At 39.8% G+C, this 144,179-nt stretch overlaps 1 protein-coding gene across 1 annotated transcript; it reads left to right on the top strand.

Moving 5' to 3' along the window:
- Nucleotides 1–30,409: 30,409 nt before the first annotated feature.
- Nucleotides 30,410–139,360, top strand: ATP10A (ATPase phospholipid transporting 10A (putative)). The gene is made up of 21 exons (XM_064711301.1): nt 30,410–31,444; nt 72,939–73,143; nt 90,595–90,680; nt 97,080–97,186; nt 97,288–97,419; nt 99,407–99,540; nt 101,134–101,386; nt 110,796–111,013; nt 112,500–112,694; nt 114,170–114,731; nt 120,032–120,135; nt 120,307–120,433; nt 122,302–122,486; nt 123,839–124,160; nt 126,443–126,519; nt 129,814–129,939; nt 134,166–134,366; nt 136,576–136,656; nt 136,746–136,850; nt 137,201–137,388; nt 138,081–139,360. Exons 1-21 carry the CDS (start codon nt 31,002–31,004, stop codon nt 138,784–138,786), a joined length of 4,557 nt encoding a protein of 1,518 aa, XP_064567371.1. The 5' UTR covers nt 30,410–31,001; the 3' UTR covers nt 138,787–139,360.
- The last annotated feature ends 4,819 nt before the right edge of the window (nt 139,361–144,179 follow it).

Below are 144,179 nucleotides of genomic sequence, written 5' to 3'. Positions count from 1 at the left end.
ACATTAAAGGCAGTTTACAATTGTAGGCATTTTCAGCAGCCTTCCTCAGATGCAAGGAGTTGCTCACATCCATGAACATGTGCAGAATCAGAGCCCTACTCCTTTTCACAAACCAAACCATAAGCTAGCTGGCATACGCTTATTTTGTCAGGATTTGCAAGAGCTTGGCCAGTACCAAGAAAACATTTGGCAGACAATTTGCTTGTCTGCTGTGCTCTGCATTGGGTCCCAGTTTCTCTATAAGATTCTTCATTTCTTGTCTTTTTATTTGCAGCACTGCTCCTAATTTAGGCAAAGAGGTTTTATAAGGAAAGAGAGGCTTTATGTGGAAATCTCAAAAAAAATCAGTGAAATGGGGAAAGTAGTGGGGCAGAAAGGCAGGGCAGCTCCTGCAGAGGTGCAGCAGTGAGAGGCAGGGAGGGTTGGGGCTACTGCTGCTGCTACATCCATGTGAGAAACTGCTTAGCCACCACATTCACTCCTGAGCACTCTCTGCTCCCCACTTGTGATAAGTGGAGGTCTCAGGCTGTTTCCATGCTCTAAGGTGCACCGTGGCAAAGCACAGGGCACAGGCAAGCTGAGATCTGCCAAGGGAGCTCAAGGCATCAGTTAAGCAGCGAGGCTGTAGGCCAGTGTAAAAAAATACCAAGAGCATCTCTGAGCTATGCTCCTAGATAAGACCTCTCCAAAAAGCAATCCTCTGCTTGACTGACCCCTCCCTTATGCAGGCACCTTCTAATTCCTCTTCAACTTTTATTTCAATACGCAGAGGCTTTTCACATGTGCTTTTAAATGAAACATCAGTGGCTGTATATAAGCAATCCCTATCAGGTGCCTGGTAAGCCAGAATAATTCTTTTGTTGCTTTTTAAAAAAATATTAAAAGCAGAAGCTGTAATGGGAACTGAGAATTGCAAATGTTCAGGTTCTAAAATCCTAACTAAAGCACTTGACAATAAGCAGCTCACACTGAATCACTCTACCGTGTGATTATTTTATTGGGATTTTGTTTCATTTCTACTGAAACTGTTCATGGACCTGTAAATAATTTTATCCAATCTGTTATTTACTGAAATGAATTAAATGCAGTCTTTAGACACAGATAAAGTCTACCTTATACTTACTACTGATTTCATTTCCACTTGTTTATCAATACTTTGGGGACAAACATTTTTTCTTAGTAGGATATTTACACTGATTCTGTTCAGTTTAACATGTAAAAAGTGTCTGTGACTAAAGCCTGCCAGTTTCCCTGGAATAAAGTTTAAAAATCCTTAAAAAGACTGTAAAAAGTTGTAAAATAATTCCTTCACAGGTTACAGATGGATACTGTTACCAATCACAGTCTCCACAATTAAAGCCAACAGCTGTCTTGTGTTTGCATAGTGACTTGGAATAAATAAATATTTCTGTGGACAGTGACTCTTGTTCTACTTTCCTGTGGCACTCTTCGAAGTTCCAGCTCCTTCTCTCTCCTTTCAGTTGGCCTTGCACTTCCTCTTTTTGCCCTCAGCTGGATGGCTTTTTTTCAAGCAGTCACCCAGAGTGAGGAAAGTCTTTGAGCAATAACTGAAAAAGAGTAGGAGTACGTGCTCTTTAGCCTTCAGAGAGAGGAAAAGGACATTACTAAAACATAAGGACCAGACAACAGCTATGCAAGCTTATGGTCTCAGGAGGGAATTGGCTTCATCTAAATTTATCCTTTCAGAAGTTTCTGCCTGCTCTAAAACAGTCAGCTGGCATCGGTCTGCAGCCAACAAGGAGAGACAAGGCATAGCTGGAGAAGGATTCCTCTGCAATCAGCATCTGAGATGGTGGAAATATTCCCCACTCCCAAGGGTGTTTATCTGATTTAGAAGTACTCTTGTTTTAGGAAGTCCAGGGTTTGACAGTGGGCACAAAGCTGGGAGCATGTCTGCTGTCATGTTGGGTGAGGCTCCCTTCCACTGTCCCTGGTGTATGAGGTTGCAGGACAGGTCCAACCATCTTCCTCAGAGTGTAGTAAAAGAACAGAGTGAGCAGGAAGGGTGGACATTAAAACAGCAGCCGCAGCACTGCACTTTGTACCCATGTAGATTGCAAAAATCACATTGTCTGTACTGCACTTCAAGACCCTCTTCAAGGAAGCCAGGGCGCACACAGCCATACTGCTGTGGCCTCCACACGTCCCCAGTCCCCTGTGAAACAGGTGGAGGGCACCTGTCAGAGGTGCTCATCTCCACCCTGCTCACTGGGACATGGGCTTAGCAGCGTTCTGTCAACTCTACATTGCCTGCCCACGTGCTGGAGGACAGTCCAGCTGCAGCTCAGCCTCAAAATATTCCCTTAGCAAAGAACAAGCTCCCTCTGCCTGCTGGGCCACTGCCTGTAAGGCTTCTGCAAGCTGCCCCTATCCAACCCCACTGGTTAGACCCCAACAGCCTGGGGAGTGGACTGGCACACCCAGGGGTCCTCTCTGTCCTTGAGAAATGCTATCAGCCCAACCCAGGTGTAAACAGAAAGAGGCCAGGCTGAGCACTGGGAGGGAAGGCTGTGGCTCCTGCCAGCATTTCAGCTGCAGCACTTTAAACAGGCCAGCCACTCTGGCATCACCTCATGGCTGCACATGCCAGCAAGGGTCTTGGGCACTTCCCCAGTGGAGCAGGAAACCCTTGTCTCAGTGTTCTGATAATTGGCAGCAGCGCACACAGAGCTCAGGGTACAGGACTTTCAAAGACACCCTGAGCCATCCCAACCATGGTGCACGACTGCTTCTGCATCTCCTTCTTCAGAAGGACACTGCTTGTTGTTCAGATGTTTGCATCCAGTTTGGGCAGAAGAAAAAGCCTGAAATTTGTCTTCAAATCTCTCAAAGGCTGAAAAGGAATCACACTTCACCATATAACCATTTGGGAGCTGGAAGGCCATCAGACAGAGATATCCTATCCAGTTGTTGTCATGGGGCTGTAGAGGAAGAGTGTTGTATGACATCCTGACCTATTGTCCCATAAAAGTTCTCCTCAAATTAACTGCTCCTCTGTGAAAAGCCAGTACCATCACTGTAAACAAATAAGAAATATGGTCTGACTTTCTCAGCCCCAAGTTTTCTCAGACAGCAACCTGAGAAAACATTGAGGCCTTTAATCAGTCATCCTGATGGACCATGTACTGATCAAAGTAAGACTGCAAAACATCTTCTCCATTGAAACCCTTCTGTGAAGAAGCCATTTATTCATAAGAGGTTGCAGCTCATAAACATTTGAAGGAAGAAAGGATTTGGTGCCTTGCAACTAAATTGTACTGAAGACTAGGGGACCCCAGAGCTCTGGAGACAGCAATGACTTGAAAGTGAGACTGAGTGCAGAAATAACCCAGAAATGACTGGCCAAATTATAGCATTCCCTTATTGTCTATGATATCACTGGCACTTCATTTCCCAAGGAATTATTAAGACTCAGGGAGTTGCATCCTTTCCTGCACCAGCAGAGATGCTTTTTCCCAGTGGAATGAAGTGTGAATTTCCTCTCTTTCTGAGAAAGACTAGACACGCTCCAAGGGCTGCCTTCGTCCTCACCACAGCTCCAAGCGCAAGCAGTGTCTGGACTTAGGCTGCACTCCCAGAGCCAGACACACTTTGGCTAAGGTGAATTGATGATGCTTAGCTGCAGGTAAGCCTGGATGTGGATGGTGCTGTGGGCGTGCCAGGGACTGCTGGTAACTGTGCACGCTTATATTGCATGGTGAAGTTCGAGACAGAGATCCTTAGGCACAACACAGCCAATGTGAAGGGAGTAAGGTTTTTTCATGAGAGAGACACCACTTGGGGTAATCTTGGCTGCTCTTCCCCGTGTGCAGTATACAGTGTGTACACTTGCTGTCAGGCATGCTTTCACATTTCTGCCTGCCCCAGATGCTCACACCACAGGCTTGAACTGATTTTTTTATACATTTCTGGGCTGTGTAATGTTCCTTCTCTCAGCAACTTCAGCACCCAGAATCCAAAGAAAAGGCTGGAGAAACACAGAGGGTAATAGACTAAAAATACTTGCAGTATTAGCTACAGTACTTACACTACAGAACTGTGGAGACCGTGTACTAATTTTTTAGGAGCACAAAACACTGAAAAATACATGTATTTTCCACAATAACCAGTTCCCCACTGCCCAGAGTAGGCCATAACTACATGGAAGACAGTGGGGGTCTTTAGAGGGTGAAGCACAAGTTTGGGTCTTGAAGGGAGCTGTCTGGGTTCTGCCCATGGCTTTATCAGCCAGTGTACAACACACAGATCACGTGCAAGCTCCTCTCTGCTCAGTAACTTCTGTCAGTGAAACACGGATGCTCAGCATTTTTAGCAAAACTCTTTCTTACATACTTGTGAATAGCCTTCTCCAAGACCAAGATGTTAATGTGCTGCCTCTGTTCTGGGAGAGACATGACTCTAGTGATCCCTCTAGAAAATGTCTTACTGGTTTTGGGGAAGACTGCTTAGTTTAGGTTTTGTGTGCCATATCTAAGGCAGCACACAAAGAAGAGCAACACAAGGGTCTCAGTGCTGCTTCTGAGACAGCTCACCCACAACCATTTCCCAGAAGCAATGCCACTGCAGCATTGAACAAGAATTTTTGGGAAGGCTTCAGTTCAATGCAGTCTGCAGCTGCTGAATGACAAGTGACAACCAAGTGAGGACTGCTACCTGCAGTAGCTGACCATGGAGTTTGGGAGAACCATAGCATCAGTTCCATTTATTTTCTCCTACCCTCTCATTCTGCCTGCTGTTACTCTGTACCCAGACATTGAGGTTCTGAATCTGCTGGGATTTTACTTCATATTTTTAAAGAAATCAGGTTTTTGGACTTCTGCCTCTTTGTTGGCTGATGCAGGTGGATGAAGAAGTATGAGATTCTTTGCAGCATGTCAGACAGTGCTGCAAGCCTTTGCTTGGACAGCTGTCACTTGAGGTTGACAATCTGGCAAAGACAGACTTGCACAAACTTCCATATTGTGGTTAAGGCTGTGATGTATTAGAAAAGCTTGATGTTCTCATTTAGTTGGCTTCAGCTTTGCTTACATCCCTGAGATTACACAGATGGCTCTGGCTTGCAATCTGCTCCAGGCTGTATCCGTGAACGAGCTCCCAAAGTGGTATCCGTAGAGCTCCCTGATGACTTTGGCATCTTTGATCACCAGGTGCCATCACCTGTCTGCCTTCCCCTGAGCAGGGATGCCTTGCAAGGACAGTTGGGTTTGCTCCTCAGAGAACCCAAAAGGCCATGAGGGATACAACCAGATTTAAAATTTTCAAAGATGCTCAGTCAAGCAAACACCATTCATTTCAGCTGGGAGATGCTATTAAAATCCCAATTCACACTGAACCATCAGGGCTGTTTAAGTAACAAATTATTCCAAAATATAATTTAACATACTAGGCTCCTAAAATGGAATGTGGCTGGGTTTTTTTTACTATAACAGGTCCCTGCATCTTCATATCATTGTGTTGCAAGAAATACACTGAATCCATATTTGCAGTGGTTAAGGGGTCTTTCCACTCTTGGAAAAAACATTGTTTTAAATATGGTTGTGTGTGAATGTACACACACATACAAATAATATATTTATATATATATACACCCTGTCTAAAATGGGTTCACCCTGATTTTTTAATCCAACCAACTCTAAAATGCTGCACCATAAAAAGCAATCACTAAGCAGACAGAGCTGTAGAAAAAAACCTACAGACACTTTTGGATCAGGTGGCACCAATGTGTGCAAGTTAAAACTTTATGTACTATGCAGCATTAGGAGAAGAGTAGGAATAAAAATATAAGAGAAATCTGTAGTTTAAAGATAGCAGTGTGTTATTTTTTTATTTTTAACAAGGTAAAAACCCAGTGCCCACTTGGGCAGAATGGCAAATGATGTACTAGCCTTTTGTTTCCAAAATAATTGTTTTTTCAAAAAGCACTAAAGACTTAAATATATAAGCTCTGGTAATGCACATATGTATCTATGCTACAGAAACTAGTGGGCATTGATTTTTACCATGTATATGATTAAAATCTCTATGGCAAGCCTTGCCAAAACAAAAGAAAAAAATATGAAAACATTAATTTGGGGCGGTTTTGCTGGTTTGGCACTGTCCAAGATAATAAAAAGAACATGAACAGAAAGCTGGGGCCCAACACAATTCAAACAATTCAGACCATTTTCTTTAAAGCCATGTTGGGCAGCTCAGTAATTTCCCTGCAAGTCCCTCTGAAATAGCATTTGCTCTTTCACCCAGCAACTGACACTTGAATCCTTTTAGGGATCCAAGAGACCTGCAAAAATCCCAGAGAAATTCCACCTTATTGCTCAATTTTGAGGCACCTCATTTCATATAGTAGTTGTTTCAATTCCCAAGATTCCAGAACACTTCTGTAGGGAGCACACCTATCCAACACAGGGAGGCAGAGCACCCTGTTTGGCACTTTTCTGGATTCCCCTTTTCCCATGCAATCACAGTAAACAATTACAGAAGGGCCTCACACACCCTGTTAGCAGGAGCAGTGCTGCTGTGTGCCATAAGTAACAAACATCCTTTCCACTACTTGTTCAAAGGTGCTTGTGTTTGCCACTGGTACACGGTCACTCGGATCTCAGACTACATTGTTACCTTCAATTTCACATTTTCTTGACCAAGCCTGCATATAGGACACAGGTCAGTCTATGATGAGGTTCCCAAAGTTCACGACTCACAGACAACTCAGAATTATTTAACTGCCTATAAAAGTAAAGTGACTGAAACAGTAACAAAATCATTTCTACAGTTTGGCTTCTCATTGCAGACCAACTCAGCAACAACATTTGTTTCTCATTAAGTTTCTGTGGTTTATTTTTCTTAGTTCAATGGATAACCAGGCGGAGGAGGGTACAGAAGGGAACTGTAGTCTCTGAATGAATCACAGTCTCAGATATCAAATTGTTATCCTGTACTAAGTCTCCTGCTACCCAGACCTCAGCTGTAACAAACTGAAGCCATTGTTTTCAATCTGCAATCCTCCACAGTTACTCCTGTGAAGATGGAATACCATTGTAAAATTCCCAGATGGGCTGCTGTAGAACTGAGTATTCATTTATTTTTCTTCTTAAACAGGCCCTTCAGCAGTAAGGGCAAATTCACAAATAACAAGAACTAAGGTTTCTAAACTGTGAACTGGAGCCAGGTGCTTCTGTGGCAGACAGGTGAAGAGGTCAGTCAGCTCTCTCAGCACAGAATCATACAATTGTTACATTAGAAAAGACTTTAAGATCATGGAATCCAATGGTATCATCAAAGAAGCCAACAAAGTAGGAACTGTTTTCAGCATTTAGAAAAGACCACTCCTGAAGTCGGTAAGCACATATGGCAAGAAGATAGAACAACACAAAAATCTTCTGTTGGATCATGCTTATTTTCAACACTTCACTATATTCCTTCACTATACTAAATATGGAAAGTATCTTAACACCAATGGGTATATCCAGGATTTGCTTACATGGAATCTCTGTACACTTAGCTGGAGATCAGAAGTTATCTTATTAGCTGATATGGCCAACTGCATGGATCTGCAGATCTTGCCAATCAAGATTAATTGACAAAAGCATTGGAGTCTCTTTGGCCCCAGCAAGTCTGACCTAGAGTTTACTTCCAATCTACTTCAGTGCTAGGTTGGTTATTGATGACAGCCTATTTACAAGAGAGCATAGTGAGAGGAGAAGGGGGAATGTTTTTAAACTGAGAGTAGGTTTAGACTAAATATGAAGAAAACATCCTTTACTGTGAAGGTGATGAGCACTGGAACAGGCTGCTTAGAGAAGTTCTGAATGCCCCTCTCCTGGAAGTGGTCAAAGCCAGTTGGATGGGGTTCTGAAGTAAAAGGCATCCCTGCCCATGGCAGAGGCATTGGAACTAAATGATCTTTATAGTCTCTTTCAACCCAAACTGTTCTACAAGTCTCTGATTCTATTATATCAGAAACCACTCTTAGTCATGGAGACATGCTTTAAAGCAAGCCACAGACACTGTATGACACCACCCCCAGTCAAAATGTCATTGACTAAGTTGGTTAAATTCAGAAAACTCAAGATCACAGTTGAAAATTATATTTTTTTCTTTCAGGGTCTGGTTTGTTCTAAAACAACATAGTATTAAAGCACTTAACATTCCCTTCCACGCTGAAGGGAACCACCCTGTTCACTGCCTCCCTGTGTGGCTGCACTTCATGCTACGCAAATTTGCTCTTCCTTGTTTGCTTTGGAAACTCGTTGGCAGGAAGCCATCTCCAACTGCACAAGGCATCTGGAGCTCAGGCTTTGATTCAGTGAGTTTGTCTCACACTACTCTGGATGAAAAGGGCAGCTCAGTCAAGCAGGTATTTTCTTCTTCAGTTCCCAGTGCCATGGCAGCAGCCTCCTTCCCTTGTTCAAAACATATCATTTAAAGATGCACTTTCAGATTTCTATGAGGAATCCAAACGAGGAGGCAGTTAAACTCACCTCCTTTACCAAACTCCAGAAAAAAACTTAATGCAAAACAGTCAAATAATGACATGCAGCAGCTGCACATTTTTTGGGTGGTACTCGTAATTTTTCATTCAGTCTCTCTAATCAAAATCAAAAATGCCAAGAATCTAGAAAGCATGTTCTTTCAGAGCTTGCTACTATTTTTTTAGGCCTGGTTTCTAAAGGAAAAAAGAATTCTGCAATATTACACTGTTTGGTCCTGTGTATCCCCTTGTTCCTCACCTGCACTATACCACCCTCCAACACACTAAATCTTAAATCATTTAGTTATTTCAATCAAATTTGATATGAAGATCAAAACCACAGTAATACTAAGACCCAACCAGTTTTTATGGGACTAGCCTAACAAGTAAAGGAAGAGATTGTTAAAAACACACCAACCAAAGAGAGGCCCCAGGCATTAGCTTAACCCATCAATAACAGGAAATTGCACCTGATAAATATTATGAATAGCCCACCTCAGAGAAAAAACCTCAGATTACTGCTTCTACTTTATTAGACACCTGAGAATCCAGCCATGAGACACAAGTCCTCTGGCAAAGCACACTTTGCTGCTGCTCCTGCTGCTAGAGCTGCTCATTTGAAAACAAGCATTAAGAAAATTTCTCACTCCTTTCATCCACCCATTTGACCTCACTGAATTCTAGCATCTGCACCTATCCTTCACTCTTTCAGGCTCATTTCTTTACCTGATGCCAGCTGATAATGGTTAGGCGGGTAGCAAACCAGATAAGGCTCATTTCTTCCCCCACCACTTACCACTTAATGAGGGAAGAACCAGAAAAAAATATTCAACAGAACCTATGTTCACAAGTTCTGCACTCAGATATCCTGTGTAAAGAAAGTGTTATATGTTTTTTATGGGTAGGTGGAGCCCTTCCCATTTAATGGTTTGGATTTTTTACAGGATTTTCCTAAATGAGCATGCCTTTGTGAGGATAATAACATAATTAAATGTTAAGGAAAGTATTTTCTTTGCCTTTAGCTTTCCCCCATACATTTTTCGTTATTTCTGAGTACCTTACCTAAGACTTGTTTTGTTACTATTCTCTTGCACATTCTTTGGCTGCTTTTCATGCCTGTTATTTACATTTTGACTTCAAACCAACCAATCTGTCCCACTCTTAATTCCTGAGAAACTCCAGTGACACAGCTGAGCTTCCCATGCAAAGATTTCATTTCTGGGCAGCTCCTGCCTACACTGGCAGTTCAGATCCAAATTGTGCTTTTGGTGCTGATCTCCTGGCTATCTCCTCCACCCATACTTTTCCTGTCATACCACTATGGCCTCCAATGGGCATCCAGACTGTGGGACAAAGGCAGAACTAGTCCAAAGTAAAAATTCCCAGCAATGCATCCTGTCTGTCATTTCCTGAGGACCAACTGTTTTGTTCTACAAATGTATTTTAACACAACCTCTTCCAGTGATAGTACACACCACTGGATGCTAGACGAAAAATTGTTCTAGAATTTTCAAGGAGCATTTATATAATTTTCAAACATGAGTGTTTATAACTAACCCAGGTACACCCTCAGCATATTTTTGCTGTTCATTTGACTTGTTTGCTGTACATGAGAATGAGTTTGCTGCTTCCTGAGCCCATTTTGTGACTACATCACTCTCCAAGTTCAAGTTCATTCATAATAGTCAGATTTTAATCCAGCTGAATGGGATGCAGTCCATCTGGGAGGGTTAAAGCTATATTGCCTCCAGGGAAATAAAATATAGAAAGCAAAATACAGAGAAAAACTGAGGTTAATTCTGTGGCTTGGGAATGTAAAAATGGCACCCTTGTTCCCTGTATCAAATTGATTGGCTGAAGAAAAGGTTGAGCTGGGTTTTTTAGTCTGCTTGATCTTGCAGCAACTTGGATGATCACACATGCAACAAGTTACACAAAATAATTTAAAAAGGACTGTCAGGCCTTTTTAAGGCCAAGCTGTGATACCGGTACTCTACGTTACTGTTACACTTGTGATATGTTACACCAATATTCGCTTGACTTCACTATTACTAATTCTGACACTATAGAACTACAGCGATAATTACATAAATAAAATTAATCTCAGTAATTTCTCAGGGTATTCTTGGGTGTGGTGTTTTTATTATTAGTCAGTGTGCGATATTTCTGTGTAATGATATTTATGAAGCTACAATGCTGAGGATAAGATATGAAGAGACATCAACATTCCTCAGTGCTACTGCACCACTACTGAAAAAAACCAAACTCCTAAAAGCACTTACTGTGGTTACTTTTCTGAGGTTTATTCTCTTTTGTATGGAACTAGAGTCTGCAAATAACAATTCAGAATATCAAATTAATGACATTGAAAGGAATTACAGAGGCATGTGGGTTACACCTTTATCTAACCATATATGAGTTCCCCTTAAATGGCACTTTACATTTCTGCAAATTGAATTAGGCACAATCTCATGGTGTACATTAGCAGGAATTAAATACTGAACTAGTTCCAGAGAAGCTACATTCACCACATGCCCCTCAAACCATTTTATTGATGAGCATGAAACAGTTTATGTAGGTTCAACAATTGCCATGCATCTTTATTAAGATGAGTGAATTTTACACAAGAAATAAATCAAAATTACAGGAAACATGAATTCCCATCATTATCTGACCTTGTCAGCCTTTACCTCCCCAGGGGCCCACAAGGTTAGCTCTGGGTTGCCACTGAGCTTCACATAATGTAAAACCTGGGGAGCAAAGAGATTTTTATTCATGGCTTCAATCACAATAGCACACAGCTATGGCCTGAGAGCCAGGGAGATAGCTGCAGGACAGAAACACTCACCACAGGTCCTTCTCCCCAAAGCCATGCATGCTCAATTTGGGGCTTATGACAGCTTGGCACAGAGTTGCCATAATTTGTTTGCACTGACTTAGAGTATATGCTTTCTGTTGTGGCTTTTTTGTTGTTTGGTTGCTCTAGGGGTGGATTTGAGGTTTGTTTGTTTTCCAGAAGTTATCTGAGTAGTCTGTGTTTACAATCCTTAACATGCACCAAGAAGCATGGGAGGGCAAGAAGAACACAGCAGCTGACCTATCCTCCTGCTTTTAACCTCTGGGCACATGCTCACTATAACTATGCTCCAAAGTTTAAAAAACTACAGTTTGAAGTTTGGTAAGACTGTGAATGTACTGATGTGAGTGCCTGCCTCCCAGCAGATGACAGCTATTAAAAAAAGGGTAGGGATTTTTTCCATTAAAAAAGTCCCTTGGATATAATTAATGCTCCTTGTATTGAAGCCTTCTGTCCCTCCATTCCCATTTATTTTTTTTGCATTGTTCTGGATTGTGAAGAGATGACCAGTGCAAGGAAATACTTAAGCTGGAAAAAGAAAGGGCACAGAGAAAAGGGGGTTTCAGTCAAGATACGCTAGTCAGGTATTACCTGAACTGAAACTGGAAGGTAACAAGAAGTATCTGGCATTTAATGTAGCCATAGAAAAATCCTGGTGCAAAGATCAAGGCACACTGGTCAACTTCTTGTTCTAAAACACACATTACTGCCAAGCTGGCAAAGCTATATGGACTTCAGTGATAACAAAACAGTGTGTGTCAGCATCCATTCACTATGGTAGAGGTGTCTGACAAAAGTGAAGGTGCAGACAGGAGAAATTACAGGCATGGTAGAGAAAAAAGACAGATACTGATACAGAATAGAGATTTCTTCGCCCTAGTCACTCCCTGTAAGACTGCAAGACATTGAGGGCTTCCCAAGTGCAATAGTTTTTTCCTTGAATGGCTCTTTTTCCTTCTAGTGTCTTAAATGTGGACATAAAATATTTGAATGAAGTGAGAATTCTAGTAAAGACCTGTCAGGCCTGTCTTAAAACCAATGTGGTCAATACCCTGTTATTTATCTACAGGAAATCAAATCAGCACAAATCTGACAGCTTTTCCTCCCAAATCTCATTAATGGGAATCTGCTCCAAATGAAGCCCTTCATGCTACACTGCCTCTTACATGGACAGCTTCAAATTTTAAATGTTTTATTCTCCTTTGTATTCTTCCACATTGCAGCCAACATCTTGCACAAAGCCAGCTATATTCCAGCATTACAAAGCAGATCCTGAGTGATGTACTCGGGGAGTAGTTAGCTTTGTCCACTCTTGTCAATGGATTAGCTTCATACACCCCTCTCTTGGTAGCATTTCTCTATAAATATAGCTTTCTGAATGTTTCTTTCCCCCCTGTCTTTGGACCACTGCTGCTATTTGTTTCTCTGTTCTCCCACTGCTGTTCACTGAATCACCATGTCCATTACTATCAGTAATGTACTACTTGTAGAACTATCAGTACTACTTTGAAGCCAGTGATCCATGTGCACCCAAGAGGTGTAAAATGGGAGAAAAAGCAGAAACCTTTTGCCTTAAGTATCTGTAGTGGTTTCTCTGGACTACTGTGTAAGTTGTGATTCTCTCTGGGTTTCTCCTGGGTTCTCTTCTGACTCTGTTCTCTCCTGTCACTTTTCTTCTTATGTTAATAGGTGACAAACCACTGGTTTGCATGAGCCAGAAGCAGATCTGCTGCTGTAGCTGTGTGAAGCTCTGAAGCTCTGCTGCTCCATGTGCTGCCTGCAGACTGCGTGCAGAACAAACACTGACGAAAGTTATTTCATAGAGTTTAGGTAGCAGACAGATGCTAGGAATACCATTGTAAAATTGAGGTGTTCCTGAGGTGTTCCCACCCCATCTTGTCCCCACCTCTCTGCTGAGGCTGGTTAGCAGCAGAAAGCACCAAAACCTTCCCTGATATATCAAGAAAAAGGCATGGGAGGATGAGTTACATGACCAGGCTTCTGCTGAAGTTCACATGCACTGCTCAGCCATCTCAGTTTTGGGGCAGGTGACCTATAGCAAAGAAACAGGGACAAGAGGCAGGGAAGGAAGGAAGAAGCAGCACAAATGTCACAGATGAGTGCCATGTATGAACATGAGTGCCCACAGGCTCCAGCAGTAACCGTGTTTTTGTCTCAAACTCTCAGGCTGGTAGTACTCAAACACAAGGACCCTTTGTGCAATGTGTTGTTACATTCATCCACAGTGAGAGGTGGTCCCCATGCCAGATAACACCTAAGGAGCTAACTAGGAAACAGATAAAGTCAAGAACTGGTGGGACAGGAAGATGACACAGTCCTGGTAGACCCTGTCACTAGTGACAGATTAAGGATATCCATCCTCAGAGAGATCCATAATGAAAACAAGGAAAAAAAACTCTTATGAATCGTTCTGCAGTTGTTCTACAAAACCTTGTCCACTATGGTGTGTGGGTAGGATGAGGTTCAGACCATGAAAGGCAGAGTACCACCACCAGAGTACCACTTAGAGAGCAGGCACAGGTTAAAAGCAGACTCGTTGGAAACTTCCTTTGTGACTGTGTTCACAGGGGTTCCAGGATGAGGGAAGAGATAAGGATCTGACTCCATGTTTCAGAAGGCTTGATTTATTATCTTATGATATGTATTACGTTAAAACTATACTAAAAGAATAGAAGAAAGGATCTCATCAGAAGGCTAGCTAAGAATAGAAAAAGAAAGAATGATAACAAAGGCTTGTGGCTTAGACTCTCTGTCTGAGCCAGCTGGACTGTGATTGGCCATTAATTAGAAACATCCAACAAGGGCCAATCACAGATCCACCTGTTGCATTGCACACCAGCAGATAATCAATGTTTACATTTAGTTCCTGAGGCCTCTCAGCTTCTCAGGAGGAAAAATCCTAAGGAAATGATTTTTCATAAAAGATGTCTGCGACACTTCCTTGACCAGAAGTATTCAACCATGATCCGTAATGCTCCCTTTTGAAGGCCATCCAATATCCTGCTGTCCTTGGGACAGGCAGATTGCTTGCAAAGCTGGATGCCATATCTGGGGCAGCCAATAAATTGAACAGATTTCTCTTTTTAAATTCTGCATGCATGTAACTCATTGGGTCACTAAACTGATTTTTAAAAATCACATGCATTTTTTCAAGTGAAGGAAATGTTCAAAAAGAAGTATCAGAAAATGAGGCAGTTTTACTATCAGATTTGCCACATCGGATGCTTGAAAGATAAGAAAGCTGTACTTTCAATTCTAAATATAATGTCATTTCCTAATTCTATTCCAAATGCCATTTATGTTCACTCTTAGTTTTTGGCAAAAATTCTGGAGCAAAACTTTAAATATTCACTACACATACTATTCTCTACATTACTAGTTTTCAAAATAATGTTGTATTTATAGGGATTTACATCTAACAGCAAATTCAACTATAACTTAGGAAATATGCATAAGTCTTTTTGTACTAAAATAAGCATGCAGAATGTAGAAACTAATCCTTAGAAGTCTACCAAAAGTATGCTGGATTGTCCAACTTGCAAACAATAGAGTATTACTAGAAATGGAAACATTTACGATTACTGAAATCTTTAAAAAGAACATTCTGCTACATGAGACACAGGCAATGAGAATGAATGAGCTGTGTAGCTGGACAGAGTGCACATCTATTCTGGATGGTTATTTTAAATGGGAAACAGACAATTTAGACTAATTTTTCCATGGTATAAATCTATTAGCATTAATGGTGTTTTGACTTCTTGGTACACATTTGTTGTACCAAACTCAAATTTGCCCATATCTTTCAAAGACAGAATTATTTAACTATGGTTTTTAAGACTGTAAGGTGAGCTAGCAGCATTAGGAAAAATAAGTGTGTAGGTACAAGTTATCAGGGGTTTTTTCTTTTGAAAAGGAGAAACAAAGTGAACTCTGAGTGCAAGAAAAACAGGAACCATGAGAAAGCAAAGGAGGCCAGATGCTTGCAGCCTTCTGTGAGAAGCAAACTGCCCATGGCTAGGGTTGAATTGATGAGGGTGAGTGAAGTGACTCTGGTACACGGTAAGTAAAACATGGGAGCTGGAAGGAAGAAATGGAAGAGAAAAAAAAGACTGCTTAGGGAAGGCTGAATGTGTTCAGAGGTAGTAGCCATGCCTGCAGCCCTTGAGGACCAGGATGCCAGTGCAGCAGAGATGCATATCTAAGGAACACGGAAAGGTCCTTCCACTTTGGTACAAGGCTAAGCAGCTCCTAGCCCAGGCTGTGCTGGCTAAAATACAGAAATGGGTCTGCAACTGGACACATCCAAGGAAAGTTCTGTATTGAACACAATAGGGAGGATAAATTAAGAATAATCTTCTTCTCTAAGAAGAAAAACTACCCCAAAGCCAGATAACCAGTTACCAAATCTGAAACTTGCTAGGGCTGCAGAATGGGTGCTGCTTTTGGGGTCTGCATCCACCTTCCTAACAGCAGAGTCATGAAGGAGGACTCTCAGAAAGAGGAATGATGGTTTTGACCAAGTATCTTTCAGCTTGACAACAGTTCCTTCAATCTGTCATACTGTGACTGGCTGGTTTGGATGCTAATGATTCAGACATTTATAGGACTTTGTCCTACATTTTCAGCAGTTTTTCCCAGTCTGTCACAAAATTAAGAATTTGGGTTTCTAGCAGAAATATCTGTTAGTGGGGATGAGTATTTCATTTTTAATAAAGGTAGCAGAAGACCTTCAGTTAATGAACTCCTCTGGAACAGCCCTGCAACAGCCCTCCTCAGCCATATGTTTGTTAGTGGGCAGTATTTCACAGAGTCACAGAATGTTTGGCGTTGGAAGGGAACCCTGGAAATCATTTAGTCACTTGCCCCTTAGCAAAAGGACTACGAGCTCTGCAGAAGTTCACTGGAGGCAACTACAAATTCTGATGCTTCTTTCAATATAATGTGCTAACAATTCTGACTGGTTTTCCCCATTAACTAAAACCATTTCAGGGAACCCAGAGTTAAACTCCCATTTAGACAACAGAAATGCCAGGTTTCTTCCATATGCACATTTTTCCAGTCTTTTGAGGAAATGATGTCTGGGACAAGATAACCACATTAACCGTAGTGCTACTTACTCATTTTTCCTGCATCTTTTCCTATGCATGGCTTCTGTTATAGGAAGCACGACCAGTGATAAAAGACAATTATAGCACAGCATTTGTCCAAGGTAGTTTTTGGCTGCAATTTTGCTTCCAAACATATCATCTGCATTCAGACACCTGGCACTGTTTTAAAGCAGACAAAATGGTTCAAGACTATGGAACTGGTAAATGGCTGTAGACAGGTCTAAAGTACATTGTTTTTAAGAAGCTCCTTGCTCAGAATGAAAAATGACATCAGTTATTCAAGTGTGAACCAAAATAAATCCATTTTTAAATGGTGATGTCTCTCACTGAATAAAAATTGAAGGACCATATTCAGACAACGGAGAACAGCCACCTACTTATGGCATGTCAGGACAGCAATAAGTGACTCACTCACCCACCTACATTCCAAGGACACCAGGGCCTGGTGTCTCTATCACAAAGTTGTCACAACACTGAATTTAGACAAACAGTTTTTCCTACTGCCCACAGTCTGTACAGTACTTACTGCTTGCTCACTTTTCCAGGTCATCAATTCCTAAAATACCTCAAGGTGAAAATGAGTGGGAGTGACACTACACAAACACTTCCCTTTTATTAGTAAGCCTGTACTAATATTTCCTTTAAAATCTGTTTGTTGATAAATGCTAATTAAATAGCAGCTCAAAGCTTTATTTTGACCTTCTCCTGGGGTCTTTCGGAGTCCTTAATTTGGAGGGCAAACAACAAATCTCACCTAAATTTTTCTGTAAGGTGAATAAAACCACCACTAGAGGGAAAAAAATAACAGAAGAGAATTTTATATAGTGGGAAGAAAAGAAAGTGGAGAGAAACATCTGGAGCAGAGGGATGAGTTCCCAGCTGTGCCGCAATTTGTTGAGGATGTGAAAATGAAGTACAGCAGTGGCTTTTTTGTGTGATGGTCAATGATCTGCAAAGAATATGCTATCTGCAAAGAGATTCAAGGACTGGTTTGTCCAACAAAAATTCAGCAAATGCTTCCTGAGCTTTCTTTATTCTTTGAGAGGCCAGGAGTTAGTGCCCTACCTAATTCTGCTGAGTGTTACAGGGATGTGAAAATTAGGGTGAAAGGTGTCTGCAGGTAAGAAAAATTAGTTTCTTTGTTCCCTGTGTGGACAAAGAAAATTAGGTGGAGAAGAGAATAAAAATGAAAGGATAAAACCCATGGGTTAAACAAAACTGTGAAAGGACAGAAATTCAGCCTTAGAGGCTACTTGCAGAATAATCAATAAAATATTCTAGGGCCCAATCTCTGCAGGCTATTAGGACAGTGCTATTCATTTTTGAAGACTAAACTGTCTCTTTCATAATCCCCTCCCAAAAATCTGGTACACATTATGGTCCAAATCATTGGCCAAATATAGCCTGAAAGACTGGTAGGTGGCATCAACCAAAGCAGTATTTGGGACCAAAAACTGAGCTAAAAATTAAGCATTCCAGGTGATCATATGCCCATGGTTTATTTCTGCTTTGTTTTTATGCATAGAGGAGTCAAGGAAGACAGACTTCTGCACTGTCACAGAAAAATCTTTTATGAAAAATCATTTCCTTAGGATTTTTCCTCCTGAGACGCTGAGAGGCCTCAGGAACAAAATGTAAACAATGGTTATCTGCTGCTGTGGAATGCAACAGGTGGATCTGTGATTGGCCCATGTTGGCCATTTCTAATTAATGGCCAATCACAGTCCAGCTGGCTCAGACAGAGAGTCTGAGCCAAAGCCTTTGTTATCATTCTTTCTTTTTCTATTCTTACCTAGCCTTCTGATGAAATCCATTCTTCTATCCTTTTAGTATAGTTTTAATATAATAAAATAATAAATCAAGCCTTCTGAAACATGGAATCAGATCCTCGTCTCTTCCCTCATCCTAAAATCCCGGCGAACACGGTCACACTGCACCAAGGATTTGCATGTTATTTACATAACATATTCTCATGTAAGTTCACAGTTTCCCAGATAAACCTCACAGCTTCATGCATACCTGGTAAAAGTTAGGATTTCATAGATGAAGCCCCTTTTACGAAGCACTCTACTTTCCAGGTTCTTAGATCCTCACTCAGATGTTAAATCCTCAGCACACCAGCACAAGCATAGCCCCTCAGGCTCACCCTGCATGCACAGCAGAACCAGAAGCTCCTCTGACAGAGTGAGACATCTTTTCCATCCCAAATCAGCTCCCTTGTGGTGAATGGTTTCTCAGCACTGAAGCTGGAGGGTAACTCTTCAGCTCCAGTGGCATTGTGTAAATTGTTGATCATTTCAGTATAAACAGGCACCAGCAGTGGAACTGCAGCTTGAGTCTGGGTGCCTCCTCTTGCTATTCTCTCCCCTCATTGACATAGCTTTGCAATCTGAAGAAGGATTAGATGGTTTTCACTGGTTTTAGGCAAAGAACAAATAAGAGCTGTAGGATTTGAACCAGTTTGTTCTGTAAAAGACAAGTGATGAAAATTAATAATCCTTAAGCCCTCAAATACTCAGATTGTGTTATTATTCAAGAATATCAGTTTTGATATAAATACTAAAGCAGGAATTTAGAACTGATTGCATGAAAATAAGTTCCAACATTCCAAATCCTAGATGACAAGTAAAAAAAGACCCAAATATGCTGTTGTTCTTCTGTACATTATGGGAGCTTAGGGAATAAAAAGATTCACTTTTATATGCCTTGCATTAGCAGTTTGATACAAAAATGCTCACATATAGGAAAATAATTTTCTAAGGGAAGGCAGGAGGTACCAAAAAGTGTGTGGAGAATGTGACAAAAAAGATCAGAATACACAGAACAAATGGTGGTGAGGTGAAATTCAAAAATATGGATAAGTTTGAGATAAATTATAGAGGCCAAAGCAGGAGAGTGAGTGAGGAAGAGGGCAGAGAGCTATGGCCATGGTATGAGTTCAGGAGATATTTTATTAACCTCTGAAGTGCAGAAAGCCAAATTTATGCCAAGTGCTGTATGAGGTAGCTTGGGGTTGATAGGCTACATTTGGGAACAGTGTTCATACTCCAGTTACACATTAGAGTGAGAAAACTCCACTTCTGCTGGTAGAACTTGTTGCTGACCTTATGAGAAAAATCATTCTGTAAAAGAGCACTTTTGCTGATATGTCTTAATCCATACTAGAGGGTTCTGCTGGCACAGCTGTGCTGGCTGCAGATCACACTTCAGCACTCCCCTGATTGATGCACATACCTTGCAACAGTCTGTCATGCTGCTGGCCAAGGTCTGTGCTAGGAAAAAGGGAGTTAGAGGAGCAGGAAAGGAGGGTCAGAAAGCAGAAGAGCAGAGAGATTTTCATACTGTAACCAAGCAGAGAGTGAGTAATGGATAAAATTCAACAAATCAAGAATTAACAGAATAAACAGTACTCACCAGGGTTTGGGTTTTTTTGTTGGTTTTTTTTTTTTTTTTTTTACGGTCTGTTTTTCATTGCTGTGTTAGCTATCTGGTGTTTTGTTGAAAGAGAATTAGAAACTATGTCCTTTCTTAATATGAAACATAAGCCTGATAAGCCTGGAAACTTGAAAGGCAGCCTGTGGCTGTTGAATGCATGGGTCTTCAAAAATTGTGGGCTATTGCTTCATTACACATAAAAATTGCTTTATTTTGATCAAAACATTGTGTTGCCATTGTAATTCTCCTCCACCCTTTAAACTTATTATGCTGGCTGCTCTTCAGATTTCTCCTAACTACTGTTGATACACCACCCTTTCACTGGCATTCCTTCTGGTTTCCCACAACTTATTTATTTAAAACATTAGTTATCTCAAGTCCAGTGCTTTTCTTGAAAGCAAGGCATTCTGTATAGGAGCTTGAGTTGCAGTATGAAATAATAGCCTTTGCTTAATGAATGTAACTAAATTACTAGCAGAAAGCAATGGCCTACAGAAATCTCTCAGATTACAATATCATTACTACATACAACAAATTACTACATCTCTGAACAACATCAAAAGTCACCCTGTACACTTTGCAGAGATCAGTCCAGTGTGTGTCCACAGAGACTGTGTATGCATACAATGGCTGCACGTGTGTGTGTTCACATGGTGGGTGCTGTATATTATATATAGAGCCTATTTAAGGTCACTCTCATTCAGGTAGGGATTAGTAGTGTTACCTGACAATATAAAAACACAGACAATAAAAACCTGTTTAAATTAAGGCCAGCAGGGAAGAGTAAGTAGGGAGAGGAAAGAAATATGGATCACTGACACAGCTGACAAAGCAGAAGCAGCAGTTTCCCAAGTCAATAAACCAGCACAGCACCATGGAAGCACTGTTATGGGGAAGTGGTTGGAACTTTCATCTTCTGGACAACAGGGTGGAAGGAATATAAATTTTTTCCATGCCTGAGAGTTACTTTCAGATCAGAAGAGAGCCAGCACTAGTCCCCTGTTTTTCCAAACAAAGCAAAAGCAAGTTGATTATAAACAGCCCCCCCTCCCATTTTAATATACCGTCTTATATACGAGTCTTATACAGTCTTAATATTTACTGCATTAGTGAATGCTGAATTAGAAGTCATCTTTCAGCTGTTTCTGTGATATAAATTCCCTGATATAACTGATACTTACATACACTCTACTCTCATACAGCCTTGTATGACCTCTCCTGCTACATCATGGAGAGGTCTACAGAACAGTCACTACACACAGAGGATTACACCAGGAAAAAGACCCAAACAAACCACCAAAAACCAAATAATGAGTCTCTCTGAATCTTTATAGATTTTTAACCAGTTGGGAAATTATAGGGAATTTGTAAATTAGATTGGTCTCTCTACCCACTTCAGTAGAAGTCAGATCAGATCTATTCTAGCACTGCAGAAACACCTGGTTAAATAGTTGTTAAAAGCAAGCCTCCACTGAAGTTCCTTAGTTTTAGTAGGCTAAAAGGATGAGTTACTCTTATGGTCAGTGGCATATAATATAAACAGAGACAGTAAGTTTGACATACACCACAGTCTTCCTAAAGTATGTAGCAAACAAATGAATGTTTGGACCTTGGCATTCAGACATGAATTTGGACACAAGGATTAAAAACAGCACTGGTCAGAAGCTCATGTTGCTCTACTACAAGCCATTTTCTACTCTGGATTATATTATTTTACACATAGTCTGAACTAGTCCCAAAGCACTGCTTTACTTGAAATATTTTTCAGGATGCAAATCACTAAAATACTGCAATTGCCAGTTTCTCTGGTGATACTAGCAGACACATTAAGAAGCCTGGAAGCTTCCAGACCAGCTAGAATGGTCCCAGTTACCAAGACGAGTGCTGCCGACTCAGGGATCCCATACATTAGGGCATCCCTTGCTGCCAGGGCAAGTGGAAAAGCAGACTGGGCAAACCCCGCCTTAAGCAGTATCACAAGACTCCGACAAACCCAGCAGCTACTGCTGAAAATGTTGCCTTAATTTCAGCAAAAGCTCTCCAGGCTACTAGATTCCAACAAAGCAGTCAGGCTCAATGAACCAGATTTTTTCCCAGTCAGTTCCACTTACAGATGAGTTCCCCAAAGGCGGGAAAGTCACCCTTTCACTCTCCTGCTGTTGAAGTTTTTTCTTCCTTTTCTTTTCAAATCTGGTTGTTTACAGCCCATTTACACCATTTTGTACTAAGCCTGGCCATTCTGAGTCGGCTCTAGGCAGGAGACAATCAATCAGTGCTGCCCTAGACCCTCAGCCGACTGAAAGCAGCACCCAGCTTCCCAGAAGGAGTAAGAGCCTGCAGCTACTTTGCATCTGAGCTGAATGGAAGTCTTGTTTTGCCGTGCAGAGTCACAAAATCCAGAGGCAAATCTGACTCTAGTGACTAGCCAGCAAGAAAACATTGGCTTGCACAACTTTCTCTTCCAGCAATCCCGACTAACAACCAAATAGCAAAAGAGCCCAGCTTCCCTTTTTTAATTCTCCAGTGAAGGCATAGCAAGCTCTCCTCAGACAAATTCTTGTAAAAACTCATTCAAGCATCTTTAATTAGCTTATTTGGGCAAAGTTTTTTAAGAAATCTAGATATAGAAAAATATAAACATGACAAGTCTTTAAATATCTCTTAATTTGAAGAGACACCCAATTTGCCATTCAGGAACAATATCCTGAGTGAGTATTTTCTTTCTAGACAGATGTGAAATATGTTTTGACTCCACACATACAGGAAATCCCACAGCAGCTCCTATACAAAGACAATCACTTCAAGTGCTTGGTGGTAAAAATTAACAGGATTTTAAAAAGTCATAGAATTGCTTGAAGAATCACAGTGTTTCCAAAAACATTAACTCAAGTCTTTTTATAGTCTCTATTTTCTGCTTCTTTTTTCCAACCATGTTTTTTTGCCTTAGCAAGCTGAGCTTGATGCAAGATCCCATTATGCAAGGACATTCAGCTTTAAGAACAGCAACAAATACTGTGAGACTCACCATGAAATAGCAATAGTTGGCAGCTCCACAGTAAGGATATTAACTTTCATTTCCTCACAAACTGCAGTTTCTATAAATAGCATGTCTGCTTTGACTCCTGCAGTTAATTACATAGGTTTTCCTGCATTTCCTCTTCTGCAGTGTCCCTGTATATGTTAGTTGATGGACTGAAGCAATGCTTATGGATTTCCCCCTGTAAATACCTTGGATATTAAAAAAAAAGCATTTCTGCGAGTGGGGAGATTAAGTAGGTAAAGAGCTGTCTCTGATTTCCCACTGCTTAAGGGGACAACTTGCTGCTGTGTATTATAATTTTTGGCTGGTGTGCCAGGCACAGCTGAGTGACCACAGTTTTCTCGCATGGCTGGGGGTTCTCCTGCACTCATCTTGTATACTGAGTGTCCCATGCAGTTCAGGTTTGTCTTTTACAGTGGAGTGTTGGTTGCTCTGCTGTGGACTGGCTTGGGCAAGATATGAAGGAACAAGGTTACTTTGCCTAGCTTTGGATACCACCAAGGAAACATCTTCCTCTGCCATAATCACTTATGACTTCTGCAGTCAGTGGAAAATGAAGTGCTTTTTTGAGCATGGGCTTCACTGATCCATTTACCTACTGACACATTTTGGGATGTTCTTGACGTCCTAGAAGGGGCAGTCTTTCTCCACCAATTATGGAAGCACTTTTCAGTTGAGATTACTAGAGGAAACTTCCAGATTTGAAAGCTCTAAATGCTGATCAATGGCTCTGGCTATTCCTTACATCTCAAATATTACTAGTTATTAAACATTTGCAAAGTTTTTCACTAGTACCATGCCTACAAGCTAACTACAGATACCTGAATGCTTCATGTCTTTGATTTACAGCTGTCCTTCCTGCACCTTGACTAGTTTTTTATCTAGCTTATTATACAGCACTACCAATTTCCAAATCTGCCATTCCTGAGGCTTAATAGGTCAGTTGGCTCGTTTGCCAGGGGTCTACATGCGAACAGGGTCATAGGATGGACGTGGCTGTTCAGGTGATGGAGAAAAGGGCATGGCAGCCCCCTACTCTCTGAACAGGCTTCTTTCCACACAAGACACCAATCAAAGGTATGCGGTCCACAGTGTTGTAGCCTCCTTCCCCCTCCAGCCCCTTGCACACCAGACAGCCTCTATGGATTCCTCATCAGAAACAGCTGGTGAGCAGATCCTGCAACATGTACCTGGCAGAATGCAAGATGCAGGTGCCCTTGGGGCATCGTAGGTGGGAGAAACATTTCAGTGAAACGTATGCAGAATGTGAGAGTCTTGCTAGGTAGCACTGCTCTGGCTTCCAAAAGGTAGAATCTGTTCCTCAGTGATGTCTTACCATTGCACTGAAGAGGCCCAGCAGGGCTGCTCAGGCCCTGAACAAGATTGACTTCCCTTAGTGCTGCAACACTGAACACGCCTCCTTGTCACATGGCTCCTGCTCACCCTGGGACACCAATGTCCCCTCTCTGCCCACTGAGAAACAAGGAGTGGGATTTCTCTGGATGTAGACAGAGTTGTGCTCAATGGCTCTATGTCCAGGTGGAGGCCAGCGATGGGTGGTGTCCTCCAGGGCTCTGTCTTGGGACCAGTGCTCTTCAATATCTTCATCAATTACACGGATAGTGAGACTGAGTCGCCAAGGTGACACAAAGTTGTACGGTACAGTTGACACGACTGAAGGAGGGGATGCCATCCTGAGAGACCTGGAAAACCTTGAAAAGTCAACCCACAAGAACCTCATGAGGTTCAACAAGACCAAGTGAAAGGTGCTACATCAGGGCCAGAGCAATCCCAGAGATGAGTACAGAGTGGGAGAACTTATTGAAAGCAGCCCTGCAGAGAATGACTAGGGGGTTCTGGTGGAAGAAAAACTGGACATGACCTGTCAACATGCACCTGCAGCCACAAGTCAACCACATTCTGGGCTGAACCAAAGGAGGTGTGGCCAGCAGGTCAAGGGAGGTGATTCTGCCCCTCTGATCCACTCTTGCAATTCTCCACCTGGAGGATTGTCTCCAGCTCTGGAGTGAGTTGTCAGCACAAGAAAGACAAGCACCTGTTTGAAGGAGGGGCATGAAGATCATCAGAGGGCTGGAGCACCTTTTCTAAAAAGTCAGGATGAGACTGTTTAGGTTGATCAGTCTGGAGAAGAGAATGCTCTGGGGAGACCTGTTGTTGTCTTGTCACAAAACTTCCATACCTTTTCAGTCATTTCTCGTGGACATCTCCTCATAGGACAACCAACAAACTCCAGCTCTCTTCTCCAGCAGCTTTTTATAGCACTCATCCTTATTGGACATAGCTGTGGCCTATTAAAGGCAAGCCTGCTCCTAATCCTTGGTAATTAGTACAGCTGCAACTCCTCAGGGGTGAGATTGCTTTCTGCACTATCTCTATTCTCTTACATTCAATCCCCCCACAGAGACCTCATTGGATTCTTCCAGTACTTAAAGAGGGTTTATAAAAAAGAAGGACAGTGACTTTTTACATGGTCAAATAATGGAAGTACATGGGGTAATAGTTCTAAACTAAAAAAACAAGAGATTTGGTGTTAGGAAGAAATTCTTTACAGAGGCACCGAGACAGGTTGCCCAGAGAAGCTGTGGATGCCCCATCCCTGGCAGGATGCTTAAGATCAATTTGAATGGAGCCCTGAGCAATCTTTTCTTGTGGATGGCATCCCTGCCCATGACAGTGAGATTAGAACTAGATGATCTTTAAGGTCCCTTCCAGCCCAAGCCATTCTATGAGACTGCTTGTGGTGTATATATACATAAACACACACACAGAGCTTCTGTATGTGCATGAGTGTGTATCTATGTATCTCCTGCAGACTAAAAGGAAATGAGGAATAATGCCATTTTGGCTGCTGTCTCGCCTCATCAAATTCTGGCATTTTCAGCAGGCTGTTCACACTGAAAGCCTCTTGCCTTTTTTTCTGCTTGTTCAAAACATGTATGCCTGTCCCCTTTACAGGAAGCCAGATGGGATACGCCTCATCTGCAAAGGGCAGAACAGATTTTGTCTGATGTGTGGTACCATGTCTTTACAGTTATTTTTATAGTTCTTAAAGTCCTAGATTCCAACTAAGGCCTCTGGGTGGTCCCATAATATTAAGCATGTTAATATTAAAATAATTTCTCTGGACCAAAGGAGAATCACAAGTAATTTGACAGATGTTTCTGGCAATATCCAACATGGGAAATCTTTATTTTAGGATCATATAAATATTACAAAAGTGGAATAGCAAATTTGACTATGTTAAAATTAGGTTTGCTTCACTTTCTTATGATAGGAAGAAGCTAATTGTTCAAATGGAATAATGGTAACTCCAAGCTTTCAAAAACCATGACAAGTCAAATCAGGAGTTATTATATCAGTAATGTATATGTGATCTTATCTCTATGTCTATGGTGTTTTCATCCTTAGCATTCAGGTGGATGCCAATTTCCAGCTGTTTCACACAACCATCAGGCTAAAGGCATTTTTGGGTTGATGTAATGATTCTTGCATACTGACCAAACCTCATGCCATTTAAAATAGTTCAAATGTAATCAGGGCTGAGGACCCTGAGAAGAGGAATAAAACTGGTTATCTGGTCTCTGAGCAACCAGCCTGTTCACATAATAGTTCAATAATGATTGCAAGCTCTAGCTCGTGTGGCATCCAAAAGGCCAAGTTAATATAGTATCTTCAGTCAGAAAATCCTGTAGCTCCTTCTAGCCTTAAAGGCAGTGCCATACCTTAAGGCTCAGCTTTTAGTGGCCCAGGTCATCAAAGAGGTCACTAGGTATATTATCAGCATAAGTCATGCTTAGAACATCTCTCCTTTTTCAGTTTTAGTCTTTGATCTGAAGAAAATGTGCACAGTTGAAAAAAAGGAGTCAGGCACTGGAAAGGCTCTGGAGCGAGCTTGCATTTCAAGAGATATTGGACATCAGAGGCTGGATTCAGGTAAAGGCAGGAGAAATTAGAGATCAGATACCAAGCAAAATGCAGTGAGGTGAAGGACACTGAGAAAAAGCCATGTGACAACAAAGGAAGAGCTCTGGGTGGGAAGGAGACAACAGTGGGTGCAGGGAGCAATCAAAGCACGGAGCAATCTGCAGACATCACCTGGGTTTAGTGCTTCATTCCAATGACCCTGAAAAACAGTTAAGTATCCACATTTTAGTTTAGTAAAGAGTCCACATTTTAGTTCAGGTTATCTGGTAAATCTAGTCTTTGGCTCTTGACTCCTCTGGCTTTTCAAAACAGTTTGCTTCTGTTTCTTGAGGGTGATACTTTGTAGGATCCATGAATCATCGAGAATGATTTAAAGCCAATTTCTTTTCACCTCCTTTCCTCCAGAAGACTCCATAAAAAGAAGATGCAGGTGTACTGCAGTTAACAACAAAAGCAACACACTTGTCCTTTTGTACTCAAAAGCTAAAGCCAGACTTGTGCATGTGTATTTTGTACCAGCTGAAAGCTGAATTTGCTGCCTGCCTGCCTCTTATTTCCAACCTCACATACTTGAACTGTGTGGGCAGGGAGGGGTCAGATATGAGTTTAGATACAAATATTCATGCTTTCTCAAACCCTTTCTGCATTATTTGCAAATGGAAATGAAGGACTAAATTCTTGGGAGTGTCTAAATTGACAAATTTTTTTGCTAGAAAAGCCTAACAAACATTAGTTTTTAAAGGCTTTTTGAAGTAAGGTTAACTCTTGTTTTTATTTATCATGGATTACATTTTGTCAGGTTTTAGTACAAATATCCAGAATTTTGGACTCCTCATGTGGCAACACAGATAGCAGAGGGGTGTCACATTCTCTCTACGTGGCACTGCCTTGCAATACTTTAGCTTGCCTGTATCAGTTAAAAAGCAATTTACTAGCAACAAAGAAAGTCCTGGTCAATGATATGAGAAGAGCTTTTTAGCTCTTGACCAGTGGGGTGTGGCATACTTTCTACGTTTTTTTTTTATAGTGAAACTTTCCAAGGGCGGCACTTAACTCTGCCAATACATACTCAAATACAAAGGCTTTAAATTGCTTTTAAATAAACAATTTAGCAAACAAATGCATAATTTTTCAGAGGCTCCCACGCAACTGTTTATTTTCTTCCTGCTGCTATATCTGTTTGTAAAACTCAGCTCATGGGAATTACATGAAAACTTTCAGGTTCTCCAAATCTTTAAGTTTCTCTCCTGTTATTCTGTTCCAAAAGAAATCTTGTTAATGCAAATCCTGAGCACTCCAAAACTATGCAAGTAAAACAGGTTTGCAAGTCTAGCCCACTGACTTATAGACCATTTCTTATAATTGTGGGATTGTAACTGACAATTTTGGGATATCTGGTGTCACAGGTTTGGATACCACTAGGTGTAAGTGGTATCCATAAATAGTATCCCAGGTTAGGCTCTCCAAACTTGCACAGGTGTTTGCCTTGAACAAGTAGCTTAAGGGGAATGTGAGAATTGTCTTTTCTTACCTTGCCTTGAGCACTCTGTCTGAATATTTAATGTTGCTACACATCTAACCCTTAATTTACTTACCGTTACTGAAAGTTTGCTGAATATGCACTGCTAAACCTGATCTAGACACCATTTCTTGATGATTTACACATCATTTTTATGTGGTGGACTCAGTGACTGAGCAACTGGCTTAACTTCTGCCATCACAGGCACTCACTACTCCACAACACTTGTGTATGCACCATCTTTCCACTCAGATGTGCTATACTCAAACCATTTGAGTATACCTGGAATGCCAGGTGAGTCACCTGGCATTGACAAAGATATGAATAGTTTATTCTAAGAGGTGATGTGCTTTGGCAAGAGAAAGGAACAAATATTACTGCTGCTTCTCCTCCAATCTGTGTAAACAAGTTCGAGGGCCATCTAGAGGAAAAATGAAGCCTGAACAGCGTTTCAGCTCCTGGAGGCCTGGGATGGACCAGAGACCTACAAAACAGAGGTTGCAGTGGCTGGCAGGCCAGTGGCAAAAAACCCAGCAAGTCACTTTTTGGAGTATCCCCTGCAAGGAGCCCTTGGATGAATGAAGCTCAGTTTATGGGAATATTGCACAGTGATAAAATGTCCTCCTCATCTCATTTCACAGAAAAAGGATGTTTGTTCATTCCAGCTTCCCCTTTAAATTAACCCAAGTGTAAGCAAACAAAGAAACAAACAAACAAAAAACCTACAGTAAATTGAAATTAGGAGGGATTTTAAAATTTGTCTTGTTTTTTTTTTTTTTTCTCTTATCATTTTGTACTTTTCCCTTATCAACAATGGAGCAGACTTTGCAAAAAAAGACCAAACAAAACCAAAACAGACCAATTTTTCCTTTTCCCCATGCACTAACTAAAACCTTGTTGTGTCTATATTCCAAGAGCTGAGAAACCCAGGAAATCCCTGCTAAGTTTGAAGTAGCATCAGAAGAGTAGACAGCAGGATTAGAAGAGGGTTTGTGGCTTCACACAGTGCCAGTATCAGGTCATGGGCTGAACTAGCACTCACATAGTGCCTCAGGAGCTGAAAAGGGCTCCCAATTAACCGGACACTTCAAAGAGCAATAGCAAACATACTGCAAATGGGAGAAGGAAGGATGAAAACACAGCAGCACACACAATCAGTGAGGTTCAGATAAAATGGCTTTCACTTCTTGGTCTTCATGGAATTTGCCATGGCAACATCTGAGTTGTGGGACTAGGTACTTTCCCAAAAAATGCCCCCGTACTTGGTATGACCTGATATCAAGTACTAGATGTTTATACTCTATGCCCATTTTCTGTGACAAGAAACATGCTGACAGGTATAAAGGGCTTGCTTTTGTACTCCATATAATCCCACCTTGGGATATCACAGAATCAGGACCAAGGGTCCCCCCATAAAATGCATCTGTGCTACAGGTTAGACACAGCCTGGAGTGATCTGTGGAATCCCATATCCAAAGGGTCTGCTCTTAAATCCCAAACTAAAACCATGCAGTAAAGACTCATGTCACACCTAGCAGCAAAAAATTTATTTTTTTTATTATGCATTTTTAAAATCTCTGCATTGATTCACTACATTTGTTCACTTGTGATTTTAGACTAAATCTTTCAATCTAAATTATCTTCTCTTCTGTATTTCTTGTCTATCCATCATGACCCATAACTGTATCTTTCTCCAGAAAGCGCAGAGCGTAAACCACAGAGCAAGAGATTGGCATTTTCCAGTCCTTGCTGGTAAGACCTACCCTACCACGAGGGAATAGGAAAATCCACAGAGGCGAACGTGCGTTACAGCACACCGCTGCCAGGGCGTGTGCGGAGGTGGCAGTGCCGAATGTTTTCCATCGGAAATTTCATTTTTCTGGTTCCCACCTGTGGGGCTGTCCCTGGCACCACGGCCGCCACCAGCAGCGCCGTGGTACCAGACAGACGTGAAGAGCCGGGAGATGTGCTGTAGCTTCCAGCTCAGCACGGGGATGGGTATCAACGTGGCACACGGATTCTGGCAGAAAGTGGAGTTTCGCCCTGAGTCAGCCGGTAAAAACCCCCACCAGCTGCTGCTGGGGCACCGTGGATAAAGGCCCGCTCGCAGCGCCGACGCTTCAGCGGGAATTTTCTCTTTCCCCGCTCGAACCTCTTTCCCCGTCCCACACGCAACTCAGAGTCAAAAGCCGCCGCTGAAGTGCGCTGCCGGCTGTGCTCGGCGGCCCGGGCCGGCGCTCCTCGGGGCAGGCTGAGCGCGGCAGGGCCGCTCCCGTTTCCCGCTGCCCCGGCCCGGCCCGCGGCACCGCGGCCCCCTCATCCCCCGCGCCCGGCACGGGAGAGGCCCGCGGGAGGAGGGCTCGGCCCCCGCCTGCCCACGTCCCCTCCCCGGCCAGCAGGAGGAGGAGAAAGCGAGAGAGGTCCCGACAGAGCGGCTAGGAGCGGGTTCGAGAGAGCCCTCCTCCCCCCGCCCGCCCCCGGAGGGGAAGAGGAAAGGAGAGCCGTGGCGGGCGGCGGACGATGATAACTTAGGGCCGTGCCTGCCGTGGGAGCTGCCCGCCCTGCCCGGGTAGGACACCGGGGCGGCAGCGATGTCCCAGGGCACGGCAGGAGGAGAGGGAGCGCCCCAGGTGCTGCCGGAGGGGAAGGAGAGGCAGAGGAAGAGGAGGCGGAGGAAGAAGAAGGAGAGTAAGACGCGGCTGGTGCGCTCCAGCCTGCTGTTACCTGAGGTCGAGCCGGAGAAGTCCAAGGGGACGATCCTGGCCTGCAACCGGCTCAAGACCACCAAGTACACGGCATTGTCCTTCCTGCCCAAGAACCTCTTCGAGCAGTTCCACCGCCTGGCCAACGTCTACTTTGTGTTCATCGCCCTCCTCAACTTCGTGCCGGCCGTCAATGCCTTCCAGCCGGAGCTGGCCTTGGCCCCCGTGCTCTTCATCTTGGCGGTCACCGCCATCAAGGACCTGTGGGAGGATTACAGCCGCTACCGCTCCGACAAGGAGATCAACCACATGGAGTGCCTGGTGTACAGCAGGTGAGGCAGAGAGGGTGCGGGCAGGGCACGGTGGCACACAGCGCCGGGGTCCCGCCTGGCGCCAGCTCTCAGAGGGCACTGGGCAGCTCCATTGTGGAGGCCTTTCGTTTCCACTTTAAGTGCAAAGAAGCTCCCAGTTCTCGTGGACCTGGTGTCTCCCAACTCTTAACTCAGAACTGCGGGAGTTCATGCAGTCCTGTACCTACAGGTGGACGTGAATCCGCTCTGACTGGTGGGGTCTGGCAGTAAATCACTTTATGCAAATGCTTCCCAGTGTGTGCAGTAAATTACACTCGTGTATAGTTTCAGGCATTAATTTCATTATAATAACATGAGAACTCACGCAGTCTGCTATTAAATCTTCAATGAGTGAAGGAAGGATAGAGGCCAGAGGCTTCTGAATTTTCATTTAGGTGTGTGAGATTTCATGACATTAAATTAGCGAACCCAGACTTTGCCTTTCTAAAGAATGAGCTAGTTTTTCCATTGAACATTTACTTCTAAGCGAATATTTTTTATATATCATCTCAAGTGTCATCATTCCCTGTGACTGCTATTTCCCAGTGCATCTGATGGAGCATTAGGTCATTTATGTCTCTCAGAATTAGTTTTTCTAATGATCTGGGCAATACATTTAGAGCACTGCCTTACGGTTTGTAAATCAGACTGAAATGACGTTTGCATCAACATTTATGTGCTTAGAAGCCAGCTTTACAAAACTTTTGTTTTGCTTTCATCCAAGTGCCAGTCATCTCCTAGTAGTCTAAGGCTAAGGTTTCCTGGGGAATGAGAGAAGAATATATTTTCTGAGAAAGCAGATTCAGTTTCATTTCTGATGCTTCTAAGTCTAAAAGAAATTAAACACGTGCCAAGAAACTTACACTCGGATTCCACAGACTGCCTGGGAGGGTCTTCTGGGCTGACGTAAGCATGAGACAGAGAGCAACTCTCCTATTGCGAGAAAGGCATGAGAAAAAAAATACACTGAAAAAGAGCTCAGAAAAGGCTGCTTTTCCGACATCAGCAGACTCAGACTTTGTTATTTCACAAACTGGTATCATGTAAGAAATTTCATGCAGGGATATTCCTCCACCAGTAGATATGCCTGCATGAAAACATAAGTAAAATGGCCTTATTTCTGTAAACTAAACCAAAAACAACCCAGTCAAGTCACACATGTAGTTGCTGCCAACCTGTGCCTTTGCCTAATGCCTTGCTTGTCTGTAGCACTGAACACTTCTGGTGTTGAGGAAGATTGATTGCAGAAGGTCTTGTAAGGGGCTATTTATGCAGAAGGTAAAACAGTGATAATAAGGATGGTTAATCTAACCTTTTCCAAACAAAATCAGCTTAGAAATGAGCTCTTGTGTTTCCTAGGCTGAAAACCACTAAGTGCCCAGTGCGGAAGATGTTTAAAATATTAACAAACACCAATACTGGGATATTAGTTCTGGAATGTTTTTTTCCCCCAGCAATTTTCCAATCCCTCTCTGCTGCCAAAAAGCAGACGTGACTATGAGAAGAGGTGTACCTTTGATGTTAACATCACTTGAGGTCTTTTGTGAGTCCCAGCTAAGGGCACTACCCTTTGTCATGCTTGTGCTTTTACAGAGTAAGCCAGAATTGTTCCTTTTACTGCAGAGTTCAGATTGCTGCTGAGTGACACTTACACAGATTAATTTGGGAGTGGTTTTCCTTTGCATTGGCATCAAAGGCCCATGTCGGCCAAATCCCTGTGGGGCAGCAAACTTGGAAGTGTGAGACCTCTTCAGACACAGCTTTCTGGCTGGATGCAGAGCTGAATGGTGTGTGCTTACAGCCTTGCAACAGAAGCGTGGTCCCCAGCAGCAGCTCACCCATTTTCACCTTCCAACAGTCCCTAGGGAAGGCTTCCCTCCCACAACTAAAAAATACAGTCAAAACATGCGGTTAAAGTAATTTGCTCACATGTTTTTAATCTGCCCACTTTTTATTCTTTTGTAACTTTTTATAAACTTCACCAAGTCACCTTTTTAAACACCCTCCAGCTCCAGTGAGCGAGATGAGACTAGAAACTTGCTACTTCTGCAGATAAGAGCTAAGATTCTTGCAAACTCGTGTGACGGGGTACCAAGATTGAGAGATTTGTATCAAGGTCATTGAAGTTGCTGGGCGTGAGTTCAGAAAAGCTGTTTTCTTAGAGAGGTGTCATGCCAGGAGAAACACAAGGGATTGATCCTGATATTTACTTTGTTTCCTTAGTCTCTTTGTTTCTGGAAGAATGTTGAAGCGTGTCACGTAAGGAAGTAATAAATGACAGCTTTCTCATCAGATGGATTTAATGCTGATCCCTTATCAGTTTTACTACCAGACTGTCTCTCCCTCCCCCTACTTGCCACTTCCTTAGAGGCAGACTTTGATGCAAATGCTGTCCTCGACAGAAATGCTGCTGTAGGTTAATGAACACTGCTGCAGTCCTGTTGCCCTAGCACTGTCAGGGAGCAGTAACTCTTGCTGGTCAGCTGTTCATAGCTTGGAAAGAGGCCTTCTGCAAGATGGGATGTGTCTGAATTCTAGGACTCTGCTGTGATGGACTCCCTTTCCTGCCAGCCTTCCATACAGCTGCTAGAGCCCCCTCAAATACAGACTGCAACATTCAAACACACTGCAGCAAAATAACATTGAATTATAAGTCAGCAAGTGGAGACAGGGACTTTGGCTTCAGCAGTAGAGAAAAGCCCTCTGTTTCATGTTCCATGTTGTTTAGTCATCAAGTAAAGATTCAGGTTGGATACTGTGTGTTCTGCCATGTATCCTTTTTATGTATAATCCATACATGCTTTCCTGGCTGCTGAAGTACCTGTCCTGTGTTAGATACAGGCAGCTTTTAGTGATGCAAAAGCTACAGGACAGAGAGAATGCAGGGATAGGCAGAGCCTAGGGCAGCTCATCAGGAGGAGGTTCTACATGGCTCCAGCAGTGTCCACTGCCTGGTGCTCTGGCACAGCCTGCACAAGCAGACCATGTCAAGAACTGGTCTGCTGGAAAATACTGTTCCCTGCTCTGCTGACTGCTTGACAGCTGGCCTTCTTCCTCCTGCCTGCCCCGTGGACTCAGATGACTCGTTCTCATACAGCCACTGCAGAATCAATGACTCCGTGGCTCAGAGTTGGCAACACTTATGAGACAGCAGAACAGCAAAAGATGATGCAACCTAAAGTAAGAAATTGACGAGCAGTGCAGCTTGTTTTGATAGAAAGAAGACGTTTTCAGTTAGGAATCCTGGATGTTGTGGAGAGTGGAAAATAGCTCAGAAGATTGTTGCTTTCTAGAGTCAGATGGAAAGGGAAAAGACCTGATTCTTTGAATAAATTGAAAGAAGCTATTGAGTTTGAATTGGCAGCTTATGTTGAGGAGTGTTTAGGAGTTTATAGGAGAATTGCAGACTTGTGTTGCTCTGTGATGGACTTTGCAGGTCTGTCTATAAGAGCAGGCAGAGTTTTGAGGAAGGTTTCTTAGCCAGGAGGAGCAAATAAGGCCTCTTTCCAGAGGCCTTTAGGGCGCCTCTCTCATCTGGCGATACAGAGGAAATGAGGCACTTACTTTAGGAGGATGGCTTCACAGGTCACCTAGAATTTCAATTCTATACAGGTGCTTAAGCTAGGAATGCTGGATGACAGCCAGAACTCTTAGTTGATTTAAATAGAGGGAAGTTACAAAGGCATTAGGGCCTAGCCTGCAGAAAATTGTTTTTGCAAACCTGTGATTACCTTAGTCTCCTCTCTTTGTTCCTCTTCCTCATTTCTATCACCCATGGATTGAGGTTGAAGACTGGAGATTACAAATTTGCAATCCTGACAGTGAAATGTGTTACTATCTTGGACTTGGGAGGATGGAAGGGTGATGTTTTCTTTGCAGTGTCCTCCAGTGCTCACCGGCTCTCATTGGAGTTGTGCATGGCACATGTGAATGTCTACTGTTGAATTTGCTAGAACTGAATTTGTCACTGGGGCAGAAGCTTTGATTTCAGTGTGCTGTTACAAAATATGGTATATGTTTACATGACATGTAAATGGAAGATGAATAGTGATAACTACAATCACAACAAATAATGGCACTTGTCCATCGTGGAATTACATTTTATTGCTGTCTCAGGGCTGTGCTGGTGAAATAATCCCTGCTAACATTTTTCTATGAGCCATATGTTCAAAACCAAAGGGTTTTGCTTTTTAAATCTATTCTTTAACTCTTGCTGTGTCCATCAGAGTACTGCTAAAGAGTGTAATTCCTCTACATACTGATCAGAGAGTGATAACTGTTTGTTGTATCAACCCGTAACTTAGAAAATCCATGAAAAATTGCAGTTTATGACGGGATACTTGTCACCCCTGAGGTGTGGAAAAAGTTTAATGTGGCATTCAGACAGCTATCAAAGCAGGCTGTTTTACATTAAATGTTAATTTTTTTCTGCAAAACCAAAGGGGCGGAGAGCAGAGAGTTTGATGTGGGCAACATTTCCTATAATTTCAAAAATACAGTCCCTTCTTCCCTTTGCCAACCCAGCTGTGAAAGCAATTCCAGCCTTGGAGGAAAAGGATACAGTAGTATTACCAAATCCTCACGAATGCACAGTAGATCCCACTCGTGGCCTCAAAAATAGCCAGATGATGACTTGCTTGCAAGCACTTCACTCTTAGGTACCTTATTTTGTTAGCAACATCAGTCAAATTAGGTTGTATCTCCTACTACTACTGTAGTCAAGAGCAGGTTCTTATCCCAAAATGTGCTGGCAGATAAGACATTTCTCAGTAGAGGAAGCAACTTTGTCCCCTGTCGAAAACACAAATGTCACTAGATGTGATTCAAAAGGAAACTACCTGGGATTACTCAGTTTCCTTTGTGAGTGAACTTGGTGTACAAAGAGCTGAAAGCAGGAAGTAGTGGCCTGAATCTGAACACTGCCTTGAGTGTTCCTTCCTTGAGTTTCAGAAAGATGCATCTCTGTTCATCTTACTGTGTCTTTGTGCTTCACTTCAGTTTGAGCCAGGATGGCAGTGAATAACCTCAGTTAGTGATGTAGTAGAGGCTCCTCTGTTAGACTGATAGGGAGCAGTTTTATTCTGCAGTAGAGTTTATCCAAGTAGCAAGGGATGTCTGTGCTAATCTTCAGAGATGTAGCCAGCTGGAATGCACAAGAGAACCCATCTCTCTGTCCAACTGTATGTATGCATTATTTGCTGTTCAGTGTAGGGTAAATTTTCTAAGTGCCTGAGCTTCCTTATTGGAAAAGAAAAATGCTTGACTCTTGTTGCTAAGCTCTTTCATTTGTATTGGATGTCATGAAAGCTGTTGTAGGCTGTTTCACATGCCTCTGGCTGACTGCCAAAGAAGATGCTGTTAATCTCCCCTGAAAGACCTGGTGATGTCCCCAAATAAATTTTTGTTGTTACATGCTGCCCCTCCGGAGAGACACCATAATCTCTTGTGCTAAGCAGACCACAGCTCAGAATTATAGGTGGCCATCTTGTGTGCAGATCTCCTTGCTGTTGTGTGTCTTTATTAACTTGAGATCATGATTATTGTTAGAGGTGGCCAAAGAATAGCAGCTCTATTTGATTCTGTCAGAGTGCATTTCCAAAGAGAATACACAAGAGAAAAGAATTACATGTACTGTTAAACTCTGCCTGGTATTGTGATTCCACCTTCCATGTGTCATGTAGTCAGCAGAACTGAAAGCCAGAACTGAAACCCTTGACAGCCATGCAAAAATTAATATTTATGGAACTGCTTGCTAGCTGGCGTGGCATAACTTGGTCAGGACATTCCTCTCACAAGCAGATCAGTCCTCCAGAAGTAATAATTAGAGAAAGAAAGGTCCCTGTCACTGGGCAGGACTTTTACAGGTACCTGCTCCAGGCTTACACAACCCTCATGGATGGGTAGGTAGCTTACCTTGACACAGCGCCAGGAGAAGTCCAAGTGCCACATCTCCCTGCTGTGTAATCCAGCGTGCTTCCAATTTGTGGGGTACTTACTCTGTGCAAGAGCAGTCTCAGGGATATCTCTCCTGTTTCTCTGCAGCACCAGGCCTTTTGGGAATGTGGTGCTTTTGCATATGGACACAGTAAGGTCAATGCAACTGAGAAGCCAAATGCACAGCTTCAGGATTGCATCCTGTTTGCAGGATTTATGCTGTGCAGGCTTGGTTTTAGCAATTGCATATATTGAAAGCAATTAAGTACATGAAAAGCAGAACAATTTCTTTCACTTCACTTAGTTGTGGAGGTGAACCAGTTTCCATGGCTTACCTTCAGCTTAGTATTCTTACTTTGGGAGTTGTCACTAATGTGGTTCTGGTAGCAGCCAGTCATGTTTGTACCCAGAAGAGATCCACAGCAGGAACTTGATTTGTACCCACCAGAACTGCCTCACTCTGTCTCACCAGAATGTGGAAAGCAAGACAGATTCTCCGTGCAGTGAACCAGGGAGAGTGCATTTCAGTGAGTGGCATAAAGTGAGGAGCCTGCTAAAAACCGGGATAGTTGCCTCTCATGGGTAAATTTGGTAGTTGCGGGCAGAAGCTTCCTCTGTTGCACATCAAGCACAAAAGTTGACTCACTGCCAAAATTCAGCCACAATGAAAGTATACTTGTGAAAGATGCTAGCTTATAGCTTCTCCTAAGCAGGTGCTAGTGGTGGTGTGCAGGGGAGAAGAAATGCAAAGGAGGAGCATGAATAGCCCTAACATTGAGATCAACAGAGAAAATGTACATTTCCAAGTATATCTTTGATTCTGAAAAATCCGATAAAGCAAACCTCAGATTTAGTTGGAAATTACCTGTATGTTTCTAAGCTAATTGGTTTTATCTTTGCTGTCTGTACAGGAAGTGGGAGTGAGGGGGCTTCAAAGAGCTTACAGTGCCTGTCAGACGTGAGCTGAGAGGAACATCTTTCTCTTTTTTACTCTTTCAAGGATGCAGATACACAGCCTGTCCATCACAGGCTAGCCACCCTGCTAATAGTGTGTTCTGTCCTGTGAGCTGCTGGGGATAATCTACCCCTTTGGAGCTGTCAAACTACCATCTAGTTCTTTGCTCCAACCGGAGCAGTATTTTAACTGTTTTGGAACAGTTGCAGGTGAACATCTCTGCCGTGGTTAGCCCACATCCTGGGCTGGTTAAAGGACAGTCCTGAACTGGCAAGGCACGTGTTTTCAAGGGTAGGAAACATCTTCCATCTCCAGTGCTGTTTTGTCTGACCACAATTTCTCAAGAGTGACAAGTAGGCCACTCTTCAGTTCAGTGGCCAGCATTTGCATCATGCCCAGTCATTTTATAAACCCAGACTCTGCTGGAGATTTATTTTAATAGGCATGGAGGTCACTTGTTTTGTTTTTATGTTCTGGTTGTCTGGAAATAGTGACCTACTTCAAGGTAGGTCTTTTTAACCTACCTCCTTGACTGATAACTGACTTCAGTTCTTACATGTTTGTGCTGTCACATCAACACTGAGTGTGTGAACACTATTGCAGAATATTTGGTATTTCTGTATTTTCCGTGGAGGTTTTAGTTTTGACTTTTTGACTAAAAAGAGAAAGTCCACTCTGAAGTAACTCTGAAGCTTTTGTAAGCAGAGGTCTTTTATCTTCGTGTATTATCTTATGCTTCCTGGGCTTTTTCTGGGTCTCACAGCCATATTCCTATATCCTCAGCTCCTGTCTGTTCACCTTCCCACCTTCCATTAGCAACCTGAATATGCCTGTTTGGGCCATGTTAGCTGATTTTGTGTGTTCACTAGCAAGTCACTGGGAAGGTTGTTGTGAAATCTCTCAAAATATTGATGCCAACACATGAAGGTCAGAACAGCAATCACCTTAATACATCTGTGAGTATGTTCTCAATATCTAGACATGGAACAAGATGCCTCAGATAATTTGCCAGTGAACAAATTTTGAAATTTTAGCAGGCAGATTATCAGCCAAAACCTTAGATATGCAGAAAGTTGATTAACTATGTTAGAAAGATGTAACCTGTTTTGGGTGAAAGTAGATTATAAGAAATAAAGTATTATCTTCCTAAGTTTGATCCCACAGTTGGAGTGCATTATTTCTGCATTGGCCTACACTTATATTTGGAGACGTGGATGATTCTTGTATTTTCTTTTCCTCCCTTTTTAGGTTTCCCATGTTCTCATTGTCAGCTTCTCCTTGCTCTACTTCTCTCTGCTGTATAACTGTAGAGCTGTGAAGCTAAAGCCTGATCTTACACCCTTTACCAGAATAAAGACATATATTGGTTTTATCTGCATGTTCGAGAGCATGTAAATCTTTCTTCCTTCACAGTCCTAGGTTCCAGTTTTATCAGAGAAGCATGGACTGGCATACCTATATCCCAACAGAGCCACTGATTTGCATTTTGACTCGTCTGCAAATGCCAGTAGTTGCATTCCCTGTAAACAGTAGTGAGCCAATGATTGCAGTTCCCTTGCAAGAAGCCCTCTTAAGTGCTGATGAGGTTCTCTCTTACCTGACAAGGGTCTTTCCTAAAGGAATTTGTAATATTCTTTCTGGAACATGAGGTGAGATTTATGTACATGTCTTTTAGCTAAAAGGTAGATGTCCCGTCTGACCAAATCACCCACACTTGTGCCAAAATCCGTGGAGAGCACTGAATGGTTTCAGGGAGGAAGGGGAAATCTTTCCAGCTTATTTGAGACACTTACTTACCTTAGGTAAGTTTGAATCAAGAGGTTCTTACCACACTCCAGTGGTGATACAGGTAAAGCTGAACTCGATGGTCACTCACACAGCTAAGTTTAGGTCAGATGAATCCCATTAGTAAACTTAGAGGGAATAGATTTTACTTCCTCTCAATTAACATTCCATATGATTTTTTGTCTGTAGAAGAGTAAGTAGCTTATCCTACTCAATATACTTAATTATTTATTTGAGAACTATTATTTGAGAGTCACAGGTATGGGTAAGTTCACCTGTCAGGTGAAGGGGCTAACCAAATATCTACTGTTTCATCTCCTGCCACTGCCTTCAGCAATAGCAATTAACTTATTGTTCATACCCATAAAATGTATCACAGTGTTGAGAAACAATATAAGATTAGATGTTGTCAATGAATAATTTTCTTCTTTGAATGACTGATTATATTTGCATTTCTGCAATGTTTGGAGTTTTTCAGACTGTCCTCACAATGTAGGGAATCTTGGTATTTTGGGGATCTTACTTGTTCTTTAACTTCTAAAATGCAGAGAGGTGTTGTGTTTGACATAATCATGGATGCTACAAGAATGAAAGTGGGGCTTCACTGTCAGATGTCTCATAAATATCAGATAAGGTTTCTGGGTGTTGCCCAGTAGGTTCAGATGTTCAGACCTGCAGGTGATGTTGCTAGGTGATCAGGGGTTCAATCAGAGGGATCAATGGTGAAATTATTCTGCTAATTTTGAGTACTGCTGCCTTACCTGTGGTTACCAATTTCTATGCTGGAATTTCAGTCTCCATCTATATAGGAGCACAGGCTCCTGCAGAAATACCATGGAGCCATGGTGCAGTGGCGTAAGACATCATGCTGCTGTTTGCTATCTTCAGAGTCCTGAAGTCTGTTCATCTAATTGCAGCATTGGACACTCTGCTCTTCCTGATCCTTTTAGGCTTAAATATCCTGAATCCTATCAGGTTTTTCTTATATATATCCCTCATTTATTTTCAGTGTAGTTCCCTGCGTGTCTGCTTTTTTTTGGATCCTGGCTGTGTGGAAGCTCTTCTTGCTGTCAGATCCTGTGGGAGCTTCTTAAATTCAGGCTCAACAGAAAAGCCTGAAGCCAGCCATCAGTCTAGCAGTGCTGATGTTCAATCTGCTACATCCAGGTTCCAGGAGTCCAATTTAAAGTCTGTAATAGACTTTTAGGGACTGAACAATCCATGACATATCTTCAGTTTGAGGAATACCACAGTAGACTGATGCCTGCCAGCTCATGCCACAAAAGTGTGTGTGAGACCAGTAAGAGCAATCTGCACAGAATATTGCACTGCAGGACACCCAGACTGACAGTGTATCTCTGCATGTAGAGCTAACAAAGCTAGCTCTGAAATGTAGTCTAGGTTGGAAACCCAACGACCTGTGGATTTTTTTTGTATTTGCAAAGTGTTTTTATTTTGTTTTTATTTATAGTGTGGTTTTTATTTTGTAGGTTTTGTGTGTGTATGTATTTGTTTTTTCTTCCAGTTAATAAAAAGTAGAAATTATCATTTAATACCTCAGTTTCAAAACTGTTGAAGAAGCAGCCTGATCTTTACCAATTTCACTAAAGATAAAACTAATGAGAAAACTTACGTCCAAAATACTTATATCCCTTTAAACAGCAGTACTGAAGAAGAATCAAGAATGGTTAATAGTGTTTTTGAAGCATGTACAGTCTCTAACTTTTAAAGCCTTTGCTCTGCATTTAAGTGTAAGATTTCCCTAAAATTCCCTATGGTTGTTCTAAATTCAATCCTCCTTGGAATGCAGGGAGCAGAAAAGGGGGAGAGTTCCTGAGTTTATTTTCAATGGCATTTGGTTTGGCTCGGAGGATTTTTATAATGCTAATTTGGTCTTTCCATATTAATTCATGTTCTTCCTCTGCTGCTCCTAAATTGGAAACTTTCCATTTTACATCTGGCAGTCTTGTCCTTAGTTGTTTAACCTTTATGCTTTATCACTAGAAATAGCTGTTTTGTGCATGGAATTCAGCCTCTTAGTCATAATAACATTCCCTTCAGCTCTCCTATCTGGCAACTTCTAGAAAGATTTTCAAGTTTGAGTGGGTTTTTTTTGTTTTGATTTGGTTTTTTAACCACTATTTGCATTTGCAGAAAGCATGCCTGAATTGGCAGTGCTGCACCCTAGCAAAAAGTTTCAAGCAAGAAAACTGCAAGGCATACTCTTTACCACTGGTAGGAAGTGTAGAAAGACAGCCAAATGTAGACACAGAAGTGGTCAAGACCTGTGATCCATGGTCCCTGCTAGTTAAGCAGTATTCATATTAGATGCAAACCTGATTGATGAGCACTTGGGAGCACAGTTTTTATTTTTCCAGTTACTGAGCATACATCCCATATGCCCAAGATATATTTGGGATATGTCCTCATTGATGTCTAACTCCTTTCTGACCTGTACTCATGAGCTCCAGTTAGATTCCACAGCAGTTCATCCACCAAGAGCATAGACAATATGAAAACACAGTCTGTGTAGGAGAGGTTCGCAGTCAATGTTTTCTGTAACTTTTATTACTGTGCTGTAATTACTTTACACCTTTGCATGGTTAATGGCAGCTCTAAGGCAATGTGCAATATGCACCAGGTATTTAGAAAGCTTTGTCTTTGCATCTCTTTGTCCAAGTCTAACTCAAATAAGAGGCAAAACCCAGAAGAAGAGGTTTGTCAAGTTCTTTTAAGTGTGACTTCTTACACAGCTGGTTACATGAGTGCTAGTTCTTAAAACTGTCAGCTGTGAAAGGTGTGTTTATGCAGCACACATTGAGCACGAATCACAGCTGTCCCAGCTGGTGCATCTCAACACCCTCAGAGCCCCATGCAGAGGTGCTTGCTGCTCTGGAAGCAATTTGGGTCATTACTGCTGTCCTGTCTCTTAGCAGGGTTTGTCAAACACAGCCAAGTTCACATGACTAACATTTTCTCTGTGTGGATGAGGCACAGCTGGTGGGGACAACCCTGCACCCTCCTCTAATTTATTGTCCTTAGACTGATAAAACCCAGTAAGAAAAAATTGCTAGTAAATGCATATACACATTACATGACTCTGCTTAATTTGGAGAGGGTTATTTCAATTTAACTGTGAGCAAATGGATAGCAAACCATGTATCTGGCAGTTAATGCAGCACTATTTCCTTAATAACTTTGGATCAGAAAGTAAATTTTATGAAATAAAATCCTGTCAAACAGTCCTTTTCTTTTTAAGACACGCACAGATAATAAGTGTGATTTGCTACATCAGCACATACCAAATTACCAGGAGACTGATGATTAAGGGTTGAAAAGCAAATGAAACAAGCTGGCTATAAGCTTAAGATATGCAAGTGAAGCAGATGTAAGCAAGTGCTACTGCAAGTTGTTATCCTTATATCATATTTCTGCCATCTTAATTCATTTTTACTGAGAACTTAAGTGGAAAAGCTGCTGTTAAATTCTTAGGAATGCAGCACAACATTCTTAGGAGTTTTATAAAGCTTCAAAAAAGTCGCCTGTTCATGTCACAGCAGTGTAGGCAGCTCATGTTCCAGATAATGTTTACCCTGCAAGAAGTCTCCGGGAGAACTCTATTTGAGCCATGAGTTTTCACCTGGCTTTCAGAAATAAGACACTTTTTGTAAGTCAGACCTTCATTATGATTTACAGGATCACGTCCCATGGCCTTAAACATCACTGGCTTTTATACTTGGTGTCTGTGTGCATGTCTCTCTTGTAGGAGCAGTCCTTGGTGGTTAGTGTGGGGAACTCAGAGGCACATTCATTCCACCCTGCAGGTCTGCATGGGTGCTGCAGCAGGCTGCTGTGTTGGTGTGCACAGAATGCCTCTGATGGGATCTCTGAGCTGCTCAGCTAGCATGAGGCAAGGAACGCCTTGGCACAGTCACACTGCTTGGAGAGGAAAGCTCGTGGCACAGCCCTTGATTCAAAAGTCTCCAACTGGAGTTTCAGGATTATTTTGCACCTCAGAAGACTCTCTGAGCCTGGTTTACATACACCAAGCAAGTAGAAATATTGAGGTTACAATGTTTACAGCTGTATATAGCGCCGTGAAATCAACAGTCCTTGGACTGAGAAAGTATTAAAAATATGATTGGAAGTTTAATAAGTCTTTAAATGGATATATGTGTCGTCATAGTTTTTTCTTTGTAAGGAAGCAGAGGGTGTTTTTTAAACATCACTTGGGTGCGTTACAACTGGGTAGGTACAAGAGAAAATGGCCAGGGTGACAGTTTTGCTGTCTTGTCAAGAGAAAATGTGGCTTCACACATAGCAAGTTAGCAGTTTGTATTCTGGGACACCTGTATTTGTGCATAGCTGTGCTGTATCAAGGAGTCTGTGAGCAATAGACAGCAAACAACCATGATAAAATAGCAGAGGTAGGTCTTTTTCCACAGGCCTTCAGTGTCCAGAAACTGATGGCTGAAATAACCAGTGTTTTCATGGTATTGAAGATAGGCAACACACAACAGCCAAGAAATTGGAAATCCAATATTTTTGTCATATCCTGGGATTATTCTTTGGGCAGCTCAAACATTTGGTTCTGGTTTTACATTTCCAAGAGATGCACTTTACTTCTGAAGTTGTGTTTTGAACTCTCTTGGCACAGAGAGGGCTGATGGCTAACAAAGAGATCACTCTGCAGGGGTGGTATGGGCAGTCCTTAATTCAACCTGCTAGGAGAGGGAAGGACAGAGCCAAACTTCATGCATCAGTAGCACTGACTCTGTCTCCTGTTTCAAGTTATTAAAATAACACTTCAGTGGTTTTTTAAAAGGCATTTTCCTAAATGCTCTCTAATGCCCATAACAACTTTAGATGCTGGGAAGTAAATACTTTTTTGCTACCAGTAGGTTTGTTTTGTTTTGTTTTCTACCACTTGGCAAGCACTGGTATTTCTGGAGTTTTGTATTTTGTTTTGGTTATTCTTCTACAATATTTTGGATGAACTAGAAATTAGCTTTCCTACCAACACCTTGCAGATACACACACACAAAATACTTTAACTTGCCAAAACCAGTTATTTTTTGCATCAGAATCCTTGAGTTTATTTTCTGCTTACATGTTTTCACAAACAGAATGCTTCTTCCCAGCTGCTGTGGGAAGAACAAGACATTGTATCAGCAAGATTGAAAAACCAGTGACTTTTTAGTTAGTACTGTAGAGATCAGCTATGGAAGTTGAAGAAAAATATGCAAAATTTGATTATTACAAGGCCCCTTAAGACCGATGTTAAGATAAACTAAAAGCTAAGGAAAAGACAAATGTGGTTCCAGCCTCTAATATCAGTAAAATTAATTCTTAATGCTTTATATCTGGGTCTTGAAATGAGCCCTTGGAGTAAACTAGGGCTCTGGGGTTTTGATTTACATCCAGCCCTTGATTTCTTTTTTGATGGATACTTGTCTATATCATGACAAATTACTTTCACCTCACAAGCACATTAACTCTCCTTGCAGCAGGGTGGGAACATCACCTGTATGCAAAAATGAGAGGTCCCAAGGCAAGCTATATCCTCCCCCCAGGTCAGAGCTTCAAGGGCATCAGTGAATGAAGATGTGCTTACTGTTTCCTTCCTGTTACCCAGAACACTTTTAAGTAACACATTTGTGCAAGAAATGTGTTCCCTCCTGCCCCTTTTTTCCTTTTCTTGTTTGGTCTATTGTCTTTTGGAAAGAGGACAGTGTTGAATCTTAAAGACACTTAAAGGGAGTTACCAGGTCTCCACTTGGGTCTTCAAAAGGCAAGTTGTATGACCCTTCCTGTGTGTTCCTGTGTGTCAAAGTCATAGTCCTCAAAATGGGAAAACTGTGATTTATTTCATAGAGTTTTTGCAGTTTGAGGCAGGACTTTTAAAAGAGGTCTTGTTGTGATTTGATTTCCCTTAAAGCTGAATAAGAGTTCAGAGTTTTGACTTTCTCATTTCAGCAATATTCAAATCTGCTATCTTATGTGAAAATGTCTGGGTTTTTTATTTTTTTATTTTTGGGTTGTGATTTGATTTCACAACAATTTCAAATGGAGTAGCAAATAGGTTATGGGAAAATTACAGTTTCAGTTATAAAGAAATCTGTATCTACCATCTGTAAGGGCCAGATGAGTACCAACACTACTGTGGTAAATGGATTATCATTATTGTACTTCTCCCACAATCCTCGGGGAACCTCTGAAATAAAAAAAAATAAAAAGTCATTGTCAGGCACCCCAGAAAAAAGGGTGGGCATTTAGTTAAGACAAAGCAAAACATTTGGAGGTGCCATGTGCAGAAATAATCACTTTAGAAATGCCTCTTTACTGAAGAAATGTTACTGCACAATAACAGTTGCCAGCTGGTAGAGATGGAACACTTTGGAAGTGGAGGTGCAATTCAGAATAAAAACGTATGTACAGTAACAAATTACAGGCAGAAAGAGAGAATATTTCAAGTTCTCCATCATGTTCCTTAGCTACAAATAATCCTGTGAAATATTTGTTCCAAAGGTCAAATAAAAAAAGACTTGAAAGCAAAAAGGGTAATACTGAAACTGTCTCTAGAATGTTTATGCTGAAAATATTTCAGGAGTTGAGAAACTTTTCTCATGCAATAGTCTTACAGGTTTTAACTCTAGGTAATGCGGAGTTCTGCAGACACCCAGGCAAGTGGATTGCTTATGCCATCGGCCTGAAAACAAGGGGGAGTGGTTTTGGAAAGCTTGTTTGAAGAAGGTGCTGATAAGTGAGGGAAACGCTACGCCAAATTCAGTGTTCACTTACCTTCCCTAGGGTTGGACTGTGCAACAGTTTTAAACTCCAAGATTGGATTAGACATTAAGAAGAGATTCTTTAAGGGGGGTAAGTCACTGGAACAGGTTGCCCAGAGCAGCTGTGGGTGTCCCATCCGTGGAAGTGTTCAAGGCCAGGTTGGATGGGGCTTTAAGCAACCTGGTTCTGTTGAAGGCATCCCTGCCCACAGCTGAGAGGTTGGACTAGGTCGTCATTGAAGATCCCTTCCAGTCTAAACCATTCTCTAATTATATGCAGCAAAATAAATGACTTGAACGTGAATATCTGCTCAGAGGGAAAGATGGGATTCTCAGAAAGCATGAGATTAAATCATAATTTAGCCTCTGTATCCACCAGCCAAACTTTATTTATACTGTTGAGGTTGCTTAGTGTTCTCTGAAACCACCTAGATCAACCTGAGATTTCTCTTGCAAGTCTTAAGCCATTTGGATATTAGGCACCCAGTCCCACTAAACTTGTAGTCCTTCACATTGTCCTGGGCAAAAAGATGGGCATCTCCAGAGAGCTGTTGGTCCTATCCATCTTCTGCTAAGAAGAATCACCCACCAAAGGTGATTCTTGCCATCTGATATGGAGGCATCTAAGCAAGTAGGACAGATGAGCTCCCTCACATCTGGACAGCTTGAATAAGGTGGAATGCAAACCTTGTGTCAGCAGGGGGGTAGATATGGATGTGCATAAAGGTGGTCTTAACAGGATAATATTTTACCTTTATACTGGTGATTAGAATAGTTAATCATACTAACAGCCCATGCCGTGTTTGTTGTAAATATCAAACTTTGTTACCAGTCATCTATTTATCCTAAATATTAGCAAGTTTTAGGCCTAATTAGTGCCATTCTATCGCTTTATACAAGCTGGGATGCACAGATCTTCTCAATTAGCTGCAAGTATCACTGAGATGCTTTGTAGTACTAAATCCTGTGCTCCATTAGAGGCCAAATTTTATCTTGTATTTTTGTTAGTGTACCTGCTGTTTTTCTAGAAGTTGTCATGCTTCATTTTTCGCTGGATTGACCTCACTTTTCCTATCAAGTGTGATTGACGCTAGCAAACTGAGCAGCAAGTTCAGACCCAACCTGGATCAGCATGGTGCCAAGGGAGCCCTCCAATGTCAGCCTCATGTTACTAGTGGATGGAACCTTTCTTCTTGTGTACCTCTGCCACCATTCTCATTGAAGAAACAGAGGCTTTCAAAAGCCATGAGCATATCTGAGTCCTGCCACTCCTGTAGAGTGGCTTTGGACTGTAGCAGTGCAGGTATAGAAGTTCTCAAATGCTGAGGCTCAGCAGTGTTAGAGTCTGTTCCTTTTCCCAGCTCTGACAGTCGGCCTGTGTGCTCTTGGACATCTCCTGAAATGCACCCAGCAGTAATTTTCCACCTGCATCTACACAAATCCCAGGAGATGCGGGAGGCATTACACACAGGTTCCGTGAAAGATAAAAACAAGCTTGTTATCAGTAGGCTTGAAGTGCTGGATCTGTACTTTACGAGAAAAATGCTTGCACGCAAAAAATAAGAGAAATCACAAAAACCTCTTCTATCACTTATGCCAAGTAAGAGAGTAAATTTCCTGCTGTCTTCCATTTGAGACTGCAACTGCTTCCAGTTTGGGGGCTGAACACTGCAAAGACTATGAAACAGTCACCTTATTTGATCCTATCCAGTTCAGCTATTTTGACTCATCTCAGCTAAGTTGCTGCCCCAGCGCCCTTTTGTGCAATTTTGGAACATTCCAAATATAACAAGTGGATAGAATCTGATTTAGTGCATTCTACTGGGAAAAAAACCCCTGTACTCAATTATTTCTGTTATCACACCTAAAGCTGTCATGCCATAGTTTATTTCCAAATAGGGCAGTGTTGAACAAAAGGGGTTTTTGGTGTTTCTTCAGGGTGAGAAGCTGTAAGTTTATTCTGTAAATACAACCTACACTGACTTGCACATTTTCTTTAAGGAGGTCTGTGTGGCATGCCTCAAGTAGAGAGATCTTTACTCAACAGGTAAAGGTGATGAGTAAAGCCTCTTTACTCCAGAGAGTACTTAATTGCTTTCTCTTGGAAAAAAAAAAAAAAAAGCCAAACAAATAAACAGAAAATGGAAGTGTTCCAACTATCTGTATAAGTTTCATTTTCACACTGTGCTTCAATCTCATTACAATTTTTGAGGGGTAATATTGGTAGTCAGACATTCCTTGGATGGGAAGTGATTAGAGTGCGAATTGCTGTAGAAAAGCACTATTTCCAGTAATAACACAGCAGGTGTTTTGAAAGAAAGCTGCTTTAACCTTTCAGATTGCAGAGGCATCCCAGTAATTCTAAGAATCACAATCAACAAATGCCTAATTTCACTACTGTTTTCCTAATTAAGAGGGAAAATGGTGTAAGGAACCTGAATTTTAAAGACATTCTCCTACAAATTAAGTTTCCTATTTCTGATCTGTCACTAGAAATAATCATTTACATGTAGTTTCAAGACCTCGATGCTGGAGCATAGCATGTTGCTAGCATTGATGGGCACACCAGGTACAAAAACCTATGTTTTGATCAAAGTCAAAAAAATATAAAGGCAGTGCACCATGGAAAACAGATTACAGTTAGTGATATCAAGATAATTGTTGTCTGATAATTATATTGTCTTCAAGACATGGGATGCAACTTTTAAAAAAGATTTCTGCATCATTTGCTGCTTGTTGCGAAAAAATTTATCTTAAAGATTACAACTGAATACAAATCCTTTTGAAGTTATCCTGTTGGTACAATGAAAAACTTGCACATTGTTTTCTGTCTGAACTTCATTTAGATTTAGCTCTTAACCAGTGCACCTTGTTCTTTCCTTGCCTCATCTTCCCTCAGAAAGCCCTGCGCTGAATAGCTCTTAACAAGTTTTGATTAGGTCAATTCTTGTCCTTAATTAATTAATTTAATTGACCCATGGTATAGAAACTTGGCATTATGTCCATTATGCACAAGGTCAAGGTGTAGTTAGGTTTTCCTCCCACATAGCTTCGTATTATCTGTTGAGATTACAAAGCAAAGTTCTTCACTTAACTGTTAATCGAGTCTTGACAACCCAAATTATGAATAATTCCAAAAGAATCTAGAGGCTTGTCCTTCTCGGACAGAATAGCACAAGTCTCAGTATTCCTAATGAATGCAGGATAAGTTTCCTCTTTTTGCATTGTAAAACCATAAGAATGAGGAGAAATGCAAACAGTTAAGTTAAATTATTCTATTTGTCATGTTTTAAGACCGCAGATTACACATTACTTTGCACATGTTCTGGTTTTCACTGCTTTATTTTGCCTAATAGCCAGTCATCTATTAATGTAGGGGAAAATTTGCAGTGTCAGACATTGTGCAAGATATTCTGAGCACATTTCCACCCATCCTAGCGTAGGGGTTAATTCAGAGATTTTTGCTTGACAGAAGTCTGAATGCAGCAGAGATCTGCTCCAAAGCACACAGAAGTCATTGTGAAAAACCTCAGTGACATCAGTTAGTTTGGGATAAAGCACTGGAATTTCCTGAAAGGAAAATAAATGGCAAATATTTCTAATTGTAAGTAATTTTAAAGCAGACCACTTTGTTCTCTAAAATCACTTTTAAGAAGCTGTTAGAGACCAATAGCATGTATAATTTGATTGGTTTGATGTCTAGGATATTTTTTTTTCCTGCTTATTCTTTTTAGTTGATGGAAAAACAAAAATTATCTTACAAGCTTACTCCTGATTGATCACAGATAAATTAAAGGGCTTTGATGTGGCCAGCAAAGCATACTTACTGATCTAATAACAAATAAAAATGTTTTTGGAAAAAAAGCTCTTGGGCGTATACTGAAATTACATGTTTGTTTTTCTCCCCTCTTTTGAATAATAAAAAAATCAGACTTTTTTCTTTTGTAGGAATGTTTCCTCAAGCTGATTGTTCTGCTTCAGCTATGCACACACTCTATAGCAGAAGGGATAAACAAGTACAGCTTTGTACTTGTTCCAGAACAAGAAAACCTACATTCAAAACTCTTTTCATAAAAACCACTGAGAACTTAACCTGTCTAAGGTTGCTCTTGCTTGGCTTTTCTGGCATGTAAGGCTTTCTCATACCAGGTCTATTTGCTCTTATAATTCCATGTTTTAAGGAAGAATATATAGAGATTAGTAAATTCCCTTGTTTTGTTGTTCCTAAAATTCAAGGGTAAGTGATCAAATTTACATTCCTCAAGTTTTTGTTAGGCTTTTTTCTGTAGAGGGAGGAGCTGTGAATTGCAGCAATGCCTGATGATAAGTTCCTTTTAGCTGAGCATTTTAAAATTGTTGGTGCTCAGCTTTATATCGGAAAATAAAGTACTGTAAAGACATGGGTGTCAATGCCTTACTGAGCTCAGTAAGGACGGAAACTTGCCTGCAGCAGAAGCCCAGGGCTGTCTGGGGTTCCCTGTGATGTCAGGGTCTTCGTTTTCAGAAACTGTTACTGTGTGACTGAGATGGCATGCCATGCCATGTGGCATTGGCATCCTGTCCATGCTACCTGTCAAACAACCTCCTTCATGAGTGCACCACACTCTGCCTTGAAGTACCTGTGCGCCCACTGCCCTCCTGTACCATCCCCCAGTCCTCAGAAATCCCATTCTTTCCAGCCTTAGTTTTTTCATGGACACTTATATACTTGGTCTTATCCAAGGATTTACCCCCTTGTGGTTGAACACCCATTTGCTTCCTCTCAAACTTACTCTGATGGGAGTAATGAAGCAACTCACTTGGCTTTGTTTTCTTCCCCAAGAAATCCAAACATAGTGGAAAAGAAATGTTTCTTTGGTTTACTTTTAGATCATTTTAAAAGGTTAAAATGAAACCAGAAGCTTTCTAATGAACACAAAAGGATCACTAAAAAACTTGAAGTTGTTCCTCTCTCTGGATGAAGGTCAGGTTCGTTCAAGGCCGGGTTGGATGGGGCCCTTAGCAACCTGATTTAATGAATGGCATCCCTGCCCATGGCAGGGGGCTTGGAATGAGATGATCTTTAAGGTCCCTTCCAACCCCAATCATTCTGTGATTTTACGAGGAACCAAAATCATTAGGAAACAGCAATTTGAAACAAAAATTACTGTAAACCAGAAAAGCATCCAACTTGTGAAAATGACAATTTGTCTGCCATCAGGTATCTTTAAGATTCACAGTGTACTGTGAAATAGCCTTCTCTTGAATTTTTCATTCTAAGGTAATAAATTTTTTTCTTCTCTGATAATTTCATGCCTCTCCTCTGGACTCTAATGCTTATTTTTTGCTGGCCTTCTTTCTCTCCCTACTCCCTGGGCCCTGTGTATATACAGCAGGGCCTTCTATTCTCAAAATATTCCTTCTCTACCTGTCTTTGACACAACAGCTTTTGGAGCACTGGGCTTTGGAAGAATACGGCCTCTCTAATATTCAATTTGTAGTAAATTGTCAGCTGGTTTTGAAAATGCAAACTGCTGCTTTCCAGTGTTTAAGTTCCATTGAGAAAATTTTGGCTTTAATTTGATCAGTTGCCATTTTTGTTGGGGAAATAACTTATCTGTGTGCTGAATGAACAGTGGCTGCTTTTATTGAAAACTAGAAGCCCAAGTGGGTTTGTTATTTTGGTGTTCCTTTTTTTAATACCCTGAAGCCATCTAGTTAATTTCTGTTGTGACTGACTCCAGAACTCCTAATGAAAACCAGAAAAGAAAGAAGTTTTTGGGAGACACATAAACCTAATATTAGTTTGGAAGGAGTAAATATTTATCCAGGCAGAAGGAGATGACTTATTTAAAGACTGACCTAATTTATTATTTAGGAAAACCACCTTTCTGTATCCACCCTGCAGACAAGAATTGTCCTTCTTTTTTTTTTTTTTTTTTTCTCTCTCTAGGGAATATTTTAGTTTAAGAAATGAGCCATACAGCCCAGAATATACTGGCAGGGGCAGTCTCCCAGAATGGATCTACTCATTAAACTCATTTATCCTCCTAACAGAGCATTCTGAGTGTGTTATAGTGCATTAGGGACAAAGCTGGATCACTGAAAGGTCACAGCTCTCAAAGCCAGTAGGTGTAGTGGAAGTCACTGTGGTCAGGGTTGGGTTTGTACTAACAGTTTCAGAGATGCTTGTCCATGACAGACATCTTCCTTTAGCAGTTCTGTTCAGCACCTCATTTCTGAGCTATGTGCCAAGTAAACCTCCAGAAAAATAATTCTTGGAGAATGTGGAGGGGTCAGGGAGGTTGTTTTTGTTTTCCTCATGTCATACTCAGTTAAGGTAAAATGATAGATGAGGCAGGGTATCATAAACATGGTAGACTTTCTTATTTGAGGCGAATTGTCTGGTTTTGTTTAAAGGGTTCTTTTTTAATCCTGTGCAGAGTGGTAACAATAAGGAGCATTCCTTATTTGCTGGTACTAATTGAGGTGTTGGATAGTTTGTGGTCCTAGCTTAGTGGACAGGCCACCATAATTACTGGAAACTGTGATCCTTTCTCAGCCAAAAGGGCTTGCACAGGCTGGAAGAAATAGTTGCTTGCCTCCAGCAGACACATCCTCTGTGACAGAGAGCAGAGGACAGCAGTGTGGTTACACATCCTGTTCCAGTTTCAGCTGAGTGCTGCAGGTCTGGTTGCCCCCAGGATCCCCTTGCACTTCCTCAGCTGCTCAATTTAGCTGCTCTTAAGGTTTCTTCCTAGCATAGTTCAGTCAAAATGATGCAGAAGAACTCCAGCACTTCTGATAGTGGAATTGGTTTTTGTTTCTAACTGACCTGACCTAAGAAGCAGCAGTTTTTCCAGAAATTGAAGTGATGATCAGTCACATCTTACAGGAAGGCAGTGGTGAGCTGTCTGTGGTAAGCTGCAGAGGGTAACCATTGAACTTGCCCCAGCTGTACTCAGAGCAGGCAAAGCCCTGTACTTCTAAAGCAGCACAGGGCAAACATGAAATAACACAAAGTAAGTTTCTATCAACATGTGTGGGTGTTGTGCTGCTTGGCACAGTAGCAGTCCTGGTCTTGTAGCCCCAGTCTAATGGTTAATATTTGTGTATTTGCTGCCCAGATGCAGCAGATGGTCCTCTGAATGGATTTCCATTCTTTTGCTCTTTTTTTTCCTCTTTGCACCACACTTAAAATGCCTTCCCTCTTTCACTTGACAGCTCCAGTATTTGTAAGGTTGTCACCCCTCTGCAAATGATTTGAATGCACTGTACAACATTCTGAGTTATTTTTATATTTCCTAATAAAGATCTTGCTGTGTTTGTGTTCTCTGAACTCTGCCCAGATTCTCATCCCTTTCATTCCAGGGACTGCTGAGGTCCCTGGCAATATTTCAAACTGCAGAGCAGTCAGAGGAATAGAAATCCCTGCTATGATGGAATAATCTCTGTGTTTAGCTACAAATTTTGCTGACCTTCAACTGCTGTGTTTAAAGGTAACATTTCCATCCACACCCTCATCTTGTGTGAGTGGGACTTGTGCTTTGGTGTGTTCTCTTGCCCTACCCCCTGTGTCATCTACACGCGTGACATAACCAACGGATATCACAGCCCTCTTCCCCACAAAGTCTGCAAGTCTATGCCTAGGTGTTGTATTTAGGAGCTTATTTAATTTCTTCTTCATGTGCCTGATTTTCAGAGGGTTTTCAGGAGAGCAGTTGCATCTTTCTGCAAGCGCTGAATTAAGAACCCCTTTTCTGAAATGAGAGAGTTGAAATGAAGGAGCTGTCTTAACGCCACACTCTGTACAGCCTAGTGCTCATAAAACCATCAGTTTAATTTAACATGGCTGTGCCTGTGTAATAAAGCAGATAGAAGATAACTTACCTCAGTAGGTCCTGTACTTTGTATTTGATAGGTCTAGTTTACCATGATGCATGCACTGCCTACAGATCATTGGCTTTAATGGTGACTAAAACTGGAGTTAGCAAGCATTCCTCTGTGACTCTCTCTTTCTACTGCATATGCTGTCGTTTATTATTAACCTGTGTCAACAGCCCTTCTAGTAATTTATAAGCCATATTACACTGCTCTTTACACCTGATGCTATTAAAAGTAACATTTTCAGAAAGCTTTTGTGAAATACTATATTGATGACAGCACTTAGTCGGACTTTTATGTCTTGTCTTTTCTTTTTGTACTTTAAAGCTTTTGGAAATGCAATCACATTTAGAATTATGCCCTTGTAGGTGTTTTTCTGCAGTTGTTTAATGCCAGAAAGGTCAGCCAAAAATCTGCAGTTGTCATCAGTGAGAATTGTGGCATGAAACTCTTTGAGAAGTCTGTGATTCTTTTGATGCTGTTATTCATTCTGACATTTAATGTATTTCATGTGTTATACCATCACCCTAAAAATATGATTGCAAGTTTTGAAACTCATAGTCTTTTTTTAAACTAAAAAAAATCCCAACCAAACCCAAGAAGGTTTTGAGTGTATCTGTATACTGTTACTGGTAACAAAATCTAGACTCACATCTCTCATAATGCCACTTCAGTTAACAGATGTCATTTTGACCACCATAATAGTTCACATCTTTACATAAGCTCCAGTTTCTCAGAGACTGCAAAAAAACCCTTTTTTAGTTAAAAGTTGGCCAGACACTATAAAATAATAATCAGTACAATACAATCAGTAGTTTTATTCACAGGGATTTATTAGTATAGCCAAGGACATACATGGTAACTTTGCTGAGTCATCTGCTTTAGGCACAGAGTTGAATGAGATGTGTTAACAGTTAAATAGTCTGTAAACAGTCTGTAGACAATTATATCTGTTCTCATTTTTCCACTAAGCTATTTTAAAAAATAGCATATGATTCTGCTTAAAGAAAGGATTGAATATCTTTGTATAAATAGGAGCCATAGGTTTTTAGTGTAAAGAAATCAGAGAATTTATATTTACCTCCATAGATTGTAGACATTAATATTGAACTTTGACTAATTTCTTAGATTTGGTCAAAATAATTGATTAACCTCAGAGGAACACCTTTTTGTACTTTCTGAGCTATATGCAATAGGTTTTGTTAGACTAGGAATAATAAATCTGGTGATGCTTAGAGATGGTATTCCATCCTCTATTGAGATACAGACATTCTGTCTATCAGGGAGCCTTTAAGACAAGTTTCCATTAAAAGCAAAATGACAGCAAGATCATTAAAATGTCCTAGGTTTTTTTGGATAGGGAGATCTGCCACCTGAGGAGAATATACAAACCTATTTATGCAGATTTGTTTAAAGTGAGATCACATGGTTTTAAAATACTTTGTTCCAGTGTTTTATGATCTGGCAACTTTGATTGTCTTCTACTATTTCATATGTTTCTTGGTTTTAGAAAACAAGGTGTCATCTTTGTTCATTTTCTCTGTATTTCAGATGATGATGGTTTTAGCCTTGTGCCAAACATAACTTATTTTGGTTTAGGCTAAGCAGTCAGTTCTAAGCACAGCCTGTCACTACTTTGACACTTCTGTAGCTGGTGGATGCTGTAGTTTAGCTAAGGCTCTCTCAGTTTTAGAGCTTTACTGGACAGATTCACAGCCTGTGATAAACATAAGAATGCCAGAGTCCCACACCCATATTTAAAACGTTTCATTTTTAAGCAGTTGAAGCGCATGCCAGCTCAAATAAATTATCATGATACAAATTGGTTTTGCAGTCCAGTCTGGGCTTGTGTGGCCTGAAATGTCTTGTAATGTTTTGCTGGGGAATTACTGAGTCCAGCCTGAGTGCCAGGTACCTGAGTCCAGCTAAATACTGGGTAACTTTCTGGGTCAGCTGATGGAGCTCTGCTGAGCTCAGCACTGAAGTTTGAGGTGGTTAAGGTGAGTAAAGAGCATTCACTCCCCTGCCAGGTTAAATAATTTGAGGCTTTCTAACTCAAAGACAGATATCAATATGCACATATGAAAAGACAAAATATTTTCACAGAAAAATGGGATCCTGTTGGATTCCTGCTTTCCCACATGTGTCTCTGTTAGGATTGAAGGAAACCCAGAGACTACTGTATCTGGGCTGACCAGCTAGAATGATACTGCCTCATCTTGGTTTTGATTGCTGGATTTCTTTACATAAAATTCATTCTAATAAGAAAGAGTCTGCTGATAAACAATATTATTTTAAAATCCCAATCTGTGGGTTATATAATTTTACCTCTTTCCTTTGGCAAGACTTTTTAGTCTCATCAGCCTCAGTTTCCAGATTGATTAAAAATACATTCCAATTCATTCTAAATCAAAGCAGGAAAAATATATCTCTAAATTTTCTGTAATGTTTCCCAATTGAAGTGATGTGGAAGTAAAGTGTGATTGATAACTAAGTCTAATAGGATTTATTGTATGTATTGGGCATACAATTATTCTTGTTTCCTTTACTTTTATATATCATTAAATGTACAGAACTAAAGATGCTTTACCAGGTGAACTAAGGCTGGCTGTAAAAGACACAAATAGAGAAATCTCTTCTACCTTCTTGTTTTTCTTGGGAGTGACTAAACAAGTCTCTCTGCTCCGAGGTGGATCTTTGCTAATTTAGTAAAGTACGTTTTGCTTTAGCCTCTCTCTGAAAACTAATATGCCATCTATGTGAAACTGAATGGGAATAGTCCATTGAGATTATCTTTATTGTCTCCTGTTGGCTTGGATGAAAGTCACTCCAAAAGTGCAGCCCTCACCATATATTCAGCATGTAAGTTTAATTCACAGTCTACATCTCTGAAGACCATTGTGGCCCACAAACTGCTAGGGTCTCAAAAACTCACAGCAGATCCAGAAGACAGAGCTGCACAGTACTGCCCTGTTTTGCAGGTTAGGCAATAAAGCTCAGAAGTCCCCAGCAAAACTAAAGTCACAGAGATAATCTTTTATTACTAACTAGCCTTAGTTTCTCCCCACTTTCAAACTGGACTGAATTTTTCCTAAACCAAAACTTCTGTGATCTCGCTTGAGTTAAATTATTTCCTTAATGTTCCTTCCTCTGTGTTTTCAAGTGGCCAGTAGTTCCCTTTCTCTGCTTTTAACCTTCTTTACACTTTCCTCTATATATATCTCATATTTTCTCTTCTGTGTGTATCTCACGTACCTCTTCTCAATTCTCATACACTTCTCATTTCTCTGTTCCCTTCTAGCAGACTCTTCCAGTGTCTGTCTCTTCATCGGTGTCTGACATATGTGTCAAATCAGAGTTCTCCTAGAAAGATATCGATCTATCCTGGGAGGGATCTGCTTACTGATGCAAAGATGGTAAGAAAGGAGAGAAATTCTTCATTCTTCCTAGTCAAGGGCTAAGGATTAGAAGGATTAGAAGCCCTCTTTTAGTCTGAATTGTAAAGTAGTTGCATTTTAACTGCTAGTTTGATTCCACAGGAACCTTTCCCAAATGTGCCTTCATTGCACAAAGTATCAAATGGAGTTTCTTGCAGGTCTCTCATTTGGTGCTGCTTCAGTCTAACTCTGTATTAAAACAATGGTCTGGTCTGCAGTGGGTTGCCAGCTGCAGTGGTGCAGCTTATGGGCAGTAGCACAGGTGTAAAACCTGTTTGCTAGAGAATGCCTCCTTCTCTAGTGGTCTATTTGATAGTGTCCAGAATCTAAATATTCCTGTCATTAATATGTTCTAACAAAAACAGTATGTTAGAAATTAATATGTATGCAACAAGCCCTTTAACCTTTTCAGAACTCAGTGGTTTGCTTTTGTTTTTAGGTTGGATTTTTCAAAGGCATTCTCTGTAGTCACAGGAGGTATTTGGATATGCCCACAGCATTTTCCACCCAGATTAAGATCATGTCACTATTTCTGCTGTGTCTTGTTTGAAAAGATGAAGGAAAACGATGCTTTGTATGTAGAGTTCTCAAACAAGGTTTTGAGCCAACAGCAATTTTTTTTACTCATCTTAAACAAAAAAATGACTAAAGATTCTTTTGAATGCTTTGTAAAACATTCTACTTCTTTTTATGCAGAATAAATTGCTATTAAGTCTAAAAATGTCTAGGAAAAATGCTTGTTTTGATTACATTTAAAAAAATTTAGGTAGCTTAACCCTGAAGAATTTATACATCTTTCTCATACCACACTCTTGCTCTGATGTCATAGCTTATATGTAAGTCGGGTTTCTGAAAGTACCAGTGGTGTATGGCTTTTGTCTCCGTAGACAGACCAAGCTGTAGGCAGCACACAGGCCAGTAGCATGCTGACAGAGTGACCTGATGCATTTTGGAACATGTCTAGACTGGATTTCTGTCCTGGTGGCAGAAGTAACTCTTGACATATGTTTACAAAAGAAATGGATTGTGTCGAGGGAGGGTAGTCAGGAAAGCATTTACAGAATTTGTGCTGTGCGTTTACAAAGCAGCTTGGTCTGAATTCGTGCCTACAGATGAAAAATTACTTTCCTCTGATGAATAAGATCCACATCACAAGGGGATTGTAACCATGACTTTCAGTTTTAGGAATTTTACAAGCTGGGGTGTCTTCTTTACAAAGGCTTCTCCTTAGTTAACCTCACAGATATGGAGCTAAGTGCAATCCACTTAATGTCTGGAAAAATGTTTTATCTACTAGAGGAGTCCTAAAAAAAGATACATAATCAATCAGGGGGTACTAGCAAGAAAGATCGCTGTCTACAGAGATATAGCAATCCCTAGATAAGGAGGAAGAAGGTGTTTTGGAGAGGATTTAGCACTCAACTGGATGTAGCAATGAGGAGCCAGAGTGTTCAAAGCCATTAATTGCTGCAGATAAAGAAGGAACGTGTAGCAAAACAATTGTGGAAAAAGGATGGGGAAAAGACTGGAAGTGAATGTCTTGATAAGAGATTTTTAAGGGAGAGAAAGAAAGGTACACATTTAAGGTGTGGGGTTTTTTTTGATGGGGTTAGGAGTGAAAAATTACCCTCAGTTACAGCTTTGCGTAACAGAGTTGAAAATGGTCATGTGCCAGCCCTAAAAAGCTGAGATTCAAATATTTTCATTTCTTTTGAGTTTCTTTCAGACTTGTGGGGAAGGGTTCTGGGTAAAAATTGCTTTCATTAGATCCACAACTTTTATCTGCAGGACTAGACTGCTTTAATTTGGAATACCCTATTGTGAGATCAGATTGAAGTTCAGTTTTAAAACTCTCACCTTTAAACTAGCTTCTGATTAGAGGTTGTGACACAAACGTTTTCATTTGTGTCTGCCAGGCTGCTTAATACTGGTTTTTTCTGTCTATGAACAGGGTGGCTGCCACTTGCTGAGGTGCTTCAGATCTCTGGAGCTCTTTTAGCACCTTTTTTAGGCTGCTTGTTCCCCTTCCATGATTCAAACCCTTTGAATAAATATTCTCTTTGAAATTGCTTGCTCTAAACTCAGTTTCTGGATATTTCAAAAACTAGTCACTTTATTCTTCTGGATACAAAAAAGACCTTGAATTTTATTTTCTTTTTCCTAGGATATTGAATTTCAGTGTTTTATCATTGTTCCTGCAAGGAAGGTATGAATGTGAACTACAGAGAAGTTTTCATTATGGAGTTTGGCCAGAAAGAGTGCTTTTCTGCCTGAGTTTAGACATCTGTTTAGATATGTTTCTGAATTTGAGCCAAGATTTGTAGTCTGGTTTTGGAGTTCAGTGAACAATAAGTGAAAATCATGCATGGAAATTGTTTTTTTAAATGTTTTTCTAAATGTGAGAACAATATTTGCCAACAAATTAATTCAGCCATTTCCAAGAAAGACTGAGCTTGATGAAGTAACCTTTCATGTAAAAAGAAACAAAGGACAGTATCCATTCCTAATAGTTGGCCTGCTTAGATTTTAAATTCTTCAAAATTAATTTAAAAAGAGTTCCTGTGAAACAGGGTTCACAGATGACACTATTTCTTTGTAATAGGGCAATAGTGAAGAAGAGTATATTTACAAGCTTTTTGTTTAAATATGTACAAATCTGTCAACTAACAAGCTCTTGAAAATATCTGGGTTATAGCTGACAATGATTTTTTAGAAGTGTGGATAATTGCTGTGGGAATTATTATGGCAACATGCACTTCATTTTCAAAATGTATTGTCTGGTAAAGTGATGGGAACAGGCTATCAAAATTTGTACTGATGGTGTATTGTTCTTTATAAATTAGCTTTTTTATTTATGATAGTTCAGTAGTTGTGGACAAGTGGAAAAGATGACGTGCTTCCCTGCAGAACTCTATAATTACAAGGTCTCTGAAGAGCTATGTTAACAGGTTGAGATGTACTGTCTGTGTGAGCTGACTGTATCTCATAATGCCATTGGAATTATGAGCTACATAATTCATAGTCATTTTGATTGTAAATCAGTGGGACAGGAAAGGACTACATTTCTCTCTGTGAAAACATTATTGTGAAAAGTATTATTCTAGCTTAGTGTTTCATATTCAACTGTACTCATTGACTGGCTATGTTTGGAATATTAATGAGATGAAGACCCTCATCCTTAATTCAGAGAAAACAGCAGGTAGTGTGAAAACAGTCAAGTTGACATTAAAAAAAGCTTTAAATGAATTTTTATCCTGATTTTTTTTAACGTAGATACCTGCAGTATCAGTCTAGTTTTCAATCTGAACTACTCAAATGTTACTAAAGGCAACCTACATTTCCTTTAAATAGTAGGATTTTACATTTCCTGGTTCTCACTTCTTCAATATCTCTATTATTTACTTTCACCAAGAATTTTGAATATAAAATTTGCATCTCTAGGCATACTTGTTTTGACTCAAACCTTCAAAGATTCATATCACTGCATATGATTTGCATGGAGTTTGGTCTTCTAATTCTTCTTTGATGGAAGTGAGGAACATTTTTATATTCTGTGAATTTCTGTAAGATGGCCTTATATAAGGCTGTATTCAAATTGCATTAGAACTTAGAGCATAGCAAATCGAGACCCAGATTTCAATCTAATGTAGGATCCAACCCAGTCTGTGTACTCAGATAGGACTGTTGGGAAGTGCTCCCAGGATCCAGTTTAGATGGGACTTTAATGGTCATCATTAAGAAACCATTTTTGGGAAATACATCATTATTATTTTATACCAGAACTTTAGAGTTTTTCATATTTTTAAATTTTGTTTTGAGAACAATATGCTAATTTAAACATGTCTTAGTACTAAGATAGAGCCTGAGGCTGTTTGCTTTTCCTTGCATTTGTATTCTTGTCTTGTTGGGGCAAGCAGTGATCCAGAAATGTAAAGACAGGCTGTTTAACCTATGAGAGCAGCTGAACACAGAAAAATTGGCCAGATACAGCCTAAGATAAGTCACTACATTTAAAACTTCAACTGTGCTTCTCAGATCAGCCTGAAGTACAAGTTAAGGCTTGTTCTCTACCAGCTACATGACAAATTAGGATTCTTCTGAGTTGTAGTGCCTCTTGCTCCTTCCTTCTTGCAAATATACTGATGCTGGAGATATTTCTGCTTCAGGTCAGGGGATCCCAGTGTTCGTGCATCAGATCAGGGATTTGTCATAGAATCATTAAGTCCAACTTTGTCCAAAATTGAACAAGATTGTTGAGTCCAAGTGTAGCTCTGCCAAGTCCATCACTAAACCATGTCCCCAAGTGCCACATCTGCACGTCTTAAATACCTCCAGGGATGGTGACTCCATGCTTCCCTGAGCAGCCTGTTCCAATGCCTAACCACCCTTTCACTGAACCAATCTTATTGAACAGCCAACCTAAGACGCCCCTGGCACAACTTGAGGCCATTTCCTCTTGTCCTGTCTCTGGCTGCCCGGGAGAAGAGGACAACCCCCACCTGGCTGCAGCCTCCTTTCAGGGGGTTGTAGAGAGCAATTAATTCCCTCTGAGCCTTGTTTTCTTGAGACTCAACAACGCCAGCTCTCCCAGCCTCCTCTCATGCTACCTGTGCTCTAGAGCCCTCACCAGCTCCACTACACTTATCTGGAGACACTCCAGAACCTCAGTGTCTTTCTTCTCACACAGTGACTTCATAGAGCTAAATGTAAAATGTCAAGCAGCTCTCTGGCTACCAGTGCAAGCACTGGTGAGAGCACTGCAGGAACCTGCTGCTCTTTCGTGTTTGGTTCAGTCACCATGATAGAGATGTTTCTTCTCAGAAACATCAGAAACAGATGTCCCTTCCCTTCCCTTCCCTTCCCTTCCCTTCCCTTCCCTTCCCTTCCCTTCCCTTCCCTTCCCTTCCCTTCCCTTCCCTTCCCTTCCTTCCCTTCCCTTCCCTTCCCTTCCCTTCCCTTCCCTTCCCTTCCCTTCCCTTCCCTTCCCTTCCCTTCCCTTCCCTTCCCTTCCCTTCCCTTCCCTTCCCTTCCCTTCCCTTCCCTTCCCTTCCCTTCCCTTCCCTTCCCTTCCCTTCCCTTCCCTTCCCTTCCCTTCCCTTCCCTTCCCTTCCCTTCCCTTCCCTTCCCTTCCCTTCCCTTCCCTTCCCTTCCCCTCTTTTTTTAAAATCAATACCAGTTCCTTAAGCAGTTTAATTTTGTGTGGCACTGTAATAGCAAAGTCTGGTGTATGTGCTAAAGCTAATTCCTGGAACTGCTGCCAGAGGAAACTCTGAGGCAGCAATAGAATCTCAGTTGTTCTGAATGTAAGCATTGCAGTCTGGAACCCACTGAGATCTCAGCTGGTACTCAGTATTTTTACTACCCTCAACCTCTACTGTAGATTGTCCAGATGAACACAGATGAGAACATCCAAATAAGATGGATGTCATGGATGGATGTTGCCCAGACAAGAACAGAACTGGATGGAAAATGTACAACTTCATAGTTTTAGGAGGACCTGGAGAAGGTTGAATGCTTATATTTGGTCTGAGATGTTGGCTTTGACTGTTAAATGTGAAAATGATGAATTATTAATGTTGTGGTTAACATTAAATAGCCAAACTGTATTAGCTTCTAGAGTGCTTTACTGCAGTGATTAGGTAAAATGTGGCCTTCAGAGTTTTAAAGGACATGTATGGCACAGTTACATACAGGAAAATAGTCTCCCAAGCAGAGTATCACTGAACAACTCCATCAGGAGTATGAATGTAATTAGCAGTGAATACCTTTCCTGATAAAAATTCTTTCAGTTTTTACATGTTTATTTAAAAGAACTGGAATAATTTTTTTCAAATAAAACCAGCTGCACTTCTTAAGGAGTACTTGTCTTTAGAAGGTCTTCGTAAATGGCTTTTTGTGTATACTTAATTAATATATTAAAGCTTTTTTTATGTCCTGGGTCAAGCTGTCCTGTGATCAAACAAGGCAGATGTGCAGAACAAGAGGAATGAAAAGGAATAAAATTTCCACTGAAGTGTCTGAAACTTTTAAAGAATGGCATTTTCCTCAGTAACTGAGCAGGGCCATGCTTAATTTACCTTTTAAAATGTACCTTTAAGATATGAAGAGCTCCTTTGGAATGGTCATCTGATTGCACTGGCTTAAATGTAGTGGGGATGCACCAAAAGGAGGGTGTAGTCCACCAGATTTGTTCATCTATCTTGCACCTGAATTTTAAGCACTCAGACAGTATTCCTAAGTCTTCTCAAGCCATTAATTATTTGTTTAGAGAACAAGGACCCTGGAAAGCTCCTGCATGGGGCTCAAGTCTTATCAAAATTTGGCACCTAAGTTCTCCCTAGGAAGAGTTCCTGCTCTTTCTTTAATTGTTTAGGCAGCAGACACAGATTCAGGAGGTTTGTGTCATTGGGTTTCTACTATTTCAGTGAGTTCCCTTCAGCAGGGCATTATTTCTTCTTCTATGTTTTCAGAACACCAAGCTCTGCTGAATCTTTTACAGTGGTTTGGAGCAGCACTTTAATGGAAATATTCAATGTTAATATCTGTGCTAGCTCTGAAAATCAGGATGAGAATCTTACCTGGCTGTGAGCCAGATCACATCCAGGTTGTTCTTCCTCTTCTGTTCTTCCACACCTCCTTGTGTGATTCCATTTAGAAAGCCTCAGTACTAACCATGAGCTGTCTGTCCTGCTATATGTAAAGCAACTGATATTCTTCTCTCCCAATATATGTGTTTACTGGAAGAGTGATAGGACTTTTTTAGCATTTTTGGCAGCAAAAATGCTTGAGGTTGAGAGTCATGCCACTTAGAGAAACCCTAATCCTAAATGTCTCTCTGGAACAGTCTTGATTTAAAATCAAGTTCTAGAAGACATCTTTGCTTTCTTCAGTTTGTGTAAAGTCTCATTACATGTTCTGCTTTTATGTTTCATGTTGTTATCACAACAAGTTTCTTGGCCGAAAAATCATTTATTCCGGGTAGTAAATGTTTCATTATAGTTAACAATAGTGAGGTTTCTTTCAACATGAAGTATAATGGAGATAACACTGCCAAGAGAAATTAAATTACTACTTCCATGTTATAAGCCTGAATTGTTGAGGTTCCCTGGGTAGCTTTTCATAGAAAGTTTCGCTAGTAGCAAAAAAATTAGCAGTTTTCCAGAAAGTATGAATTTGATAAAAGGCGCCTTTATACCTCATCACCACTATACATGCAGATTTGCTTCTGGCAACTGTAACATATATTTGCACATGCTCATCCAAAAGAAAAAAAGGATATTTGAAGTGCATGAAAATAATGCCCCTAAAATAACGTGAAGATTATGGAGTCTATTTAGAAACTTCAGTTATGGAGAGATTTAATTCTCTTCAGTGTTTCTCAAAAACACACTCTACTAATCTGTTTTGTCTGATTAGTATCAGATTCAGAGTCTCTTAGTGATTTATTTTCATAGAAACAGATGTTATCATTTGTGGCGGAATGGAGACATATTCTGGGCATTATGTAATCTCCTTTGGCATTAACTTATGCTACATGTTTTTCCTTCATTTTGCCATAACATTGTAATTGTACCCAAATGGTTCTCAACATGTTTCCATAGATACTTGACATGTTCAGACTTTGTGCAGTGTATGCCTTGGTCTCACAGATAGCACTTGTTTTTAAACTCTGAGATCTGCTACACCCATAGTTTTCAAATCATAATAATTACTGCTTATAACACAGCAGTTTTGTTCACACATTTCAGTGCTGTCCACCAGCTCTTAATTTTTAGTTGCGGTGACTTTTGCAACATCTCTGCTTGCTACTGAAGTGTTCATAGAGTGCTATAGGCTCCCTTAGTGGGAACCCTTTCCACACCAGCAGGTCTAGGGACTGAAGGTAAAGGCTCCAGACCAAGAAAGAGAAAGAACTGATGATTTGGGAAAACCATATGAGCATAAAGGACCTATGGACAAAAAGCTAGATGCTGGAGCCTCCCTAAAGATAGTCTGGCCTGATGTGACGCTTCTGTGTTTGCATTAGTTTGAGGTTCTCCTTCAGAAGATGCTGCTCTGTCTGGGCCCTGCTAATTTGCTCCCAAGTTTTTTTAGTTAGCTTGTACCTAAGCAGAAGATTTGTCACAGCACTTGTAGGCAATTGATTGGAACATATTTTAAATCACTGGGAACAGAGATGTACCTGAATCATTCCTTTGTGCTATCCCAATCTGTTTCTGCCTCCTGAGATGAAAAGGAAGGACCTGGCTGACATCAAGAACAGGTACAAAGTATGCTTTGTACATGCACAACAGCTCTTTGACTGTCTTTTGTGGAGGGCTTTTCCTCTTCCACAGACTTAATTTCTTGCTGTTTCTTTAAAATCCTACTGGCCAACCTCAGCTGGCCGGGAAGGCAAAGGAGTCAGATTTCTTTTGAAGTAAAGAGGATTGTTACTTCAAAAGCAGGTCAGCGGATGGGCTTGGACTGGGAAATGACATTTTATCTAGATGTTTTGAGAGGCTTGAAAACCTCTGGGTTGCAGCTGGAATGCATGCAGGAAGGGGTATGCTCTATATGCCAGGTCAAACAGGTTGAACACCCCAAAAAGTACAAGAGAACATCTTCCAAACTTCTGGTACACGTGTTTTACAAGCCCTGCTGAGGTGAATCTAGGAGCCTGTGCTGGGACTAAGCACTACTTCGGGTGCCCTAGCCACTGGATCTGATGGAGCAAATCTGCATCAGCCATTCTCACTCATTAACTATAATTTCTGTCAGTGGAGAAGTACATGAAGTAAGAAATTATTACCTAGTAGTCCCCATCCTCTCAATTTAATGTATAAAATTTCTACCATGCAGACCTTACACAAGTGGAACAGATTACAGTTGCATGGCCTTCATATTTCTTTGCCAAGTAATCGATTATGATTATTTTCCCAAACTTAAAAAAGAAATTCTAGAGAAAAAGCAAGACACATTTTATCTTATTATTATATACATATATATATGTTATCTTAAATATTTTTTAAAAATTCCTTATTGTACCAAAAAAGTTAAAATACATTCAAAATAAGTAAACAGTTATTTTTGTGATTTCTGAATTGAGACAGTTTGAAAATCTTTAGCCTTTTGTAGATACCAAATCACCACTTGATAGTCTGTCTTCTGGACAGTCTGCATGTCCAGAAAGCAAAATTATGAGCATGATCTTTATCAGCTAATATTGCAAAGGAGACCAGAAGAAAAAAAAGCATAACTAATTTGAAAAGACAATGTCATTTATGAGTTTCTGTGTTTCTAAATTAGAATGTCATTTTTTTAAAAAATAACCAGTAGTTTTGGTTTGTTCAGTTTTTGCTGAACAAAGTAGCAGTTCTGCTGCTAACCAAAGTCTCAGATTTGGCACTCAAATTTACCTGCAGGCTGTTCTGCTTCAAAACAGAGCATTGGCCAAATATATGCAATAGACAAATGGTAGACTAATTCAAAATTTTAATAGCAAAGAAAGTATTTTTCTCTGTGTTCATACACTTGAAAGGATGTTTCAGACTTTTTGTGTGTATATTCAAGAGCAGATATGCTAGGATAATGGCACTTTATCATTACAATTTGACTCTTGTCAGGGCCACATTGGTTGTTAGCTAACAAAAGTGTTGATGTGCAGCTGTATCAGCTGGCTTTTGAGCTATTCATCTTTAGATTTCTGTCAATGTTTACCTGTAACAACATGCTCAGAAATGTGAAAGCACTGGAAAGTTCTACTTCCAGTTGTGGCAGAGACAAGCATGAAGATTGACGTGACTGTGGGTTTAAACCACAGCTGACAAATACATTCTTTGTGTGAAAGTGTATTGATAAAGATTAGGTTGTGTGCAGGAGGATGCACATTTTTAATATTTGAGTTCAACAGGACACATTATAGTAGCTGGGCATGGCGTGTCTGAAATTAATAGATCATCATTGTGATTTAACTAGAGAATAACGACAATATCTATTCCTTCTGCAGAATGGCATTAGTTCAAGGCAGCATATTGATTTATAGGACTTTTATCTAACTTTCCAAGCTTGAAAGATTTAGTATCTCTGACCTCCACCTGTGGTTCATCATGGTTTGCAGCATTCATCTCTTGTAGCATCACCCTTAAATATATTGTAGGTAATAAAATGTATCTTCAGGCTCATGATAAATGAGGGCATGTAGAGCTAGAGTTGTGGGGTGTCAGCTTCTGGCCTAGATATCCATGGCACAGTTTCCTGTGACCATTGTAGGGGACTGGACTCACTGAGATGCTGCCTCCCATTCCTGTGTTCCTGTCAGACTTCTTTGAGCCTTTCCACAAAATATTCCAGGAGGTTTGATGATGTTGAAATAAACTTGCCAAAAGCTTTTGTTAACAAGTCCCTGCAAACAGTGCCTGCAGCTGTCACAAATGAGTGGTTTTGCTTCAAGAGCAACAGTCACCGAAAGCAGGTTTTAATATATGTTTGTGAAAGCATGACTTAAAAGAGTTTGATGGCAAGGTTCACTCTATTATTACAAAGAGGAAGCATACAGGGAAAGTAGAATTATAATGAATTTTGCATATTTTACACAAGGACCAGGATAAGAGTACATGGGGTAAGGGAGATTTCCCCATTGAGTCATGAGTTATGGAGTGGGCCCCCTTTCTTTCTAAACTTCTGAGGAGCCTAAGTGCAACTCAATCCAAACTTCATCTCAGTCTTCATCCATGGGATATCTAAAGGATTTAATGGGGAAATACTGCTGTTGGGTTACAAGATTTAGAATGGACTCCCTTACTTTCTAAACTTCAGATGCAGCCTGGGTGTGGCTGAGTCCAGTCTTAGCATCAGACCTGGGAAATGGTTTATGTCTGAAGGATTTAGCAGCACTCAGTAATTGAGTAATTTAATGTTTACAGAGTGATTAAATAGGACTAACCTTAATCAAAATAGTAACTCAGTTATCTATAGGGTGTTTAAATTAATTCATATGTACACTCACACAGACACAAAGATGTGTGTGCATGTGTGTGCATATATTTATATATAGGCACAGGGGTACTTGTTAAAAATTCCACTGCAGTGTCAGTGAATTACTCACATTGAATGTCTTGGCTTTTCTCAGTGGGAGAGGCTTGAGTGCCAAGAACTGAGGGTGTCAGTCCAGGCCAATGCATCAGCTTTTGGTGACAGTCCTCTGAGTGTTGATAGTTTGCAAGCTCTCAGCATCCCACTCTGAGGGACGTGCTGGTACAGTCTGCTGTGGTCTGGCAGAACTCAAAGGGCCTCACATAGGACCACTGTCTATAAGGTCACAAGATGACTGGCGTTTTTTTCATTAGTCCATTTCCATCCTGACTGTAACCCAAGTTGATAATTACTGAAATTATTCAAAAGCCCAGTTTCACTGGAGTTATGATTCAGGTGGGTAATGTTCCAAGGGTATTAGGGAGTGACTGATTATTTCTCATTGCCCTCCTTGGTCAGACAGCACGTGTCCCTGATATGAACAGTGCCACTCCATCTCAGCTGTGCAAGGGTTCCTGGTATGGTCAAGGGACATTTCACTGCCCAACTCATTATGCAAAAGCCAAGGCCTAATGAGAATTATTGAAATTGTAGGACAGGCTTGAGGAGGTAGAGCAGACCTCGGGGGGTAGGGAATGGACCACCACAGAAGCCCTGTGCTGAGACTGCAGAGGACTGCCACCCTTTTGGGCTCCTTCTCTTGTAGAAAGGCTGGCTTTTCTAACTCTACATTATATAATCTTACTGGCACAATATAACAGCAAGAATAAACATTTAGTAGGTAATATAAAACTTGGACAACAAAGTCCTGTCTCTGCAGAATCAATGGAAAAAGCTTAACCTTATCAATGGGGTCACTTGGTGTGTTTGTACTGGCTGCAGAATATGATGGCTGTCTCAAGGTGAGCTAACCTGCATGTTCAGGGGACTAGGCTGAGAATGTTAAAGGAAAGCTTCGTAGGGCCTGATGTAGTCATGGTCCAGGTAGTTTCTGAACCACCTCATGTGAAGACAGTATCATGCCATACTCTGCAGAGAAGGCTCGCAGTGACCGCTCACTGGCTGCAGTGAGACAAGTCTCAGTTCAGAGCTCTGCTAGAGGACACAGAGCAACCCAGTGTAAAGAGGATTAGGAAGTAATTTTCCATGAAGGCAGTAATTTTCCATCCACTATTGACCCTTGTTAGCAAAGAGCTGATCAAGTGGAATATGGGGCCAAATTTTTCCCGTGTGCCTAATGAAGGGGGCTGTGCCCAGGGCCCTGGTGCGTATCTGAGAGGTCTTACACTCATAGATTTATTGAATCATAGAATGGTTTGGCTTGGTAAGGACCTTTAAAGATTGCTTAGTCCAATACTCCTGCCAGAAGCAGGGACACTCTTCAATATATCAGTTTGCTCAAATCCCCATTTTGATCACTTGGAGGGATGGGGCATCCACAGCTTCACTGGGCAACCTGTTCTAGTGTGCCAGTAGCCTCACCATAAGAAATTTCTCCCTTATTTCTCCCTCATCTAAACCTCTCCTTTTTTCAGTTTAAAACCATTACCCCTTGTCCTGTGGCTATCGGCACTGGTAATAATTGTCTTTTTCACAAGTCCCCTTTGTATATTGAAAGACCACAAAAAGGTAGTCTCTCACTCTGCAGCCTTCTGTTTTCCAGGCTGAACAACTTCATTTATTCCAGCAGAGCCATTTGGCCTTGTGTTGCTTAATACCCACCCTTCCTGCCACCATGTATATAGTTGTGGCAGTTGCTAAGCATGTGAGGGATGAGGAAATGCTAAAATAGCAATGCTATTTCAAACAATAGAAATTAAATAAAAAATAGTAGTGCTTATAGCATAGTATGGGAGTACTTGCTATTTTTATCCTCATCGTGCTTTTGTGCTGCTGCTCCTTGTACATGCATTTGTACATCACCCAGTTTCACAGTTAAATTAAAAAGGATGAAGAACAACAGACACATTTAAAGGGATTTGGAGTTACAGATTGCAGAGCTAACAAACCCTTCAGATCTGCAGTGCGGTATTTGTACTGTATTATGGCACACTGGGTTTCAAAGCAATTCATACTCATTAGCAGAGAAAGTTAAATGTTTGTTTCATCCTGATTAGGAAGAAAATGTATAATTTCAGCACCTAGTAGTTGTATTACTTGCCTTTGTTAGAGATTATCATGTTTTACACTTGGTACATACTAATCCTTTTCAGGTTTCATCAAAATAGAAATCACAATTAAAATTTTCATTCTTCCCCTTATAAACTGGATGTTAAAGGGAAGAAATTCTGGGGGATATAACCTGATCTGACACCTGATCCTTTTTTGTTTAGGATTTTGGCTAAATATATGAATAAATGCCAATTTAGTTACTAATTCCTCTAACACTAGTGAAGGCATAACTATCAGTAACTCCAAAGTAACAACATTGTCAGGATTTCCCTGTTTCACTTTGTTACAAATCTATTCACATTACTGCTGAAAGTGATTTTTTTAAAAATAATGTACTTTAAACAAGATAAAACAGCTGCTGCCACCTCTCCCCACCCCTCATCATTATTCCATTCTGCCAGTTAAAGTGCTGTCCCAGGAGAGTCTCTGGTGACAGTGCCAGCATTGACAATTATCTTGGTCTTCACACAGCAGAAAGCCTTCTAATGGCTTAGAAAAGTGTCATTTTATTAGCTTCCCATTTTCAGGATGTATTTTAACAAGTCAATATTGGGGCTGTTTTGAAATTGATTTCTTTCAAAATCACAACGGAATAAATCACTTTCCGCAAATGCCACAAAAGTACATGAGTCTGTGCCTGCTGTAAAACTAAAACCTGATACTTTAGCTAAAATGAATTAAGCAGTCACCTGTTCCTTTTTCCTCTTGCTCTCAAGAAAAAGTTAAAAACTAAAAAAGTAGCAAAATAGCATGGCCTTTAAAACGAAAGAGATTTAGTGCTTGTACTCCAAAATGAAAGGTTCAGGGTAACTAAACAGGAATCAGCTATGTAACAGACAGCACTCTGGCTAGAATGGAAATAGAGTAGAAATACTCAAAAGAAATTACAGTCTCCTTTCCCAGTAGAGTAGTTAGGATTGCATTTTACCACACAATATGTCCTTTTAGTTCTAGATTTAGTGATGAAATTCCTCTCATTTAGGGACCTCTGTCCAGCTATGAAGTGCAGCGGTATACAGAGTTTCTCCCTGTTGGGAAAAAGGGAACAAGAGGAAGCTAAGTGAGGGTGCATCAGCAGGTGGCACATGAAGGGAGACCATTCAGGAGCCATTCCAAGCAGGTGTCCTGGGCCCAGACCTGTTCTCATGTCTCCTAAAAGTGACTCCTTTTCACACAGTATGGGCACACCTCTCCTTCTTGGGGTGATATGGCTGACTCAGAGCATACAGGGAGAGAAAGGAGAATGTGTGAAGCTCCTGTTTACCCTGCTTAGTCAGGTCTGACATCAACATGTTTTCCTGTGGATCTTAAAAGGGGGTCTTGGTAACTCAGACCTGTTTCTGAGTCACTGGGAAATGGCCTCTTGGCACTCTGCATTGACTTCTCCCAGGGTAACCTGAGAGTTCCTGATCTTCCAAAGGCACTCCTGTAACAGGTATTCCTGTTACAATTCAAACCAGATTTATCAGAAGCATCTCAATCTGTGCATTTTTTTTCATTAAAAGGCTTGTATGTTGTTTTTTTTCCAGAACAGAGAAGAAATATATAAGCAGATACTGGAAAGAAGTGAAAGTCGGAGACTTTGTGCAGCTTCGCTGTAATGAAATTATACCTGCTGACATATTGCTGCTCTCCTCAAGTGATCCTGATGGGCTGTGCCACATAGAAACAGCCAACCTGGATGGTGAAACTAACTTAAAACAAAGACAGGTGGTGAGGAGGTTCTTAGAGCTGGTAAGTCTCCATTCCTAACTCACATTTAAGATAAGAATTTCTTTCAAGAAAGTAGCTGGTTACCAATATTCTCCACACTAGCTAAAGCTGCTTGATCTAATAGTGCTGATGAGCTACTGTTATGGTTGTCATTAAAATGCTAGCACTTGCCAACAACTGACCTCATCATAGTATCAGAAGTTTTACCATCATTTTTCCTTGAATCTGAATAGGAATTATTTGGGGCAATTATGCGTGGTTGGAAAATGTTGGAGGATATTAATGGCTTCTATTGTAGCTTGATTCTTGAAAACACATTTTAACTGCCCAAGGAGAAGATACTTAAATATAAACATGTACTTTTCCTGCCTGCAAACCAGATCAGTTTCAATTAGGAATCTGCCTCAAACTCTGTGTTAGAGAATATCCCTCCAGCAGTTGAAGCATTAAAGCTTGTAAGATTTAAAGGGACAGCAGGCATTCATTCTGGAGGTATCTGTGCTCAAAAACTGTTTTACTGCTCTCTCACTGTGCTTATCTCTCCCCAGCAGCACTATTTTGAAACAAAACATAATCCAGATCAGTTACTGACAGCAGAATTAGAGGAAATTACCTGAAGTTTTACTTGCTTTAATGATCTTATTGAAATAGTATTTATTTGTATGCCCTCCTCTCCCATCCCTCTTACCAGCTGACTCCAGCTTCCTGTATTTGTTAGGAAAAAAAAATATTTTTTAGAACTCAGATACATTGGTTCTCCTAGTAGCACTTCTAATTTGAGGGACTTTGCAAACAATGGGAGCTGTGGCCCTTACCATTGTCATCAAAGGTAACTACAGTGTTGTGTCGCCGCACTACAGAAGCCTGTGGTTGTATTAAGAAACATCAACATTAATGAAGTTATTATCCAACCAACAGGATGAAAGTCAATGTGCCCTCCAAATAATTGTTTATGGTAGGTAGACCTTTTCTCTAAATAACTTGTAAAAATGTGAGATAAGGACTTGTTTAATGATCAGCGATTTCCACACAGAATTTAGATATGACATGGCACCTACCACTGTGGCAACAAGCTCAATCAGCTACAGGCCAAATGTTTCAAAGACTCTTATTGTTTCAAAGTTAATTGAATTGCTGCTCAAACCTCCCATCCTGTTCCTCTGAGAGGAAATCTCTCCCATTGGATAGAGCTTCAGGGAGGTGCTCAGATGATCTATCAGTTTTCTGCCAATGCAGACTTTTTATATGACTTCAGGTACATTATGTGGGACAAAAACTGTAGATTTCATTTAGGTAACTGAACAGAGGTGTGTTTTTGCATGTGTGGGTACAGTTATAAACTAAGGCCACATTCCAACTCTGTCTCAAGGGGTAGGCACCAGGTCCTTCACTCATCTACAGCACATGGTTGGATTTCTGCAATCTGAGACTACTGGACACACATCATTAGGTGTTGGTAAACATGGTGAAAAGAATCAATATGTCCAACTACAAATTTTCAGAAAACTGGCTTTGAAGACCCTTGCTGCCCAAAGGAGTTCCTTATACTGTCTTGAGATCCCCAGCTCCATGGCAGCAGGGTATTGATTCAGTATTCCTGGAAGCTGTCAGGCTGAGAGGACACCTGCCAGCCCTACAGACTGCCCTGCTCCTGTGAGCTCCTGTGAGCACCTAGATGTGTGCCTGAGCCCCTCACTTGTGGAGTCACTTCTGTGTCTTCAACCAACGGTCCCATGCATGCATGAACACAGCAGGAAAACCAGGAGGGAGTACCCCAGAACATTATGTTTGGCATACTCAATGAGGTTTAAATTGCTGATCCAAACCAGGCAGCTAAAGACTTCAGCTCTGGAGTTTGTACAGTTTGGCAAGACCTGCAACCTTTAGGCTGTTGTGTGGAAGTGAGTGGCCATTTCCTCCTCAAACAGGTTAAAGATTTTCAAAGACTGAATTGGGCCTCACTGAGGAAGAAGGCTGAGGAAACAGTTCCTGCCTAGGGAAGCATAGCTAGCTCTATGTGCCAAGCACATCACAGTGTATGTGGCATGGCTAGCTCAGCATACTCTGCTTTACTGAGGAATTTAGTTGCCTTGTAGATACTTGCAGTCAGCTTTGTAGACACCTAGCACACCTTAGATCTCCAGCCCATCCTCCTTCCATATCTTAGTTCTTTGTATCATAAGATGATTATGGAACTTTTCTATTTCAGAAGTGGGCTCAGAAAAATGTGGATAAATATTTTTTAAAAATAAATTTTAGATCACAAGGTGCCAAGCTACAGTAGCTGTGAGGTCCATAGTAAATTGTCAGGGGTTAAACTGAGGTCAGTGACAAAAAGCTCATTCATTCCAATGAAAACAGGACTGGTCCTCAAGGAGGCAAGTATTGAAAGAGAACTTGTAAGAAAACCACATGTGATTACCTCCCCTCTCTTAAAATAGCTGAGAAAGCAGGAAATATCCAAGCCTGGGTTCCTACATCAACTAAGTTATAGGCAAAGTGCACACTCGCAAGTAAGAAGTCTTCAGCAGCTGCAGCATCACAGAATCTCTCTGTAACAGCACTCCATACGTTATCCAGCAGAATACTTGCCATCCTCATTAAAATCCTGGCCAAAACCTCTCTAAGCATACTGTTAATTTAATTCATGCAGCAGCATTAGCTTTCACACTCCATACTAGTAAGGATAGGCTCTTACTGATTCTTGAAGGTATTGCCTTGCTGAGAGACACTCAGCAGCGGGATGGAGGGAGGTGCTTGGAAAATGTTGGATGAATAGTAGGAGGACAGCCAAGTAGCATGGAATAAGAAGGTGATGCCTGTCTGTTGGGCTGAAGTTCACTTCCTCTCTGGATATATCTTAAGTTGTCACAACTGGAGAGAACTTAGTGCTAGATCTCATAAAATACTTCGGATGACCAAAATTTTCTTGCACCTAATGCTAACCACTCTTGCCAAGCCTCAGAGAAGCTTATTCCCAAGTCTCTTACAAGACCTGTATCCTAGCCTGTTCATGCATTGGCTAAGAATTTTTTTTATTTTTGTATTAACTTAATTAATTTTGTTCTTCTGCACAGAAGAACAACTCTCAGTTATGTTTATAGCTGGTTCTGTGTCATTCTGCAGCCCTGTTGTTCAAGCAGGAAAACAAACAAATAAATTATGTAGTTGTGACCCTCTCTTTCCCACACTGCTAAACACTTTCCCACCTCCCTTACAGAATGACGTGCCTTGTCATGTGGCTTATCACAGGACAAAAACCAGAGTTTTGGGAAGCTTCTTTTCAAAGTATCAGCTGTTAATAGCTGTTTTTGAATAATGCCTCTGTATCAGTATCTCAAGTTTTTAAAAGGAACTTTTATAAAGGTTGGCTTGCCTGTGCTTCATATATGAGTTAACTGATAACTTTGGAGCACATGCCTGTGAAGCAGGTCAATGAAGGATAGCTATTTCTATACCTGTCACTCAGCTGGGCATGGGATTGGAGTGGGGGTGGCAGCAGGAACTGTTGTTTTAAGCTAATGCTGGCTTTCTTCACTCTGTTCCTGCCTTGTGTGCTCCCACACAATTTACAGCCCCACAGGTCTGTGCTGAGCTCTCAGACAGCTTGGTTGCCAATTTGGGGTCGCTGAAGTGGCATCTTGCAGCCACTGCATTTTCTCCAAAGGCCAGCAAGGCCAGCACTGTTATGTTGGGTACAACTGTCCTCTGGAAAGGCCACTGTTCCTCCAGCATCCTCTGAAGGATCTTTGTGTATTTCTTTTCAGCAGTAATAGCATATAAGGTCCATAGTCTCAGAAAGGAAAAGGCCTTACAGTTTCCCTCTTCCAAACCTTTGTTCAGAAAAGTAGCATTCTGAAACCTTTTTAGCCTGATTCTTGCAGAAGCAATAAGAAATTATAGCAACTTTTCTCTATCCTTGTCTCTGGTGCTTTGCAGGCATTACTTTACTCTGAACATATGTTCAGAAGGTCCACGATCAGCATTTGTGGGCTTGGATTGCATCTCCCCACTTGCGAATTCCAGGAAACTATTTTCCTTTATAGAGCAAGTGACCATAAATACTGCTTATTTTAGTGCTGCTTTGAGTTGTCTGAGTAATTTATAGTAGACTGGGAACATACTGCTTGTTAGCTTTGCATATTTGTTAACGAATGCAGTCTGTCAGACATAAACCTGTACTTTGTGTATGTGATTCTACACCTTATCAATGCACAAGCTGTGAGAAGAGTCACTGATACATTCCTCTGGCTTCCATATCTGAAGACACCAGTTTGAATTATACCTTGTTGTTGTAGTCTCAAAATAGACAAGAGAAAAGAAAATCACTCAGTGAGTAGATTAAAAAAAGAAAACTGGAGATTTTAGAGGCCTTGACATTTTTTCCTCCAAGACTTTAAATACTGTGTTCTTGTTATTCTGCTACTACAGCAACAGGATGTGTTAGAAATGTTTAAAATAGCCATAGACATACTTCTGCATGCTGTGTTTTTAAAACGAACAGGACAGTGGACTGTCTTCACCCTGAAATACAGATCAGGTTCATGTGTGTAGCATGACTCACTGGCAAGTGCAGCTAGGAGAAAGCACTGTGCTAAACCCCACTGTTTGTGGTCTAACAATGTTAGCCATGACCAGTAAACATCTCTTGGAAAAAAACAAAAAAACCCCAAACCCACTCTTTGGGGTATTCTGGGTATTCTGCCCATTTCCTCCTAATTTCAAACCCACCCTCACTGCTGCCAAGTCACAGCAGCCATTTCTGGTGCACTGGATCCAACAGGAGACACAGTAGGCAGGAGGAATCAATGTGTTTTCTGTGCTACTCTGCAAGCTGCCGTGCCACCACACCCTCTGCAGTTGCTTATGGAATGTTTTCCATCCATCTGAGACGTCATGTCAGCCGCTCTTCAGAGAGTGGATAAGCAGATTCAGCTCGGGCTGCAAGAGCTCAAAACTCCCTTTCAGATTTCATAAACTTGATTTAGGATATTTTGATAGTATGAATCTAGACTCATGAAAAACATTTACATTTCCGTGCTCCACTGTTTTTACTCAGTATGCCTTTTAGCAAAATCCACAAAGACTCACTGTGGATTCTGGAGCAGCTTATGGTTTATTAACCACTGCCCCTGTCCTGGATGTTTATGTGGAAAGCTTCAGTTCAGCTGAAAGCTAAGCTAAATGTAGCGGCTGCCATCCCCTGTGAGAAGGTGCATGGGTCCCTGTGGGGCTGCTGGGGGGTAGCAGATGCATTTTTTCCTCCTCATTTTTTCCTAAGAGTAGAACTTCGTTCAAAACAAACTTATTACTAGCATGATAAAACAGGTTTAGATAAGCCTTGCAAATTGCTTTGTGACTGCTTATTTACTTTGTCTGAGAAGCACATCTGAATTTGGTGTCTGCCTGTTTGGGAGGCTCATTTGCATGCAGACTAGCACCAAAATAACTGATGAATCTGATTTCCTCACAAGTCAGTTTGTGAACACTTCTGGAATATGTATAAATGCAGAGCCTATGCTTACTGCAGGCATATTTTTTCATCAGTCCCAGCCTGGAAGTTGGGCTAAATTGACAGATCCAGGTTTCATTCCAGCCTTTCCTGGTCCTGCACTGTGCTGGAAATACATTGGCTACTGCTGGACTTAGAGAAACAGTGTCCCACAGCTCCCTGTTTGAAGCGTTAAGCCATTTATACGATTTCTTTTTTTCCCTGTGAGTCCCAGGCAAAAGCTAGCCCAGAAGAGACGATTGGTTTCTGGAAGGGCTTCACTGTAAGCCTGACTTGGTGAATCCAGACTGCTCTGTGTATGAGGTACTTTGGCAAGGGCAACTCATGCTGTTTGTGTGTAAGCAGCTCACTGGGCAGCCTTGGTATCTCAGTGTAGATGTTGCTTTTGCATTCAGTTTTTTTACAAACTCAAATAATTTTATTTTTTTTAAAGAGAAAATAAAGCAATTTTCAAATATTTGAAATATTAATATTTCAAAAATTAATATTTCAAATATTAATTCAGTCTAAACTTAGCTAAGATTTCTTGTGCAGCCATCTGCATTGTCTAAACTAGCCCAGTTTGAGAGAACAGTTGAAGTTAAACCAGCTCAACTTCTAGTCAGACTAGATTTCAACTTACCTGTTGATATGAGCTTCTTATCTCAAAGAGTCTGAATTAGTCTTCTACAGCAAGATAAGAGATGTATAGCTATATTCTCCCTGTTACTTCTTGTCTGACTAGTACCCTCAGGCAACCATCCACCTGCAATTAGTGTGAATAGTACACTATTATAATCTAGTAGATGGGAATTAATCAGCATACTCACTGTTGTTTGACTCAGTGTTGTTTTGACTGTATTTTAATAAGGTAGAATCAGGCCACAATAACAGCAACTGCCTCTCTAGCATCTTTTGGGAGTTATTCCTTGTGTAGCCCTTTTTTGCAGTATTTTGAGAAGACTTTCATGAGAAGGTGATGAAAATCGGCTTGAAAATTCCAGACATGCACGTTAAAACATTGGATTAGTGCTCCATCCCACAGGTGTTGCCAAAATTAATTTTCCCAAGGGAAAAGAAAGTCTAAAAAAATTAACCAAACAAGCAAAAGTGAACAATGGTTTTTGCTATGCGCTAACAGAATATTAAATTAAAACTTACTGGTTTTTAATTTTACAGTTTAGCTGAAGATTTTAGAGAAAAAAGTCCTGTGTTTGTCAGTGCAAGATTCAAACATGTCACACCCTGAGAAAGACTTTTGTCTGAGGTAATGCCTTGAACATTCAGTAGGTTTCTTTGATCGGGGTGGATTGTTATGAAAATCTCTACACCTATATTGTTGTATCTTTTTTTGGAAAGTATCTTCTTCAGAGATGACTTGTGTGGAAACTGTGTACATGTCTAGTTGAAGAGAAAGCAACTGCTGTCTCTCTAACAGAGAAACAAACATGTAACAGATGTGTGCAGAACGACCTGGTGCAGAGAATGACCCAAGTTGGTGCTGTGGCAAACTGTCTGAGCCAAATGTGCTAAAGGAAGGCTGAGAACAATTTTTCACTCCACATCTAACCATGGCACTTAGTCAGCAGTGCCACACTGGAAGACATGGGGAAATAAAAAAAACTCAAGAATGATGGTTCACTTCCTCCTTGGTCAGCTTGGGGCACCGTTATCACCACCTTCTAGTTTCCACTGTACAGGTGTCGAGGCCACAAGTTTGCATTTTGAGAGAGCTTCATTAGAGAGACAAAGAATTTGAATAACTGTAAGAGAAAATTTTGGCTATAGTAATCTAAGCAATAGCAGGGAGGGGAACAGTAGATGAAGAGTCATGAGAGTTTGAAGAGTGCTGAGTAGTTGATTTTTACCATTAGCATTAGTTGTTTGGTTTTGTGCTTAAATATAGATTAAAGGGGCTAAATTGATGAATCTAACTTTGAGTGTCATGGCTGTGGAGGACTTCTCATCCCCAGGGTAATCCTTCCAGCACTGGTGGAAGGAACAGTGGTGAATCCACATAGGGAAATGTATTATGTCAGTGTTTGTGCTGAATTAAAGCTCTGTAGAGGCAGGAAATTTCATTCTCTGTATCAATAACCCAGGATTTCTCCATTTTGCTGTTTCTCTGAAAAAGTATTAGAAAACACAAAAGCATGTCAGGTTCATAGAGAAAATAAAATGCTATGCTGCTTTCCTGTTATAGAAAAGTAACCATTTACATTTAAAGCAAGTTAAGAAGATATTTTCCTTTTTTTTTTTTCTGTCTTGACTTTTCTGATATAGCCTAATTCAATTTTACTGAATAAATGTTTTTTTCTAGAACTGTTTATTCCTTTCATTGGCCTGAGAACAGGAAATACCTGGAATATATGTTCTTGGAATGAGTTTTTGCAGTGTAGCACTGAGAACTCATGATTTTAGGGCCAGAATTTTTGAGCTGGAAGCACGTCACGTTACACTGGTCTCTGCAACCACAACCCCAGATGGCAGTATTGGTGGTTAGGAAAGGATGGAAAGACCTTCTTTTCCAGTGCAGAAGGGTTCTCAGTATTGAGCCATATATAACCCCAGTTACATTGCTATGGTCTCACTTTGAGAGTACTGAGGTGGAGAAGGGGTCTGCTTTTCTGCCAGAAAAGGGAGAGGAACAGTATGAGGAACTCCTGTATTTATTTCAGCATCAAGGATGTGAACTCTCATCCCACTTCTCTTTTCTCCACCTGCTGCTAACCTCCAAGTCTTTTACACAGTTTAGTGGTGATAAGCTATGGTGGTCATTAGAAATTTGCATTGAAATGTTACTTACATGGGAAGTGGCTGGCTGTATGTCTCAAAACTGATATTTCAATGAAACCATGAACATTTCTGTTCATTGGTTATACTCGGGTTCATACTTTCAAGCTCTGCTATGACTCTGTGATGGTCAGATACTTTGCATTACATATGTGTGCTCATGACAGAGAGAGAGCTGTGCTTGTCCTGCAGGTATGTGACTGGACAAGATGCTCTTCTCCCCACAGCACTATAACACTTACACTTCTATTTGGTGTTGAATTAAAAATATCAGAAGTGCATGGAGATCTATAGACAGAAGTGCTAATACCCTAATTCAGCTTTCTTAATGGTACAGAAAATAGACTGGTTTACATCAGGCAGGGAACACAGCCTTTTGGCTTCCAGGAGAAAGAGAATTTGAGTAAAAACACATATTTGTTCTCTTAAGCATTTTCCCTTCCTTTCATTGACTTTTCCAAGCTTCTCTACATACTATATTTTTGGTATGACTTGATTTAAAAACAGATTGAAAACTATACCCCAAATGGCCTCATATACCTGTACAGCAATGTGGCCTGCATGGCTGAGATCCATGGGGATCGGACTTACAGGCTGCTGCAGTGTAATAGGAAAGGCTAAAAAGGACTGTCTTGCTAGTAGCTGCATGGAGGTGGGTCATGTCAGCTACTAAGAAACAAAAAGCTGTCTCCTGGTACTTCATAGGAAGTTTGTGATTGTAGGTTAGATAACTGATAATGACATGGAAGAAAAATGAAACAAACTGTTTCATCAATTGATGCTCTCCCTGTTGGTCTTTTGTGTGATATTTTTCTCATTGGTTGCCCTTCAACAGCTCACATTTTTTGAATGCTTATAATAATGAATATATGCATAAGAATCATATAATCATGGAGTAATTTGGGTTCTAAGGGAACCTTTAAAGACCATTTAATCCAACACTCCTGCCAAAGGCAGGGACATCTTTCATTAGATCAATCTTCTCAAAGCCCTGTTTAACTTGAATCTGAAACCTCAGTGATGGGATATTTACAGCTTCTCTAGGCAAACTGTTTTAGTATTTTACCATCCTTTTAGTAAAAAGTGTACATTTTTGTCTAATCTAAATCTACTCTCAGTTTAAAAATGTTGCTCCTTGTCCTGTTGCTGCAAGCCTTGGTAAAAGTCTGTCTTGGTCTTTCTTAAAAGCTGCTTTTTATATATCGAAAGGTCTCATTGAGGTCTCTCTGGAGCCTTCTCCAGGCTCAACCACAACTCTCTCAACCTTTTTTCATAGGAGAAGTGTTCCAGCCCTTGGATCCTTTTTGTGGCTCTCTTCTGAAACCAGTCTTACCTTTTACATGTCTTACTTATACCGGAGCGGGACACAGCACTCCAGGTGGGGTGTCGTGAGAGTGGAGTAGATGGGAAGAATCACGTCTCTCAACTTGCTGGCCATGTTTTTTTGATGCAACCCGGGATACAGCTGGCTTTCTGGATTGCCACACAGTATTCCAGCTCATGTCCAATTTTTCATCCATTGGTATCTCTGGCACTACTCCCCAGAGCTGCTGTCAATCCATTCATCCCCCAGTCTGTATTGATATTGGTAATTGCCCCAACCCACATGCACATGGCCTTATTCATGAGGTTTGTATAGACCCTTCCCTCAAGCATGCCAAACACACCACACAGCTTGGTGTCATCTGCAAACTTCTGAGAGTGCATTCAATCCCACTGTCTGTGTCACTGATGAATGGTACTGGTCCCCAATACAAACCCTTGAGGATCACCATTCGTTACTGGTTTCCATCTGGATACCAAACCATTGACTGTAAATCTGTGGACGTGGCCATCCAGTCAATTCCTTACCCATCTAACAGGCCAAATCAAGACGGAAGACTGTATCAAAACAGAAGTTCATGTCATTGATTTCTACACAGAGAGTAAGACAGGTGGTGAGGAAAGCCTGCGCAGGAGTAATAGACTCTGCTATGCTGCTGTGATCTAATTCAAAAGGTCATATTCCTATACATATTCATGTATGTTTGATTTCCACACTTATCTGAACAAAGCATACAGACTACTGAAGACAAGACTATGCAGGAACATTGTAGTCTTTGTGCTTGGCTGAAGTATGAGGCTGTCTAGAGAGCTAAAAAGGGAAGCAAACCTCAGTCTCTGCCATAACGATAAATTTTGTTCCCCTCAGCTCATTTACTTGTTTTGGAACTGACAAGACCATTGTGAGTTTCCTTTCATAAGATTCATGCAATTAGCTGGTGTCTGAAAAATAAAACACCATTCAATTCATTGAGAAGGTGTTCTTCATTTTGCTAGTGGTAACTTTAACATGTTGATTGCAAAGCAGCTTCTTCAGTAGAATAGATAGCAGATGAAAATAGACCAGAAGGGAAGCTGCTAACCAAAGAGTTCTGCAGCCATCCCAACTTCCCCCCTGCTCTGTGTATGCCAACCACAGCCTGCTGGCCTCAGACTGACTGTTAATCTTCACAGCTGCACCTCCACCCTCTCCACAGAGCTAAGAGACAAGAACAGAAACAGCTTGGATTAAGTGGAGAAGGTTCACTCTGAATGCCATGTTTTCAGTAGGACAGGCATGTGATGGTAAATGTTGATAAAAAATATGAATCCAAGAGAAGACAGCATGTCACTGTCCAACTTGGGGAGTTTTCACTCGATTGTAACACCTTCTCACTCTGGAGATGCTCATGCAAAGGCTGACAAAACTGTGATAGTGCTGATATAAACACTGCCCTGTAGTATTTGGAATAAAAGGTGTCTTTTCATTAGGACTGCTTCTTTCCCTCTGTGCCCTCCTCCAGTTGCCAGGGGCTGGAGTCTCTCAGCTCCTTAGGCAATTGCTGTATGTTACAGGCTTCCCTCACATCCTAGAGACATTTCTTTAACATGATACTTTGTAAGGTGAAGGTGCTTTTATCCAGATTCTGTCTCCAGGCTGAGGTAGGGTCATCAAGCTTTGGTGTGTTTAACTGCATCCTGACGCTGCAGCTGCTACCGATAGGTTTTACTGTTCGCAAGAAAACCCTTGCATTACTAACCACTCTCTTTCCCATCAGGACTGTGGTGTTTTGGGTTTTATTTGTGGAATGATGTAAGAGCAGTGCTTGGCATTTCTCTCTTCTGGGTGAAGGATCTTAGTCCTTCCCATAGCCATTTCTTCTGGCAGAACTTCATCCCACAAGAAGGCAGACTGTCCAGCAGTCTGGACTAGAGCAGGAGCAGGACAAGGTATATTCAGAAGCTGACCTGAGCTCTTGTGCTAGTAGTTTAAAATGACTGTGCAATGTTTTTGCCACTAATCAAAGGAAGTTTTCTTCCAGCATGTAAGAAATGGAGCAGAAAGGTTGCTAGAAATCTTTGCAGAAAGGAGAAGGCACTGGAGGGTGGGGAGAGTTACATCTGTCTATGAGCGTGAAGCGAGAGGCCTCTGCAGTAGCGCCATGGGTTGTACACAGAGTTTTGGGAGTCCTTGAGAATCTTGGTTTGTGGTTTAGTTGAAGCACTGAGCTAATACTGAGGTTGGCTCTTAAAGACTATGCACCCATTCATTTATTTCAGTAACTGGCTTTTGGAACAGGCAGATACCACTTTCTAAATTGTCCAGATCAAGGCTTGTATTTCAGCCTTGACACACACTGTTACCTTACCACTCTCCAGCACTGTTATAGTCCATAAATGAATTCATTCACACCACTATAATTTTCAGTGCCTTGCTAAGGGTGGCCATCAGCCTGAGGGCCATTAAAACTTGCATGTTTGTATTTTCAGTGTTGTTGTCTTTTTTTTTTTTTGGTACTTTTGTTCTGTGACTGACTAACAGCAGTTTCTTCAGCTGCCTGTTACAGAATTATTGAAATCTTCCTAGGCCTTGCAAGCAATACATTTTCTGCCCTGCACCCTGGATATTGCACTGTTCCCTCATATTATTTTCTACAAAGAGGAAAACTTTCGTCAGACAGAAGAAGATCAGCTCCCAAAAATGTATTTGACTTGCTCAGTTGTTCCAGTGTTTCTGAGTAATGAACATGTGTTACTTTTAAGCAAACAATACTGAAAAAAATCCAATTATAGTAGTAATTTTAAGTGTAAAAAACAGAATAGTTAAATTCTGATGTACAGCTGGATCTTCTTAGTTCCTAAACAGCACAGATCCAACTGTTTCTTCCTTTTCTTGTGAATTAGTGGCACAGATAAATTGTACCATAGAGACTAATACAGTTCAGGCGTGAAAACATTTCACTCTTCCAGTATATAAACAGTTCATATGCTTTGGCTACATCAGTATGTAACTCTAGTTGCACACTAATAAAAGGTCAGATTAATTATATATGATAAAGGCAGGGTACTGCTATATAAAGCAGTTACAGGATGGACCAATGCATTAGCAGGCTGAGTTCTTAGTGCACTCAAAAGCTTTTAAAGTGGAAAAGCTATTTTTCCGTCTCAGGCAGATTTTTGTCTATTAAATATTTTCTTTGAGTTGTCCCCATGACTCCATTTCTCCTTTTTTTGTTTCCTCCAGACCCACACGCCAAAACAAATCCCAGAGCCCTCATCAGCCCTGCACTGCAGGGAGAAGTCTGGATAAGATCCCCAGCCTAGGCAGTAAACACAATGTGATAAGCGGGTAGCTGTCACTGTCACCCAAGGGCATCCTGGGCACCCACTGCTGTCCTGCTGGGGGAAGGACTGAACATCAAAGTCAGGTTTCTGCAGCAGTAAAGTAGGGCAGATGAATAAAGGAAAACATTTTAATAACTATGCATTATTAATGTCACTAGCAGGCTATTAAATCACCCATACAACAGGCATTTAATGAAGGGAAATATGTTGTTTGAACATTGTGTAATTGTCAAACTGACTCATCTGGCATGCTTTGCTTCTTGAGCTATGACAGTTTCGTGAGGTTGCCAGCAGAACTGAAAAGGTTGGCATTTCACTGTGGAGATTCAGAATCATCTTACAGCTGAAGCTACAAAGTCATATTGGAGACAGATAAATTCAGTCTGCTTTTTTTGTGACAAATCTTTATACTGTCTTCATCGGTCTACCTGTTGGTTTCCCACTCTATAAAGACATTGTAACATTTTCTTCCCCTCAATGCTTCATCTTTTTAGGGTATAAGACACAGCACAATTATTGCAGACCTAAGATACTGTTTTAAATTGAACTTTTTGTCAGATTTACTAGCTAGTGCATTGTTAAAAGGCTAGTCACAAAACCCTTTGCATCTGCAATTTAACTTTAATTTGAAATTCAACTTCGAAGGAATCAATATTTAGTAGGTTTTTGCAGTTTGACTAGGTCTGCTTATGTAAGGAAAACAAGCTTTTCCACTGCTGCATTTAGATTAAGAATGAATTTCCCAAGGCTTTAAGAAAGTGGAAGAAATAGGATATATGTATAGGATGTTAAACATTTTTCTAGCAAGAAGAGTCCTGAAGAAATGAAATACATTCCATGGAATCCCTGAGTATACAAAATACCCAATGTAAGTATCACCATGTGTCCTCTTGACAAATTTCAGACTTTCAGAAGTACCTGTGAAGGTATTCTGACTTCCTAAGAAGTCAGCATTTTTTTCCCAAGAAAAGCAGTGGACTAAAGCTATTTTGGCAAAATCAAAAAGCGAAGTCAGGGATTTGATGGAAGTCAGTTTCTTATTCAATCAAAGCCCTTCTTTTTTTTTTTTTTTTTCTTTTCCTGTTTTTTTCATTTTGATATGACATAATACGGCAGAAAAGTTGAGCAAGAAGTGGATTTTACTCCTCCAATATATCTCAAGCATAATTTAATACTCTTCTGAAGATAGTAGATTATTAGAGCATGGGTCTGGGCTCTAATGGGTAGTGCTCTTAAGCTCTACATAGTAGCAAACTATCTGCCTTGAGTGAAAGCAGTAAGTTTTGCTTTACTTTTTTTAATGGGGGCTTATCCTTAGAAATAGTCATAGCAAGAAACATGTACATTGTAGCAAAAGTAGAACTGGTTGTTTAACAGAAATAATGTGACTGACATGAACAGAACTTAGCCCTGTCCTTTGCTACCCTACAGTTTTGTAAAATACTCTGGGGAACTTCTGTGCAATCAGTGAATCTCTCCCCAGTTTTTATCAGCTAGAGTCAGTTGTTCAGGCCAGTGGTGCACCAGGGAAAACTTTGGGACAGCTGCCAAGGTACCCGATGAAAAATGATACATGTCTGCAGAAAATTAAAAAATGCCCCCAGCTGCTTTTTGTGTATGACCCAGCCTTGTTGATGTGCACAGTGGGATGATGAGAACACCCCAGAAGTCAAGATTTCAGGGAGATGAGGCACTAGAAAGTCTCATCTCAGATTGCAGTCTGTCTAGGCATGGAGATTTTCACTCCCCTTGGTACTGGGACAGCTTTAATGCCCAGCAGTTCTCCAAGTGGGAAGATACACAAACTCAGGCGCATCAGGTAACTATTGCACAAAGGTCTGGGCCAGTTCAGTGTTTGACCGTATTTTGATCTTATTTCTTCTGTCTTAACAGTGATGCAGAAATTCAGTGAAAGAGAAAAATAAAGAAATTTTTTTTCATGGACTTTTACCATGAAAAAAGAGCAAATCTGTGTGCTCTAAATGCAACAGGTTTGGCATTAACTTCTGTCAAACTGCAGCTTCTCTTAGCTGCTAATACATGAGAACATCATCACAGTTTGTGTTTCAATTGCTGTCGAAGTGTGAGTATCAGCATTAAAAAGAGCTATACTTTGATCATTGTGAAATCTTACATTAAATTTGTGATTCTTTGTAACCACTGAAAGCAGTCACACACAGGCTGTGTTTAACATATTTGTTCTTTCATTTACCAAAAGGTATTTTCACATCAAAACAGTGTCATCAGCTGGAATATACAGTGTATATTTGCCCTTGCTCTTCACAGGGAAGAGATGAAGCAGTTTGATTTATTAATAAACCAAAGAGCTTTTGCCATAAATCAGAATTCATCAGCTTTTTTTTCCTTACATAAACTACTATTCTAATTGGATTTTCACTCCCAGATATTATCTGGGTAAAGACCATAATCACATATTTCAAGTTAATTGTAACAGAACACAAATATACAGACAGATTTAGTGATAAAGGACTTTTAGTTCCAAAACTGAGTCATAAATGAAAAGAGATCAACAAACAAAGGAGGGAGAAAGACAATATTGCATGGTACTGATGGGGAGGTTGGGTGCATGTAGTCCTCTCTGATCTTGACAAGATCTGTCTTTTTTTTTTTTTTTGAAGACTTTAGGAGGCTCTAGATTTAAGAACTTTTTTTTTAATCTTTATTTGTGAAATATAAACCTTAGTGACAGATTTTCTTAGCAGAAAGGGAACTCAGCTGTCCTAGAAGGTAATGTGTCCAACCACACTCTCTCTCCTGAGTTCAGCAGCCATACAAAACCTGCATTTGATTGCTTTGGGGTTTATTATTAAGTGTCTCTAGGATTCCCTCACAGACATTCATCAAAGATGTTAGGATTTATTTCTTTTCTTTTTTAAGACCATTGAATAAAAATTTGTGCTAAATTAAATGTATTAGATATATATTATGTTATAATAAGGAGAAAAGAAATGTTTCCCATTCCATCCAATTTATAAATGTAGTTTAAGCTACAGTGGTGGATATTTGTAGATTATTTTTCCTATACCTTTTATTTTTTTTTCTTCTGCCAAGGCACATACTGGGGCAAGGAAGGAAAAGATCATGTGGGACAACAGGCAGGTGTTATTTCTTGCCAAGGCTCAGGTTCTTGACTGCCAAGCTTGATGTAATTTGGGGAGTCTGATTCTCAGCAAAGCAGTCTCAGCTCAGAGCTGTCCTTTGTTTTTACTACTTTTTTTTCTCCTTGTTTACAAGCTGAATTCTGCACGTCAAAATTTTTCATTCCTCCAGTGGGCTGTAGCTGTCTCTAAGTGACAGCCCATTTTCACAGTTCTGTTTATCATCTCGTGTTTCTTGAAAATACAGAAAAGGTTTTCAAAAGTCTCAGGTGTGGGTGGTTTGAATTGTCACATATATAATGTAAGTATGTCTTTCTTCCAGGTGTAACCAGCAGAAAAATGGAGGGTGTTGGTTTTGATCCTGACATATCCTCTAGTTTCTTTTATCTCTTACTCAAAATCTGGTTTCTTTCACCTGAATAGAGTCAACATCAAAAAACCCCAGAGACACCTGTGTGTTTCAGAGAAACTGGCAATAAGATTGTGTCTGTCCTGTGATTACTGGTTCTCAGTCAACCATTCTCACAAGTTTACTCTAAAAAGTAGTGATTGGGGTCTCCAGCAGCTCAGCAAAACCATTATAAAATATAACATATGAAGTGGTGTCACTATTGAAAGCTTAATAATATGATAATTCACAGTTCTTTGCTTCAAATGGCATGCAAAGCAGTTTTATAGAAGTTGTCTTCACTGATGGAGATAAACAGCCTTGTCTGCAGCACCAGGATCAGATATGTCTGCTTTCAATGTGTAGTTTGAGCTAGCAAAAAAAGGAGAACCTTGATTTTTATTTAACAAGGTAATTCTGCTGTGATACGATTTTTTTCCTCAAACACAACAAGGTGCTAACTACAGGTAAACTTAAATAGTCAGCAACAATAGCAGTTTCAGAGTAATGAGTTAGACAATCAAGAAGGTTTTTAAGTGATAATTAAGAAAAATTTATTCTGCCAAATGTGTAATTTACTATAGTAGACTAATTCATCTCAGTTGGCATAAAGCAATTAAGAAGGTTTGCTAATATTTCAAAAGCTCATCTTAGCTTTTTGATAATTGGCAGTGTATTGACTTATATTGTTCTAAATTTTCACTAGCTTCACTGAACATGAAGGATAATGATAATGTTTAAGATTTTGAGATTTTTCAGGTAAATTTCATTTTTCCACTGCAGATCAAAATCATTTGCTACATTCCAGTTGCAGAACAGAAGCGATCCTTGTCTGGGAGATTTTGGGAGTCATCTTTGGAATTTTTTTCCTCAGGTCCCTTTGATTTTCAGTGCCAGTGGTCTGCATCTTTGCTTTCATTGCCTTTGGGGAAAAAAAATGGACTTTATCATATTACAAAAATTAGAAAAGCAAGTTATTTTGAATATAATTTTCATGTCTTTGCTGTAAATAATGAACACTCTTATTATTCCAGGACTCAGAATTTGACCCCTTGAAGTTCACCAGTGTGATTGAATGTGAGAAGCCAAACAATGACTTAAGTAGGTTTCGAGGTTACATGTGAGTATTTCATATAGTATCTTTCACTATAATACACTCCTTTTCTCTAATATGGAATAAAACAAATGCTTGTTTGCTTTGCTCTGTCTTCTGTAAGTTGCATCATCATCATGTCTAAACAGGGCTGCATATTTAAGGCTCTTTTAGAGGTTCCTGTCTTCAAGGTGAGATGGGAACCTCATATTTCCATTACTTGGGATGGATTTATTTGCTACCTTCAGTCAGCTTACACTACAGAAATGAATGTATGAAGCACTGCATTTACAGGCACTCTTCTCCTTTTCCTCCATGGATCAAAAAAGCCCATCTGGAAATGGGAAGAAATAGATAACAAGTCCAAGAGAGGCAACAAACAAGCACAATCAGTTGTACACTTTCATGAAGATGGGTCTTTTGCATGTTTCTTTTAATACTTGTGTCATTGAGGAAAATCAGAAGGCAAAACTGATATTTCTCCAGCTATGGCACTATTCCTTTCTTATCATTCAGATAAAATGAAATGATTGGCTCACACAATGGGTATGCCTGTACACTACCACATCACCTATGCTCACTTGACTTAATTCTAAATAAACAGCACTACTTTAACAGAGTGCTCATCTCTTGCCTGTCAGTCCTGCTCAGAAACAAATATTTTAGGATGTGCAAGAACAAATGGTTTAGGATGTGCAAAAGTTTTAGGATTTGCTTCCTATGTAGCCTGGTCTGTAGTGTAAGGGTATGTTGATTGTGGTGGCTTAGGAAATTCACTCTTGCATGACTTATTTTCTACAGTCTGTTAACCTTGTGGAGAGTGAGAGCCCAGGATACATAATTTCTGCCCAAATTTTAATGATGACAGTTAAACTGACACTAATTCCATTTCAAATACAGTGATTTATCACCCATGTTGATTAGGAATGATAAGCAGTATTAAATTGTGTAAATGTCACAAGGTAAATTGCTGGAGCTTGGGGAGTTTTTTTATAGTGATGCCATTTACCACCATAGTTACTACTCTCAGATGTCACAGATTGTGTAGGATGTACTGTCAACTGGTGTAAATCAGGACAGTTTCTTTAAACTACATCAAGTTGTAGTGTGGGAAAATGTGTTCCTTTATTTAGCAGCACAAAGCTCTACAGTTCATGTGAAGAAAAAAGTTTAGTATTAGACATTACTGCATGAGGGTGTGTAATAGAGAGCCTGCTCTACTGTAGACATGCCATTTCCAGATATGGAAATGGAAAGTTTGGAGCTTTTCTAGCGCACTTTATGTGTGAATCTTAGTCCCCAAAATATTGAGCAGTATACTGTAGAAAATATGCATAAATTTTTCTTCCATTATATATTTACTTGTTTACTCCATGTGGAAAAGGCTGTGGCATGTAAGTTACAGAACCATTTGAATTACATAGCAGAAAACATGGTATTATCTTTTTGATGCCTATTGTTTAGTATTGATTATATTTAATCTTCTTTGTATTTTGTAGTTTCACAAATGATGTGAATTTGTTTTGACACAAATTTTGAATCTGGCAGAAAGCATCAGGTGATTTCCAGCTCTCATCAGCTATGTTCCAAGAGATTTACAGCTAAAGGCCCATGGGCCATTAGAATTAGAGAGTGGGGAGCAACCCCTCAACAAATAAATTCTCAGTCCCTTAATTTATCACAGAAGAAGGCTTCCCCCCCACACTTTTTAGAGTTCCTTCATTAGTATAATGGAATCAGGAGTCTATTTCAAATAATACATTAACAAGATGAATAGCAATTAACACATCTAAATTGAAACATGGCATTGTCATGTCAAACTCAGATCTTAATTCTTGTTCAAAATTTTACTGGTAGCTGCTGCTTGAAGTAATGGATCAAATAGCTACCAGCCAATAATAGCTCAACTGAAATGATACCAAAATATTAAATAGGAATCCCGTGAAATAATAGACTTTCAACCAATCCGTATGTAAAAGCTGTGCTGAAACATTACTACCAAATTTTCCTAGACATTTTGACTACTTAGTAGGTTTCCAGTTTTGATTCAGATTTTTTTTCCTGTATGAAATGTGGTCTTTGGTTTTAATGTCTGTGCTGACAAATCTTTCAGGAAATAGAAATATGTGTGTATGCTGTAAACATGTAAAAAATTCTGTTCCCTACAGTTTTCCTGAAACAAAATCACTATAGGTAGCCAATGTAGCAGAGGCAGGCCAGGATAAAAGCAGAAATTACAATGAAAAAAAAAAATATAACTGCAAAATGCACTGAGATGGGCCTAGCCCTATCCTGTATCTGAAAATGTGTACATGCACATTACTGCATCTGAATTCTTCAGATGTGTTGGCACAATCTGCATTGTACAACTTGGGGTGTGCAGATGCACAGGCAGACTACCAGTTCTATTCAGGTGCTTACTTTAATTCTTTCACAGTTTCTGCACCCCCAAATAACCCAAGCACATCCCCTCACTTTTATTTCCCCTATAAACATATTCTGTGTAAGAGGAATAGAACAAAACCTAACATGCCTCCTGCCCATATGTGTCTAGCCAGATTATGTACAGTATGCATGGCAAACATTCAAAAATCCAATTCCAGGTTCCAAAAATAGAAATATTTGCTTTAAAATCTTGTTTGTACCTTTTTGTGTGTATATGGGCAAGGGAAAAAGAGAAGTTGTAATTGGGAATCTGACTTTTCAGCTTTTTGAAAATAATAATTTTATTCTTAGACAAGAACATAAAATTTTATCTGATCATACCAAAATAAGTATAGCTTGGAGTTGTAAGAAGAAGAAGGAGATGAATACATGTGTGTATTTCTATTTGAAAGGTTGTCATAATGTAACAAAACCAAATTAATAGAAAACCATGTTACAACTTTTTAAAGAAAAAACAAATATAAATCTATAGTGATGTCTCTTTAATGGCTATAGTAACAGATCCAATCGTGCAATAAAAGCCCAAAGCAACCTAGACTGATTTGCATCAATTGAGAGTCAGGAATTTTCTGACTGGTAATGTTAACTGATATCATGTTTAAGATTGTTGAATATTTTCTTTGGGAGTGTCAAGCCTTGGAAAGTAATGCCAGCTCTACCATTTTCTTTGTAAGACACTTGATAAACCAAAATTTGAAAGAAAATACTCTCTTTTGAATACAGTTATCATTGGTTACCTTGTTATTTAATACTGGTAGACACATAAGTTAACAAGTAAGTTAACAAGACACATAAGTAACAAGTTGAAACTGTTAGAAAGCTGAATAGAAACAATAGAAAGCTGAAGTGAGCTAATTTTTGCATTGCTGTATTAAACCAGAGGCTTACTTCTGTATAAAGACTTTCAGAGTACTGTAGCGTAATAGTAGTTAACTGCAAATGATCTGCCCACTTCTCCTAATTTGTGGTGCATTTTTATTTTAGATGTGAACATACCACATTTTTGCAGTGTCATCCATGTGAGAAATTGCAGAGAAAAAGAGCATTGCACCCACACTTGCCAGTGCATTTCCTCACGGCTTAGCCTTTGCATTCCAAGCATCTGAGTGGCTTCAGCCAGACACTGTTCTAAAGAATGACGGAGAAATTTTTCCTTCTTTGCCTGTAACTTACATTGGCCAAAATCCAGAAAGGGGAAAACAGACTCTTCAGCCTTTTTAACAGGCTTGAGGTTTATAACTCTACAGGGCTAGAAATAGGAACTAGGCTGTCTCTCAAACCAAAGTTTACAATTGGCAGGTTTGTTATCAAAGTGAGCAGTTTTATCTAACTCTAGTTTTCATTATTTTTTTAATCTAGACCTTCACGTCTGCAATTTTTCCTTCCTTTTATCATCAGTGCCCAACTGTTTTATGTGTATGTTGTGGTACTGAGTCACTGGGAGTGACTGTAGACAAGAGGCAAATGATGAGTTTCCTCCAGCCTCTGCTGGTTTTTTTCTTCCAGATTTTGATTTCATCCATATTTTCTAAAGGTCTGGGGAGCAACAGTTGAGTTCTCTGACTTCATTTGGATATGGAAAAGTAAAAAGCAGTACCAAATGCATGTAAGGATGAGATGTGCTAAAAAGGCTGAGCCTGTGGGTGAGGGCGGTAGATTGGGGTTTAACACCTACAGGTTAACGTCAGATGTTGCACAATTGTTTTGGAGTTGTTTTGTAAGCTAAGATAGTAAGAACAAATATATCATTTTATAGAATAAATATACAAGTAATTGTATATGAAGTTTTCCATGTGCAATATACCTTGCACAGTCCACTGTTACTGTGAAGTGTAAAAAACTAGCGAAAGTTATAAAACTATAAGCCAGAGCAAGGACCACTTAGGAAGGTTGATCTCTACAAAATCTCATTTATTAACAGGAATCATAACTGTCATTTGAAGATTTTATTGGAAATTCAGACATTCTCATGATTTATAAGAAAACCTAATGCAGAATTTAGCCTTAAAAATCAGAGGAATGACAGAATCCTGGTAGCAGTGTAATTTTGACAGTATGGAATCATTAAGAAATTATTTCCCATAGTTCAAGCACAGACAAATTTACACCTACTGACATTCTGCCAGAGGGATGTTGGGCAGCCCCCCAGCTGATGCTGTTTTGGCAAAAGGTGAGACAGTGGGTTAAGGAGGTTTGCTGAAAAGAACAGAAGTAAAAGCTCTGTTCTGTCTGAGACTGAAAGGGAGGATGGGCTGAGCAGGGGAAGTTGTCTCCTGACTAAAAAACCACCTTTGACTTTCATGTCAGAATTGCAAATTTGGTGTTATCCACTTCTTTCTTTCTCTGTTTCTGGCCTCTAGTCAGATGTTATCAGTGCAGCTGCTAGCTCAGTAGTCAAAGCAAATGCTTGTTCTCCATCCCTGCAGAGAAAGGCTAAGCATATTTGTTGAAGCACCAATACTTTCAATATATATGTATATATTTTGTGCAAAGGGGGGGGGTGTGATATATTGTACTGAAGTAAAAAAGGCTGTATATATGTGTGTATATACACACAGGTACATTCTGCTCACTAAAAGCATTGACTGTTGAGGTTATGTAGCATAACCAGCATTACAGATTATTCTGCAAGCAGTCCTACTAGACTGGGACAAGTACAGAGAACTCACCAATGTGAAGCTTTTCTTCTTACAAATCTCAGTATATTTGGTGTAGTTCCTAGGCCTGAGATCCTAGAAGTATGTACTTCAATTACAATTTTGGTCCTCATTTAGAAAAAGAGAAGTACCTAACAGGGAAAAGCATATATATATAACCCAGATGTGAAGGCTTAGAAAATAGGAAGCAAATAAAAAGAACTCCACCTTTACATAAAAAGGACAATTTTAAGCCAGTTTGCAGATTTCAGGGTACAGAGGATTTAAATGCTCAAATCCAGGTAGATGTAAGATTTGGTGTTCCAGCAGCACAATGTTAATTTTAGTGTAGCATATTGAAAGTGTGATGGTTTTGATGGTCTGAAAGTGAGGGCAACATTTAAACAGTCCAGACTTGCTTTAGTCTGGCATTGGGGTACTTCAGTTGACAAAATGAAACTATTCATTTAAAATTAGTTTTAAATTATTATTTGATTTGTCTTTTTTACATAGTAAAAATTCTAACTTTTAATTACTATTTTTTTTTAGCATTTCCCTGTTAATTCTCATAAGGCTATTTTCTGTATTTCTCTGTCACTGAAATTCCACTCAGTCCATGCCCAACAGATAATAAGTTGTAGTAGAAATGTGACTTCATTCCATTTTTCTCCTGTGTTTTGGTGTTAGTCAACAAGAATCCTCAGGGTGCAGGCCATTTTTAGATAGTTGGTAAGACAGTTCTGAAAATAATTTCTCATGTTCTCACTGATACATGGAATAAAAACACGGAATACTTTTCCTTTTCTTTTCACTGAACTGATGTGTCTTACCCCTGGCACATCTTCCTTAGTAACACTACTTGTGAAGCACAGTCATTTCCCAATTTCACCATATTGCTTTCTAGGATTTCTTTAGTAAGCACATGTGAGTAGTGGGTTAATTCTATCCAGTACACAGCTGCCTTTAGGTGGACTGGATTAACTGTGATTGCTCAGTCAGTTTACACATGCACAGGAAGTCCAGTGCATTTTCCAAGCATTAGCTAGGCTGCACACATGCTGTTGATTTGGCCCACGTATCTCTAGTGAGCATTTGTCCAGGACATTTGTATATCCAACAGCAACTGGTGCTGCTCCAGCTGGGCTGATGCATGTCAGGGATCCTTGGGTAAGTAATCTCAGTTTTCAAAATCCAACAGAGAACCTTCCCAGGAGGAGGATCCAATGAAATATTTTGCCATCAAATTGAAAAACTTCTTAAACGCTGAAGATCTTGGGCTTGTTATATTACAGGTATGATGTAACAAGACATGCTGTATTTTGTTCTGTTTTTAAATTTTCTGTAGTATTCATAGAAGTGGAAAAAAGGATGGACTGTTCAAAGAGAATCTTTTGTTACGTGGATGTACCGTTAGAAACACAGAAGAAGTTGCAGGAATAGTAATCTATGCAGGTAAGAGCTGCTTTTCTGTCTTACAGGACATACCACCTTTTTATAGCTATAAAATAATAGCCAAGGTCCATATGACATGTTTGGTGCAATTCTTTCTGCAGGGCATGAGACCAAAGCCTTGTTAAATAATAATGGACCACGTTACAAGCGCAGTAAGCTGGAAAGGCAGATGAATGCCGATGTCCTTTGGTGTGTCCTCATACTTCTAATCATGTGTCTGTTTTCTGCCATTGGTAAGTGCTCTTCACTAGTAGAAACACTGCTATTTAAGTTAAATATTACACTGTCTTGGGATTCATGCACGTAGATTTATCAAAAACATACGTCTGCCAACACATAAAATCCATAAAGCTGTCTCCATACTTATTTTTGTCAAAAATTAAAATACTCTCTAAATTTCTGGGAGTGTTTAAGGAAATGCTGCAGTTCAGGTTATGTCTCCTCAGGCCTTTCTTCTGTTCATTTGTGAGAAAGAATTGAGTTTTACATTTGGCACAAAAAAAAATTATATACGGCATGTGAATTCCATTTCCTTAATATTTGTGTGTTCTGTAATGTTTGCATGTGAGTCATGTGGCATAAACACCAGAATGTTTCTTAACAACCATGGTGTAGTTTAATAACAATCTTATGCCACTGTAATATATCTCTTTGTGCCTTTTTCCAGGTATTGTTAAATGCTTAAAGATGAATATTTCCAGTTGTGAACCAGCCAGCTTATTTGTTTCCACTGAGTTCATGACCCATTTTTGTAGAGTTTCAATGTTGGGGAGCCCAGTTCTCAGGGCTGAAGTGTCGTGGTGAGGCTGCCTGCAGCTGTCCCCCCTGCCAGTGCGCCCTGTGCGGTGTCCCCAGAGCAGCAGCAGCAGCAGCGGGTGTCCCCTGTGAGTGGCTTCAGCCTTGCTGGGGCTCCCCGAGGTGGCACTCAGTAGGTGACAAGTGCACCTTCCCCTCTGTCCCGTCTGCTACAGGGCTGGGAGCCGCCAGCAGAGGGCCGGAGCAAACTGCTCGCGGTGCTGACAGCCGCAAACAGCTGGAAATAAATTTGCTCCAACCCTTTGAGTTGCCTGGTGCTCTGTAGAAATGAGGCCATTTCTACCTTCTGTCTATAAAGTATAACTGGAGATATAACACTTAATTCTTTCGAAAATATAAGGACATTTATAAAACAAACCTTAATGTAGGTCATTCTCAGTGTGGAGCTTTCTATTTTTGCTCTCAAGAATAAAAATATATACATCGATAAAGACATCATGTGTGTGATCTCATATTGATAGGATAGGAACAAAATAATGTGCTCACTTATGTGTTTTCATTTTTCAAGCACTCAGTACTGGGTTTATGCATCAATATGTAAAGGATCTTGTCAAAGGATGATTTACAGAAGATTATTTTTATAGTAGACCTTTGTCCTTTATTTCTGATTTTCATAATCAGAAAAATTTTCACTATATAGTGATAGTTTGAATGCTTTTTGTTGCAGAAGAATTCTTCTTTGTTTTTTACGCCTTAAAAACATCAGGCATACCATTTTAGGGATTTTAGGATTTTAAATCTTAGTGCTATACTTAAAAAGGCAACATTCTGTCTCTCTACCAAGAATGTAATTTTCCCAAAACAATAAAAATCTTATATTTATTTATCTATCAGCACAGTCAATTAAAAAAAGAAAACATTTTGAGCACAACATGTAATTTCTTTTGCTCTTCATTCCTCAGCTTCCATGATATTGACTCTGTTGATACTGTTATTTCATTAGTTCTATGCATGTGGTGGATATAATTTGCACAGTGAAATTAAAGTTTCTTCTAAAGCTAGTTTACTGATAGCTGACTGGTACATATATCTAGTCCAGTCAGTTGAGTCCTTTCATTTTAACACACAGCATATCATTGAAATAGATCTTTTTCTGAAAACGTGTCGTTTTCTTTGGTGATGACAGAAACAGTCTAAACTACTAATTTAGACTAGACAGCTCACTTTATTTAGATAAAGTTATGAGAAATTAGTCTTGCATGGCTTAAGGACAGCCAAAGCCCTTTCTCAAATTCCAAATCCCAAGGAAGAAAAACCCATGTCTTTGGGGCATTTTTCAGAAGTCATGCAGAATATTTGAAAACAAATAACAATTTCCCACATAACTCTTAAGAACAAAGTCATACCAGAAGCCTTTTTGCTTGGAGTTAATTTGCTTTTTTCTCTCGTCCAATTTTTCTGCAGGTCATGGTCTATGGGTATGGCAGTATGGTGAGAAGAAGAAACCAATTTTTGATGTTCCAGGGCCCGATGGCAAATATTTGTCACCTGTTTTAGCTTCAGTGTATTTATTTCTGACAATGATCATAGTGTTCCAGGTAATCAAGTTGTACTTGGTGTCACCTCTCTTCCTAGTCGGCTGCAATAAAGTTACATATGTGCAATATACGTAGTACTCATTTCACCACGAAGGCATGTAAGAAGCTAATCAAGCACTAAAAAGATCCCAGAGGGTTGTAATCAGTAGCACAGGGTCTATTTGGAGGCCTGTCACTACTGATGTCCCCCAAGGTTCAATACTGGGCCCAGGGTTGTTTAACTTACTCACCAATAACTTGTATGAAGGGCAGATGCCTCCTCAGCAAGTTCACTGTCACCAAGCTGGGAGGAGTGGCCAATACCCCAGAGGGCTGTGCAGCCCTTCAGAAGAACCTTGGCAGGCTGGAGAGATGCTCAGAGGAGGAGTGCCTGAAATTCAGCAAAGGCAAGTGCAGGGTCCTGCACCTGGGGAGTAACAACCCCATGAACCAGAAAACAAGCTTTAGTCTTCCTATCTAACTACTGCAGAACAGCACCTCAAAGACTGAGGATGCCACTTGGGGTACAGTGTTCTGCTATGCAAATAAATTTTATACTTTTTAACAGCTTTTCACATGTATTTGTCTTAGCAAAACCTTATGTCAGCCAGGTAACAAACTATGTTAAAAGTTTCTTGGTCCCTAGGAGAAACATCTTGAATGGTAGAGGTGGTTAATTTCAGAGAAGTAAAAGATCCTCATGTCACTGAGATATATGGAAGTTTGCCTAGTGGGACACTGGAGGAGGTTGCTTTACTGGAGGCAGCAACTTGTTTATAAAAGGGAATGAAAAAGACTGTAAAAATAATTTGTACCCTGAGGGATTGAGTTATGATACTGGTTAAGAAAATTCACCACTGATTTCTTTAAACACCTACATTTCACTGTAGTTTTTGTTTAAATGACCACATTCACCACCCACAGCCATGCTATAATTTCTCCCACGTATCTAATTCAGAAAACTAAACAATGTATGCAGTCAGGCATTTCTATCCTGAAAAAAATCTGCAGAGAAAAGCTCATGTAAAAATTAGATATTTTATGTAGTTTTGACAATCCTCAAGAAACAGTTGAAAATATTTTCATCTCTCCTTCTTCAGCACTTATAAAATGTGATCTTCATTCAAATAATTTGCAGTACAAAAGTCAAGGCCAAAGATATTGTTCCTATGAAAAGATTAACATTTCTCACTTTGTTTCTTGTATTCCTGCAAAGTGAATTTGTGAATTTGTAAATTATGCAGAACAATTTTATTCAGTCCTTTCACATCTACAGTATTCTGATTGTATGGTCTGATTTGGGTTGGGATTTTTTTTTCTCTTCCTTCCCCAACTAGTTTAAAGCTCAGCTTATTAGCCTAAGAAATATTTGCTTCTGTCCATGTTTTGATAATCAGTTTTCTAGACATAATAATGCATTCCAGCTCTGCAATTCACCATAGGTTTTCGTCATCTAACACAGTAAATAAACTCTTTAAACACGATAATAAGTTTAGAATAAATGTTTAAAGTACATACCCTCTTTATGTTCCAATCTAGTACCAAATTAATTAGCTTTAATAATTGTGTTCTTGCTTTTGTTTCCTCCTAATTCTTTTCTTTTGTGTTCTCTAGGTTCTGATTCCAATTTCTTTGTATGTATCTATTGAAATAGTTAAAATCTGCCAAGTATACTTTATTCATCAAGATAAAGATTTATATGATGAAGAAACAGACTCTCAGCTGCAGTGCCGAGCTTTAAATATCACAGAAGACTTGGGTCAGGTGCAGTTTATCTTTTCAGACAAGACTGGGACACTGACAGAAAACAAGATGGTTTTCCGAAGATGTACTGTTTCTGGAATAGAGTATTCCCATGATGATAACGGTGAGCTCATGGTCACGTTTTCTATCTAACAGTTGTACTTTGGTTCAAACTGGAGTAGTCATTAATGCTGCTGTAATCTTAAATCAAAAAGGAAAACAAAAGAAATTTAACAGCTGTTGTCAGATCAGTGTAACTCGATGGCTGTGTTCAGCTAGCAATGACAGTCTTACCAGAGTGTTCTGTAATATCTACACTATGTTGTTGAGACATTTAAAGCTTCTGGCTTTAGCTCCTGATGTAATAGAGCACTTGAGTGCATGGCTGATGTAAGAAAATCGAATGGTGCTGCTGGTATCCCACTTTTTTGGTGTGTTTAAGTATACAGTGTAAAATAACGCTTTAAAGCATGCAGCCATATTAGTGTCCGATTGAATACCTGCAATAACATTATTCTGTACTGAGAAATAAATGCAAAGATACCAGTTTTCATATTAACAAGAAACATAATTGGATAGAATTGCATATTTTATGTTACTTTTGTCAGAGTCTTTTCAGTGCTCCTGTGTGAAAAGTGTCTGTGTCAGGTATGTTTGCTCTATGAACAGTGCAGTGGAGGGAATATCCACATTCAAGTATCAGCCTCTTAAAACAGTAAAAGATTAGTATTTTTCACAAGGCAATGTGAGAGCTGTCATCCCTGTGTTATTTCTTCATCCTTTTAAAATTAGAATTTCCTATTTTATGATGTTTGTAGTTTGTGCTATTTTTCTCTAACATGCTGTCATTATAATTTTTGAAAGAACAGATCTTAACTCTTCAAATCATATTCTATATGCAAGAAAATATTGACAACTACAATTTTCTTGTTTGCAAAAAATAAGTTTCTTATTCTACACAACACATAAAGATCTCTGATTAGGAAGTTTTCTCAAAGAACACTAGAGAATTTCAGCTCACAAATAAGATACAGAATAAGATAAAGAATCAAAATAGACTGGGAACTCTAAAACATGCTTTAGAAAGATGACAAGATCTTAAACAGGAAAAAGATATTTTGAAGTAGTGGATTGTTCTTTTTTTTCTTCTATTTTAAAGCAGTACTGAGACCTTACATTGAAGGCACATTTTTTTTCCAAGAAACTAGACCTTTGGGTAAGTGTTACAAGTGTTACAGAAAGGACTGAAGGAGAACCTGTGACTTTCTACCTCTGTACAGTATGTAAGAATGAGAAAAGAATTAGAACTTAGAGAATGTTACTGGATTTCTAAATCTGCTTGTGACACTCTTGATAATTCATTCCTTTTTGCTTCTTCTCTTCCACTGATTGTTTGCTTGTTTATACTGATTTCAGAGAGTGTTCTTTTCCTCTCAAGAATGATGTTATTGCCAATTAAAACAGTTCAGAAAAGGTATTTTTATGAGCTTGGTATCATCTGATGATATGTCAGCTGAACTCAGGCCCTTAAGTTTGAATATTGAATGTTCAGATCTTTTTTCTTCAGATTTAGTGAATTTAAGAGAAATCTATCTTTGGGCATGCTTTCCTCTTATGGTTCCAGATTACAATATAAAAGTTAAAGAAAACAGAGTGAATGCAAGTACAAACAAAAGTGTCAGATACATAAACTGATTGATTTTTTTCAGTCCTTCTTTTCACCTATGGCTTTGTTTGGGCTTCATTATAACTCCAGTCAGTATAAAATTTCGGACAAATATAATTTTTAAATTGACACAGAACATTTACACAGCATTTTATTCTTTTGTTATTTTCCCTCCAAGTGAAAATAGGTCTTTCTCTATAATTCTTTATATAAATTGTGATAGTTTCTATTTATTTTGTTCTCTACAATCAGTATAAATACCATAATAAATACTGTGCTTCATTCAAGTATTTTGTTAGCTCTATTCTGCAGTTTGATTTTATAACCATCTGTTATCTTTTCTGCTGCTGAAGCCTTCTTGTTTAGGTATGATAAAATGTCTGTCACAGCTCTTTCTGGTTTTAGGGTGTGCATCAACAACATTTCATTGCTGTGTGCTTACTTGCAAATTATTTGTCAGCCACTTTTCTATGTCTTATACCAGAGTATCTGAATTTCCTGTATACATTATAACTGATGCCATCCTGCTCTGCACCTCAGGTTTTTCTGAACATTTAGTGAAATAGAAAATTCTAAAATCTTTCACTTAGAGAGTGATCTGAGTCTGCCATATATGCTAGAAAATCAAGTAAAATGCTTTTGCTTTTTTTGATCTGTTTCAAAGATGACACTACATCTTCACATATCCAAGTTGGTTTTTTTTCTGCACAGTGGTTTATTTCTTGGAATCAAACTTTGAGTAGCACTCTATATGAAGAAGTTAATTTAAAATTATTGTACATGGTTAAGGATGCAAAAGCTGCCAATAACAGGTCATTTTCCACTGTAAAAGTAGATGTCTAAGGATGGAAATAACCGTGCTCTGAGCTCTTTCATTTAAGTTGTTTTTCTGCTATGGTGGGGTAGCAGTGCCTGTCATTCCAGTTGTTTGACCCTGCTCATGATAAGATCCTGTTTTCAGTTTTGGATAGCTGGACAAAACTTTTAACTATTCTTTCAAATTTGTCATGCCAGACGTTTGCCTCAGGCATAAATTTTAGGAGAGAAATTTCAGTTATAACAGCACCATTCAGCCATATCCAAGAGCAAGGTTAAGATGTAGTAGACTTTTTTTCCCATGGCAAGATTTTCTGGCAGGTTTTCCACTGAAGTCAGTTGGAGGCCCTATGTTCTTGGGCTAAGCCATGCACACACACAGAGCAGGAGAGTAATGTCTACACTGGCAAATTGAGGTCTGAAATTTCTGAACTTTTGAACTCTTATTCTCTTTTAAAGGATTTTTTTTCTGCATAATCTAGGACTACTGCATATCTGCTAATTACTCAACCAACAGATTGTGAATAGCCATCATAAATTTTCTCTATGCTGCTTTATAAGCTCTTCTCCCTAAAATTTATTCAGAGTTATGAGAAATTATCCCATTTTTTTCTGTTCTACTTGTTACTATACTGCATTTGACATTGTCATATCTCAGTTCCTTGCACTTTGGGAGTGCATTAAGCAATGCACGAGTTCCCTGACATGTAGATTGATCTTTCCCCTTCTTCCTCTCCCTACCCATGCAGTACACAATTCTGGGGGGTTGGGAGCTACTTTAAAGGTATATGCTATGCTGTGTTCAGTTTGGCATACTTGAGGCAGCATGTCTTTTTCTTGAGTGGTGGGACTATCCTTTTTTTTCCTTGTAAATTCATACCACAAAGCTGTATAAATTCCCCATGTGAAAGGTGAGCTTTATGATTATGAGGGAGAGTTCTGTTTTGCATCAGACATGGACGTGTTAATTATGATTTTCATCACAGAGGTTTATGTGGACCTTGTGCAGAGTTGAAGCAATTCTTACATGCTTTAACATAAAAACAGAAACCCTGAGTGAGACTTAATACATTTTTAGGCATGGGAAGCAGGTTTTCATGAATGTTCTGGAGAAAACGTTTTCCTCCAGAATTCTCTATAAGCTCCAAGTTTCTTATGACTGCTGGATGGCGCTTTGCCTAGGAGTATTGCATTGTTATAGTCTAGACAAGAGGTGACAAAAGCATAAATAATGGAGGGCAATAAATTGCACTAGTGTGAGACAGAATCAGCTGGAGGTAATACAAAGTATTACTCATAGGTTCTGCTATGCAAAAGCTTAGCACTGAAGAGGAATCCAGGAATGTAGCATATGTAATAATAGTTCCATGATGGAAGCACTATGAAATACCCATCACTGTTGAGGTAATTTACAGTATTTTGGTGGTGGATTATGCACTGATTTGGATCAAACTATGGGAATTTGCACTGCACATTAAGTTTCTGTGGAGACTGTATTCACAAGGATGGGATACTAGTTGCCTGATTGCTGATATTTGCATGAAGGATAGTAATCTGATAAGTTTACAGTTACTGGAGAAAATTAAACATTTCTGGGATGTAATTTATCGGGGTTTTTTTAGACATCTATGATGGTTCTCCAGTACCATCGTAGCTATTTCTCTGTGGTGTAGAATTCTCTGTACAGACAGAGAAAATTCCCACCTCCTGTCTGTATGATACTATCTTCTCCAAAGGTTCTTCTTGGCTGGCAGAGTGTTAATTTAGGAGCAGGGTATGCCATGGACCACTCCATGTAGAAGAATGATTTTCCCATTCATAAGTGTCTTGGGTATTTACAGAATGCCCATTGGCACTATACTCTGCTTAAATGCCAGAATTACTCTTCCAATCAGTAGTACCTTCTAGCCCAAAACATGTTAGCATAAAAAAAAGGAGAAAATGTGTTGTTTCCCTATATGTCAAATCACATGACCATACCAGCACTCTTCTTTCAGACTAGGAGGCAGCTCCTAACAATTCTTAGAGCTGGCCATGCCCCAAGTCTGCCTGCTAATCCCAGAGACAGTAGGTGTCCAAAAGCCCACTGTGCTTCTGAAAGTCCTTACATGATTTAGCTACAACCAGATGGTCTTGGCCTGACATTTGTCGTAGTTGTTTTCCAAATGCTGCATTAATCACCCTCTTGCCTATGGGATGTGATCTCTGTTTTTCTAGTTTTAGCTACCCGTTGTATGAAGCTGTTGACAAAACACAAATTGAATCTCCATGAATACAACCACACAAATCTGAAAAACCTGAATTTTTCATTCTTTGAATTCCTCGCCTTTCCTTCCAATGACTGAAAAAACTATAGACAACATAACAATAAGAGAATTTTATGGAAATGAAGGTAGATGATAAAAACCTCAGTGATTTTCTCTTGTTTAACAAAGTTTCTCAATCACTAAATCTGAGAGAGAATGAGTTTCTTACTGCTGTCCAATTTTTCTTGATGAAGGTTGGATAGCAACTAATTTTTATAGGAAAATACATTATGTTAAAAAAATCTTTCCTACTTCGGGGGCTGTTTTGTAGTAGAATTTTCTCACTCTTTTTGTGTGCAGTCATGAGAACATAGCTTGCATAGTCCAGCCATATTAGGGAATTATTTTTTCTTTATGATATAGAAATTGAAAAACCTTCTCCATAAATGCAGTGGTTGCTTCCAAAGGGATTTCTCATTTGCCACCTTTAACATCTGACAAGCTTCAGAAATCAGGATAGTCCATCTAGCCTTTCCTGGAAAGCTGAAAATCTTTAGCAGAACTGGGTGCTTCAGGCATTCTCTGTAACTTTTTTGTAGTTTCTTTCTACCTTTCTTACTGCTTTTTAAAAATTTCTAATTGTTAACTAAGAAGAGAGCCAGTATGAGCAGATGTAGAACTCAGTACATAGGGAGTGAGTGCCCCACTTTAAATCCTATAAAAGACAGAATAACTCATCCCTAGAGACAAGTACTACTTCTCTACTTCTCTCCAACTATATACCTACACTGACATTTTCTCTGAAAAATCTCAAGAAAAAAAGGAATCATCTCAGTTTCTGAGTAAAGGGTTCTTAATAAAGGACTTACAGTTATTAAGCCCCTGGGAATGTCAAAAGGTTAAAGGAAGGGAAATCTTGGTGCTTTCTTATCTCAAGGCTTACTCTTATGGGCAAGTTCTAGCAAAATAAATTAAGATTATGTTAGCCAACTTGTACAAATTTACAGCATTCTAGCTGCTTCTCTCGATCTTTACGTAGACACTAGAGTGAACTTCAGAGTGAAATAAACTTGCACTTATAAAATAATAAGTAAATAAGGGGGTGTGATGGTGTAAGTGCTGCACATACAGATTTACTTCGTGACAGTTCAGTAGCAGCCTTATTGACTGGTTTGAAGCAAAATGGAATTTTTCCATGGTGAAATAGTGCCCACACAATGAGACAGCTTAAGTATCCTGGCTTGAGGGGTCTGCAGTTTCATGCTGCTTGAAGGGAAATTCTTTACAGGTTCCCAATCTCACATTTCAAGTTAGTGGAACATCTGGCTGTGTGGCAACAGTCTCTGTCAGCCTGAGAAATGGGCTCCTTGTCATAGAGCATATATGGCATGGAAGGTAAAACAGAAAAAAAACCCAAAATAAAAATGAAATTACAGAAAAGGATTTTTAAAATTAAAGAATTTATCTTCAAGAAGATAAAGAATTTCTCTTCTCAATACTTGGCAGCTATTACAGGAGTTTTATTTATAGCTTCTGCAGTCTTATGAAAGATAAAAGAAGGTTAATGGAATAAGTATTAACTGTTGTTTCTTCTTTGTGTCATAAATATAAAGTGGAGTACAGGATAGTGCAATCTGACTTTCATAAATTGCATTGCTTTGTTACCAAAGTTGTTTGTGTCTTTGCCCTTAATAAGAAACTGGATAGAAAAAACGATCAAGGCCATCAATTTTTAGTGCTGAAACTGAAAAGTATCCCACAACAATGTCTCTCAGGTTATAATGTTCACAGGAAAAGGTTCTCAATTGGAAGGAGCTGAGTGGGTGGAGAGAACAGCATGTTCCCAGAGAGGCACACACTGTGCAGCTGAAGCAGTGTGAACCTCAGCCATAGCATAACGATTGAACCGCACTTCATTATTTCTTTAAACTCTTTCATTCTTGCTGCATAATGTGTAAGACTGCACTTGAGAAAATGTTTAAAGGTGCTCAGGCTTGTTTTTTGTTGTTGCTGTCAGGTTTCCCTTGGTATAAACTGAAATAACACCATTTGTATCAAAAGAATTGCATTTGATTTGGTTAAATGAGATTCTAGTCTTGTTCCTACTTTCCCTTTTCCTCCTTTTTCTCAGGGGCAAGGACAATTAAATGGATGTGTTACAATAAAACCTGTATAGGGAGCAAGAGATAGCTATTATTATAGAGACTAAAAAGAACCACACTATCAGTGTAATGCTAATAAATAAACTGCTGCATTAGGGAACAGCTTTTGCTATGTTGAATAAACAAAATATGTTTGGATGTAATAGAAGAAAGAGCAATGAGGAATCCAGAGATATTGTATACCGCCATAAATGTATTGTACATGAAATGCATTCTCTGCTTAACCATAGGGTTTTTATACAGGGAATAAAATTACATTCATTTCAGGATCTTTGAGGTCTTATATCTCAAGACATATTTTCAGAGCAGAAACCTAAAGTAGGTGTGATTATTAAAGAAAATGTATCCTTTTTAAAAAAACCTCTGCTTATAAGCGAGTTGGACCAACTAAGTGGCACATTTTGCAAAGCTGAAGTAATTGTAACATCTCTTTCCCTGTCAAGGGATGTTACCTGTTATGACAAGAAGCAGCTCAGATTTCTCTCTAGCATTCAAATGTCCAGCATCTATAGTGAAAATATTATCCCTGTGGCAAATCCAAACTTTTCTTATGCTTTTCCTGAGAGTGGCCATGTCCATATGTGGCACCAGCTCTGCTTGAGGCTGATTTTGAACTTCATTTACTTGTAGCTCATTACCATGCAACAAAAGGGCCAGGGAGACCAGTGGCCTCCCTAATTCTTTGAGCTGTCCTGTAGGTTCTGTAATACAAATCAGAGAACTAGGCAGGTCCTGAAAGGAAAAGGCAGCAGGGCTGTGGTATTCTCTTGGAAGCTGTGTGCCTCAAGGAGCAGCTGCCTACACAGCAGTGAACATGATGTCGCTCAACCTCTTTGCTGCCACATGACACAGAGGAACATGTATCCCACCAAGTAATGCTAATGAAGGAGACTCCCCAGTCATTCACATCAGCCTCAGGACCTGGGCTGCAGAGCTCTATTCAAGTTGCAGGGCAGAAGTTCTGTCTCCAAATGTGCTATGGTCCACTCTACATCCATGGTCTGAATTTTTTGCCAGGAGGAGCCAGAGTGCAGTGGAAGAGTTGCATCCTTGGGCACAGAGTTAGAGCAGTGACCAGGTGAGCAGACACAGCCAGGACTGAGAAACTCCCATTTCCTGGATTTCAGACAAAGCCTATACGTGTTTCAAATGGAGTTGAAAAAACCTCTGATGCATAATCCTGTAGTGATAGAGCTATCACCATGTACTGTGTGTGGTCTGCTTTCAACTCCTCCAGCTGCTTTTTGACAGCTAAAACATGTTTGGAAATTGCAGTGGATAGTGAGGGTGGGTTTTTCTTTGTTTGTAAAGCTAGCTACATTAAAAGCAATCGTGTGCCAAACTCACCCTATAAAATGCAAGATTATTCTCAGGAAGTATTTTGAAATAATTTCTTTGTTTGTTAAAGGCCTGAATAATTAACTTACATGCTCGTGATTTATCATTTGCTATTAGGAAAATCTAATTTGTTACACTGGAGAACCGAAACAAACTGAGCCACAAGTATGTAACTTGTACTGTATGGTGTGGATTATTTTGGAAGCATAATGAAAAACTTTTAAATGAATACATAATGAAGGAATAAATAGATAGCTGTTAGAGTGGCATTTGCCTGCCTAATGAATCACCCAGACACTAAATGTCCATGGTCTTTAGGAATGAAAAAATATGTTGTACATATTTTTGTATATAGCCTGTACAACAGGCTTTTGTACAGCCTGTCATTAGAGGGGTGGGATTCCACAGCTGTTTCACACCTTTGCTTTCTGTTTCCTTTTTGATTTCTCTATATCCAACTGCCAGAATTGTTTTCTGGCATTAACTGGCTTGGTTGGATTCTTCACTGAGGAAGTATTCATCTAAAATATATCATTTGGAAAAACTCATTCTGTGTAAACCAGGAATTGGTCACTGCAGCAGATGGTGATAGGAACAAGTGTTGCAGTAGGTGAGGTTCCCCTGCTTTTCATACTGCATGCAGCATTGTCCTGTCATGCAGAGAAGAAGGCACAGGCTCCACAGTGGTTTTGACACTAGGCTAGAATTTAGGTTCATGTCTCCACTCTGCAGCAAATGGCCCTGAGCTTAAGCAAGGCTTTAATGCTGTCTGTACCTCATCTCTGCATGTAAAACAAAACCAGTAGTGCTCTGTAGGTGTGGTGTTCTGGGTACATTTCAGGTGTCAGTAACTGGTACTCAGTAGATGTGGCATTTTGGCTGGAAAATACTTAATTGGAAGTTGTGTCGGAAATGACATGAAAAATTTCTGGATTGTTTATTTCCTACTCAGATTTCAAGTGAAGACCAAATTATTTGGTTGATTTCATCAGGCAGAGCTGGAGAATAGTCTTCAGGGATGCACTGAATTACTGCATAATCTAACTGCCTTTCAGAGAGAATGTGATGATAAGGGAGACAGTGCATTGTGTTACATTTCTAGTTATGTTATCTGCATCCTCCATTAGATACTACCATTCAGTTAAGACTACACTATATCTCCTGGTAATGGAGATTATTACTGAGAAAGCACAGCATAATATAAAATCAGATCACCTGAAAAAAAGTCACCATGTCCCTCTCCCTCTTTCTAAGCCACTTTTAACATATGCAACATTTGTCCCTCTTTTTTTTTTTTACTGATAGCCAAACGCTTAGCAATGTACCAAGAACCTGATTCAGAAGAAGAAGAGGCAGCCCCAAAAGGAGGAACTCTGTCCCAGCGGGACAGTATCTGCAGCCATCAGAGCATCAAAGTGATTCACAGGAGCCAGAGCACCAAAACCCATCGGCGCACGGGGAGCAGAGCTGAAGCAAAAAGAGCCAGCATACTCTCGAAGCACACTGCATTCAGCAGCCCAATGGTAATTCATGAGAACTAAATGCACAGTGTCCTGTATCTTGTAATAGAGCCATGTCTTGGAAAGAAAAAGGCAAAGAAATCCATAGCATATTGTGTGACTCTTTATAGATTTCATCTTGGTGTTTTCCTTCTGTAGTCACAGCTGTTTGTGCAAAAACAATGAAGTGTTGGCATAGATCTTATCTAAATGCCTTGTCTGCACAAAAAAGCTGAAGGTAAAGACAATCCGAAACATTGGTTTGAGTTATGATTTGAGTTTGGAAAGAAAATGCATGTCTTCCTTTTATCTACAGAAGCTCAGAATAACATTGAGGTCAAGGACTTGAATTGTTTGCATATGCAAATTATTTTCTGTTTTGTCAGAGAATTTTAAAACTATCAAGTGCTGGGGTGGACACCATGTATTACAATTGTTAGACACTGTTGACATACACCATAGCATAATTTTTAGTGTGTTTCAGTAGTTATCAGTCGACTGCATGTGTTGTATTTTGAAAACTAAACGTCTTTACATTTCAAAATGTTGGTGACTTTATGTCCTTACAACTTCATTTGGTTTATTTTATACTGCTGTGACTCTAAGTTTTACATCAGCTAAAAGGTAATGAGAGGAGAGAGGGATTTTGCATTGTTGCACTGTTGACAAAAATTCACCCTTAAAGCAAATTACAAATATAGACAAAGAAAGATGCTTTTTGCACTGGTGAATTTCTTAATTTCATTCAAGAAGAGTAAGCTCTTTTGATAAAATTCCAAGCTGCAGATTTTATACATGGAGTTCTTTGGTTGCTCATATTCATCAGCTGCTGAGCATCAAGAGATAATATTCTACTGAGAAAAGAGGCTTAGATCAGTTTATCTTTTAATCTTTTGTATCCTTGCCTCCCTCTGTGATACAAAATACTGGAGTTTGCTCTGACAAGAATTATATTAAATAAGTGGAAAATACTGATGAAATAGACTTGAAAGGGCTCAATGTTTCAATGTAAAAAACCCTCATGAATTAACTTCAAATGTGTGAATGGTTGTTGTTCTCTAAGAAACAATTGAAGATGGTTTTATTTTCTTGTGCTGATGTAAAACCAAACTTTAAATGTCATTGCTGTCTATTTTTTCCACACCTCTGGTCTCTGCAGTGTGCCATACTTTAGTATTAGATAATAAATGCCTTGAATTAAACAGGAAAGAGGGAGGAAAATTAGGATGTAACTCTCTTCCTTTCCACTACCTCCAAAGTAGATAAATATTGCTGCTATAAATATTTCACATCATTTCTACCAGTAGGCTCATTGTTAACTGTTTATTGTCTAGAATGGGTGTGTTACAGTTCTCTCCACCTCTACTCTGTGGTGTAAGGCCACCCCAAAACTCTTGATATTGACACTGCTTTGGATGCTTTAATGTTGCTGCTTTAATTTGGATGCTTTGCATGTTGCTGCTTTGGAAATGTAGAAGCACAGATATTAATCACTGGTATTTGTTACTAGGAGAAGGACATCACACCTGACCCTAGGTTGTTAGAAAAGGTGAATGAATGTGCAAAGCATCTGGAGGTCATGAGGAGCCACGAACAGCCGTTGTCCCATCTGAGTCCAGAACTGTGCGACGTTTTCGACTTCTTCATAGCTTTGACTATTTGTAACACAGTCGTGGTTACTGCACCTAATCAGCCCCGACAGAAGGTAAGTTAAAGAAAAAGGAGAAAAGAGTTCAGGCTTCTTTTGCCTTGATACTAAATTATCAAATTATTATATTTGCCTTGATACTAAATTATCAAATTAATTATTGCCAATGACTAAATTATCTCTGGTAAGCTAGGGAAATGAAAACCTCCTGTTCTACTGAGAAACAGCTAGGGTGGTGATGACTTGTAGAACTGAGTGAGTTTAATAATGCATTAGCTGAATGGAGTGTGTCAGCTATTTCACTTGCCTCCATGACAAGATATTCTTTCATTGACAGTTTCAGGATACCTCTGAAACTCTCCAGATTTCTTGTAATTTATTAATTTAATAAGCATAAATATGTAAGCATGTGTGGAAACTAATTTGTGAATGTGCAAAACTTACCAGAAAGGGATATAAGCTGTCAGTGAATAAATATTTCATATATATGGATTAAATTAAGAAAATGATGAGACCCTTTTTAAAAGTTTAAAAAGAGAAATATACCTGAAAAACATCACTTAAAACTTTCAAATTATGTAAAAGATGCATCTTAAGCTCATTATGAGAAATAATGATCGTTAGGGCTTAAATTGGCCTTTAACTAGTGTAATTGATGAATGAGACTTTCAAGAATGCATTCCCAAGATGATCTGTAAGACAAAACTATAATGGAATGTAATATTAAAGCTCGCCAGCAGCTGGAATTTCCATTTTGGAGAAAATTCTGCGCTTTGCTTCTGTTCCAGATTGGAATAAAAAGTGAACTAGTCTGCAAAATGATGTGGCTTTGTGCCAAGGAAACATTTGGAGAAATACTCAGTTTGGCTGTTTCAGGAATGCTACACTGTTATACAATAATGTAATATATATTACTATGAATATGCTATTACTAGTGTTGCTACTGTATCTTTAGAACAGATTTGTGTGAACTGAGATGAATGGTAAGTCTGAAGCAAAATGCTTCAATGCTGAAAGCGACGGGGGAAATTACTTGTCGCAACATGTGTCTTTTGAGAATATTTTCAACGTTGGCATATTCTCATTAAACTTTACTTCTGCAAGATACCACCCTGCTCAATAGAAAAATACTGCATTAACTTTTCTTTCACTACCTTCTCTGAATATGCATGAAGGATGACAAGTTCATACTAATGGTAGCTTCTAGTATGCACTGCTGATGGTGATGGTGCAACATTGGTAGACTGTCCATTCGTCGTAGCTGAAGAGGTGAAAGAAGAAAAAACTGTTTTAATACAAACATATGTGCTTTCACACACAGGTATAATTCTGAAGTTCTAGTGAGTTTTTTGTTGTTCTTATATCAGTGTTGCCCATTTACTTTTGTTTCTCAAAATACAAATACCATTACTTTTTGTCCTCAAAGAAATTGTACTCTTTAGTTGGAGATGCTTAGACTGACTATCAGTGTCAGAATTCTTGTTCAACTTTTCTTTGGCATTTGTTCATTGGTGGCTTTTCTTCATCTCAAGGTTAGAGACCGATTTGAACTAAAATCTCCAGTAAAAACCATTGAAGACTTCATACGAAGATTCACTCCAAGTCGCTTGACCTCCGGATCTAACAGCAGCAGTTCCTCTAGTCTAGCTACAAGCAAATCAATGCACAGATTTGGTCTGAGCACGCTTTCATCTACATCTACGGATAGCACTTTATTAAAACTGGAAGAGAAGCTGGCATACTCTGCACAGATGAATAACAATGGCTACAGCTCCCAGCAAGGCAGGACAGCTTTGGGGGGCGCACCTGAGGAAGGAGAACTCCGTTATGAAGCAGAGAGTCCGGATGAAGCTGCTCTCGTCTATGCAGCAAGGGCATATAACTGTTCTCTGGTTGGAAGGCTGTCTGACCAGGTATCAGTGGAGCTACCTCACCTGGGAACCTTAAACTTTGAAGTATTACATACGTTGGGCTTTGACTCCGTCAGGAAGAGGATGTCAGTAGTGGTCAGGCATCCTCTCACAGATGAAATAAATGTTTACACTAAAGGAGCAGATTCAGTTGTTATGGATCTTCTTCTCCCCTGCTCTTCAGGTACACCTCTTACTTACCTTTGAGGGGGTTGGGAGCCACTCAATTGCTGAAGATCTCATAATATCTTAATGCCTTGTCTAGCAAGTAGATTTGCATGCTTTTAATTTTGTAGAATGGCAACCATTACTCTTCTTTTATAATACTTTGTAATTATTGCAAATTTTCTGTAACAAATTACTGGTTCCTTACTTCACAAGAATGAAGATAATTTCTGTAGAAGATCTTCTACTTGCAAGCTTTATTTTAAAGGAATTTCTTACAACTCAGACAAAGCAATTTACATTTCTTTAGAAAAACCTGCCTGGCAATGCTTGGACAGTTCAATATTTTATATGAAACTGAAGTACTTTTTATTCCTATTTCCCTTTGTTTCATTTGTGAGTCCTTACATCCATTTGCTGAAATATGTTGCATTAAGCAGCACATTTTTTCATGTTTAACTATGCTGCTAAAGGGCAGTGTGAATCAATCAGCCATCAAAACAGAAAGGTTGTGGCAAAAGACAGAGAGATGCTGTTCAGACAAGAAATCTTGGCTACAAATACATAATTGACTATCAAGAAACAGACATGTAGCTGTGAACATGGAACTTCCCTAAAGCATGGAGAATTCTTGAGCACCCAAATGTCCTAGGAAGCAGGGGCAACTTTAAATAGCTAATTGTAATCAATTGGTTTCAAGAAGAATCCTGTAAGTTTTCAGAAGTTAAAGGAAACTCATGGGTTTCACTTTGCATTAATCAGTTTGCGTCTAATTTACTGTATTTTCAACACTGAATTTCATGCAGTGTTTAAAGATTACCCCAATATGAATGGACAGAGCCCCAAAGTGCTAAAGGTACTTCCCATGTTTCACTAAAGCATTGACTTTGTGGTTATTTTGACATTAGTTGGAGTAAACAATTGTGAAAGGCTTACACTGTGTAATTTTAGTTTAATGAAACACAGAAAAAATGTTGGCATTAGTTTTCTGGTTTCAGCCATATAAATCAAAGCTGAGCCAAAAAAAATTAAGAACAACTTGTCCTTAACTAACAACAAAGTATTCATGAATTATTTTCTATTAAAGATCTGATGTTACAGAAGGCATGTAGATCATGTATGGAAACTTCTTTCCTTCCAAACTACTAATGGAGAATCTCTAGCACTGAAAATTTCTAATACCAAGAAAATAATGATTGGAAATGAGTTTCTCAGAATGAGAACTGAACATTTAGAAAAGAAAAGATAATTTATGCCAGATCTTAAATTTTTTGCCGCCATATAACAGACTGTGTTCAAAGCTACAATGTCTATTCACAGTAGACTCAATGGATTACAGAATTTTCAGAGAAATTTCAGGCAAGTCTAGGCCCCACCTAGGTAAAAACCATAAGGCCAGTTAGAAAATTTAAAAATGGTGACATCATCAAAGGTGATGTATGCCAGAGAAGAAGCAGAGTTCCTGAAAGTCACTGTGGGAATGAGCAGTGTCTGTAGCTGGGCAAATACAGATTCCACCATCATTACAGGGAAGCAAACTGAAAGTGGTTCTGAAATCGTGCAGGAAGTCTTTTGTTTTGATTTGGGTTTTTTGTTTGTTTGGGGTTTCTTTAGCCCAAATTGAACTCTGAGTTCTGGTGTGCTTTGCTTTTGCAAGCAATGTAAAGTGCAGCCACTAGAACACCATAAGCAGTTCCCCTTGTTTTTTCTAGTCCTCTTAAGCCCCTGCTGGCTTCAGTAATTCTGTATGTTTCAGCAGATCGGTCTGTAAAGCATTTGACATTTCTCTTGAGTATCTTTCACACCTGGAACTGAATTTGCTGTCTCTGCCTTAAGTATCCTAGTGTCAATGGATGTAGAAGGAGCCTAAAAAGATTTATGCTGTGGCTGTTATCTGTATTGTGGGATCTGTCATTGGTTTTATCCAGTTCACTGGTGATGGTGGAACATGTGTGTGAGAGGAGATGTAATGCTACAAGAATTCAGTCATTTATCATTTTAAGGAAATGACTAAAAAGTGAATGGACACGACAGCTAATCCCACAACTTGGTCTTTGCTCTCTTAGTGCTTTAGGGACATGTGAACTGTACACTAGTTAAGCATGTGTCTTGAAACTTCTACCCTTAGACTGAAGGACCAAGGCAGCACCATGTCTGTAATCTCCCAGCTCAAACACCACATGGCATGAAACAAAGATTCCTATTTGGAAGAATAAGTATTTTAGAATATGATGAGAGAAGCAGCCTGAAATCAGAAGCAGAAGTATTATGTTTTAGCTTCCTTGTGTCTTACAGAAAAGTATAAATTGTCATGAGCCTCAAAATTTAAAAAGATTGACTCCATTTGCTCTGCCTGCATATCTAGTTAAGACTGTGGAACCTAGTGTATTCTGATAGCAAACAGATATTTCCAAAAGCCTTGAAGTGATTCCCAAGAGTATATTGTTTTCACTTTATCTCGACAGTCACCATGTTCATAAATAAGAAAGTTACTGTTTGAGTCAATACCCAGCTTGCACAGGAGCTGTGAACATAAATCATTGAGAAAACAATGACTGCACTGCCTTGCTGCAGCTGGAGATTATGGAAGGAAATGAAGAAGCAGAAGGCTACTAGGTCTCTGTCATTCTTCTGGAGGCGACTTCTTGCTGTAAAAACAGTGACATGGGGCATGTGGTCACACTGCTCAGAGCAGACACTGCGTCCCAGCTAAAAAAGAGCATCTCCGCAACTGGGTTTTGTCTGCATGAGATCCCTTCCCTCCTCCTAACTTCTGAGCACAAGATAAATCTCAGGGTGGGACTGATAAGGCTTATGAACAGCTGTAAGGGGCTTTAGCTGTCATTGGTATGCTGGAAATGAGAACTTGCACAGAAAATAGTATACACATCTCTAGTTGTAGAGAGTTGCTGTCTTTGTTCATTGAAGGAGGTATGAGTATTTAACATTATCATCACTGCATTAGCACCTGTGGTATTTAGACAGATCTGAAATTATTGACACCACTTAACCTTAAAGGGATAGAAACAGCTTTTGATGTGTTTAAGCACCTATTGAAGTTTGCATCATTTGAAGCCAGCGAGCCACTGAAATAGCCACTCCCGTAACATAATTTCATGTGGGATATGCAAAAAATATTGCATTTTTCTCTAGAATGTTAATGTATCACAATAAATTGGGAAGAATACTTGCCTGCTTTATTGTTCTAAAGTTTAAAAAAACCTCACTAATACAAGAAGCCTCAAAGAAGTTTTACTTCAATACTTCTCCCAGAAAAAAACCCCTTACATTATACAGCAAAGTCACATGTACCAAAAAGGTTATAATGCACTAAGAGAAAAATAGCAAAATGAAACTGTGTTAGGCTGCTGGTTCCTCATATGCCTATTTCCATATATAGTGTAAGAAAGGGCTTTCCAATTGCAAACAATACTTGTAGGGATGTCCTTCTGGAATAATATATCTGTATTGTCCCTTTGAGACAATCAACCGTGATAACATAGGTAGTATTAATAGGTAAATGGACAGGCCCATGAGAATATTCCTACCAGTCAGTGTTCACCACATGACCTTAATCAGATGGAGCTGAAATGAACATATGCAGGAATTACCACAATCTTTGCAGAGTCCCTTAGGAACAACTATGTACCTAATACTCTCAGATTTGCAGACCTAGAGAGAACAGAAAAGTCTTTAAAGGCGAGACATTAGCTGTACAGTGAGTTAAATGTTCTGATACATGGTTGAGATAAATGGAACAAAAACCAAATATTTGGATTCTAAACTCATCGTTCCCTTATTTCTACAAAATCAATACATGTACGAGTTTGTCCTGGAGCATGTGGAAGCCCAATTATGCACTCTGCTGCTGTATAAATATGAAAGTGCTGAATGCTATGTAACTTTATAGACAGATATACGTATGCAGTTAACATATAGCAAGATCAAATTCAGTATGAGTGCACACTGGGTAAATGGGCACTGAAAAGTATAAACAGTAAGATACTTATGCATTGAAAATATATATACCTGTATTAAGTGCTTAGTATAGTGGCACAGTGCCCACAGGCTCTCAGTATGAGAGCACATCAGCACATTCAGTGCTGTACGTAGGAGGTCTCTTGAGGTGCCCAGACTTTGGCGTGAGGAGTGGTCACCTGACTCAGGGACTGGTTACTGTGCAGGTACCAGTAACTCAAATAGTGAACTTAAGAAACAGCTCCAGTTACAGAATTATATCCGGAGATAATTCTACATCCCCCCAAAATATTCAGACTTTAGTAAAAAAAAAGTGTATCACATCAGGGAGTAGGGAAACCTGCCAGAAGATACCAGTCATTCTCACTCAATGGCTCCAATCTAAAAAATTACCCCCTTGTACGTTTACTAAAGTGCTAACCTTGAAATTCATATTATTAAAGATTACTACTACAGTACCTTTTTCATGAACTTGCCTCAATCCTAGACGATAAAAAAGATGCATTATCACTTGTTTTTAATTTTTGGAGACATAATTTCATGTAATAAGATGGAACAAAATGTGCTGCCATCATATTTAGTACTCTGTGTTGATCACAGAGGGAGCACACTACACCAGTCCCAGCTAAAGAGAGAAAAGAAACAGATGCTCAGTCCTCATTTTGAGTAGTTACACATGGCTTTAAGTGAAGGGTAAAGCTAAGTGGAAGTCTTGCTGATGCATCCAAGGTAGAAGCTAGCTGTGAGGTCTGCAAGTACAAATTCTGCTCTAAATGAAGTCACAGTCACACCCAGAACTTCTTGCATTGATTCAGCCTGATAGGAAGTATCAGTACAGCAGTGACAGACAAAAGGACCTTCATGCACTTAGATATTCAAAACAGAGCACTGTTTCCACTTCTTTCCAGATATTAGCCTTGGTGGAAGACTGAGTGCTATTTTTAAGTGTTGTTTTTCTGCACATGATGAGCTGTGGAGAAGCAGAAAAAACATTTGCTAGTAGCGTATTTGAAATCATGCTTCTATTTCTGACAGTATTGTTTGCTGTGAAGATTATCATGATTTCTTAAAATACTCAGGTGAAAGAAATACTGGAGTAGAATAAAGGTCTTTCTCACGTACATTCACAGTGACTTTTTAAAAGAAGGAAAAACAGAAAAGAGAACAAAAAGATTAAAAAAAATCAAAACAAACAACTTGAGTTTCCCAGGAAATATCAACACATCTTTAAAAGTCTCAGTTATTAAGTGCTGGTACAGTAAGCACTGTATACAAGTTCTCTGAGGCAATTCAGCTGCTGTTATTTTTCAACAAGTAATTTATGGTTTTATTCTTGTCTAGATGACCCTCGGGGCAAACATCAAAAAAAAATACGAAGCAAAACCCAGAATTACCTTAATCTTTATGCTGTAGATGGGCTGCGGACTCTCTGTATTGCAAAAAGAGTAAGTAAATGCAGGCTTTTACTTAGTTTTTAAGGAGAGTCTTTACAAAGATTACTGAAGGTATTTATTATTTTATTGTTCTTGATTCCTAACTTCTTTTTCATTTTATTCAGTAAAGTATGAATGCCTTTGCATCGTATTGACTTTGCCCTCACATACTCTTTGTAACAGGTTCTCAGCAAGGAAGAGTATGGCTGTTGGTTAAAAACTCATTTAGAAGCAGAATCCTCTATTGAAAATCGTGAAGAACTTCTGTTTCAGTCAGCACTGCGGTTAGAGAGGAATCTGCATCTGCTAGGTAATGAAATGAGAGCTGGACATGAAATTAAAATGTGATAAAAATTCTGAATGCTTGGCTATGAAATCCGTCCTTTCCCTTAAATTGTTTCTGACAGTATAGAAATTGGCTTTCGTGGGACTTTATCATGACTGTCACGTGCAGCACCACAAAGGAATAGGATATAATTAACATTAAAGACATACCCTGTTTTCCTGCTCCTCCTCATTTTATCACTGGTGAGGTAAGTGGAGTAATAGCAGGGATGAATTTGACACAATATCCTAAATGGGAACTGCTGCTTTAAAGAAGAGGAGGACTTGGCCCAACGTGTCTACAGAATTTCATTAGTTCAGTGCTGCTTCAAGGTGTTGAAAACTTCCCTAACTCCAGGGGCACCAGAGACACACAAAGCAAAGCTCACAAACTGCATTTGTGAGAGGCATCAACTTTCACATACATCAGGTTCAGCACATGCACTCAGGGCCTGTGTATTCTGTGGCAAGGGGTTGCTGTTAAAACTAGTGTATGTAAAAAAGTATTGCAAGAGCCAAATCATACTCTTTTGAGCTGAGATGTTGAAAGATGTTCACCAATTGCCAGCATGGATCTGGGAGACAGATCCACCTCACCCAACTTCTAATGCGTCTACTACAGATCTCTGAGCCTCAACATAAAAAAAAAAAAAGAAAAACAGTGAGCTCTGGCCAGTAGTAAATGATCAGTCGATCAGTTCAGTCATTCCCTAAGTAACTTGTACTGTGGTTTATAACTTGCAATGATCTGTTATCATTAGGTTGTGGGAGTAAAAATTCAGTATGGAATATATTTTTCTTTATTTGGATAGCAATAGCTTTCCCAAGATTTCCCTAAGAATGTGTTTTCATGTAAATGACTTGTGCTCAGACTTAAGGGGACTTCTGTTGTTAATTCCTTTTTTTCAAGGAAGAATCATAGAAGAAATAATTAGCTGAGAAAAGTTTGTTTTGTTTTTCCTGTTGTTCCAGGTAACTTGTATGTCTGTCACTTCCTCATTTGCTAGTGGCAGGGCTTGCATTTCCTCACATTGAAGTCTCTATGACACTCAGTGGAACACTGATGTACCAGTGGTGACATTGAGCTTGGTCCTCAGTGCCTTTTTGCCACTTCTCATATATATGAAAATCTTGTCTCAGTCAATTGATTTATGTAAGCTTAAAACAGATACTCAGTGTCTTGCAACAGGTAGAAAGATGCATTGAAAGCATGAAAATGCACATTTTACTGTCACATCATGGTCAACAGATTTATGATTTATTCTCTGCTATATCTCATTTGGGTACCAGCATCTTTCTGCAAGAGCCATGAGCAGCAACAAGGCACTAAAAGGTTTATGCTTGCAGTCTAATCTGCTGTTGCAAATCTGCAGTCCTGCTATTAGTCTCCTTCAAAAGAGAATTTCTAGTGACCCACTCTTCTTGCTGAGAAAAGGCAGTTAAGACCTTTAGGAACTGAAATTATCTCCAAGGACCTATGCCTCTCTAGCAACATTCAGCAGAAATAATATAGATATAGGGCATAGAGACAATAAGCCTTGTGAACCTCTGGAACTTGGAGTGGCATCTGGTAGCTTTTGACATTTTGAATTCTGGATTTGTTATTTACAACTGTTTACCACAGCTACTTTCCTTTTGTCCTCAATACCGCCCAAAAGCTGCCCAAATCTTGCAACCATTGGTAGTTTAGCTGTCTCCCAGTAAAAGTGGCTGCTGGTCTGGTTGGTGTGGGTTTTGTTTTGTGGGGTTTTTTTGTTTGTTTTTTTTTTTTTTTTTGTAATCTAAGCTTAAAATTCAAGGGCAACCCTAAATGTTCATTTAATATGGAATGTTTTGCTTTTTTTGTGTGCTTAGGTGCAACTGGCATAGAGGACCGTTTGCAGGATGGTGTTCCAGAAACCATCGCGAGCTTGCGCAAAGCTGGGTTGCAGATCTGGGTTCTTACTGGAGACAAGCAAGAAACAGCTGTTAATATTGCATATGCCTGCAAGCTACTAGATCATGATGAAGAAATTATCACTTTGAATGCTGAATCACCAGTAAGCAGATCCAATATACAAGTTGACTAATTAACTAGTTTTGCTTTATTTTCAACTTGTACAATTAAAAGTTTGATGGCTTTTTTCCTTTTCCTTTTTTTTTTTGCTTCTTTTCCTGCTTCAGCTGTAATTTTCAGGTAGGACATGGCTTTGAATACTTTTCAGTGAATCATGCGTCCAAACCATAGCCTCATGTATCATTACCTTACTGAAAACATGTAACTGTGTGCAGTGAACTCCACCATGAATGAAAATATGCCATAGCAGCATCAATCACTTTCTTCAGTATGCATTCTCAAAACATCCCTATTTCTGTGTATTGGCACTAATGGGTCTAAAAGCAACCTGTTATTAAGTGCATGTTGAGAAAAAAGCAATTAATAACCTGTTGAGAAATTGTGCTTTAATTTATGCCACTGAAATGTAGTATTTAGATAACTCAGTCATTCATGTTTTCTCAGGTGGCTTTTTCTCTGGAGATAGAAACAATATTTAAATTTTGACGCTAACAGTGAGAGGCAGAAAACCACATCTACAATAATGCCTTGCTTCCTAACAGACCTTTTCTAATCCTTCTGAATTACTGGTCTTTCCTGTGCTCAACTTGATGCAAGCAGTCACAAAGAGTTTACTGATATGGTCTAACATGCAAGGAACCAGACTGATAGAGCTGTAGTCCTTTTATGGGGTGATAAAATTGGACTTCAGATCAGCAGAGGAGAGGTAGGTCGTCAGTATTCAACTCCAATTTCTTTCAAAAAGGAAGAAAAGATAACAGCAATTTCCATTCTTGGGTGTATCAACTGAACTGGTAAATTAATTTTCCATGGTTTTTCTTTTTAGTCATACTTTGCTGTAAGACCAATAGCATTTCTTTTAAATGTTCTTATATTCTCAATAACATCTTCTAGTTGAGTATGGCTAGGAGAGAGATTTTAGCTTAAATAACCTTTAATTGGCCTTTAACAATGCATAACTCTTTGATCTGAGTTGTGGGCGTATACATGGTGTTCATCACCATAATGGAGTTCATCACCATACTTAACTTGGTACCAATTATATATCATTTCTCAGCACTGTTATTCTGAGAAGGAGCTAAAAGAAATTTAGCATACAAAAGTACATGTTAAAGAAGAATTAGATTTTAAGCCTTTCTACTCTTTACTGTTGTTATATCTTCTGCAAGAGTTAAGTGTGTTCAGAACAAGTAGAAGATTATTAGAAATTAAAACTTTACCAGCACAGCAAATAATACATTCCCCATATTAGTTATGCCTAAACATACAGCAAACAGAAGCCTTTCAATACATGTTCTTTTCTCTCAAGCATTTTTATTTTGAATTTCTTTTCAGGAAACTTGTGCTGTCTTGCTGGAACAGTGTCTGCAATGCGTAGAGTCTAAATTTTCAAACAACACAATAGACGGAGCTACTGGAAGCATGACTGTTGGGTTCACCCCTCTCTATCCACCTTCTTCCCCTGTGCTTTCCAGCTTGGGCCTAGTCATTGATGGAAGGACTCTAGCTTATGCCCTGGAACCCACACTAGAAGATAAATTTCTTGCACTAGCCAAGCGATGCCGTTCAGTCCTGTGCTGTCGCTCTACTCCACTTCAAAAGAGCATGGTAGTGAAACTAGTCAGAGACAAACTCAAAGCAATGACCTTGGCAATAGGTAAATACCTCCGTTTATACTAGTCTGCCTTGATGTATACTGTGTCTTGAAAATTTTGATTTTTTTTGACATGCAACAGAGCCCTCCCAGCTGCCTCACAAATGAAGCAGCCGTCCAGTTTTGTCTGAAAACATGTTGAACAATTCTAATATATTTATTCTAACATACTTACTCAAAACCAGGATAAAGCTCTGGAGTAGTATTTGGGATTTCTTCCTGCAGAAGTTAGGTAATCAGGACCTAGTTATGCTAAGAGGTTTTGACATGTGTAAACACAGCTGTGAAGAACTGGGTTTTCTTATGCTGTGCAAAACACCATTTTGCAATCATTGTATTGCACCCAAAAATACTGTGCTCAGTGTTGTTTCACCCAATCATGCCTAAACTCAAGGTTCTGTCTTTATCATCGCAAGGCAGCCATAAGCACAGGCTATTACTTGGCCTTGTCATTATAGAGAGTGGATTTACAACTGGTATCATAACAACACTTACACTTCCCACCTAATCACTCAACTGGCAAAGGGGAGATTTTGGCAGTCCATCTCTCTTAAGTTTGACAGGATCTTCCCTGTTTCTATGATTTTTACACAAGTCAATCAGCTCTTCTTCCCCTAGCTCAAGTTTAGGTTCATGTTTCATTTGAAGATATGCTTTCAGCATATACTGTCACAAATACACTTGTTTTCATCTATCTGTGTTGGTTAATTATATCTGGAACACACATGGGTGGGACCTGCCCATGAGAAACCCTAAGTACATATAAAAATTGTACATCAACATCACCAAATATGTGCTGATTATCACAATCTTCATGCTGAATGTATTATATCTTGCTCAAATATTCCTCCCTCCCACTGAATTTATATCTTTGGCTAACTGACTGTTAATAATTTTCATATGTTGTAAAAAACATCTGGCTCATTAACTTGAATGATCCAGAATGCTTAAAAACACTAGTGGAGACTGGGCAGCTTGTATGTTCTTTCTTTCTGAGCATCTTGAGCCTATGAGTTGAGCTTAAGCTCTTGCTCTGGCTTAAAGCCTAGCTGTATGCATCCTCCCTTTTAGCCAACATGAGCTAATTTGGGTTGTAGCCTGCAGAAAAGGAGACTCGGGGATGGCCTTTTCACTCTCTACAATTTCCTGAAAGGAAGGACTGCTTCCTTGTAGTCAGGTTGATCTCTTTCTCCAGACAGCAGCTGACAGAACCAGAGGACACAGTCTTAAGCTGCACCAAAGGAAATATAGGTTGGATGTTAGGAAAAAAGTTTTTACGGAAAGAGTGATACAGTACTGGAATGGTCTGCCCAGGGAGGTGGTGGAGTCACCATCCTTGGATATCTTTAGAAAAGGATTGGGTATGGCACTCAGTGCCATGGTTTAGTTGAGGGGTTAGGGCATGGGCTGGATGATCTTGAAGGTCTCTTCCAACCTTGTGATTGTGTATCACACAGTCACAAAGACATCAGCTTTGTCTGGTGAGTGGCTGCCACTCTTACACATGCCAACAGGAGGGAAACTGATGACATGTGGTGGGCACCTCAGCCACTGAAGTTTAAAAGGAAGCGTCTTGTTATAAGCTAACACAGTGTCATTTTCCATTAGTACGCTGGCTGTAAATTTAAGAGGATAAGAACTAGATACATATCTCATTCTGGTATCCTGTCTACAGCACCTATCACTTGTGGGATCATAATTGCAAGCAGAGTAGGAAGTGGTGGCTCTGCAACCATTCCAATTAAATTGCCTTGCGTGTACTGAAGATCTCAGACTGGTCAGCTCTACTCTCTTGACTTTTTCTTTCATTCATCTACTTTTAAACTTTTTTTTAGTATTTTTTACAGTGTAGACATTTTCATTGGCTTTAGGCCTTCTTGCACTTAGTCATACCTGATTGCAGGCAGACTCTTAATCAGGAAGCAGAAGTATTGGGGATGCTTATTCTCATCATTCTGCTGTTTACTATTGGTGCAGTTCAAGCCTGATACCTGAATTTTAGGTATTATTAAAAAGAAATTGATTTGTTTTGTAATTTTCCTGTGACAAAAAGGTCTAAAAAGATCAGAATGTCTTGGAAACTTTGCAAGCTTTGAACCTTATATTCTAAAGGTGTATCCTCTCCTACTGCACATCTCCATTACTATACCCAAGCAACACTTAGTAAACGTCTCTCTTAACTATACTCAACCAACACTCAATAGCAACTGTTTTTCCTTTGTTTTGTTGCTGCCAGCTATTGTTGATCTGCTAGTGACAGCAAAACTGCATTTTGTCATCTTTAGGTGATGGTGCTAATGATGTCAGCATGATCCAAGTGGCAGATGTTGGTGTGGGGATTTCTGGTCAAGAAGGCATGCAGGTAATGTTGCTCATCCATGAGGGCATGAAACACTTCTTATAGGTCACATTGTTCAGACTGCCTCTGGATAGTCAGCACAAATAAAGGAAAAGCAGCAAGTTGTGCTGAGGAGTGCCAGTTCTGTCTTATAAGGGCTCTCTCAGCTTGAGTTTGAGCTCACACATGTTCTGAGATCCATGACTGTTTACAAACACTCTGCCTTCTCAGAAAATTGAACTTACCAGATCTCTCTAAGCAATATGATTAAAGAAATAATTTGCTAAATAATTGTTTAAAGGAGAAAAAAACACCTCAGCTATGCATTATTTAAGAAATAAAGGTTCATGTTATTCCCCTCTCTCCTGTATTGCTTGGGTATACTTCTTCTATGGAGTGGCTGCACACGCCAGTACAACTGATGTAATAGCTATTTGTATAGTGTGGTGGTGACCCTTAGCCCAGCCACCCACACATCTCACTCACTCAGCTTATTCAGACAGCAAAACAGTAAATAAAGTAGAAATTGTGGCCCTTTGCAGAACCACTGCTCCTCACACCTTATAGCAAGTCTTGGTTTGGCCACATTTCCAGTCACAGGGAAGAGCAGGATGAGGGTGCTTGCCTTGTAGTCTCCTGGATGTGTTCCACCTGTGATTACTGCATTTACCACTCTGTAAGAGGTACTTCTCTCATCCCCAGAAGAGAGGATGTATATGTATAGGATGTATGTATTATCTCAGCCTCCTCTACATCAGTTGCAGTGTTAGGACCAGACTTGGCAGTAAGACACAGAGAATGAGGAGGATACCTTATTTCCACAACCTGCCTTGTATTTGGGCAGGCTGATTGCAAGAGAAAACAGAGTAGCTGAGTATATGTCAAATACTCTACCAGGAAAGTGGGAAGTGTTTCCATCCTGAGGACCTGAGCAGATGAGCATGCTCCTTAACTTAGTTACCAGTGGGTGGTTCTCTGACCCAAATTGCATTTTTTGCAACATTGGCTGGATGTTTTGCTCAAAAGGGAAGAGAGGCCTCCCTCACACAGTGCACAAGTTGGCTGTAGAATTTTATTTAATGGGATTTCATGAATGCTGTAATTTATTTGGGTCGACACAAAAAAACTTATAAAACAAAAATGTAATTGAGCTATGAACTTGGGTATCAACTTTTTGCATTTTCTGACTCCTGATCAGCAGAAGCTAGGACAGGTCACTGGAGAAAAGTCAGTGGATATTTTTCTTATTTATCATGCACTTTTCAATGTGTATGCATCTTCAAATCCTGCAGGCAGTCCAAGCTCCAGAGAGCTCAGAGAAGGCTGGTTTTGTGGGGTCCCCTCCAAACCTATAAATTCAAAAAAATATGCTGCAAACATTTTTCTTGGGTCTTACCACCTCTTATGAACTTACCAATAAGCTGCATCATCTATGTATTAATTCAGATACTTTTTTTCCTAATGCAGACATAAACTGTTCGTAGCATTTTTTTGACTCCTTGGCCCTTTATGCCACTTTCAGTTCAGCTCATACATTTATTATAACTGGTTCTCAGATCCTCTGGCTTTTGCAGTGTATCCAGGTCTGAAAGCTGTTGTCTCATTAACTCATTAAACTACCTGGTTTTATTTCTAAATGAAAGTTCAGCAGAGTGGAAAATGTTTATAGATCACTTTCCTTACTGCGAGTCCTAGGACCCACACAGACCTCTTTACTATGAACAACTGTCAGAATTGCACACATGCAGGTACTCAGAAGGTGTTGAGCATTTAGATGCCTAAGACAGCAATACTGTCTGATTTATTTTCTTTTCACATTCTGTGGAAGCATGTGGAGCTGGAAGAAAAAAAAATAAATGTGAAAATCAAGTGGGTATTTTGAGCCTAAGTAAACATGCAAATGTAATTGGATAACATATCTTTCTCTCTATGTTCCTCACCATAATAAAAATGGAATAAAAAAAGAAAAAAATCGTGACACTTCTCAGAGCCTGCTGAGAAGTACTGTGTTAGAAGCACAAATGAAGCTAACGGGTTTGTTTTGACATTGGAATAGACTGAGATGGGGTGGAGGACAAGGAAGCAGACATAGCATAGCTGTTTTCTACTCAAACTGCAAGATAGCTGTATGTCTGCAAGACAAATCAGACTTCAGTGCAGGGAGGTTATAACAAGTGTGTCTCAGTACCTGAGAAATCCTAGGATGTGTCAACATATTAAAAAGTTTCTCAGTCCTCATATATAGCTACTGCTTAAATTGCAATGCATTTCTACACCTTCTCTTGCATACTGTTTTAGAGTTTATTTTATTAGCTTCTACAAGCACCTACTTGGGAAAACTAAGCCCTTTTGATGTTTTACCAAGAAAGAGAATTAGGAAAACTTAAATGGAAATATGTCTCTCATTTAAAAATACAGCCAAAGTATATCTAGCAGAGTGTAAGGAAGATACTGCTCCTTTGGAGGTTTTCACCTTTCCTCCTGTTTTTGCTGAACTGAATTGTGAGAAGAAAGGTGATACCAAAACAGAAAAAGAAATGTAAAATAATACTAAATTAAATCTTAGTGTGATCTTAGGGATAAGGAAAATCATGAAACACCCCTGATAACACAAGTGGGTCTCATCTAGATATACAGTACCCTGAAATTTAGTCAGAATTAGAGAGAAACTGTGATTCATTTTGTCAGTGTCATCTGACAGTCTGCACAGTCCCAGAGGACTCTCATCTAGTGTGATTTTTTCTCATACACAGTTACAGAAAATGTGTGATTTTAAAAATCCCTCAAAATACTGATATCTCAGGACAGCCAAGTAAACTGTATAAACCAAGGCTGCAAATAAAATTAAAACTAATATTTTTGTTGTTTTTTCTATTAAAGTCAAATCATTATGATGCAACCACTTAATTGTGCTGTTCTTATCTTTTTCTCTGGAAATTCATTTTGCTCTGTAAGTGCACTGTAGTTTTTACAGAGAAAGATACAGTCACCAAGGTCTTCACACATGAAGCCTGGGCTTTCATGCTCATGCAACTGCAATTGCCAGTCATTCTCCCACCTCGAGCTCTTTGTTGTTGTTTGTCACCATCTGCAATGCAGGCTGTAATCTCCTCTGGGTGAGGACCGGGTTGCCTTGAGTTTGCCCATGGGTGTTTCACATCCGTGCAGCAATAGCTGCACTTCGTAAGCACTGTCATGAATTTCATTCTTCATGAGTACAACTTCCACTGCCTGCAGGAGTTGAGAAGATGACTAGATTCATTGGTAGTGTTGAAGGGATGCTTTACAATAATGATTCCAACCTTTGTGTCGTTGAAGGCGGTGATGGCGAGCGACTTTGCAATCCCGAGGTTCAGGCACTTGGAGAAGCTTTTGCTTGTTCATGGCCACTGGTGTTATTCCCGACTTGCCAACATGGTGCTGTATTTCTTCTACAAAAATGCAGTAAGTGTTTGACTTGGCAGCTTTATGGCACCACATGTTTCCAGGGTTTATTTTGTGCTAAGTGAGCATTAGGTCAGCCTTCAAATGGTTTATAAATAAGCTGCAAAGAAATTTGCAGAGCTGAAAGACAGCTGGCTGCCATTTGCAGAAATACGGGACCCACTCCATAACAGCTACAGTGTGCTGCTGAATGTGCAAATTAGGTAACACAAATAACAAGCACTGCTGAAGAAAAGTTTCTTTACTGAGCAGTTTTGCAGAATTTAGCTGGCTGGATATGGGAGTCTTCAATGCCAAAGTCATCCAACATTGGTCCCAAGTAGCAGTTGAGTGTGTTTGCTCTTCCTGACTGTATCTCATCATTGTTTATGAATCACTGTACATATTTCCTAGTGCCTTGAGATAATTTGAATCCTCTCTGTGTCTCAGATGCAGAGACTGGGAAGGTTTTTTTCCTTGATTTATCTTATTTCCAACTAATCAAAAGAGTTCATTAGAAAGGAAGCACATGGTGGTAAAGAACGGGTCTGTGTTTCCTCCGTGGTGCATGAAACAGGACTCAATCCAGTACTGGGCATCAAGCCAGAAGCAGCTCAACTCCTTGGCCTCAACAAAGGCCCTTTGCATTGATCTTGGAGTACAAAGATGATTGATTGAAAACAGCCTAACAAGGAAACCAAGAATACCACCAGCTGGGTGGGAGTCACTGGCAGGCACATATATTTGCTCACTTGCAACAGCTACAACTCACTTTGGGAGCAAGGCATATGGAGAAGCAAGAAAAAGAGGAGAGATAGAGCTCTTATATCAATGTTTGCTTCAAAGGGCAATGTATGAATTGTGTGCAGGAGACTGGATTTTGTCCTCAGTATCAGAAGTGGCTTTCAGTTTTGTAAAAGTTGCTTTCCAATTTTAATCTAATCCTCAATTTTTATTAGAAGGAAACCATTATTTGCTCAAAATTTTGAACATCACCAGAATATCTAAGGGTGCTAAAGAATTAATGAAGAGTCTTTTTGTTAAAACAAGCATGTTAAAATAGATTCTGTGGTCAGAGCAGGGACTGCATGCAAGTGCCCTTTCAGACATAGAAGAATGAAGGAACTTTGTAATCTGAGCTGCTGCTTGAGTCAGAAATAGCAAGCAGATTTAAGTAATGCTGCACTGAGTGGAGAGCCACCTGTTGAAGTACAGCAGTGAAACATGGTGGTGTTCAGATCCATCAGTTTTAAGGCTTAATCCTGAATGATGCTGAACATCTGTACTCCCACCCCCAGTGCTGGATGTTTCCAAGGTACCCATTGGCGTTATCAAATCTGAACTTCCAAGAGCTGTATGCATAGCTATCTTATATTAAAAATTAAAAAAATAAACCCAGAAGTAATGCACATAAGACACTCCAGCAATCAGCAGCCAGAGATGCTGCTTATACATCAATGCTTTTGTTCAGCTTGGGTAAAATCTTCCATTTTCTGTGGTACAACTGCCCTTGATTACAAGTATTATTTCTCATGCCATTTTTAATAAGACATTTTCAGAAGCTACTGCCTCAAGGCTAGAAAATAACTGAAGAGATCTCTTTGTGTTGGCTGTGTTTTGGCAGCCTTCAAAGCTTCCTGAGAAATACTTGTTGCTTCTGACTCAAAACTGTAGCTGGATAGCCAGCATATAGACATGAATACGCCTGACACAGTGCCTGCCCTTAAGGAAAGATTGTCAAAAATGGAAAGATAGGAGCACCTGAACCTTCTGCAAGGAGACTATTCTGGATGATTCTCTACAGAGAGTCAAGATAGCTGCACTACAGACGTTCTGCAAGCTTTCTGTTTGCTTAAGTGGTTTCTTTTCCCCATTTGTTCATACTATGAAATTTTCCATTCTCCACTAGAACCTAGCTAATTTAAAATTTAAACTTCACATTGCTGCAAAAGCCATTTTGAAACTTAGATGACTTCCCCAAGAAGATGTTTAGCTTCATGGAGATGATAAAAATACAAGTAAAATATAAACTAAAACATAGCATGATAGGCAATATCTGAGCTTGATGAAAAGGGATTTCACGTAAACAAATTTTACCTGCACATCTTCCTGTTTATACATTGTCTCTGCAAGGCAGCACTAAAAATTTTTTAATATATACTTCATTCACTGACAAATTCTCTCTGGGACCACATTCATAAAACAGTCTCATCTGGCAGGGGAGAAAGGGAAAGATTTTTTACTTAAAATCTTTATGTAAATTTGTTTTGTCTTTTTCAGAGAGGTAATACACAGAGGCAAGAGAGAACATTTGAAATAAAATTTTAAAAACTTGTTTAATACAAAATAAAATTTCAGGAGAAAAAAAAATATTATTTAAGCCTCATTTATTTGTAAAAATTCCTTCAACAGCACTATTAAGACCCATAGTAGAACTGGAAGGAAGATTTTCAGCTGACTGTATTTTCATCAAAATATCTATTTTTGTCAGAGCCAAATTTTTTCCAAGACAGGTTAGCAAGGCTCTAGAGAGAAAATTTACGATCTCCAGGATTAGCTGCATATTGTTTTAAAAGAGTGATAAAAAAGTACATAAATGTACATATTTATTGTAATTTCTTTTTGAGAAATTACTCAAGAATTTTTTGTTGTTGGTTTTGGTGTGGAGAAGAAATAATTTTCAAAATATATTCAATTTGGGAATGAAACTGCTGTGTCCCAGACAACTGTACTGCAGAGGGTAAGGTCTGGTAACTCAGTCTTGTTTGGGCCATAGTAAGATATTTTTCTTGAAATACGTTTAGAGAAACATCTCTAGAGGTTGTGCTTACAAAAATACTACCATTTAACTTTCCCTAGGGTAATTTATAGAATGAGCTCACCAACAGTGATGCGTATTTGCTGCTCATTACAAGCCACTTCAATGTAGTATGTGAACTTTCCTTGAGCATTTATCTGCTTTATATAAATGCAGAAGATATATGTATATATGTATGTGTATGTATATGTAGAAATACATACATGTATGTACATTTGTGTACTGCAGGACTTTCCTCTTATTCTGTGGAAATTCCCCTTTACAAGACAGGTTTACTCTCCTTAAAGCAGCTTTCACTGACTAAGCACAACATAGCCTTTGTTTTCCTCCTATGTTTAATTTTCAACCACATTTGGGCACACAGATAGAACAGATCTGTATTTTTCTCTGTATATCTAAAATTCATGAAGGATTAACATTCTCCATCTGACTGAAAGTTTTTTGAGAACAGAGTACAAAAAGAAGAGGAAGTGAAAGGAGAGGTCATGTCATTTCCCATCTTCATCATTAAAAGGAGGAAAACCCTCAACAGTTTCCAACAGTTTTCTGGTTTTAATCACTTTACAAAGAATAATAAAAATTTTAGTTTTAGGAGAACCAAACATGGGAATTTATTCTCTAGGAAGCTGGCTATCTTTTTCTAGGCCTCAAATCCTTCATCAGCATCTGAAATCAGCACCTTTATTGAGCCCTCTGGATTCTCCATGCTGAAGACATTGTAGAAAAAATTAGTTGTGTGGTTTGTTTCTTTTTGGGTGATTCCTACCCAAGTAGATGAACAACCCCTCTGCATCTGTGTATGCAGCTGATTCCTTCCTCGAGCTGAAGAAGGAGATTGAGGAATCTTTACAGCACTGCTAATTTGCTGAGTGTCAAAGCACAAAGACTGAATAGTTAAGATGATTTTTCTAGAATTCTAAATTCACCTTCCTTACTGCTACTGGTCTCATGTTGATCTTGAGAGAAGGCTCTGCATTTATCTGTTGTAGACTGCAGAAGTCTCCCAAAACATCTCCAGCCAGCAGAGGGTATTATTGTGGCAATTCTTGTTCTTACAGTAGCTGTGTAAGTGCTGTGACATCAGTACTCATTTACCTAGAGGTCAGTGGTGGTTGGGAGAGCTTCTTACAGTTAGTTAAATTGCACCTCAGTGTTTCACTTGAACTGAAAGTTAATTTTGTGTGGTGCCCAAGGTCTGAGGTTGCAGCAGCACAAAGACTTGCAGGTGTGCCAGGTGTTTGCAGCTTAGCCAAGTGGTCCATGCATCAGAAAGTGAGTTAAAGAGCAGGTATCCTCACAAGGATTGCTCACATGTTCAGCATTCATAGATAAGTTCTTGCAGAGCTGGAATGAGAATGGTTTCAGAACACAGTGGGATGATGATCCTCCTTATCTTGTTATATTTACAGCATTACTTGTTCTGTTTCAGATGTTTGTGGCCCTTCTCTTCTGGTACCAGTTCTACTGCGGGTTCTCTGGCTCATCAATGATTGATCAGTGGTATCTGATCTTCTTTAATTTATTCTTCTCTTCTCTTCCACAACTGGTTACTGGTGTGCTGGATAAGGATGTGCCAGCTGAAGTGTTAATTGCTGTACCTCAGCTTTATAAAAGCGGACAGAATATGGAGGTAAAAACTTCTTGATTGCTGCAGTTTCTTTCCTGAACATCTTTAGTTTTGACTGAAAACCAGCCCTGCTCCCAAAGAGTAGATGAGTGGTAAATACAGTCTGAGAAGTCAGTGTTATTACTCTGTGATACTTCTTATCTGAGTCAAAATGCCAAAAGTACACCTAAACAAAAGACACACTAACAAAAAAAGCCCCAACCAGCCATATTTTTAATACGTATCAGGAGAGAAGGCTGGATGATTTAATTCAATCTAAACTGAACACCTCCTTCATGGTCCAGGCTCACAAATAACGAAAAAAAAAAAAAAACCAAAACAGATTGCACTTTGTAGCTAGTGCAGGCTTTTACAAAATAACCTCACAGTACTTATTCAAAACTTCACTTCCCAGCCCTTTACAAAAAGAAGACAAAGATGGCCTTGGTAGTAAGCACTTAAATTTAGTCTCTGAGGGAGGTAGTCACAGATGACAGATTCAGCTGAAATATCTGTTGAAAACACCTTGTCCCCATCTGCTTGAATTGCACAATGAAAACAAAAGGAATTGCAGGAGGAATTTGAGCCAAACCATTCCTGGTAATTACAGGTACAGTGTACCGTGGGAAAATTTTGCTGTTTGGCAAACTATCTATATGGGGAGGACCTTGTTTTGGGGGCAGAAGCCTTCTTAAAAATGTCTTCCAAAGCTGTCCTCTTAGAGGACACAGTAAGTGGTTTTGCCTCCAAGTGTACACCTGTATTTGGTACCCCACACATGTAGTAGCATTGCTAGATACTCTCCTGGAAAGATGAAAGGAGAATTTGAGTATAACTTATTTTAGTCCATTAGTCCAAACTCTGTCCTTTTCATCTGTTGTTTTCTGTTTTCTACATTTCTTCTGTTTCAGTGCATCGCACTTGAAAGATCTGTACTATTAATACCTTCCTCTCTTGCACATTTTTAGGATGATAGAAATCTTGTAATGCCTTAAGGCTTGTTGGGAGGTTATGTCTGCCTGTCTTCAGCTGGCAAACTGAGAAGTCTCCCAGGTTCACAGAACAGTTATTTCTCATAGAGAAGCCCAGAAATCATTCTAAGTTTGTTTGTTTGTTTGTTTCTTTGGGGTTTTTGTTTGTTTTTTTGGGTTTTTTAAAATCTATTGATCATATTCCCTTTATAGTTACCTAAAAAGGGATTTTAAAAACCTAAAAATCTTGTTTGAGGTGGGATCTCTTTGAAAAAGGGCCTACAGTATTGTAGAATAGTTTAGATGGCTCTGGAGGCCATCTGATCCAGACCCCTGGTCAAAACAGCTTCAAACCAGAATGAGATTTCTCAGGTCTTTATCTAGTCCAGTTTTGAATGTCTCCAGCACTGGAGATTCCACAATTCCTCTGAGCAGCCTGATGCAGTAATTAACTATGCTAGTTCAGGAGGCCAAGTAACATCATAATTCTTTCAAAGCATCTTTCCATTCCCATTTTTAGTCTACAATGATATTTTCCACAAAAGGAAGAAGACCTGATCAAGCTAGTTATTGGAGATGTAGAATATATACCAAAATTATATAACCATTTTTCCATTTATAAACTATTTTTCCTTATATCTAGGTCCTTTATATGACCATCCATATCCCTGCAATTGTATATTTCTGTAAACCAAAATGTTAGTTTAATATTGGTTTTTAGCAAGCAATTTTATGCACATACTTAAAGATGTATATATACATATATATGTTTTATATAAATATTTGTAGCATAAATTGCTGCATGAATTGCCACTAAAGACCTTTGCTGTGAATGTTCTCTAAGTACATGTGCATTTTCTGTTTTCTGCCAATAAACACCTGTGTTTGTGCTTATGCCTATGTGATGTAGAACCCATTTATTCCTGTTCATTAGTGGTCTGACTGTAGTGCATAAAAAAGGGCACCTTCATAAATGTTTCCTGGCCTGAGCATCAGATTAAAATTACATCCTCTGCCAGGGAAAAAAAAAAACACAAAAAAAAGAAAAAAGAGGCAAAATACTTTCATCCCAGAACAGAGTGACTTGCAGGTAGACTGTTCATGCTTCATCCTCCAGAGTAGCTAAATGATTGGCAAAGTTATGAAGCTATTTTCCCAAGGCCTTAAAACTGCCCTTGAAATATCCCCCTCAAAATCCCTATCCTGGCAGAGAGGATCTTCATTATGATCTGACCTTCTTTATGTTTTATTTAACAACACAGGAGTACCAACCACACATGTTTTGGATGAACATGATTGATGCTATGTATCAAAGCCTGGTTTGCTTCTTCATCCCCTATTTTGTAAGTGTTTGGTTTAAGCCATTCTATTTCAAGCATTGGAGGAGAACTGGCAACACAGCTTGGGCTAAATTCTGTCTTCTTTCTTACAGACTTACTATGATTCAGAGGTGGATATCTTCTCCTGGGGAACTCCCATCACCACAATAGCTCTTTTCACCATCATCCTGCATTTGGCTATTGAAACCAAAACTTGGGTAAGGTATCCACAGCCTACACAGATGTATGCCAGCCACTGGCATAGACATAATTCTTCTCTTAGTGCCACCTTTCAAAAACATAAGATGGTTGCTCCTTTCCCTCAACACATTCTGTTTTTAGCAGGCATTTTAAAAAAGCATGGAAAGGGTTTTAAAAATATGATCTGAAAACAGCTTTGTAGTGTTGTATTTATAAGAATTTTAAAATATACAAGACTCTAAACTCTTTGCTGTGCATGGATTTGACTTCAGAAATTAAGAAGTTTTAATATAAGTCACAGTAAACTTCTCAGAATATAAAGAATCGTTATACTTATGTTGTTGATTTTTTTTGGTTTTTGTTCTAGACTTTTCTCCACTGGTCATCTTGCATCTTCAGTATAATTTTATTTTTCTGTGTGGCTCTGGTTTACAATGCTTCTTGCCCAGTCTGCCATCCTCCATCCAATCCCTACTGGACCATGGAAAGGCTGATGGGAGACCCTATGTTCTATTTCACTTGCATTATATCACCAGTTGTTGCATTGCTGCCCAGGTATTGTATCTTCTCTCATGTCTTTTTTTGTATGTAAAGGCACTTCATGTATATGATTGGGAGAGCAAGAACATTTTACACTCCCCATCTTTTGTTTTGCCTAACAGCCAATTGAGTTTCTTTCAGCAGCTGATTGTTTGAAATCAGGCTGTCTAACCTGTTCTGTGCTCCTGACCACAGGAACAGACCACAGCTCCTGGCCAAGGACCACAGGAATGGGATAATTGTGGTCTGTTGGTCAAACCTCCTGGCCATGCAGAGGTTTGCTACCCTGCGAGGTTTTCTGTGATGCTTCTGGATTCAGTCCATCCTCACATAAAATTCACAGTACCCAGATTCTGATAGTTTGTTGTGAACATACTTGCTTATTTGCAGATGTAGGAAACTTGTTCTGCAGACTTGTCCCTATTGCCTTCCTCATCAGGAAAGATGAAAGACTGTGTGTAATCACAAGGTGGATCACTGCCTAAAGATACAGATTTATTACAATGCCTAATTAAGTTATTAATGAAAATATTAGCCCAGCATCCAGAGCTGTCCATCTGCAAGCTTTCTTGTATGGAGCATAGGAACAGCACATAGAACTGTCTTATTTTTCTGTGTTGCACTTTTGTCTTGGATGTTTTCCCTTAATAACGTAGTGGGTATTTCCTTCTTCCGTTTCTTCTCACGTGGCCATTCTCATCTTGCAGGTTCCTGTACAGAACCCTTCAGGGAACACTATTCCCAACCCAGCTTCAGCTTGGACGCCAGCTGAGTAAACTGTCCCCAGAGACTCGTGCCCAGCTCCTCACCAAGTTGAATGTAAAGGAGACAATGTGCCAGACACGGCTCTTTGCAGACAGCTTCTCCCCGAGCCTCGGCTCAAACACCAGTGATTGTTACAAGGCTGATAACCAAAGCACTCCTTTGCCAGCCTCTCCTCAAACAAGGGAGTCACTTCTCCGAGAGGACACAGAGGCAGACCACAAAACAGATCAGACTGCGGCTGCCTCTCCCCAGGGTGCTGTGCTGTATGAGGAAAACAAGCTCCCCTCATCAGCAGCTGCTCTGGAAAGGTCCATGGGGTTTCGGGAAGTTCAGTGTGGCACTGCAGAGGTGGAGTCGTTGCCTGTGGGAACAACATTCCCATGGAGCTCAGCAGTCGACCAAGCAGACTTCAGTTTGTTGAAGTGGATCACATCAACTCCACTGTTCAGTCACATTGGGACTGTTTTACAGGTGTCATCAAGCAGTTTACAAAATGAAGCACAGGACAGTATGTGTGTGCTTGGCTCTGCTTTGCATGTGGACTTCAAAGGCTTAAAAGAAGAGAGCTCAAATAACTTGCAGGACAAAATGAAAGGAACCCCAACTGATCATTGTAAAAATGACAATTCTGAGACCACCTTTTTATGATGGGCCTTAAATATATTTATATATTTTCTATTTGCACACATTTATAGTGAGATTACTCTATTTGTTTCCAAAGGTGAAACAGAAAATCAAAGGTACAGAATGATTATTTAAGAATGTTTAAATACAGTTTATTAAGAGCTTTAAATATAAAAAGAAACACTTGAAAGTTCCATTTATATTGTTTTATTTTTTCATCTCATTTTGTAAAGAAATGCCTTTTCTTTATTTTTCAGATGCTTCTCTTTTATTCTGACACATACTGTAAAAGCAAAGGATCTGTCTTCCATATTTGAAAGGATTAGATTCAGCAACAATTACTGATATCATTATAGGCCATTCAGTAATCAAGGAGGAAAAACCATGATAATAAAGAGTCACTGTCATCTGCTTGCCAGTGTATTTTGTCACTGAGGCAAAGCTGTGGAATTATTATACACCTCTCTGTAAATGTTAACAATATCTTACCACCGCATTAATAATACTGGTATTTTATAAATGACACCATGTTCTGATATTGCAGCCATAGCATTTGATGTGTCATGATAAAACAATAAATAAATGACATCCATATTGCAAAGTGACTTCCCAGTCTGGCATTAATTGTAACTCAGCCCTTCCCTTGCAGTAGCTGGTGTTTGGCTGGGCATGGCCTTACATCATGCTGTACAAAAAGCTTGCTGCTTGTTTGTAAGGAAGGATTTGGTGGCAGAGAACTGGTGCCTCATGTCTGCTGTAGAGTTTGAGCTGGGAAGCCTGTGATCTTGAGTGCTGGAGCACTACCACAGCCACTGCTGGAGGTCTGTTCTGATTGCTGGTGGGGTGAAGGACTGGCAGAGTGGAATTTTGTGAGACACCTTTGCTGTTGCTTCAGTCAGCTTAAATGGAGTCCTTGGGGGTGGTGAAGCTGAATGACCAGCAGTGAGGGTACATGATAAGCAGAGCTATTTGAGCCCGGTGCAAAGCAGGCTATGTCCAGTCCCAAAAGCAGGAAGCTGCACTGCTTTCTGAGGTTATCTCTGAGCCCATATCACGTGGTTGTAAACCCCAGACTGCCAGGGGTACACGGCTGCCAACCTGATGGATCCCAGGGGATTTAGCCTGGAATGCTGCTGGTTCTTTCACACCTGCTCACCATGACCACATGTGAACTATCTGCTGCACTTCTTTTCCTCACTGAAGGCTTTCGTGGCCTTTTTATTGCTTGCCATCAGTTTTTCTAAGGCCACAACTTGTTCGTGCCATGCTCTTTGCCTGGCAACCTGCCTGCCACGTGGATTGCCTCAGCGTGGTAAGACTCAGTACCTACCATCTGTCACTTGCTAATTCACTCAGGATCTTTTTTTTTTTTTCAGAGATTTATATACACTGGCCTCTTTCCCAAAGGCTGAATTGATAATATGATACTGTAAAGTGCCAATGAAAGGAAGAGATGAAAGCAATGTAAATAAGAGCAGTCAGCCTGTAAATATGTTACCCTCATGAAACATGACATATCCACATGTAACTAAACTGCATTTTGGGATTAGAATTGACTGGGGACAGGGGAAAGGCACTAAGGGACTCACTATTGCAACCTCCTGTGAATAGCTTTTAGCATGATTGAGTTGAAAAAAATGAAGCTGAACTTCTTCCTTTTACCCTTGAGATGAAGAGGAATGTTGGTTTATATGTATGGGTTTAGTGGAGGAAAGCACATCTATTGACTCATTTATTTCTGGCTGAAAATGTGCTGACACTCCTGTGCTACAGAAATTGTGACAGAAATGAGGCAGTTTGAGTGGCCACTCAGTTTCCACAAAGGCAGGTGGGCATCTGCCCTGTCAGTGCCAACAGGAGGCAGGAGTGTGGGTCTTGGCACAGCCCTCTGAGGCAGGGCAGATGCTGTGCTGTCACAGCACTCTCCACTCACTGGTGAGGAGCCTGCAGGACTCAGCTCAGCTGCAGAAACCTCCTTTGCTAAGGTCTCCAGCTGAGGGACAAAGCCCCTGTTCAGGTGTCTCTGCTTGCTCTACCAGCCTGCTCACTCTGCATAGTAACTGCTGGCATGACCTTGCAGGTAATCTTTTTGCAAGGTTAGCTGGCTGTATTTGACACGTCCTGTGCAGAGATTGCCATTGTAAATAACTCATCTGTGTGGAGATGCAGCGTCTTTTAATGTCAGAGGAGAAGTCAAATGACACTTTGAAATGTGTGAATGTTGCCGTCTGGTTAGAAACCTTCATCTGCTTGTAAAACAGGATCTCACAGAAGGACACAGAGTCAGATACCAGGTGGGCAGAGTTCATAGGTTTGCAGGATGTTAAATTCAGTCTAAGAGTATCAGGGGTTCATAGCAGGAGCTTGCCAGGGATGTTGAAGGTGTGTGCCCTCTCTCAGTTACTGTAGCAGCCCTAACAGCCAGGTGAGTATCTCCTGAGCTTCTTCACTCCTCTGCATCAGGAGTCACCTCCTTTTCACAGCAGGACTGGTGTCCCACAGGCCTTTGTGGCATTTGCTGGCAGCAGAAAAGGCTTGGAGCATCACTGGGGTTTGGCTCAAGGCTGTATTTCATTATACTCTCCTCAGAGAGAACCTAAACTCCTCTCTGGCCATGCCCTTGCAATACAAGATTTGGTTTAGTTGTTGTGCTTTCAGTGTTTCAAAGATTATTTCTGTAGGTAAGGCATGGAAGGATTCCTTTGGGACTGAGAGGTGCTCATGCACTGCCAGATAGATGTGTTAAGTTGCCACTGTGGGTGTGAGTTGTACATCTGCTTCATATATTTAGGGAAACTGTAGATCTCAATCCTCAGCTGCTGTAACATCATAGTGTCTCCAGTATCTGCAGGCTGACTTAGCCCAGCTGGGAATCAGACCTCTGAACTGCTCTATTTTGTTGCAAAATAAAAAATTTTTAAAAATCTTTAGAAATTGATTTTGAAATGCCTAAGCTGTAAATTAATCCCTTCGTACTAAAAGATAAAATATCCTTATTGTGGCAGCAATCCTTAAAAAATTTATTAATTTAACCTTAAATAAACCAAATGATCCTGCTGACCTGAATGGAGCAGTGGCCTCAGCAGGGTTGCTGCTGTGCCTACAGATGGGTAGGAAGATGTGCCACACTGTGGCCAAGGTGTCCTAAATCCACACAGAGAGTTACCTGAAGGCAAGAACCAGGTCAGTTGGAAGTTAGCAAGGAAGTTGTCTCCATTTTCTTTTGGGAGATACATTGTAAAATAATATCAATAAAATATAATTTAAAACACAGTTTGGAGGAGAAAAAAGCCCAAACATTTCACATTTGGAAAGAAAATATTAAGCAAACTAATTATTTACATTTTTAATCAGTTCTCCCTTCAGCAGCCAGAAGACAAACACATCAAAGCATGTTTCTTGCTGGGTTTTAGGACTTGTCAACATTTTGAAGCTGCTATTAATATTTGAAACATTTTAGCTAAATAAACACTAATTGCTTTTTGAAGCTGTATACATGGATTTTAATAAAATAGGAAAAACTTGTAAAGTCAGTTCTGTTGGTGCAGTTGAGCACTTGTATCAGGCAAAACAAAGCTTTAAATGTGTGAGGCTAATCCACAAAAAGCATGCAACTATTTATGAAAAGATTCCACAAGGCAATTAAAACAGTACCCATGTTTGGTCTTTTACCAACAACAGCCCCCAGTACACTGTTTGAAATATTTGCACTGAATTCTGCAAGCACTTCTGTGTCTGCTTGATGTTGCTGGCTGAAGTAGTCCAGATGAAATTAATGACTGAGAAGAAGAGAGTTGTGAATTAAGCATCACAGAGTTCCATAATTCTTAGTCTTATTTATGTAAACCAACTTCTCAGTGATTTATCAATTTCCAAAATTCCTTCTGGATGTATAAAGATCTTTTAGAAACAGACAGGAGTGTTCTATCAGCATAGCTCTCTAATCTCAGAAATTGTATCTCACACATATGCCAGGGCACTGGAACTGGGCATATAACTGTCAAAATAGGAACAAAACAACATTCCAGTGTTTTTTCCAGGCTTTTCCAGCTATACATCACTGTTCTGTGTGCTCAGTCATGAATCTGCTTGCCACCCTCTTGTTCTGGCTGCGAAACCACAACCACACACCCTGAATAAAATTTCCTCAGACCTTTTCAGATTACTCAGAGACTGCTCTTGCTTCTATTACATGACTTCCCCAATGACCTTGCATTGAACTTTGACTTACTATTTATTCACACCCAATTCACTGCTCAGGGCAGCAGTCTGTGCTTGCTCCCAGTACATCTCCTGAAGGCTCTACCCACTTAATCAACAAGCACTGCTTTGCTGTGCCTTGAGCCACCTTTCATGCTCACTTTTTGTTCCACTCCAGCCTTATACATCCTAAACATCACTGACTGCCCGATGGCACACACACAAGACATGGAGGATTTGAGAAGGTTTACTTGTTCAAGTTGCCACATAAAAGGGTTCTGCATGAATACTGGTTTCAGTAAATGGAAATGTTCAGCTTAAAATAAACTGTCAGAACTGTGTGTGCTTGAATCATCATGGAGTGACAATTTATAAAACATAAACATAAATCTGCATCAAAACTTGAACTAAATAAATATATTTTTTAAAGTCCCATGTTTTTGCAGCTGCTGGTTCTTGAGCCAGACTGATCTATGCTGTGGGCATTTTTCAGCCCAGCATTAAATGCAGCCACGTGCTCTTGTAAGGGAGCACACATGGCAGTTCTGAAAATGATGCTGATAAAGCCATGCACTGTGATGGCACAGTAACAGGTATGTGTTAAAGACATTGCAGAAACCATGAGAAGCAGGGGCATGCAGGTGTAGCAAAGTGGGGAAGGAAAGGCACTGCTGGATGCTATTCAGAAGTCCCATGGCTGGTGGAGAGATAAGGGGTTCTTCAGAGCTTCCCAAATGCCTTATTTTGCCTTTGCAAAGGTTCTGCACATTGCTCTCTCTGCCTGCTGCTGGACTTGACTCCATTTAGCTTAAATTTTGCTGGAGCTGTACCACAAGTGAATTTGTTTGTTAGTTGCAGCTGAGAATGGATAAGGGGCTGGAACTGAACTAATGCTGGCTCAGATGGAGGCAGGTCAGCACTTGCTTTGCAAACAGGAACGTGCTGGCTGTGCCCTGGTCAGGAGCTCTCCCAAGCCAGGGACCAGGGCAGGTCCCACTGCTGGTCCCACAGTTCCTCCGTCTGCCGAAAACCAGGGCAGGAGCCACAGCAAAGGGACCCTGGTGCCCTCCCAGGGCAAGCAGCTCTCCACTGCTCATTAGGCTGAGACCACAGAAGGTGGGGAATCAACAGATAACATGGCAGAGAAACTTCCTGCTCCATAAGGAATCTCCTGTGCCATCACATGAAAGCCTCCATGTTTCTCTCCCACGCTCTCC

This window comes from Zonotrichia leucophrys, chromosome 1 (assembly GCF_028769735.1).
Source record: "Zonotrichia leucophrys gambelii isolate GWCS_2022_RI chromosome 1, RI_Zleu_2.0, whole genome shotgun sequence".
Taxonomy (NCBI): Eukaryota; Metazoa; Chordata; class Aves; order Passeriformes; family Passerellidae; genus Zonotrichia; species Zonotrichia leucophrys.
The sequence above is the reverse complement of the archived record's forward strand: the minus strand, read 5'-3'. Positions and strand labels throughout refer to the sequence as shown.

Bases quoted from the DNA above. Each gene is read 5' to 3' on its own strand.
- ATP10A (XM_064711301.1), top strand. From the start codon at position 31,002: ATGTCCCAGGGCACGGCAGGAGGAGAGGGAGCGCCCCAGGTGCTGCCG. The intron at 111,014-112,499 runs GTAATTCATGAG...ATTTGTTACTAG, and splicing joins CTGCATTCAGCAGCCCAATG to GAGAAGGACATCACACCTGA. The intron at 124,161-126,442 runs GTAAATACCTCC...TGTCATCTTTAG, and splicing joins AGCAATGACCTTGGCAATAG to GTGATGGTGCTAATGATGTC.